This window comes from Heterocephalus glaber, unplaced genomic scaffold, assembly GCF_053883595.1.
Source record: "Heterocephalus glaber isolate CG9 unplaced genomic scaffold, H.glaber_assembly_v1.0 deba00000738, whole genome shotgun sequence".
Lineage (NCBI taxonomy): Eukaryota > Metazoa > Chordata > Mammalia > Rodentia > Bathyergidae > Heterocephalus > Heterocephalus glaber.
In genome coordinates this window covers 5,303,886-5,448,064 of record NW_028258161.1, presented here as the reverse complement: position 1 = coordinate 5,448,064, position 144,179 = coordinate 5,303,886, and the positions used below count along the sequence as shown (strand labels likewise).

At 37.9% G+C, this 144,179-nt stretch overlaps 3 protein-coding genes, 1 long non-coding RNA gene and 3 pseudogenes across 40 annotated transcripts; 3 read left to right on the top strand and 4 right to left on the bottom strand.

Annotated features, from left to right (window-relative positions):
- Positions 1–11,405: 11,405 nt before the first annotated feature.
- On the bottom strand, positions 11,406–12,093 carry LOC101708173 (GPI ethanolamine phosphate transferase, stabilizing subunit pseudogene; annotated as a pseudogene).
- A 7,473-nt stretch (positions 12,094–19,566) lies between these two features.
- Positions 19,567–20,132, top strand: LOC101707804 (large ribosomal subunit protein uL23 pseudogene; annotated as a pseudogene).
- Positions 20,133–48,185: 28,053 nt separating this feature from the next.
- Positions 48,186–54,360, bottom strand: LOC110345854 (uncharacterized). Its single transcript, XR_002389475.2, has 3 exons — positions 54,015–54,360; positions 50,956–51,172; positions 48,186–48,506 (listed from the first exon to the last, which is right to left on the bottom strand). It is a non-coding gene; the product is annotated as an uncharacterized LOC110345854 (long non-coding RNA).
- Scyl3 (SCY1 like pseudokinase 3) lies at positions 51,942–88,931 on the top strand. Of its 14 annotated transcripts, XM_021244693.2 has the most exons (16): positions 54,472–54,618; positions 58,488–58,649; positions 59,153–59,230; positions 59,891–60,103; positions 64,847–65,032; positions 67,281–67,394; positions 69,873–69,929; positions 70,974–71,076; positions 72,477–72,588; positions 76,222–76,299; positions 78,300–78,439; positions 80,357–80,541; positions 83,575–83,746; positions 86,007–86,150; positions 87,045–87,745; positions 88,242–88,931. In XM_021244693.2, exons 4-16 carry the CDS (start codon positions 59,939–59,941, stop codon positions 88,299–88,301), a joined length of 2,217 nt encoding a protein of 738 aa, XP_021100352.1. In that variant the 5' UTR covers positions 54,472–54,618; positions 58,488–58,649; positions 59,153–59,230; positions 59,891–59,938; the 3' UTR covers positions 88,302–88,931. The 14 variants fall into 14 exon arrangements, with proteins under 14 accessions (XP_087063052.1, XP_087063053.1, XP_087063054.1 ...); XM_013065757.3 differs by lacking the exon at positions 86,007–86,150 and having other exon boundaries at positions 54,471–54,618; XM_021244687.2 differs by lacking the exon at positions 88,242–88,931 and having other exon boundaries at positions 54,471–54,618; positions 59,172–59,230; positions 87,045–88,007.
- On the bottom strand, positions 71,724–133,352 carry Firrm (FIGNL1 interacting regulator of recombination and mitosis). Of its 23 annotated transcripts, XR_015449533.1 has the most exons (26): positions 133,171–133,346; positions 130,411–130,451; positions 129,458–129,546; positions 127,667–127,771; positions 127,070–127,210; positions 125,109–125,274; positions 123,523–123,607; positions 121,948–122,086; positions 117,395–117,475; positions 115,551–115,615; positions 105,983–106,131; positions 105,489–105,618; positions 104,067–104,253; positions 103,188–103,270; positions 102,524–102,575; positions 101,001–101,090; positions 100,082–100,267; positions 97,617–97,739; positions 96,277–96,372; positions 94,162–94,275; positions 92,372–92,476; positions 91,490–91,570; positions 90,339–90,458; positions 89,081–89,258; positions 82,860–88,597; positions 71,724–80,623 (listed from the first exon to the last, which is right to left on the bottom strand). XR_015449533.1 is itself a non-coding variant. In XM_087206910.1 (25 exons), exons 1-25 carry the CDS (start codon positions 133,263–133,265, stop codon positions 88,542–88,544), a joined length of 2,685 nt encoding a protein of 894 aa, XP_087063036.1. In that variant the 5' UTR covers positions 133,266–133,347; the 3' UTR covers positions 71,724–88,541. The 23 variants fall into 23 exon arrangements, 20 of the variants coding, with proteins under 20 accessions (XP_087063036.1, XP_087063034.1, XP_004865297.2 ...); XM_087206910.1 differs by having other exon boundaries at positions 71,724–88,597; positions 100,082–100,195; positions 133,171–133,347; XM_087206908.1 differs by having other exon boundaries at positions 71,724–88,594.
- LOC101706598 (programmed cell death protein 6 pseudogene) lies at positions 114,495–115,544 on the bottom strand (annotated as a pseudogene).
- A 4-nt stretch (positions 133,353–133,356) lies between the features above and the next one.
- Mettl18 (methyltransferase 18, RPL3 N3(tau)-histidine) lies at positions 133,357–136,569 on the top strand. Of its 2 annotated transcripts, none has more exons than XM_004865233.4 (2): positions 133,357–133,550; positions 135,197–136,569. In XM_004865233.4, exon 2 carries the CDS (start codon positions 135,404–135,406, stop codon positions 136,523–136,525), a length of 1,122 nt encoding a protein of 373 aa, XP_004865290.1. In that variant the 5' UTR covers positions 133,357–133,550; positions 135,197–135,403; the 3' UTR covers positions 136,526–136,569. The 2 variants fall into 2 exon arrangements, with proteins under 2 accessions (XP_004865290.1, XP_021100357.1); XM_021244698.2 differs by having other exon boundaries at positions 133,401–133,571.
- Positions 136,570–144,179: the final 7,610 nt, after the last annotated feature.

The window sequence follows — 144,179 nt, the reverse complement described above, 5'->3', positions numbered from 1 at the left end:
CTTGTAATCCCTGTTCTGAATAATCCCTGTTCTGAATAAGAGAAAGTCCCTGCCCCACTGAAATTCCAGAGGGGAAAGCACACAGTCAAACTATATTACTTTGTATTTGCTTTGCTTTGCTTTGTTTTGTTTTGTTGAGACAAGACAGGGTTTCATTACGTATCTTGGGGTGACCTTGAACTCACCTTCTTTTCTCAGCCTCCTGAGTGCTGGAATTACAGGCGTACAGCACTGCACCCAGCAATACCTTATTTCTTACAAATTTTTAAAAAATGAATTTCAAAGTGTTCACAGATACTATTCTGTATATTTTTTCTACATGTTAAACATATCTTTTTTTCCCTCAAAAAATAGCAACACTAATGAGTAGACCTGGTTTAAATCCTGTCTTTACCACTTGCTATTCATGAAATTGCTAATAAAAATTTTGACATTATTATCAGTGCTACAAAGAGTGGTATTTACTGGTACACACTTGTTAGTAGACACTTGTGACCTCTGTTTTCAAATAGTTTTAACCAAGATCAACTGATAATATTAAGAGACTTTCTCTTTCTTCACTACCTCATTTTGATTCATTAAGGTTTCTTTATTGATTTATTTCATTCTGTCCCTTCTACTTACTTGTAATTTAAACATTTGATTTCTTTTTTTTGAAGAGGCAAATTTCAACATGTATTCTCACCAAACTCTAAAGGAATATTTCTTGTAAATCTATTGTCCCAAGTTCTATCTTCTGTATTATTGGCTGTATAGAATAATAATTTCACTTCATTTTATAGTATTTTTATACCATCTCTAATTTAGTCATTATTTTAATAATTGCCTTTTTAAATCTGGTGCTTACTTAAAATTTAAAATATGTTGATCATTTTTTTTATTCTTAAATTTCATTCCTTTATTCCTCTGAATTTTTTCATAATGACCTATATTTCTAGTATTATCTATGAATAATAAAATATAACATCTGAAAATAGCTAAATTGCATTCTTTAGTAATAATTTGGCAGAATATAGAATCCTAAGTTGACCATTACAGTACTATATTTCCCTGAGTAATTTAAAGGCATTTTCTACCACCTCCCAGCCTTCATTTCTATCTGTGGGAAGTCTGTAGTCAATCCAACTATATCTGTCTTAAAGTTTGAAGATAATTTAATTTCCTTTCCCTTAGAAAAGAGTTGATGTTGGTTTATGACCATACCATTTTGAATCCATTCGATCTTGTCTGACCTCAGAAATTAAGCAAGGACTGGCCTGGTTAGTAGTTGGATGAGAGAAATATTTGCCCAGGAGACAAAAAGAATATTCATTTTCTTTAGCACCAAATTGTTTTACTAGAATTTCACTTGGTTTTTCATCCTTGGCAGATTTTTCCAAGTGTGCATATGTACTTTGTAAATTTAAGTCTTTTTTTTAATTTCAAGAATGTTTTCTTGAACTAATAATTTTTAGTATTTGTTTTGTTCTGCTGTTTTGGGTTTTTTCTTTCAGATTTCTATTATCTTTGCTTTGTGTAATTTTAATATCTGTAATTTTTATCTTTTTATTTTTTGATTTTATAAATTTCCTTTATTCTCCTTTCTATTTCTCTTAGCATTTTATCTGTTGTGTTTTCTCTGGTGTTAAATTTAGGTTTTGCATATCTACAATTGATTGTTTCTACTCTTTTTTGTTATTCTTGTTTTAATTGTTTTATGTATCTCTGGGTTTTATGACATATGCTAGTCATTCATGCATATTTTATGATTTTCTTCTATTCTTTTATCTCTTTTTAAATGCTAGGTTTTATCTTATGTGAAAATGACTTATTATGGGTTTCTTTTTTATTCCATATACTAATCATGGAATTTGACTGGAATTCTTTTCTGTTGTTCTTTTATGTGTGAAAGAAGTTTACCTGAACTAGGAAGACAGGATACATCAAGAAACTCTTTAAAATTACATAGTTCTAGGGCTGGGGATGTAGTTCAGCAGCACTGCGCCTTCCTGGCAAGTGCAAGATCCTGAGTTCAAGCCCTGTACAAATAAATAAATAAATAAATAATTACATAATTCTAGAGCTCCCACTTCAGTTATCTTCATGTTTTAAAAACTTTGTCCTTGTTGTGCCAGGGATTTAGCTCTGTGGTTCCGCTGCCTGCCTCGCAAGTGCAAGGTCCCAAGTTCGATTCCTGATACAAAAAAAGAAAAACCTATATCCTTGTTCTTTCTGAGATTTGCTTTGTTTTCCTTACTGATTTCCTATGTTTACCAACACTTTTCTCTAATGTCCCCACTATCCTTATTATTTTAACAAATGAAATACTAAATTTGTCTAGTTGTCTTATACTAATGATTTTTAAGTTAAATTTTAATTTAACACAAAGAAATGTGGGATTTTCTAATGTGATTAAAGAGTCATAATCTCAAATGCAGTTTGTATCTTTAACTATTTTTATTCAGAAGCTTTGGCATATCTCATAGATTGATGCATGATAAAAAAAATAATGAAATCTGGCCAGGAATTTAGCTCAGTGGTTTCGCCGCCTGCTGCGCAAGCACAAGGACCTGAGTTCGATCCTCAGTAAAAAAAAATTAAATAAATAATGAAATCTGAAATGTTTGAGATAATACATGAGATATTTTGGTGGTACATAATTATTCTTTCTGCACAAGTATAATAGACTTCATCTTGTGAAGAAAAACATTGTAAACCTAATTTGAGGTATGTATTTTGTGATAACAAAACTATGTCTTGATAAGGTTTAAGAAATTCTAAGATACTAAATTTCCTTTTAAACATTAAGCCTTTTGGCTTTCAACTTTTAGTACTTAGGCTTCTTCCTCAAAGAGGTTCTATACATATTCATTTTAAGTCTGATCTACATGTCATTTTGGAATCACATGTTTTTCAGAGAAATTATTATATCGGAGCAGGACCTTTGATGGTAATTTCTGTCAAAATTCATACAATCAACTTCACAGTTTGGCCATTAAATTTGTGTGTGTGTGTTTGAGGCATGATCTCCCTGTGTAGTCCACTCTGACCTTGAACTCACTACATAGCCCAGGCTGACCTTAAACTTGTGGCAATCCTCCTGCCTCAACCTCTTGGGTGGTAGGATTACAGGTATGCACCACCATGTCTGGCTAATTTTTTTTAATCTTCCATAATTCTTTTTGTATTTGTGTCAGCTACTTTTTCAATTATTTGATAATTTTTGTTATATACTTAGACTGTGTAAGTTGCTTTGGAATGCTGGAAAATATAAACATCTTCATTATTCATGACCTTGAAGATTTTTAAAGTACACAACACTAGAGCAATATGACCAGAGGATGGATCTAAGTCTTGGGCTACGAACTTGCTGACCCTACAGACTTTTGTCCAGAAACTGTGCTGCCCCATAGTCTCTTTCTGAGATTTGGGTCTACCAGAGATGTGCCAGACACTGGCTTATTTTTACCTATAGCATATGTATAGCATATGCTGTTACATATAACTTGCCTGCTTTCTTCTTTAAACTGGATTTTGTTTTACCTTTTAGAATGTTTCTTGGTTAAACTCCTTCAGAATTTTAAATTTATATCAAGCTTTTTGCACAGATCAGAATGACATTTTAAAAAATCTTCTAACAACTTTATTGTAAATACATTTTGTCTTCTGCTAGTGATTTCCTTATGAAACTGGACAGTCATCATCAAAGCCTTTCTTGTCAGTTTCCCACATTTTACTTCAGAAATTCATCTGCCTTCTCAATTTCACTACCTCATTTCCAGTTTAGAGGTAAATGGATACATGACATTTAGCTTTGATCTCTTAAATCAAATAAAGAAACTGCACATATTAGATAGTTTATGTCTGTAGGCCTCAGGTCATAGGATGTATGGCTATAAAATATTTAATACTCCTACAGAAACTTGCATGTCTCATGTACTGTTTTGTAGTAGATCACTATGATGTTGTATGTGAAGAGCATTTGATAAGAGACTTCAAGTTGAACCTCTGTGTTGAGAGCCATTCTACATAAATTTTGGGGAAAAATCATTTCATGATTAAAGCATGACTATAGCTGTCTAAGGCCCAATTTTGCCTTGCCTGCTGGCTTACTGTAGCAAGAGGAAACATAACTACATTTTGCCTCCAGTCACAGCTGAGGCCTCAATGGTCCCACGTGATGTTCAAGGGCAAGATTACATCAGCTGAAGACATCCTGTTTCTTTGAGAACCAAGTAGTAATACAAAAAGAAAAGGTTTCACCTGGGGAGGGACAAATTCCTTATCAGTTTAACTCATCCCACCTAGTAGGAATGCTCTCCTTTCTGCCCTCATCAGCATAAGATCCACATAGGATTACCGCCTGCACCCCCTAAGTCACCTAATACTCCCTCCAATTACTGGGTGTACCCAATAAATGCTGGCTACCTTGGAGAGTCTGTCTTTGCCCACTCTGAGTCACTAACCTCCTGGTCCCCCATCTACTTTGAAATTACACAAGTCTCTATTGTCTTTTTTACTTTAGCCCTCCCTGTCCCCCTTTCTAGGCAGTCAGAGGATTGATCGGCCTTGATACCTATGTGATTATCTTCCTTTAAACAGAGAGGATAGAAGAGAGTTGTCATTCTGTTATGAATTCCTTTTAATATACTCTTCATCTACTGTACCTCCTTTTAAGAAAACATGGATAGAAGATAATGTGTTTAGATTTATACATTATGTAAGTTAATGATAACTCTAGCTCAGCTTTCATATTTAAAACTGGTATAAAATATGAATATTTTATAATATAATAAAAATTCTTATTCTAGTTACTTTAAACTGTAGCCCAAATCTCTCATCTTAACCTGGAGTCATTCCTACCCCTTCTCTCCTTTCTCTTTTGGCTACTGTCTTCACTCTCCTTTCTAGAAGCAAAGTTTTGAAAAACTAGTCTCTATTTTACTTCATTTCCTTACCCCCTTATCGGCCTTCCAACCTATGCTGGTTCTGGCTCCTGCCTCCACTGCTGCATTAAAATGCTGCTTACTGGGGCCAGGGATTTAGCTCAGTGGTGCTGCTGCCTTCCTCGAAAACGCAAGGTCCCAAGTTCTATCCCCAGTAAAAAAAAAAAAAAAGTTGCATAAAATGCTGCTTACTACGGTAACACTGACCTTCATTTTTCTAAATCTAATGAATATTTTCAAGATTTTTATGCCTTGTGATCCCATATTCCTCAATGAAAATTAAAAATCATAGCATTAAAATATAAAATCACAGGGCCAGGGATTTAGCTCAGTGGTTCCGCCACCTGCCTCGGAAGTGCAAGGTCCCAAGTTCAGTACCCCCCCCCAAAAAATATATATATATATGTATATATATATAATCACAAAGATAATTATGTGGATTGATAAAAATATAGTTAACATTTAAATTTTTAAACTATTTAAATTTTATTACAATAAAAGACATTGCCATGAATCCCCCTCAGCATACTCATTTCTCCAAACACATTTATCTCATCATTTCTGCCACTCTCTGAAGCATTTCTGGAAGTCCTCTTAAGTAATCATCATTACTAGGTATGATCAAAACTACAGTGAATGTTGCTGAGTGCCTTCCCATAGAAAAGCAGGCTCCTAAAAACATTACACTGTGTCCTCATTCACCTTATTTACTAGTTCTGGCACAGTGCAACTTCTGGCTCTTCCCCTTATGTCAAAATGACCATGAAAAGTAAAGATTCAGAACATGGGGGCAGCCGGAACAGTGCAACTAAAAACATTCATAAAAAAGGACTTCAGAACAACTTCGGAAAGTAGCAAGAATAATAGGAGAAGTTTTCAAAGCAAGATATATTGAGGAGGATTCATGACAATGTGTCTTTTACTGCAATTTCTTTAAATTTAAGCACTCACTGTATTTTTCCATCACACTGCATAGTTTACATTATTTTCATAAAGAGCCTTGTTGATATGAGGGCTTCAAATAAAAATAATCAGCAAAATGACACTGGTGATGTAACATGAAGTAGCAACTTGTTCTAATAGACTGAATGCAACTGATTCTAATTCTCTTACCTCATGGCAAAATTCTCAAATAGCTCATTTAGCTTTTTGAATACTCAGTTTATAAAACTAGAGACTTAATGTAAAGACGAGAAAAAATATATATATGCTATATCTACCGTGGACATAATCACTCCATATATTATTGTTTAAGTTAGACCAAAACTCAGTCCTAGCTGAGGACTTACATGTAGATTAAATATCTAGACCAAGGTTTCCCTCCCTGAGGACAATTAAACATGTATATGATTTTCTTTTCATTTTAATTTTTAAATGGCATGGGAAGATAATCGTTTCACTATTTGGAATTTCATTGTGAAAAAATTTTTGGAGTATGTACTTTTGCCAGATGTATTACTATTTTTAGTTCATATTTGAAGTTTTCTTGCAAAATGGCTAAATTTGGCATTTTTAAACTTCTTTTCAGAGCAGTTAATTGAATGGGACAATTAACTGAAAGGCCCTGATCAGAACCTTTAAGTAATAAATATTCTACTGTGGAAATATCTTACTTGGTAACTGACCCATGTTCTGAATCTATAGTGACTTATATGGATTTGGACTTAATTTGTAAGTTAATCTCAGATCAAAGCTACACTCATTGGCTTGTTTAGAAGTAAGCTATTTAATGCATCCTACACTGATAGCTCTCAGTTACTCTTAGGAAGTAGCTGCCAGTATTTGATTCTTTGCATCCAGGCTGTATTACTGATCACAAATGAGGATGCTCAGCTTTTCCTAGATCATTTTCCCAGAAATAAAATGATAAAATTTACATATTTTGAGGTAAGAAAAAATTTGAACAAAGATAGTGAAACTAGAAAAAGATTATCAAGGGAGAATAAGAAATCTCCGTCTAATTAACACTAGTAATGGCTACATAACAAACTTTTAAAATAGTTTTAGGAATGCACTGAGAATGCAGTTCAGTGGTAGAGTGTTTAGCTAGCACGTGTGAGGCCCTGGGCATCCCAGCACTGCAAAAAAACAACACAAAACAAAACTTTCCTACAATAGGAGTGGATGGTAAATGATCCTTAAAACAATGTTTTTCTAGTATTCTCAGCAAGTCTATTATATAAGAAATCCAAAATACATATGGAAATGAGAATATTTGTAGCTGGAAGCCATTTATCTTTAGGGAAACAAACTTCTTTACCACTCAGGACAGATACTGTAGAACACACTAAGAAAAATTAGATGACTGTAAACCTTAGGGAATTATGTCTCCTTCAGTAGAGGACTTGTCCTCAAAATTGTGTAAATATTGCAGTAGTGATGATTTGTTTAATGTAGTTGTCCCCAAGCCCTGAACTGATGAATTAAAACAGATGTGTGATGGTAGTGTTCTGTGTACCAAAGAGAATTACATTTCTTGTACTACAGGCTGCAGTCTCTTGCCTCATCAGTAAGTCATTACCTCTGTGACTAGGTTTCTTAAAGCTTGGAGATCCAGAGCTGTGAGTATAGAGAGGAACGGAGAACCAAGGGAGAGAGAAAGAAACCTTAGTTCTTGGTTTTCTGAGAGATTGTAAGGCAATTAACTATTGCATTTTTCTCTTCCAAGCCTTGAGAATCATGAAAGGAAGAATAAAATCTACACATCTTATCTAGAGAGGTTTTAGTAACAAAATTAAACTTTGATCTTCTGTATTTCCTCAACTTTGGTTAAGTACCTTAAAGTTCCTCCCAAATTGACAAGAAAAAAATCCCTTCTCTGACATTTCTGCATTGTTAAGCATTGAATACATGTTTATTAAATACATACAGTGTGATGAAACTAGGATAGACACTAGGAATACAAAATTCAACAGCACAAAACCCTGAATATGAAAGATTCATTCTAAACTCTACAGAATGCTAGGGTTCTCACGTAAGATAATGTGTATGAGGTAGTCTTCCACAAAGAGTACCACTGGCCCCATCAATAAATGATCTGTGCTAATGACATACTGTACCTACAGTGATCATGAGACAGGGATAAACCTAGGACTCTTTATCTTTCTGGCCAGCACAGGCCAGTGTATAATTTGGTAGTTACATGTTCATATTGCAGAGATTTTGAATAGTAGCTCTTCCTATTGACTAACTCTTAATTATGATCATGGGCAGACTATGTGTTATAATAACCTCAAATTAATACCTCTAGTATTTTTAAACTTGGAAAAGTAAGGTATTATCTTTATTTAAGAACAGAAAAAATACATGTAATAAGGTTGATTGATTAAAATGAAATAAAATAGGATGTTTAAATGTAGCCTCCACTTCATTAATTCATAGAATTCTCACAATTTCCAGGAAAGCCTGTGTCAGGCAGAAAAACTGGCTTTATTACCGATCTTGCAAGCAAGGGACAGTACTTTAAAAAGCATTTTATAACACCAGAAAGAAAAGGGAAGATTTTATAGGATAAAGGTCAGGGATAAGCATCAGGATTAGAACTCAGGCCTTCAAAAGTCAAAGAATGGGTAGGAATTGAGTAAAATGAGTAAATGTCAGTCACTTCTAATAGGCATGCAAGTTGAGTGTAGACATAAAGCAGGGATTTTCAAGTGGGTTGTTGACAAAAACACCTAAAATCTGTTTCAAGAAAAAGCTGATTCTCGCTTGTTTTGCAGGCTTGGTAAACTTTCTCAGTGTACATTTTATAATTTTTCTTAATTTCATACAATTAAATTGGATTTAATAAGATATTTTTGATTAGCTCTATTTTGTAGTTCATTTTATATTGCATAAACGAAAGGCCAGAAATGTAGGATATTTTTAATTTGTTAGAATTTAAATACACAAAAATGTATTTGTACATGAATGGGTATGTGTATTTCTTGCCTATTTCTTATTCATGTTTTCTTGTTTTTAAATAGCCAATGCTTGGACATGAGCAAGAATAGTATGAAAGTGAAAAATCATGATTTTTTTTTTACTTAAATAAATTTTATTTAGTTCTCTCTTTACTTTGGGAACCGCTTTGGCATGTTTGAAATGATACTGCACAGGTTGGCTTCCTGGGTGCTTTAAGCAGAGATTGCCAAAGAGGAAAGTGCACTAGAGGTCTGGTTAGAATACGCCATGGTCAAGACTAACGGTCAGCACTTGGGGCTGCTCTGTTGAGAAACATAGTATGTGCATAAAAACCAACAACATTATTATGTGTGTGCGATGATGTACACATCACTGGAAGAAATATTTTCCAAGATATAAAACACTTTTTTATTGATTGATTTTTGTTTGGTTTTTTTTGTACTGGGGATCAAACTCGGAACCTTGTGCTTGCAAAGCAGGCACTGAAACCTCTGAGCTAAATCCCCAGCCCTATTAAAAGCTTTTTTAGCAGCTATGGCCTTAATCTTAATTAGCAGCTGAATTAATCTAGACCTATTTTAATTTAGTATGAAAATTATATTAAATAAACCATGTTACAGTCTCAATTAGAGGTCTGACACATTAAAGGAGAAAGGAAAATCTGTTTTCCATCAGTGATGTTAGAACACAAAGCAGATCTACGTAGTTCTCTGTTACCCTGTGGTGCGTTAATCAGATACAAGGTGTGACGGAAGCCAGTGACAGAGTTTTCCTGATAGTGAACAGACTGATAATAGGCTGGTTAAGACTTCATAATGTCTCAGTGGTTAAGTAGTAAGCAAAATGATGTAGGACACATCCCATGTAAAATCAAGCCATAAGTCTTTCATAACAGCTTAGAATTTATGGAAACCGTGCTTTAAATCACAATGTCAGGAGCTGACAAGAGATGAAAAATAAAAGACAAAGTGTTTTCTTTTAAACACAGGAGGAATTCAAGAATCAAAGCCAGGACACAAAGGTACAATCCTTGTGAAAAGAAATGTTTCAAACATGAAGGAAAAAAACACCCCATCCCAACAATATTTCCATAGAGGCTTGATAGGCTTTGATGACATGTCTCAGTGGTAATTGAATGGTGATAGCCCTCATTTCTCATAGTTATTTCCTGATAAAAGGTAGGGAATTGGAATGTTAGAAGGAATTCATTTTAATGCATATATATTAAATTTATTAAAAATTTTGATACTGGATATCTGAGTTGCTATTTAACTTTTTTAAAGAAACTCATTTTTTCAGATTTTTGGAATAGGCCTTTTAACAGCTTTCTTAATAAATAGGTTTTTACGTAAAGAATAACATGTTATTGTAGTCATAGATTTTTATTTACAAAGCCTACGTAAGTCCTAGATTTTATTTTACAAATGAGTCTGAAATCAAGGAGATTAAAATACCTTTACAAAGTTACATACTTCAATTAATAGCAGAGCTAGAACTGGAAACCAGTTCTCCTAACTCCTAATTCATTGTACTTTGTATTATCCATGCCACAATATTAGTATATGTAAACTCAGATTCTGCAATCCAAAGAAACTATGATTTTACCATGGCTATTAAACTGTCCTAAAGTATAAATGGAAGATAGCTTAGGGATTACAGACTAATGATTGGTTGAAATATGATAAAACTTTTATTCAGTTTTCATTGAAATGGAAGAAGGAAAAAATAAAAAAGGGAAAAGTTACATGTTTGTGGGAGCATGGGAGATGGAGTGTAAAATTGCTGTGTTTATATTGGGAAAGTGTATTTTTGTTTTAAGATTCTCACATTTTTATTCTTAAAATAGTTTTTCTTTTATAAAACAGTAAGAATAGGTATGTAATGATCTAATATCTGTCCTTAAAATATGGTTTTGAACTTTTTCTAAAATTTAAAACTCTCATGACTACTGTCTTAGCATATTATGTACTGCGCTTCCTAAATAGAATCTCAAGTACTGTGTGCAATATTTGCATGATGATGATCAAATTAAGCCATATATCCATGAATGAAATAGTCTCAAAAGTTTTTACATTTCCTACAACTCAGGTAAGGTATTAATGAAGCAAAACTTTCCCTTTGTGTTATTTGTAGGGATGTTGCCCTTCCAACCTTGTACATTCTCAAGTTTTCTAAATGTTTCTTTTAGTGTATATATGATCTTCTGCTAATAATTTCTGATGTAACATCTGTGCACAAGAACATGTATTAATTCACCAGTATTTTTTCCAAAATATTCTTTAATATGATCTCCATAAAAAGTGTATAGGTAGCCTGGAACACTTAATTGCTTACTTTATTACTTCCTAGAGTGTGTCACTTGAACTGACACTTTCAAAGTTTATATTTTGTTTTGTGTATTTAATCTTTTTTTTCTATTATAAATACTTTATTTCAACTAGAAGGTACAATCTCTCAGGGTTTTCATAGTTTAAGAAGCTACAATCACATCATGTTGAAACTACAATAAAAAAAAAAAAACAGTGCTGTAAATGGAACTGCTTGGCTCTGACCATATACATTTCTCCACAGCCCTTTCAGAATCTGCACAAAGAAATATCTTCTCCCTTTGCTCCAGTTAATTGTTCTTGTATGTAAGTTGCTTTCTATTCCAGTATATCCAGAGTGGTGAAATAACAAGGCCAGCCACATAGCCAAAGGTTGCTCCAAGTGTACAGGAGATGGGCCATACCTGCCATGGTCTTTCCCAATCTAATGGAATACATGCTCCTACAAAACTAGAAATTGTAGTGATCTGGAGACTGTTCTCCCAAATGGATGTAACTCCATTTTTACTGAAAACTCTTAGCCATGCTTTGAGGTTTGGTCCTACCAAACATAAACAAGGTACAGTAGTAAAAGTAGACAAAATAACTGCAAATAAAAATGTTTCCAACACCAACTCAGTTAGTGGTGCTCCATATAAAACAAAAATCACATGAAAGGAGAAATAAGACACAAGAAAGTAGACACAGCATTTCAAAAATCTGGTTACCTTATGTGATAATGAACTTCTTTTAGAGGATGCATTTGGGTTTGGTACTAAATATAATACAAGATTGATTGAAGTTACAAAAAGAGAACAGAAGCACAACCACGTCAAGTGTGTCTCCAATATGGAAAAATCCTCCACGAAGAATGATGGAATAAGGACACTTATAATAACTGAAAATATGCATAGAAAATGAGCATATAGTACTGTCTTGATATCAGTATCTTTCATGGTGTTTTTGTGGCTAACTCTTCCCGCCCGTGGAAGAGAAGGAGGGGCTACTGCCTCCCACCATCAGGTGCAACGGGAGGCCTTGGCCTTTGCTGTGTATTTAATCTTAACCGTTTAATTTGACTATAGTTTTGCGTTAGTTTCAAACTATCAAACTATTTGATGACTATGGGGGAAGATTTAGATACTTTGTAGCAATAGTTTTTTTTCTTCTAAACTCTGCAAATTTTACGATAAAACGTAGTGTATCTGTATATTATGCCATACCACCCGTTGAAAGGATGAATTTGGCACACAGATGGTAGGTAAACTCTTGCATATTTTGTCTTTTAATGTTTAGCTCTATTGCCTTCATCGCATCGAAGTCTCTTAGTTCAGAGGGGAAAGAAAAGAATTTCTAATGAAAATCTGTGGAAGGTTGGAAATAAACAGCATTAAGGCTGGGGATATAACTCAGAGTAGAGCACTCACCTAGCACAAGCAAAGCCTTGGGTTTGGTCCCAGCACTACACACATGCACAGACACACACACACACACAGAAATTAAACTAATTATATCTGAAATGACTCACCTTTTTTTCCCACCATGTGTTCCTACCATGTATTTCTTACGTTTTCTAAGTGTTTTACATGTATTATCTCATTTTATCAGAGCAATTTGTGTATGATCATTGAATGGTTGATTGTGTAAATTACCATCACATCTGATCACTAATAATTAGCATCATATCTGATCAATAATACTATTTACATATTCATGTGTTTTCATAAGTCTGTACTGTGCAAATTTCCCATAGATACTGTGTATTACTTCTGTATTTGATATAGGTACTTGAATCCTGGAAAGTTCATGCTTTACTTTGAAAATTGAATACATTTCTTCCTAACTGAAGTTTACAGTAGTTATGAAATTCTGCTCTGTGTTTCAAACCAGCTAGGATAAATCATTAGTTTCAGCCAACCAGAATTTCTTAGTTCAGTAATAGCAAGCAGCTGTTCCTTCCATATTCAGTATTCATGAAGTAAAATGATATAAATATATATGATATGGATCTTTTGTTTATAGGAATGAGAATATTTTAGAATCAAGTTTGTTACTCTGAAGATTGATACCTATCATTCAGAGTGAATCAATCATCAGTTTCCAAAGCTGAGTTAAACTACTGACTGCTTTCAGTATTCAACTTTGTTGTTTTGTACAAGCATAATTTCAAAACAGATTTTTAAAGTTAGTAACACATTTCTAAGTTTAATCCATTTAAATCAACTTCATACAGTGAAAATTATATTTTTCTGTGTGTTACTTTTAAATACATGTTATACTTTTTTGTTAGAAAACTGAATTATCCATATTTTTATATACCCAAACTTATTTCCCTTTTTCAGTTTATTAGTACATGTGTGTGGCACACAATGTTATATTCCTTGTAGGAAGTTGGTAGTTGTATATATCATATCTTGATAACTTTTTAAAATCCCCTTTCCCTTCCCTCCCTCCTCCTCCACTCATCCCTGATCCCCTTCCCTTCTTTTTTGTACATGTTTGCAGTGCCTAATGTTTACATTCCTTGTGTGGAGTTGGTTCATGTATGTAACACATCCCACTTCCTTCTTTTCATCCTTTATCCCTTCCTTTTCTCCCCCCTCTCTCTCTCTTTTTTTTTTTTTGGCTTTTCTTTTTTTTTTTTTTTTAGTTCTTTTATTGGTACATTTTAGGTATACAATACATTTACGTTTATCATTGGGTGCTTGTACCTGTACATGATGGATCTTGGTTCTTATTTTTTTCCCCATTGCCTGTGCGCCCTTCACCCCCTCGGCCCTTCCCTGTTTACATAGATTTCATTTCCATTTTTTTTATAAAATGGAGTACTACTCAGCCATAAAGAATGAAAAACTAGAGTCATTTATAGCTAAATGGATGCACATCGAGGCCATACTCTTAAGTGAAATAAATAGGACACACATGTGTAAATCCCCCTCTATCTCTTGATCCCCTTCCTCTGTTCAGGAAACAGCAATAACTGAGAAGAAAACAAGTATTTGAATAGTGAAATATTATCAGTAGGTATCTTTGTTTTCTATTAAATACCTATGGCCTAATGATATTACATACTTTGGACAGTGGAAATTTCATGCTGTAGAGTACAGAGGAAGCATAATTTATAAAGCTTTTTACTTTTTTATTGTTTACCATCACTTGTGAGGAATTCTTTTTTTTTTTGGTACTGAGGATCAAACTCAGGTCCTTGCGCTTGTGCAGCAGGCAGCGAAACCACTGAGCTAAATCCCCAGCCAGGAATCCTATTCTTAATATGTGAAAATATTCCTGGAACAAGAAGCTTAAAATGGTTTGCTTCTATGTGAAAATCACTGTAAAAGCCATAGTTTATAAAGTTTATTTCAGTAACAATATATAAAATACTGAGTCTTTTTAGTTTTTTCTTTGACTCATAATGTTTATAAGGTAGTTTGTTAGCTGACTTAGAATTCAGAAGTTTGATAGATTTTCTTTGATTTTATCACTTTCCAATATATGTTCTATTTGTTCATAACTATATTATCAATTGGAGCCTCTAGAAAGATATGTTACATAACTATGATGTGTTATGTAACTAAACAATTCCACGTAATTTAATAACAAATGTATATGAAACTGTACAGCTTAGAGTCCTCTGGTATTTTTCATCAGTTTTCTCTGTTCTCTGGCCATTTAAATGTTACATGTAGGGGCTGGGGATATGTCTCAGTGGTAGAGCTCTTGCCTTGCATGCACAAGGCTCTGCGTTTGATCCCCAGCACCACACAAAAATAATAAATGTTACATGAAATTCTTTGGTTCCTTATGCTATCTTTGAAAGAACAAGGAGCTTAAGGACACTCCTAGCTTTATCTGGGGTTTGTAATCAAGAAAATACGATTCTTTTTTAGTATTTCTCTAAAATAAATAATTTTGATTGTACAATGCAGAGAATCAGATATTCCCAAAGAAATTGGGGTAACTGGGATGAGACTTTAATGGAAGTTTTATACCTCATTTTAGTGAAGAGAAATTGTTCAATCTGTCAGAGCTGTCTTCTTTTGTCAAGCCATAAAAGACATGGAAGCTACAGTCGATTTAATCAACTGCAGAGCCCTAAGATTACTAAAAATGAAATTCAAAAGTATAAATTTACTTTCTTATTTACATAATATTCACATATCCTTTTTTTTTTTTTTTTTTTTTTTTGGTTCCGGGGATTGAACTTGGGACCTTGTGCTTGCAAAGCAGGCAGTGGAACCACTGAGCTAAATCCCTGGCCCTCCTTATATTATTAAATGAGTGGTTTTCTGTGTTTATAAAATTATCTGTTCACTTGGTTGTATTTATATCTGAAACACTATATTCCTGAGTGTTGAAAATTTTTGTTCCTGGCATCATGAACATCTTTACATTCATTTTCAAAGTATGACATACATTTTATTCTGGCATTTTACTTAGCTTTGTTCCCTCAGAATCAGCAGGCTTCTTAAACCTTTTACCCTCAATTATTTGTAAGAGAGTAACTTGTTCATTTTTAAAATCATAACCTTATTGATTTTGCAAAAATTTGCATAAATTTTATAAAAATTTATGTACATACAGAATTGATTTAAAGAAATATTTTAGCTGCTTTAATCTGTGTAGTAGCATTTCCCATAATTTTGTTTTTTATATCTGTTCTATATTTAGTTTTTTAATTTGTATAATTTTTATTTTTCTAGTGGACATTAAAACTGAACTAACTATCACTGAAACTTTTAGGAGAAACTCAAGCATTTAAAATTTAATAAACTAGGGCTGGAGATTTAGCTCAGTGTTTCTGCCATCTGCCTCATAAGCCCAAGGTCCTGAGTTTGATCCCCGGTACCAAAAAAAATTTTTAGTAAAACAAATGCCAAAGGAGTCCATTAATAATATAACAATTAACTAATAACCCAAGTTATTAAATGTTAATAAATGATGTGTGACAAATGAGTATATGTACAAAGTAATGTAAATGAGAATCAAATGGAAATACAAATTACCTCACTTAATTCATTTTTCTATTCCATTACTTAGTTTTAACATTCACTTCATTTTAAGGCCTATTTTCCTGAAATAGATTTCGATATTTAAATTCTACCTGTCTTTCAAGACTCTAACTCAGTTACAGCTCTGCCTCCTTGGCCCAAGTCCAATTTTCTAAGCCCTATAGAACACAGTAATCCCTCCATAGCTTTTATTGCCTCTACCACTCATTTAGTACATGTAACCACTCTTGGTATACATTATTTTGTTTTTAAGAAAGTAAAAAATTTTAAACACAGATTATGTATTGTAATAAGTTCTCAAAGCCATTGAAATGTTATTATAAAATCCATATACTAAAATATTTGCTTCATACATAGGACATCCCTTTGCCCATCACATAGATCTTTTTTCCTCTAACTCTTTTTATTCCTAATTTATCCATAATTTTATTAAAAACAGGTTATCTAGATTCTAACATTGTGTGTGTTCACATCTAGCACTTGAATTGTCAAGCACTGCTTATTTAGAAATTCATTTATTTAACGTATCTTATTCCCTAACCATAATTTTTAAAAAGTGAATCTCCCTGTATATAAAACGTGGAATGTACTAAAGTATTGCTCTTTATCCACACCATGCTCTTCGTGCCTCATTGCTTTTATTTGTGCTCTATTTTTTTGTTTTTAATTCTGAACCATCATTACTGTCCCCTCACCATCAGCACCTCACCTCACTTCCTTATCTTTTTCTTCCTTCTCACAGTGCTCTAAGCTGCTTGAAGAGACTGTCTTTGCCATCTCTGTAGGAGTGTTATCTAGCACATAGTAGATGCTCAATAAATGTTGAATTATTGGGCTGACTTGGTATGAACAAAACACTTTAGTGTGTATGGTCATCTGGAAATACTCCCACAGAAAATAGCATGTCATGCCACCATTTTTCTTTGCAGATTAAATGCATACATTATTTTCTTACTATTGTAAGATTTTTCTTATCATTCATATGAAAATAACCTCTGTAGGTTGCTTGATAGGGTAGTTTCCTTTTTATTCTCCACAAATATGTTTCCTAGTTACCATTTTCCTTCTTTCTAGATAGATTTATTGCTACTTAAGGAGTGATAAGTCCAGATTTCTTAAATGACTAGAACCTTCAGAACAGACATGTACATAGTTGGACAGCATTTATTTCCTGACAAATAAACAGTATTCCAAGAAATATCTAATGTATAGTGTTTCTTTTGCTTTTGAAAAGCTACAGTTCTCTTCACTCATTTTTGTGTCTTTTTCTCTTAGGAAAAAACCCTCAATCTTTTCAATAATACATTTGGTTTTAAATTTATGAAGTGATTTTTTATGTTTAAAAAATGGAGATCCCAGATGTTAATAAAATGTTTATCACTTTGGAAAGTATGAACTGTCTATTGAAACAGACAGTGGTTCTGCCATCTCCATGAATATGGATTGGTTTTCTCAATGATTTCTTTCCAAAGCCAATAAAATGTAGAACACACAGCATGTATTTTAACAATTTTAATATCACTGTTTTCAAAAGTTGGTGTTTTTATTTAATTGAAGACTTTTCTACCATAGAGGGCATTCAAATAAAATATTAAAGGGAAAAAAATCTAACAGGCTGGCATTGTACTACAATTATAAAGTTTCCCACAGCAGATATACAACTTCATTACTAAAGGTGTTACATAGACTTTTTAAATCTTGCCAAAAACTAAAAACAGTATTTTCTTCTTTATTCCATTCATAGACATATAGTATTTTAACTTAGGCTGACAATTGAAATTTCACATTAAGCTAGTTCTGTGAATAGTACTAATCTTATTTTCCCTTAAGCTTGCTTGCATATTTATATTATTGTTTAATTTCCACTTCTAAAATTATATTTTTCATTACAATAAGCTATTTTCTATTTGAGAGATTCATTCATGTACAGTGGACCCTCAAGTAATGACTGGCCTGACATGAACAATTTGGTTTAATTAGGCTAATGGAAGATTCATCTGCCTCTTTTTATCTATAGCATGTACCCAAGTAAACATCCAGATCTCAGCTGTATTGGTGTACAACCAACTTGAGTTACAGCCAGCCCTCAGGAACTGATCAAGTTCATAAGTCAAGGTTCCATTATATTTTTAAATGAATAATACAGTGGTGACCAAAATGTGACATCTCTTAATGATAACTTAAACTATGTTAATCCAATCTGTTGTAATATATTTTACAAATATTTCTTTTTTATTTTAACATGTGTAGAAACATCTTTAAGTAAAACTTATACATGTTTTATAGAGAATCAAGCCACTAAAAATTTTAAGTTACCAACTCACACAAATAAAGATAGTGAAAATTTGAACTCATTTCTATATCACCAAAACTTATTTTCTTTCTAGTGTAACATGCTCCTAATTTGGAGAAAACAAAACATTCTATAGTGACTTTTAAGGTTTTTTGACTGCAATTCACATTAAAGGCTGAGAATGTAGCTTAGAGGTAGAGCATTTGCCTAGCGTGTACAAGGACCTGGGTTTGATCTCCAGCACTACAAGGAAAAGAAAACCCTTTCAAATTGCAACCCAGTACACACATATCCATTTACACACATCTATCTATATATGTAAATCCAAAATGTCAAACTGATACTTTGTCTATAAGGCATGGCGATATTTTATTCTGCTCTATTTAATTTGTTATATACAGGAAAAGTCCAGGGGATAGTGAGATAGAGGAAATCAGTCTACCCACATTGATTTTCTGAAATGATAGCAGCAGCAGAAAAAAAAAACAAATGCATGAGGCTATGGAGAAAATCAGATCAGAAATAATTTCTCAGGTAAAAAGAGAGATGACAATCAAAATGAAGGACTTTCTCAGTGAAAATAGAATAGACACAGATAAAGAAATAGAGAAGCTTAGGAGAATGATGGAAACCATGACTGCCCAACATACGAAAGAAGTGGAATCCATAATAGATTCAAACAAAAAATTCAGAAGATTAAAAACTCCATTGAAAGGATACACAATCATGTGAACTAAGGTGAGAACAGAATATCTAGAAGACAAGATTGCAGTTAGCGACCATGAAAAGAAAGATTTCTTAAAAATAGCAAGGGACCACGAAAAATCAACCCAACAGGTGCAAGTTGATGTAAAGGAGAATAACATAAGATTGGAGTTAATGACAAAGCAGAGGACAGTGCAAATACCATTTTCTTTAAAGACCTGTTCACAGAAGTAATGGCAGAAAACTTTCCAAACAGGGAAAAAGAATTGGACATACAAATAAGTGAGGCATACAGAACTCCAATTAGCCAAGACCAAAGTAAATCTATACCAAAGCATATAATAATCAAGATTCCAGAAACTCAGCACAAGACCAAAATATTAAAAGGTGTAAAGAAAAGAAACAAAGCACCTATAAAGAAATCTCGTCTTTTTACCAAGATGGCGCCGAAGACCAAGAAGGAAGTCCCTGCCCCTCCCAAAGCTGAAGCAAAAGCAAAATCTTTGAAGGCCAAGAAAGCAGTGCTGAAAGGTATCCAGAGCCACAAAAAGAAGAAAATCCTCACGTCACCCACCTTCCGCCGTTCCAAGACACTGAGGCTCCGGCAGCAGCCGAAATACCCTCGGAAAAGCACCCCCAGGAGAAACAAGCTTGACCACTATGCCATCATCAAGTTCCCCCGACCACAGAGTCAGCCATGAAGATGATAGAGGACAACAACACACTCGTGTTCATTGTGGATGTCAAGGCCAACAAGCAACAGATCAAACAAGCTGTGAAGAAGCTCTATGACATTGATGTGGCCAAGGTCAATACCCTAATCAGGCCTGATGGAGAGAAGAAGGCATATGTTCAACTGGCTCCTGATTATGATGCTTTGGATGTTGCCAACAAAATTGGGATCATCTAAACTGAGTCCAGCTGGCTAATTCTAAATACACATTATTTTCACCATAAAAAAAAAAAAAGAAATCTCATTACAATCACAGCAGACTTCTAAACACAAACCCTTAAGGCAAGGAAAGCTTGGAGTGATGTATTTCAAGTCCTGAAAGAAAACAACCTCCAATCCAGACTGATGTGCCTTGCAAAACTATCTTTGAAACTCAGTGGAGAAATAAGACACTTCCATGACAAAGAACAACTGAAGAAATTCATGACCACCAAACCAGCTCTACAAAATGCTCCAAGTTTGATCCCCAGTACCAAAAAAACAAAAAATACTCTGAAGGATATTTTAGAAAGGATAATGAAGACCATAATTCCAAGAACATCAGTAGAAAGAATCCACCAGGCAAGGCAAGCCATTAAACAGAGGAGAAAGCAGGGAATCAACAACAGGAAAACTACGACAAGGATAAGCCAATACATATCAGTTATAACCATCAATGTAAATGATCTCAATTCACCAATCAAAAGAAACAGAATGGATCAAGAAACAAGATCTAACAATTTGTTGCATACAGGAAACAAATTTAACTCAAAAAAATATTCATAGACTGAAAGTCAAAGGATGGACAACAATACTTCAAATGACAGCCTTACAAAAAAGGCAGGGGTAGCTATTCTATTTGTATACAAAGTGAACTTCAAGCCAAGATAGATCAAGAGACACAAAGAAGGTCACTATGTCCTTGTAAAGGGAAAACTCCAAAAAGAAAAGCTAAAAATCATAAATATATATGCACCAAATACTAATGTACCCAACTATATAAAACAAATATTAATGAACATAAAAACTCAAATAAGAATTAATACAATTGTCATGGGGGACCTCAATACCCTACTGTCACAAATAGACAGGTAAACTACACAAAAAGTCAACAAAGAAATATCAGATCAGAACCAGACTTGTGAAAAATGGACCTAGTAGATGACTACAGAGTGTTTCACCCCACAGCATTAGAATACACATTCTTCTCAATTGCGCATGGGATGTACTCCAAAATAGACCACATACTAGCTCATAGAACATGCTTAAGTAAATGCAGATGAATTGAAATTATCCCATGAATATTATAAAATCATAGTGCAATGAAATTGGAAATCAGTGCCAAAAGAAACCACACAAACTACATAAACACATGGAAATTAAATAACACCCTCTTGAACAACCCATGGCAATTAGGCAAGAGAAAGAAATAAAAGGAATAAAGATAGGAAAGGAAGAAGTTAAACTATCATTATTTACAAGTGACATGGTACTCTACATAAAAGACCCAAAGAACTCCACCAAAAGACTTCTTGATTTAATAACCAAATTCGGTTATTAAATCTGTGTAGCTGGATACAAAGCCAACACTCAAAAGTCAATAGCATTCCTATACACAAATAATAGACTCATGGAGAGAGAAATTAGGCAAACTACTCCTTTCACAATAGCATTGAAAAAAATGAAATACTTAGGAATCAATCTAACAAAGGAAGTAAAAGATCTTGGTATTGAAAACTACAGTACTCTGAAAAAAGGAAATCAAAGTGGATATCAGAAAATAGAAAGACATCCCTGGCCCATGAGTAGGATGAACCAACCTAGTAAAAATGGGTATACTCCAAAAATTGTTATACAGATTTAATGCCATCTCAATCAAAATACCAGTAGCATACTTCACAAAACTAAAGAAAACATTCCTAAAATTCATTTGGAACCAGAAGAGTGCCAGAATAGCAAAAATAATTCTTGGTAACAAAGCCAAGGCAGAGGGCATCACAATCCTTGATTATGATCATACTATAGAACTACTGTGATAAAAACAACATGGTACTGGCAAAAAAAAAAAGATCTGAAGATCAATAGAACAGACTAGAACATGCAAAAGCAATTCCAAACACACTCAACCACCTTATGTTTGACAAAGGAGCCAAACACCTTCAGTGGAAGAAAGATAGCCTCTTTAATATATGGTGCTGGTAAAGTTGGCTTTCCACATTATGAAGACTGAAACTAAACCCATGTCTCTCACCATCTATGAAACTAAAATAAAAATGATTCAAAGATCTAAATATTAAAACAAAAGCACCAAATCTGCTGGAAGAGAGAATAGTTAATACTCTTGATGACATAGGTATAAGCAAAGACTTTATGAACAAATCCTGATTGCCTGGGAAATATTACAAGGAATCAACAACTAGGATGTCATCTTATTAAAAAGCTTTGGCAGGCTGGGGATTTAGCTCAGTGGTGTTGCCACCTGCCTGGCAAGCACAAGGTCCTGAGTTTGATCCCCAGTACCAAAAAAAAAAAAAAAAGGTTTTGCATAGCAAAAGAAATCACCAACAGAGTGAAGAGACAAACAATAGAGTGGGAAAAAATTTTGCCATCTGTAGACAAAAGGCTGATGTCTAGAATATACAAAAAACTGAAAAAAAAAACCCTCAAATTAAAAAACCCAATACAAAAATGGGCATCTGAGATGAATACACACTTCTCAGGTGAAGAAGTACAAATGCCAAATGAATATATGAAAAAATGTTCAACATCACTGGTCATTAAAGAGATCCAAATAAAATGATGCTGAGATTTCATCTCACTCCAGAAAGAATGGCTGTTATAAAAATATCAACCAATAACATATGCTGGAGGGGCTGTTGCAAAAAAGAAATCCTTCTCCACTGTTGGTGGGAGTGTAGACAGGTGCAACCACTGTGGAAATCACTGTGGAGATTCCTCAAAAACCTAGGACTAGAGGGGAGAATGTTTGGGTGGGAGATAGGTATAAAATAAAATAAAATTTATTGTTTAAAAAAACAAGGACTAGAAGTTCCATTTGACCCAGTTATCCTCCTCCTCGGTATCTTCCTGAAAGAATTAAAAGGATCATACCACAATGATATATGCACATCCATGTTCATAGCATCACAGAAACAACCCAAATGCCCACTGACAAATGGATGGATAAAGAAGATGTGGGGTTTTTTATACTATGGAATACTACTCAGCCATAAAGAAGGATAAACTTGAGACATTTCTAGATAAATAGATGCACCTAGAGGCCATACTCTTAAGGGAAATAAATCAGACACACGTGTGTAAATATCTGGTGTCATAAACTGAAAGTGTAAATAAGGACCAAAATGTATAACAGACAATATGAAATAGGAAGCAAAGTTCTAATGAGAAGGGGCACTAGAAAAGAGGGTGGGGAAAAGAAAGAAAGGGAAAGGGAAAAAATGAGAAAAGAAAGATAAAATAGAAACAAAGCTTTTGTACATAAGGAGGGGAAGAAAGCTTGAAAAGAGAGGAAGGGAATGGGAAAAAATAAGAATTAAGATGTATCATGTACAGGTACAAATTCCATATGACGAATGTGATCATTATTTATATCTAAATTGTACCAATAAATTTAATTTTAAAATCTAATAACAAATTCTGGCAAGAATATGAGGAAAAAGGAATTCTTCTACCTAGTTGGTGGGAATGTAAGCTAATGCAACCACTATGGAAATAAGTGTGGAAGATTCCTCAAAAAACTAAAAGTAGAAATTCAATTTGACCCAGCTATCCCTGCTCTAGGTATCTTCCCAAAAGAATAAAAGTCAGCATATTATAAGGATATATCTATACCCATGTTTATAGCAGCACAATTTACAAAAACTAGATCTTGGAAACGGCATATATGTCTATCAATGAATGAATGGATAAAGAAAATGTACTACTATGCTATACAGAAAGATAAACTTGAGCTATTCATAGGTAAATGCATTCAACTTGAGACCATAATATTAAATGAAATAAGTCAGACAAGATTAATCATGTGATTTCTCTTATATGAGAAAAAATATATATATATATACAAATAAAGAGCAAAATAGAAGATATATAAGTAGGAAATAGGGAGAAGTCCAAATAATTCCCCAAATTACCTATTCCTTTGTTTCAAACATAATATACATGCAATTTGTTTCATTTATATTAGTATTTTTCTCTTAGTTCATTGAAAAGAAAGTGTTGTGCTATTATCTTTTTGTTCCCCCTTGGTAAGAGAGAATTTTTTTTTCTATGTCTTGTACCCTGAGTAACTAATATGAAGATAATTGGGGGCTGTAAATCAATCGGGGTTTTAGGTTGTTTTAGCCCTTGAAATACTTAACTCAAAGCTCTCCTTGACTTAAGGATTTTTGTTGAGTTTCTTCTGTTATTCTGATGGGTTTTCCTTTATAGGCGATTTGGTTTCTGTTGTTTTTTTCTTCTCTTGCTCTAACAGCTTTTCAAAAAATTTTTTTGAAATAGGGTCTCACTGTTTGATTCTGGTTGGCCTTGAACTCACTATGGAACCCAGGGTGGCCTCGAACTTGTAGTAATCCTCCTGCCTCAGCCTCCTGAGTGCTGGGATTACAGGTGTCTACTGCCATGCTCAGTATATAACAGCTTTTAATATTCTGTTCTTGTGTTAAATTTCTGGAATCTTGACTATTATATGCCTTGGTATAGTTTTCTTCTGATCATGGCTATTTAGAGATGTATTTATCTCACTTATCTGTATCTAAATTTCTTTTTTCCATGCTTGGAAAGTTTTCTGCTATTATTTCTGTGAACAGGTTTTTTTTATACCCTTTATACTATCTTGTGATTATTCATTAATTCCAATCAATCTTATATTATTCTTTTTTCATCATCTAGCAACTGTTGGGTTGATTTGATGTCTTTCATTTGATGATCACCAACCACAAGCCTCTAGATCTGATATTCTATCTTCACATTGTTTGATTCTGTTGCATATTCTTTCAGTAGAAAGAATAATCTCCTAGATTTCTATTTGAGTCTGTTTTGTAGAATCTAGTTCTTTTCTATATTGGGCATTCATGGTTTGCAGGTCTTTTCTACACTCCCCTTATCTTTTTTATCTGTGTCTACTCTAGATTATTTCCTTTATTGTGGTTGTCATCTCTTTAATTATCTCTGTTTCGTTTTTGTCAAGAGAATTGTTGACCTGTTTTCTTGCCTCCACTTGCCACCATTTCATAAAATTAAACTGGGACTTTTTTTGCTTCCATCTCAATGTCCCCTTGATTTGCCTTGGGCAAGGTAGATATTATGGGTTGTGTCTTACTTCTATTTTTTCTCATTTTCTATTTTTTGTTTGTTTCTTTGTTTTCTGCATTGAGCCATGTAAACTACTCATGACAGATAGCTTTATTACTAGTATTGAAACCTCTTTAAGAAATGACTACTTTCCAGAGATGTCTTCTAGGTTTAGCCAGCTTTTTTGGCTTTTGAGTCTATCCCAAGATCCTGCCTCTTCAATTTATTAGAGATGAAGGGTTGTTGTCTGGCCTCACACCCAGTTCTTTGTTACTGGACTATAATATTGTTTATGACCCCCCAGACCATCTGGGTATTGGCATACAAGGAAGATCAATTGATCACAACTGTCACCTTGGCCAAAGTAGTACAATCGGTAATGACATTAGCATCAAGCGAAGATAGACAATGACAAACTCATACCTATTAATTTGCCACCTTTAACCAAAAGTACATACCTATAATTATATAACCATAACATAAGATTTATAGTTATGTAAGAAGATCTAAGCTATATCAGAAAATTATATACAGTAAATATCCACTCAGTAGAGTGATTTTACCATAGGAGAGAAAATTTAAGGGACAAGAAGAAAAAATAGAGAAATAAAAGCAAAGAAAGAGATTAAAAGCAAGGCTGAAGATTCCCCTAGCCTTGGGAAACTGATGAAGAAGACAGAAGGGAAAGCAAGAGGGAAAATACAAGAACAAAACAAAACAAAAATATGAAAAACAAACAAAAGTAAACTATAAAAAACAACAACAAAAAGACAAAAAAAAAGAAATATCTCTTTGATTTTGTGGTAGTGTCCAATTCAGGGCGTGACTCTGCTCTTGCTGGTAGACAAAGGATGCAGTCAGAGCTCAGATCCGGGCCTGATGATGTCAGCAAGCCTGCAGTCGGATCAGGGCAAGCTGCTGGTTCTGGTACTTTCAAATCCACAGAAATTCACACTGTTCCTGGCCTCTGGCCATGAGGTTAGGGTCTGAGTCATTCAGTCTACAATACTGTGGGTATCTCTTACCAGCCTGACCACAGCTCCCTGACACTGGATTTCTTCCCCAGTTGTCCCTCACCCAGTCACTGTGAAATTTCAACACTGGGAGCCCTGAGATGAAGGCAACTCATGGCTGCTCCAAGTCTCAGGTTCAGTTGACCCCTCCCTAAAATGGTGTCCAACCAACCAACTCTCCAGGGGACATGGCAGTTGCTTGAACTGGAGTCACCAGCTGTTGTAGCACACAGCATCCACTGTTCTCCTTGGAGGCCTCTGGAGTCACCCACTTTCACTGTGTCTCAGTAGACTCCCTCTCTCAAGCCACAAGCTGGGATCCAGGGAGAAAGTACAGATTGCCAGTTCCTTTATCTGTGTTGAGATCTGTCTCTTCAGTTTCTCTGTAGGCTCCAGTTTTCCCTTCATACTCTTCCTGGGTCCCATGGACCCACTTCCCTCCTTCTTTTTTCCCCAAGTTATTGTTATTTTCCAGGGTCTACATTAGAATCTTGAAGAGCTTGATTTGCGACTGCTTACCACTCTGCCATCTTCCTGGAAGTTGCTGGCACCAGAGTTATTTTGAATGGAATCATTTTGTTCCTTGCCCTGTGCAGTTGAAACAACTAACATAGGTATATCTGTATGCTGGTTTATAATATTGCCTAAAACTCAGATAATCCCAAAAATGTGTGGTGCATTCCCATCACCCTGAAGAACTCTCAGCATTGCCCAGCTTGCTTATCTAAGTCCCACGTTGTCAGGTAGGTACAAGCTGAATGACAAAGAGCATCACAAAATGAATATACTCCACTATAAATGTTTTCAGTTTTGTAAGAGAAACAAGCAGTAGCAGTATACCTGAGTACAGGAATGTGTGCAAAGTGGGAAGTGATGATTTGCATCAGATAACTAAAAATATTATCCTTGATTTACTACTTTAAAAATATATACTGAATATAAAATAAGATGAAAAGGTAAATAAAGAGGCTCTCCCAGTTTTATCTCTAAAGGTATTGTTTTCATCACCTGCTGCGCAAGCGCAAGGACCTGAGTTTGATCCCCAGTACCAAAAAAAAAAAGATAAAGGTATTGTATCATTTGCATTATTCATGGAATAGAATCTGAATAAACTTATTTATACAAGCAGCCCAGCCTTGCTATGGTAAAAAGATGATATGATTGGGCATGGCATTATTTTACTGCAACAACAATTAATATACCTATATTTGGGCATAAATCTCTTATGATTTATGTAAAAGCCCTGTGAAAGCAAACAGAAAGCACGTGTGAAAAGCATGCCAAGTATAATAAAATATCTTGTAACTATTTAGCTTGTATGGTAGGAGCCAGAATTGCCTAAGCATTTTTAGGAAAGGCTCCATTATTTTCATGTCATAGCAATAGCAAAACCAAATATATACTATATATATATATATATATATATATATATATATGTATATATATATATACATATATATGTATATATATATATGTACTAATCTTGGAAGTGACTTGGAAATATAAGTCTAAAGAATAGAAATGTTAAAAGTGATAGTCATTATTTTACAAAGAAGGAAATCATGAAAGAGAAAATTACAGATATAAACTGAAGCAGGTTTTATCAATAGAAACAAATCTCATTCAGACATGCTAATTTTGAAGTCCTGCTCTACATTAACTTTAAGAAAATTCAGAAGTTCTAAATAACTGCATTTTTTAAAAGCTAGTTTTGCTGAATTTAATACTTAATTTATATACCTTAAATTAATGGAAAACACCCATGTCCCTCAGTGATGAAGAAAAAAAATAGAGCCAAGCATCATTGTGCACATCTGTAATCTCAGCAACTGGAAGCTGAGGCAGGAGGATCATGAGTTCAAGGCCAACCTGGGCTGTATACCAAGATTCTGTCTTGATAAAAACAAAAAGGGAAAGAAAAAATAGTATGGTGTTTCCTAATGCTCTTTGAAGACAATTTTAAGATAGTAATAAAATCTACATCAGAAAACAGACTCGTTAGAATTGTATACAGTACATCCATATTGTAGCCTATGCCAAATTTGCTTGATATCAACCCAGTATGTCCCCAAAGAATGCTAGCCCTATTCTTTGGAGATGATATTGCAACATCTTATTCCATCATCAGACCAGTAATGGAACAATGAAGTATCTATTGTTAGCCTTAAATTTAAGCAGAAAATGGATTTACCTTTTTTTCTAATGGATCCATAATATAAGATTTAAATATATTCTTAAGGACAGAGAAAGTTTGTGAGATGAATGTAACTATCTTCCTAAAGCTCAGATAATTCCGAAATTGTGTGGTTTAAGAACATATAGGTCTTAGCACCGGTCCTTCTAGTGTTAAAGGTGATTCTAACATATAGTATTCTGAGATCCTGAATGTTCTAGAGGACAGTAACTGGAACATTCATCAGTACTGTATTTATTGGTAGAATTACTAAATTAGAAAATTTAAGTAGCTGGAAAATAATTAAATAATACCTCCCAACATTAATCTCAGTCTTCACATATACCTAATAGTTCAAAAAATGTTTTAATATATATTTGGAATTATAAATTTCTTTAGAATCAAACTTTCAAATTTTCAAGCTTAGCAATTTAAAAATTAGTACTTCAGTGTGCTTAAATAGTATCTGTTATTCATAACTTTGTTTTCCTAACTTTAGAAATACATTACTTAATTTGATTTAGCTACCAATGGCATTACCTATCCATGCCTGCTTGATTTTTGTCAATCAAACATGATCTATTATGTAATCAAAAGAAAAATATAGACTGTGCAATAAATTGGAAACTTTATATTAAACATCTTATATTTGATAAGGCTTTTGAGTGGGTTTTTGTTTTTGTTTTTGTTTGTGTTTGGTACTGGGGATCGAACTCGGGTCCTTGCACTTTCGGGGCAGGCACCTTGAGTGTTTTTAAGATAAACATTTGTCTACCTCTTATGTAACATAGTAAAAGTGAAGAGTTTCAAAACTACACTAAAAATATTCCCAAATTACATTACTTATTTAAGGACTTTGGAGGCATGAGTTTTAACAGAAACTTAACATTAATCTTCCATTTAAGAGAGACCAGTTGGTATTATGTCCGTAGAGACAGCATGCATATTAGATGGCTATATTGCCTCTTTGATTGTGTTCATGTCAGATTTCTGTCTGTAGAGAAAGACGGGAAATTGATAGCACATTTTGTAAAATAGTATAATTTAAGGTTTCATTTCATTTCTTGCACTTGTTCATTTCGATAGTACATTATGACTAGGATTCTGGGTGGTGCTTTAATTATAGGAACTAAGGCATTATTCATATTTTAACCAGTTAGTCCAGCTAAAGAGTTTTTAGTAATTGCATTAACTTTAGAATTATGTTTGAGGTTTTCAGCTTTGCACCATGTTTAGTTTCTTTTCATTTCTTATTAGTATTTTTCAGTACTTAATAGTCTGCTGCCCCCACCCACAAGAAGCACTCTCCTCCCTGTTCAACATCAGAAACATTTTCCTTTTTGGCATGTGCTTTCTGGTTCCCCAAGCAGTATAAGCAAATTGGAGAGTTCAGCTGTCATTCTTGGAAGGTCATAGATCACACTAGCAGCCCGAGTAATTCAACAGGTTTTAAGTATCATAGCATTTAGTTTAAAGTGAAATTTGCTCTGACAGGGCTGGCAGACCAATAGGAAAAAGAAATATTTGTGCTTGGAAAAGCGCAAATGTAGAGACCAACAGTATAACTGATGGCTGGAAGTGATTTCAGTCTAAAAAAACAAATCATTAAGAGAGTGCGTAGGGGTAAAATACACAGTTCATATTTTAAAGAGTCTCAAAATGAACCAGCAACTAAGGTTAGCGTTACATAGTAATTAGTTGTGGTGTTCAGGATTTAACTCACTCAGTACCAGACAGTATGATTAAACTATCACTGAAAAAACATTGCTACTTACAGATATTCTCTGCTGTAAACCTCCAGCCATTTCTGTCCTTAAAAATCCAAGGTATTATGACAAAGATTATATAAATGTTGAACCAGTACCAGACAATCATGTAAAAGAGGTGCTAATGACTCAGTTCATTGACCTAGAGATTATTTAAGCCACTTAGCAAATTGGTTTAACATTTGGCTGGGTGAAATGAGGAATTGCTTTATATTATAGAACTGCCAGTTTTAAGTGTCTCTACTTAATTGAAGAAATGTAAGTTAAAGGTGGCTAGATGATATACCTTCATTAAAAGACTGCTATAGAAAGCCTGAGACCATATAGGCTTAAGTAAATACTCACTTCAGCTTGATAACATGTTGGACAACTTCCATTAGACGCCCATTAAAGTGGTTTTTCTTCTCTTTAATAGATATAAATAAGAAAAAATAAAATACACTTTCATAACTCCAGGGTTTTTTGGTTGTTTGGGATTGTACCCAGGGCTTTCACACTGACCTACATCCCCAGCCCTTTTTATTTTGAGCCAGAGTCTCACTAGTCCCCAAGTTGCCCAGGCTAGGCTTGATATTCTCCTGCCTCAGCCTCCCAGAGTGCTGAGATTACAGGCCTGTACCACCACACTCAGTTTCCAGTTAATTTTTTTTCAAGTCATTGTTCTTTTCAAGAAAACCAATTTTGAGTCACAAGAATACAAGGTTTATATTTTTTTAATGTCAAAAGCAGATAAATAATAAAATGGGAGGAAATTAGGACTTTCCAGCAAGACAGTAGACAGTTAACTTGGAAGGGCCCATTCCTCCATGGATACATAGAAATTCTGGACAAAATGTAACAAGCACTTATAATGCATCACCAAGCTTATAGGAAATATATAGAATACCCCAAGGGCCAGAAAATAAAATGCCCACCCACAGGGGTATTGAACTAGGAAGGGGTTCTATGGTACTGGAAGACAGAACTGAGCCCCTCCTGTATATAGACTGGAACTTCAGAGAGCTGCCTTTTTCTCATCAGAGGAAAAGAGAACAAGATGATTTTAATTCACCAGCCCAGAGAAGTAGCCAAAATTGTCTTATGCCCCAAGGCCCTAGGTAGAGGATAGTTGCCCATGAGAAAGAAAAACCACAAGCTTGTTCCGTACTGGTTGGCTGGATTGTGAATTTATATTGTGCATCTACCTCAGGATGCCCCAAGTCAACAAATTACTAATGAGATTGTGTCAGGACAGTGAAACCCCAGGCCCCTGATACATTATAAACAAACACTGTCATCTCTGTAGAAATATGCACAGCTCCAGGGAGGAACACCCTGGAGCTGGACAAAAACTAAAACATTACATAGCACACAAAGGACTGTCATGGAGAATCATCAGATACAGCATCCAGTACTACATCAGATGCATTAGGACACCCAGGTGCTGGAGTTACTAGAGGAATCTCAATAGGACTGTAAAGTGTAATAAATGAAATAAAATGTACTAAAGTCTAATCATACCAGCTGTAGCATCACCACATAAAAATACAATCACTAAAGTAGTCTTGAGTTAAACAACAGATTAAGATGTATAAGAAGTATAAATTGAGATTAGAACAGAGTCTGTGAAATGGAATTTCTTTACCATTTGGAATAAATTAGTGACTGTTTTACACACGGTCCTTCCTTCATTAGTACAAATTAGTTTTTAGCTGAAGCATCTCAGCGTAGTAACTAAATTGGAAGCTATCCCCAAGGTAGTGTTTTTTCTCTTAAAACTGACAGATGTCCCTTAAAAAAAAATTTTTTTTTAATAAACTGCAGATGAACACTTTAAATGCAGCCTCCTACTACTCATTTAATTTGCTCTTGATTTTGGAAAAACATTACTTGGTATGATTTTACTAAAAATATGATTACTTAAAACGCTTTAGACATTTAGTCCTATCATGAGAGAAAAACATAATTATCCATATAAAAATTTAAGAGTAAAAGAAAACTAAATGGAAAATGACAGTTAAACTTGATATACATCGGTGAAACTCATCTAAAAGCTGCTTAACTATGCTCTTGGATTTCACTTTCTCAACAACACAATGGTTCAAGTCCAAGGCAATAACTTTGAGCAACCAAATTTTCAGTGCCCAAGACAGCATCTCACTTATTTTCTTAGGTCCCCGTATTCACAAATTTTTCGTATATGACTAATAGGTATTCTTATTTAGCTACAGTTAGATTATTTCACATGTATAAAATGAAAACATTGACTATCTGAGGAAGCAATGCAAACCACATTCTATCAACGTTAAATATGCATAAATCTTGCTTTAAAACTTTGTAGTACATGGCAGGTCCTCAGTGGAAAGACAAGCTCTCCATCTAGTGGTCAGTCTGTAAATTACAAATATTTAGACCTCAGTTTAATAAGATAGTACCTTGCTTTGCAAATGTTAGATGTCATTTTCAGTATATTTTAAACTTTTAAATTATACATTTATTTCAACCAGTGCCTCTCTAAGCACTTTACATTTCGACTCTAATAGTCACTTAAATGTTCTCCATGCTTCTGCCGCCCAACCCCCTTTTCTACCACAGATAATTTTCTAAAACACGGAAGTCGTCCTTCCTTAAAACCCATTGGCAATTCTTAAAAACATACAACTCTTAGCATGGTGTATGACGAGTTGCAATAGCTAGTCCTAACCTCCCCTTCTAGACTTAACTCCTGCCTCTTGCTTATGTTCTAGACATGACTTTAACCGTGATGTACTACGAATTTGCTCTTCTTTGCTCTTCTTTACCCTTCTCTCTTGCTCAGGGTTTCTGCGCTTTCAGGAATTCTCTCTGCCTGCGAAATCTTACCTGTCTTTTAAGTCTGATCCATTCATGTATCCAGATACTTTTTGAATGCCCACTCCATGTCAGATTCCCAGCATGCTACCTGTCGATGGGTATATAGGCTGCTTCCAGGATTTAGATGTTACAAATTATACTGCTATGAACATTGATATTGCTGTCGTATGATGACTTAAGCTTTGGGGGAAGATACCTAAATGGGGATCTCTGGATCATATAGAATTTCTAATTTCAGTTCAGTTCCATCCTGTTTTCCATAATGGCTGTATTAGTTTACATTCCCACCAGCAATGCAGGAGGGTTCCTTTTTCACCACAACCACGCCAGCATTTGTTATTGTTTGATTTTCTAATGATTGTCATTCTTGCCGGAGTAAGGTGGAATCTTAGCGTTATTTTAATTTGTATATCTTTAATGGCCAAAGATGTTGAACATTTTTTTCATTTATTTATCGACCATTTTTATTTATTCCGCTGTGCAGTAGACAAGATTAATTCTAAAAATGTTTCCAAGCCAAAATTCATGCAAGCCTAAGAAGAAAGAATTTGGCTTGAATTTATTTTCTCTTCTTTTTGTTTTTGCTTTTTTTTCATAACACCCAGTAATATGTGCTTTGTATTTATACTGCTGACTTAGGAATTTAAAAGGAAAAAAAAGATTTGCTTTAATCTAATTTTAGATAAATAATGATACTTTTTACTTCTACAGCATTTTTCATCTAAGGATTTCAAAGTGCTTTACAAATATGCACTAACTGGGCCAGGGATGTAGTTCAGTGGTGCCATGCCTGTCTGGCAAGTGCAAAGTCCTGAGTTCGATCCCCCTATACTGCGGGGGGGGGGGGTGGTGAATATGCACTAATTAAGCCTCACAAACAGCCAGAGGTAGGTAGGTTTCTTCCCTCACTCCAGGAATGTCAACTCTGGCAAAGAAATGTAATGAGTGTCTGGGATGCCGTGCTGGTTGCCATTTACCTGTGATGTGCTCCATGTGAAGTGTCACTTGCCATCACCACATTTCTTTTTTAAAATTACTTGATGTTTATTGTTATTTTTTCCAGTTGTTTTTTTTGTTGTTGTTGTTGTTGTGTTTTTTTTGGTACCAGGGATAGAACTTGGGTCCTGCGCTTTCCAGTTGTTTTTATTAGTACATGTTTGCAGTACATGAATTTTCCAATCACCTTGGGGAGTGGGTACATGTACAGATTATTTCTTCTTTTAATCACTTTTTCCCACCTGTTCTCCACTCCTTCCCTCCTCCTTTATTTACCCTTTTTCCTTTTCATTCTTGTTATCATTAAACTTAGTTCACATTTATGGCATGTAATGTTTACATTCATTGAGGTTATTAGGATCCTGTACATGGCTTATCTTTATTCTACTCATTTGCCCAACTCTGAATCATCTCCTGAAGTCTGTTAAGAATTTGGTTAAAATCTTAAAACAATTAGAGAAAATTTATCCTTCTGCTTGCTGTGTATCAATTACATTTGTAAATTTATAAAACAGTAGTCTAGATGTGGTTTTATATTTGTTGTTGGATCATAAAAATAACTTTCACTTTAATGATTTTTATTTTCCTTTCTCTGTCTAGGTACCCAAAAGTCATTGTTCTTGAGAAATAAAATTGAATAGCACAATGGTTATCTTTTCACAACAAATGATACTATTTTCTTTGGACTAGAAAACATACTGCACTTGGGTAACTGAAAAATCCAAAATATGTTATCTAAACATTAAGGATAGAAACACTAACTAGTCCTTTCTTAAACAGCAAAAAGTAGCAGCATTTGCTAATGTAGGACTTCTTATGAGGGACAGGAGTGGCAGGAAGAGAATTTGCACAAACAGCAACACACAAAACGCACGACTGGGTTAAGTCCCAATATAAATAGCCAAACACACAGACTCATCTGAAGCAAAAGGGTCACACAGGACAAAGCCACATTACAGATTCAAGTCCCTTGGTTCTTAGCATCCCTTAATCAAAATCAAGTCTTTTTAGATTAGAACAGCCCTTTTTTTGTGGCACTGCCCTTTTGTTTTTTCCCAATACTAGGGATTGAATACAGAGCCTTCGTAGTTCCCCAGTTCATTAAAATACACACACACACACACGCACGCACACGTACATACCTATATTGGAAAGGGTTTTGCTTGCTTGGACTGGGCTCAAGTTTGTTGCAATCCTCCTGCCTCAGCCTCTCACAATGCTGGTGTTGCAGGTAATACCACCATGCCCAGCTGACACTGTCCGGTTTTGTTTTGTTTTTTTGGTACTGGGAATTGAACTCAGCAGGACCTTGCCAGGCAGGCATAGTGCCACTGAGCAAATCCCCAGCCTGACACTGTCTTTTTATATTCCTGGTTTCTATCCCTTCCAGAAGAATTTACAAGAAGAACCTGTTTCCTTCTATTTAAAGAAAAACTTGCTACTAAGCTCTCTTGGTTTTGAACCAGATTCTGTATCAGCAAAGCTGCATCCTTATCCCAAGGGAGGAGGTAGGATAAGTGTCCACATGATCCAAAAGAACAGCTGTCTTCATGTTTAAGCATCCTGGAAAGTCCAACTCCCCCACTGTATTAAATAAGATTAAGGAAAGGAACTGTTGTTTCTAAGTGGATTTCATTAAAAAGCTATTAATTTACAGATTTAGTTGATCTTTCATAATACAAAGTCCCTAACATCTGTCCACTTACCTTCCAAACTGGACATAATGTCTTAAATATTCTTCAAATTGTAACGGCAAATGGGAAACACCGAAAGGCCCCCAGGACTTGGAGGCAGAAAGCAAACTTTATTACCTCGACGAGCCTGGTCAGGATAGTTCCTCAAAGAACCAGGCAAACTGTCTTTTGTCCTTCTACAGTTTATATAGGGTTTGTAAGCAGGAACTAAGTACAGGAGCAAAAGCAGTTGATTGGTTCCATATGATATCATTATTACTGATTGGTCTATAGCAACTTCAAACTCAGGTTAGAAAACATTAGTTCAGAGTAAGGTCTGCTAGATAAGGTAGACACGTATTTGGAATACCCATCAGTTCAGGGTAGAGTCTGCCAAAGAGGAATAGATAAGAGAGACACATACTTGGAGTGGGCATCAGTTCAGGGCAGGGGCTGCCAAGGAGGAATTTGCTTGGGCTGAAAAAATACAACTGCTCACAGCCAACATCATCCTGGTCTGGTGTCTCACCTGTCTGTCAGCCATTGTATTTTTCTGTCTCAAAACAACAAATTCAGTGGTGATTTATGATGGATAATTCAAAAACAAATCCTTGCCTTAAGAGTCAATTTTGGCAGGGAGTAGTGGCTCATGATTGTAATCCCAGCATTCAGCAGGCTGAGGCAGGAGGGTTTCCATGAGTTCCAGGTCAGCCAGAGCTATATAGTGAGTTCAAGGCCAACCTGAGCTACATAGTGAGACCTTGTCTCAAAAAACAAACAAACAAAATGTCAATTTCAGATTTTCTCATATACACACACACACACACACACACACAAAATGTTAAATGATGCCCTACCTGCTGTAATATACGCAGATGAGTCTGGATGATCTGTTGACTACATAAACAGGACATCAGCACAGCAGCCCGAAATGATCATGTTCAAGACCTGACTTGCAGGTTCAGATCCTCAGACTCCTTAGTACTCAAGGACTGCTTTTACTTTCACTGACTTGGAGCTACAGATTTTTATCAAAAAATGTGACTGACACTAAAAAAAAAACACCTGTCAATTTATAATGAAAATATAGCCATCTGGTAGGTCAGGTAACTAAAATTTATTTTGTACTATGTGGGTAAACAGTAAAAAGAAGTTTGCCTAGCTGGGTATTGTGGCACCTCCCTTTAATCCCAGCACTCTGGGAGGCTGAGGCAGAAGGGTCCCCAGTTTAAGCCCAGCCTGGGAAATTTAGTGACTTAGTGAGATCCTGTCTCAACATTTAAAATTTAAAAGGGCTGGGGGTGAAGCTCACCAAGAAGGCCCTAGGTTCAGTTCCCAGTTTCAAGAGGGAAACAAAGAAGAAGAAATAAATTTACCTGTTCATCATAGAAATAAAAAAAAAGGATAGCTATACAATTTCAATGGCCTCAGTCCCTGAGAATCTGTTGAATACTCTTCCTCACTGAGAACAAGCCTGCCTGAAAAGTCAGGTTATAGGTCACCGTGTCCCAAGGAACTGCTTAGTTTGCTACCACCAGCCCTGTAGCTGAGAAGCTCCTTGGTCGGTGCCCGCACGGCCGGCTCACTCTCTTCTGAGAATCATGTTTAGGTCTAATACAGTGGGATTGCTAAAAATACATTCTGCTTTGAAGGTGCCTTTACATATTCCTTCACTGATCTACTAAGTGCCTCTTATTTCCAAATTCTTGAAAGAGGTCCCACCACAGCCTCTAGATTGAGAACATGTGAGTTTCATCTAAGTCTTCTGCTTTCAACCTCAGAGGAGGTGCAAAAGGCAGGTAATAAGTAGATGAATAAGGAATGGGTTGAAATCCACAAGCTATATAATCAACCCTTATATACGCAAGAGGTCGTTTAAATCCAGGAATATTTTGTTAGCCTGTAGTGCTAAAAGTTTTCTGCAGCCAACCTTCCTACTAATCTTAAACTTATACCTATGTATCTTATCAGTGAACAACAGTTCACTGCTCCATTATTTTCAGAAACATTTTTTAAGCTACCTCTAGGATAATATTTCTTAACATCTCAAATTTTAATCTGTCTTCCTATGGTAGCAAAGTGGGAAGAGGTGCTTGTATTTTACCATTTAAAAAAAAGTATACAGACTTAAAACATTTCAACTAACCTTGAGAAACTATGGACACAGATTTTTTTATATATATAAAGAGCCTTAAAAACTTGTTTTCTTAGTTTACTCAGTACAAATGATAACCTGACACTTATAGTTTAGAAATTCTCTTCCCCTGAGAGGTTGATTCTCATGACCAGTATATCTTATATTGCTCTTTAGCTCCATCCTAATAAACATGCACACACACACACACACACACACACACACTCACACACAAATTATTTTAAAACTTCACATAAATTGTTTGACCTTAATCTCACACTCTTTGAGTGGGAGGGGAAGTTAGTGCCAATGTGAATATTTTTTAATGATACTGAGATTTTTAATGAAAAATCTCCATGTAGTACAGCTTCAAATCTTAAATCATTTAAATATATTTATTTCAGTCAAAGCTTACATTTCTACATTATAGATGGCTTCTTGATTGAAAATTAACCTCAGTAGCATTCATTGTATGCTATCATATTTGCCTGGCAAAATAAATATTTTATCATTTTTCTAAATGTGGAATAATTCCTTGAGTCAAAAGTATTTTGGAGGACTGGGGATTTAGCTCATGGCACCATGCATGCCTGGCAAGCACAAGGTCCTGAGTTCGATTTCTGGTACCAAAAAAAAGTACTTTGGAGAATAAATGTCTCCTAAATAATTTGTCAATAGACTCAATAATTTTTTTTAAAAATCTTGAAGTATACTGATGCTTCAGGCTATCTTTACAACTCTGAATGGACTTCAGTTACTATATTTCCACAGAATAAGCTGAATTATGATTTATGATTGTCCTGCTGTCATTCAGAAGAATCACATAGCAATTTTTTTGCACTGAGAAATCAGAAGAATCTGCATATCAAACTTGGCTATCAAATTAATCATTGCCTAGCAGTGATAACTTCTTAGATGCAAAACCTTTTCATATTCTGTCATAGAGCATTTGTTAAACGAAACCTTTTTGATCTGATTCTTCACTTTGTTTTGAATAGTAATTTGATGACAGATTTCTGACATTTTTAACATACATCTTGTGAGAAGTAAACATTTTATACACATTTTAATGACTTCATTAATTTAGGGAAGAAAAAAAGGCTGATATTCCTATAATTCACTATCAGTGCCAGAAAATCTTGGAGGTGTAAAATTCTGAGCCTCTTATTTGACCTACATTATAGATTTGTGATTAAAAACACAGCGTATTGCTTTTTTCTCTTTCAGCCTTGGAATGGATGGCTTTGGCCATCTGGTTGGTATTCTTGGACACCCTGCCACAGCTTATGGATTTCGCCCTGATGAACCTTACTACTATGGTTATGGGTCTCAGTAAAATCATCCCTTCCTCTGTTTACTCTCAGCTTAGAAGAAACCTTCATGGATTGGATTAACTTTCACCTTGACCTAATAACACATGTCTATCCTATTATGGCTCTGTGTTTCTTATTCTTCCCTGTTGTTTCCTGAGATTAACTCCAGCCTCCTCTGTCTTCTCTTGAGTGCAGTTGATGCTAACACTGTTCGCTCTCCAACCACATCTTAAAGCTGAATAAAATTTCCCCTGAGACTCAAAGTGAATGATGAAAAGCTATTAGACTGGAAAAACAACACTATGTACATCAAGTAGCAGTTCTGACCTTGGGAAGTAGGGCAATTCCATTTGAGAAATCTAACCCTGGGATTCTGTTTTTTCCTTTTTCTTTTCTTTTCTTTTTTAGTACATCTCAATTGATTATGAATAACTCAATGTGTGTCCCCAAAAACTTTACCTTTAGATTATATTTTATGAACATGGGACTAATTTAAGATGCAAGCTTATAAAATATTGATTTTTCTCTATAGTCCTCTAAATATAAGTTAAAGAGTAAAGAGACAAGACCCCATACTTGGATTTACAATAAGGAGGAAAAACAAGCAAAGATCCCATCTAGCAAGCTACAGCCCTTCTCTCTCTCCCCCCCTTTCTGATTGTTATTATTTATAAGTCTATACAGAGTGTTAACTAACAGGAAAAAAAGTACTCAAGAGTAGCTTAAAGGACATGCTATTGTGTCTCATATATGAAGTGCTTATAACCCCTAGGAAAGGCTGACTTGTTTACTTATGGTGATAAATCTAAAACTAAGAAAATAATTATTATAAATTGGCATGGCCAATGCATCCAAGAGTGCATTCATTAAATGAACAATTTAACGTGATTGCTCTATATGTTTTCTTGTCTGTTCATCTGATGTTAATCCATTTTTAATCACTAGTGGCTAGAGTATTTGCAGCTGCTTCAATTCAAAATTTTGAACTCATATCTATCCATCTATCTATCTACCTATTTACTTATTTGCTCTCACAGACCTCTGTCTCTGTTAAGACTTTCCATATAAAATGGGTTATGTAAATATTCAAGTTACCCAACTCACAACATTAAAACGTAAACAACTACAAAGCTCAAGGGTTACATAAAATTTGCAAATAAGAATCTTAAAGTTTGGTGGCATGAAGATTACAAATGATTTAGGTTAATATGTATGCTTCCATATGATAACTTTTAGGTGTATGGTATTCTCTAAAAGTTCTATTCAAGTTGGCTTATAGATAAATGGGCACTCTCATATTAGCCTAAATGCTTTTTGTTCTCATGGCATAACAGTGAGATAATTTAAGTTGGTGGTAAGAGTAAAGGTGTCTTTAAATTTGGTGAAATATATTTTGCCTAGGTTGATAATCAATTAGTATAATATTTATGTTTGTTAAAATTTAAAATACAATGTCTGTTGCTTTCTATACTTTGAGTACAGGGACTTTAGGTTTCCTTTGACAAAGAAATGAGTAAATCTTACTTATGTTGATCTAATATCGTGACCTTTAAAGATAAATTAAATGTTAATGGGATAAGTTTATAATAAAACATCTAAGTATATTTGGGTCTATTAAATGAATTTCATAGATTGCTGATATAGATGCATAATATTGTGATATAAGATCAAAGGATATCTGGCCCTCAAATAAGTTTTAGAATAACTCTTCTAGAGGGATAAGAAGTATCGGAAAATAGAAACATTTGTTAAACTATAAGTCACAAGTTAAAACTAGGTTTTAAGTAGTAAGTCTCAAAGTAATTGAGGATTGTATTTGTTCATCATTTTTAAGATATGTAAAGTTAATAAGCTGTATAAGAACAACTCATTTAACAGTTGGGGTTTTTTTTAATTCTTACTGAAAACGGTTAACTATCATTTACTTGGTCTATCAATGGGTTTGGTTATATGACCTAATGCTAATATTTTCAAGAGATGCTAAAAAGGCTTGTTTGCTTCTCCCTGATTTTGAAGAAAATGCTATTTTACTGTCTACTCTTTGCTTAAATTAAGTACTTAAAAATATGGCTTTAAAAACTCATTTTGATTTTACAGAACTTTGCAAGGTTGAAAGGCAAAGATTTCAGGTTTTTCTCTTCCTATGTGTATTATGCGTCCTCTTCTAGATATACAATGTTTACATCCACATATGACACTTGCAGTTTAGGACATAAATATGATTCATAATATGATTTTTTAACTACTCATAATCAAAAAGTTTTTTCTTGTAAATTGATCATATATTGTAACAATATATCTTTTAAGTAATATAGTTCTAATCAGAGGCAGCTTGTCTTAAAAATATTTTTAAACTAGGTGTGGTGGTGTATCCTTGTAATCTCAGCACTCGTGAGGCTGAGGCAGGTGGATTGCTGTGAGTTCAAGGCCAGCCTGGGCTACATAGTGAGTTCAAGGCCTGAACTCCATAGTAAGACCCTGTCTCAAAAACCTAATATATATATATATATATATATATATATATATATATATATATATTTTTTTTTTTTTTTTTAAAGAATTGGAAATGCAACACAAGGATAATGTCAGAATCTATGTTTAAAACAATAAGGCTTAAGATATTGATGAATCTTTAACAGAACTAAAATAGAAGTTTTAATGTCAAAATAATTTCTTATGTTTTCTACTATCTATTAGGGTTTGATTGTTTATAAAATTGAGACTTAGCTACTTAACTGCACTGAGGTATCTGTTTAAAGTGTTGGTTACATCAACTATTTATTATACATGATATGCCTTGTTTTTTAAAAATGTAACTGTCAAAAAAATGTAACTGTCGTGGTGTAATAGTCTGTCATGATCGTTATCATAATATGCTAAAAAAGTAACAATTGATTTTGCTATATTACTATATCGCTTTTTGCTAATAGTCATTTACCTGGGAAAAGCTATACTCCTCTTGGTCATAAGAGACAATTCTGTGCAAAAACGAATGTTCTGGGGGAGCGAGCAGACCCAAACTGGAGGAACAGCACCCCACCCACAGGGGAGCAGGGCATGGTGCACAGAGGGAAGGAATAACTAAGCAACTTGATCCCATACGAGGCCAACACCCAAGCAGAGAAGGGGACAGCAGCCCCCCAAGATGAGACACTAAGTACAACAGCCCACTTGAACTCCCACCCAGCAGCCTACCTAGTAGACACCAGAGGGATCATCACACAACCCACCTACCGATGGGGTCAACACACCTCGGCTTGGTGTGACAGCAAGGAGTCACTTATATGTGGCCACAGAAATTTGAGGTTCGGCTCTGCATAGACAGAGAAGAGCCACACAATGATTTTTAAAAGATGAAGGTAGGGCGGGGGATGTAGCTCAGTGGTGCAGCCCCTGCCTGGCAAGCGCAAGTCCCTGAGTTCGATTCCTAGTACCAAAAAAAAAAAAAAAAAAAAAAAAGGTTTATTGTAAACTACAGCAGTTATGAGCATAGTTAAATAGTATGTTACAACATGACGAGACAGAGGACAGCACCAAAGATGAAGGGGAATCGTCTGGGAAAAGATCTGGCATGAGACGGAGCCTTGGGCAGGCAAGAGAGAAAACGCCATGTCACATCCAGTTCCTCAGACCCTAAGTACTGTGTTCACACAAAAGCGACTGGGCGCCAGCAGCCCTGCGGGGCTGGAAGGGATCTCTCCAAGCCGTAGCGAGAGCCTGGAAACGGGTCAGCCTTTTAGGTGTTAGCCGTCATCTCTGTACACCCTTCTCAGGGGACAGTAGCCTCCCTGAGAAAGGCATGTAGCCAAGGTCATTTCAGCGAACACCTGCGATCTAGATGACTGTCTTCAAATTTTAACCCTTTCCCTGACTCTCGGACAGTAACTGCAATCCAGGCAGGAGCACACAGAGGGGCCTCTACTGCAAGGACAGCACCTCAGAAATCAGACGCAGAAAATCATGACTGGCTGAATCCCAAGACTACAGGTCTTGGGGGGGGGGGGCTCATTCAATAACACAAGAATTATTTTTGAGTCAGTATTTCTTTTCATTTTTCTGTTTTGTATTATTTTTATCTTTCATTTGGGCTTTCTGGGGATTTGGGGTTTTCGCCCCTTTCTTTTCCTTCTCTTTTAGTTTCTTTTCTCTCCTTTTCTCTTTTTCCCTTCCAACATTTTTTACTTCCTTATCTTTCATCTCTTGGACTGCATTTTTCTTCTTTTACTTGTTCATTCCTTCCAGTGACTGTTCTCTGTCACTGTTAATTTCCATTTACTCCCCAGTGGGACCCCTATCTTACTTGTCTCTCCTCCATCTCATATCTCATTGACCAATTTTTCAAATTTTCCTTTTTCTCTCTTTCATTCCCCAGCTCCTCCACCTTTACTAGTATAACAAGCTTTAGGAACCTCTAGATAGATAGTTAACTTCAAGCTACTGTTGTTGAATACTGTGCTATTGTTAATAGAGGTAGAATTGTTCCATATGGGAGATATATATTGTAGGTCAATAGTGAGTCAATATTAGGTTTGTTTAGTGCTCATTCGGTAATTGTAGAGCTCTTTTCTATGGATGGAGTGGTACTTTATCAGTCCTTAGGGTTTGTCAATATTCAGTTTGTATTTGATACTATAATTGATGCTGATTTTATTGCTCTAGCAAGATGGCATATCTGTTGCTATTTCTTGGTTTTCTTGAGATGCCAATATCTGGACTTACTCAGCATCATTAACAATACTATGGCCCTCTCCCAGAAAACTGGATACTGGGACAAATATACTGCAACCTCTCCTTTCAAGGAAATGGAGGTTGTTGGTGCCTGGGACAGAGGCAAAGGCCAGTAGTTAGCCATGCCCAGAGGACGCCACTGAAAATTAGACATTAACCAAAGAAGTCTACATTCAAAAAAAAGATTTCCACTACAATTAACCCACAAGCCTCAACAACAAAAACAAGAACAACAAAATAGAAACATGAGAAAAAAGCCAACAAAATGCATCCAGAAATTCTCAAGTCCTGAAAGCTGAACTATGGGGCATTAAAAGGAAGAAAACCAAAACCCACACACCTGAATTATGTGAAATGATATTAAGGGAGATAATAAAACAGACCAGTATGGAATTTGACAAGCTCACGGGACATATAAGTAATAAGATTGGGCCAAATCAATAAAATGATTCATGAGCCTACAGAAAACACCAATAAAAAATAGAAGAATTAAACAAAATGATGCCAAGCAGAAAGGACTGACATAGAAAAGAATTAGAGTTCATAAAAGGCCTCCAAATAGAAATTTAGGAGATTAAAAGTTCTATCAGGGCCGGGGATTTAGCTCAGTGGTTCTGCCACCTGCCTCGCAAGTGCAAAGTCCAGAGTTCGATCCCCAGTATCAAAAAAATATGAGCAGCAGAAGTGAGCAATGCAAGGACAGAACATCAAAAATAGGAGGCAGGGCTGTTGTCGGTGACTTATTAATGAGAGACATCTTTAAAATAATAAGAGAACATGAAAAATGGATCCAGCAGCTCCTACATGAGGCAAAGCAGACTGATGTGAAATTAACTGGAATTACTGAAAAACCAGAAGATGGCACAAATAGCATTAAAAAATTTTTACTAAAATAGGAGCAAAAAACTTTCCAAATAAGGGAAAATAATTTAATAGATTAAGTGAGGCATATAGAACCCCAAATAACCACAATCAAAAAAGAACCTCTTTGTGAAACATCATAGTCAAAATTTGGGAAGTCTAACACAAGAATAGAACCTTAAAAGTGGTTAGAGAAAACCAAGGAATCACTCATAAAGAAAACCTGTTAGAATTATAGCAGTCTTCTCAACACAAAGCTTAAAGGCTGCTTGAAGTGAAGTCTTTCAAGCCCTAAAGGAAAATAATTTTCAACCCAGGTTGAGATATCCTGCAAAACCGTCTTTCAAAATTGGTGGAGAAATAAGATACTTTCATGACAAAGAGCTCCTAAGTAAATTCATTTTCACAAAACCAGCACTGCAAAATATTCTGACGGTTGTCCCAGAAAGAGACAATGAAGCTAACGACAAATTGTCTAATAGAAGGAATATACCAGGTAGGATGAGCAGTTAAGTAGAAGAGAAATATAGGAAATCAGCAATGGGAAAATAAGGCAACGGCAGGATAAGTAACGCCTATCAGCAATAATTCTCAATGTGCATGGTCTCAATTCCTCAATCAAAAGGCACAAACTGGCAGAATGGATCAAGGAAAAGAAATCCAATGGTATACCATATACAAGAAGCATGTCTAAGCCAAAAAGGAACACATAGTAAAAATCAAGGGATGGAGAACCATACTTTAAACAATGGGAGCCCCCCGAAAAGCAGGTGTAGCTATCCTATATTCAGACAAAGTGAACTTGAAGCCAAAAGTGATCAAAAGAGGTAAAGAAGTCACTACATATTAGTTAAAGGAACAATCTAACAGGAAGAAATAATTATTAACATATACACACTGAACAGTGGTGCATTTACTACATAAAACCAGTACCACTGGACATAAAAAACCAGATAAACATAAAAACAATTGTAGTGGGAGGCCTCAACACCCAGCTATAATAAACAGATAAATAGACCAAAAAATCAACAATGAAATAAAGAGTTAAACTCTTGAACAAAGCCAGGTGTGGTTGTACACACCTATAATTCCAGCACTCAGGAGGCTGAGGCAGGAGGAGTGTATGAATTGGAGGCCAGCCTGGGCTACATAGTGAGTTCAAAGCCAGCCTGAAATATAGAGCAAGACCCTCTCTCAAAAAACCAAAAACCAAACCCAAAAAACTAAACAAAACAACTCCTTTGAACAAATGGATTTAATAGATAACTACAGAGAGTTTGACCCAATAACAATGGAATACACATTTTTCTCAGAAGCACAAGAAACTTTTTCCAAAATAGACCACAGCCTAGCCAATAAAGCAAGCTTAAATAAAGGTAACAAAACTTTAATTATACCATGCATATTATCAGGTCATAGTGCAAAAACCTGGAAATCAATAACAAAAAATCACAGAAATTATGCAAATGCATGCAAACTAAATAATACATTCTAAGGCCGGGGATTTAGCTCAGTGGTTTTGCTGCCTGCTGCACAAGCGCAAGGACCCAAGTTCAATCCCCAGTACCAAAAAAAACAAAAACATTCTTAAGTAAACAGTGGATTACAGAAGAAATAAATATATAGGACAGTTTCTAGAACTAAAAGACAATGCCAGTACAAAATACCAGAATTTATGAGACACAATGAAAGCAGTCTTAAGAGGGAAGTTTAAGGCTTTGAATGCCCATGTCACAAAAACAGTGAGCCCAAATAACCAAATGGCTACCTGAAGGTCCAACAAAAACAAGAACAACACAAACCCAAACCTACTACACAGGGAAGGAAATTATAAAGATCAGACCAGAAATCAATGAAATCGAGACTAATAAAATCAAAACAGAATTAATAAATTCAAGAGTTATTTCTTCAAAAGAATAAACAAAATAGACAAACCCTTAACCAATCTAACCAAAAAAGGAGAGAAATGACCCAAATTATGCAATCAGAAATGAAAAAGATGAAATTACACAGATACTGCCAAAATCAAAAAGATTATTAACAACTATTTCATAAAGCTCTATGCCAATACTTTGAAGAATTCAGAAGAAATGGGTAGATTGCTAGGTGTATATGAATTACCAAAACCAAACCAAGAAGATTTAAAAACGCTGAATAATCCAATAACAGGAAATTAAGTTGAAGCAGTGATAAAAAAAAAAAAGCTTACCAACTAAGAAAAGCTCCAGTTCGGATGGATGCCGAATTCTCCAAAAACTCCAGGGAAGATCTAACACAAATACAAAGCTCTTAAAGGAACTGAAAGGGAAGGAGTATTTCCAAAGTCATTCCTGGAAGCTAGCATTAACCTAGTTTCCAAAACCAGACAAGGATCCAACAAAAAAAGAGAATTATAGACCAACCTTTTTAGTGAATATAGATACAAAAATCTTCAACAAGATACCAGTAAACAGAAAGCAGAGAATCATCAGAAAGATCATATATCATGACCAAGTAGACTGAAGCCCAGGAATGCAAGGATTGTTCAACACACACAAATCAACAAATGTAATACATCACATAAACAGAAGCAAGAACAAAAATCACATGATCATCTCAATATAGAAAAAGCATTTGACAAACTCCAACAACTTTTCATGATAAAAAAAAAAAAACTTAAGAAAATAGGTCTAGAAGACCTTATCTCAATCTGATAAAAATCATTTATGACAAACCTACTGTCAACATCATATTAAATGAGGAAAAACTGAAAGCTTTCCCTCTAAAATCAGGAATAAGACAAGGGTGTGTACAATGAGCTGATGCTTAGTACAAGGTGTGATCAAAACATATCATGAATGTTTACATTTTAAAAATTTATTACAGTAAAAGACACATTGCTATTAACTCCCCTCAAAATACTCCTCCTCACTTCAAGCACACTTATCCCATCTTTCTTCCCACTCTCCGAAGCAGTTCTGGAGTCCTCTTTTGTGAATGTTTTTAGGAGGTCTGGTCAAAAACATGGTGAATGTTGTTAACTGCATGCCACCCAACGGAAGGCAGCTCATCAAAACTTCACAGTGTTTCATCACCCATTTGATTCACCACATCTGGCAACGGCAACTTCTAGCTCTTCCCCCAGTCCAAATGCCCATGAAAGGTATTTTTGCAGCCACGACAGTGCAACTAAAAACATTGATGTAAGAGAAATTCCAGAAAGCAGCAAGAATGATGGAAAGTGTATTTGAAGCGAGGGGAACTATTTTGAGGGGGATTAATGCCAATGTGTTTTTACTGTAATATTTTAATGTAAATATTCACTATTTCAATCACACCTCATACAATCATGAGATTGTTTTATCATTACCACTGCTATCTAATTCCAGAATACTTTCATTGCTCCCCAAAAAACCCTCCCCCTTAGCCAGCACACCCCCACCCCCTGCCAACCACTAATCTACTTTCTGTCTCTGTGGATTTACCTATCCTGGACATTTCATGTAGACAAAATCATACAAGGTGTGGATTTTTTTTCATTTAGTCTAATTTTTTTCATTTAGCATAATGCACCCATATTTCATGTTTTAGCATATGTGAAAACCTCCTTCCTTTCTATAGATGAGCAGTACTGTATGGATATAAATATACTTTATTCTTCATTTGTCAGTCTAGACACTTTTTAGGTAGCAATAAAAGTACTCAAAGCGAACCCAAAGCAAAGTACCCCCCAAGCCAATAAGGAGGCGACATGCATCTTCACCAGGCGGAGCCAAAGAGGGCCAGTGAATCCAGCTCCCCTCCGCCAGATTCACTGCCCAGCCCGCTGTTCCGAGTTAACTTTTTAGCTTCTCCTTCTGCTTTAGTTGTTCTCTCTAAAAAAAACACAACCTGTTAGTGTAATCTCACGTCTGTATAACTACTAATTACTAAAAATAGAGACTTTTCCCAAAGAATGCTGCTATTTACTTGGGGACGCCAGAGCATCCATGGGAAGGCGCTGCGGTGAGCTGAGGTGAATTCGGAGTCAGGGAAGTTCATCAAGACCAAGACCGAAGCGGGGGGTTAGAAATAATCACCCCTGTTTCAAAGTCTCAGATAACTTTTTGTCTCAAAACAAATAAGAAACACAATAGGTTGGGCTGGGGATTTAGCTCAGTGGTTTCGCTGCCTGCTGCTCAAGCTCAAGGACCCGAGTTCGATCCCCCGTACCAAAAAAAAAAGAAGAAAAGAAAAGAAACATAATAGGTAAGCAAATTACTATTTTTGTATTTATCTATGATGCTTTTTCACTTAAGAAACATCAATCCATTTCCTCCCACTAATAAAATATCATTGAACTGGATGTGATGGCACAGGTCTCTAATCTCAGCACTCTAGAGGCTAAGGCAGGAGGATGGAGAGTTCAAGACCAGCCTACACAACTTAGCAATTTAGTGAGACCCTGTCTCAAAATAAAAAATAAAAAGGGTTGAGTATAAAGTTTGGTGTACAAGCCCAGGGCTCAACCCTCCACACCAAAACAACAAAAACATCATTGCTAATTAAACTAGGAAATGGCATTCATGGAAAAATGTGTTCTGACTTCTAGGAATATTAAAGAAAAGCTACAGGTTTTCCAACCAATAAAGTATAGTGCATGACTATTAGAAGGCAGTGAATGCTATGAAAGAAAACAAAAACAGAATAAGCGCCTTCAGCGCTCTGTGTGTTGGCACAGGCCCATATTCCAGCACTCTGGGAGGCTGAAGGCGGGAGGATCACAAGCTTGGGCTAGCCTGAGTAACTTAATGACTTGAGAAGCTGTCTAAAAAAACAAACAAAAAAATTTAAAAGAGCTGAGGACAGGATGTAACGCAATGTGAAGGCCCTGGGTTCACTTCCCATTACAGTACTGTGGGGAAAAAAAGCATTAGGTTTGTAGCAAGCAGTAGGGTAAAGGCTATAGTGTTAAACAGGGCAGGTCAAGACGGACTGCATTGAGGAGATGAGATTTGAACAAAAAGCACAGTATTATGAAGCAAGAGACTTAGTCAAGTGGATATCTAGTGAGAGAGGGTATCAGGCAGATGCAGAATAACAGGTAAGGTCCTAAAACAGCAGGTTGCCTGGCATGTTGAAGGGCCAGCGTGAATGGACTGGGGAGAGAGAGGAGAGACAATTCGAGGAGATGGGGTGAGAGGCGAGAGGCACTGATCACACGGGATGGAGCTTCTCAACCCCAACGGCCAGTGTGCAGCCTCAGCTTTGCATTTTTAACACACTTCCAGGGTGTGCACTGACTGCCCTTGGGGACAGATGGAAATCCAGGCCTACGTGTCTCGTCTCTCGCTGAACGGCCTCCAAGGAGATGTGCACCCATTGTTTGCCCCAAACCTGACTCCTTCCTTTGCAAGGCGATTCATATGCATTTTGACAATGAGAAGCAATTCACACTTCAGAGGGTTTTGCACCCGCAGGATTTCAATCAGAAACCCATCCTTGAGGAGCTGATACTTCGAGCACTTCAGCCGTCTCTAACTCAGATCAATTCTAGTGTAAAGATGTTAAAATGAGTACTTTAAAGATGGGTGGAATGAATTAAAATATTGCCAGGCATCAGCCTTTCATTATCAGAGCATAGGAATCTAGAGAGCATGGTAATCTACACACTTTGGGCAAAGGTCCCTTAGGGTTAGGATCTCAAGCAAGCCTCATATGCAGATAATTTATGAAAAGATCTCCTCACCCAACCCTAACTTGGAACAGGGAGTTGCTATGAGGTAGTGGAATACTGCTCTGTCTTCCCACAGAACCAAATGCCCACTGCACAGAATTACTTTCATCCCTATTGGACAAAAATCTAAGTCTGCACTCTTTAAACCATGGTTGTTGTTTTTTTCTACTTCTGCTGCTTCTCCTTCTCCTTCTCCTTCCTTCCCCTTAGCTTTCCCCTTCCCCTTCCCCCTCTTTTTCTCCCTCTCCCTCTTCCATTTCTGATGAACCCAGGGCCTTCACAACGAGCGACATCCCAAGCTCTTTTTTATTTTGAGCTAGGATCTTGCTTAGTTGCTAAATTTCCCAGTCTGGCCTTGAACTTGTGATCCTCCTGCCTCAGCCTCCCAGAGGGCTGGGATTTCGGGCATGTGTTGCCATTCCAAGTATAATCCACAGACTTAACAGGTGACATTTATTTAGAGGCTTGCTCGGCATCAGGAATAAATATGTCAGTAGATGAATACTAGGGAGAGAAAACACAGAGTATGTCACACTTTCCCATTTCTCTTCTACTCAGCTGACAGTAAAATATTCCTTTCTCATTAATACTTGGGGGAGTAGATTCACCTTGGGGAAATGAAGTGCAGAGTCTGGACCACCGGGCTGGGAAGATAAGGAGAGTCCACCCAGGGGCCCGGCCACATCTGGACACTGCATTAGGAAGCAAGGAAGAGAGAAGGTCAGCAGGACTTGGGTAAGCTGCTGCTAGAGAGGGAGGCAGGTAAACAGCTGTGGGGCAGGAGAAGATTTCACACACCAGTTGAATGAATCGTGTCTACTCCTCCTGTGAAAGGGAGAAAAACACAATTGTGAGATGCAGCAAGAGAATCCCAACCTGCCATCTCACCGCTCCACATCTCCAGCACCTGTGTGTGCTGCCACATGGGGTTTGGATAGCTGCTCTGCTGTCAGCCACATTCGTTTCCTACATCAACAAAGGAGAAACTTTCCCTAATGCACTGCCCGTCTTTCTCCAGTCCCTGCATGCATTTGCTGTGTCTCCGTGGCCTAAATTTGTGATCACCCAGCTTCAAGGAGGTTCAGAAAGTGATTATTTTGATTTCTTAACCTCTATGGTGAAGGTGATCAAAGCAGAAGAGGGAATGGATGTTGGAGCTAGTAAACCCAGAGAATGTGTGTGGAATGAGGGATTAAAGCCAGGGCCTTGGGGGGGGGGGGAGGGAGGGAGGGAGGGAGAGAGAGAGGAGAGAGAGGAGGAAGAAGAAGGAGGAGGGGGAGGGAGAGAGAGAGAGAGAGAGAGAGAGAGAGAGAGAGAGAGAGAGAGAGAGACATATTCTCGCTAAATTTCCCAGACAGGAGGACAGGAATTAAACTTGTTTCTCCTGCTTCACCCTCCAGAGTGCTGGAATTATAGGTACGTACCAACACACCTGGCTCATATTACTTTGTCTAATTTAGTTTTGAGGTCACTCTCTGGGAGTGGCTATAAACCCTGCTGTGATAGCTTTAGGGGAGTTGGTCATAGATGTTTACAATGTGCCTTTCACAGGACTCTTTCTGTCTGGGTAGACAGCCTAAGTAACCTTTGCATAAACCGTGTCACACTCTGCATGGTTTAACTGCTCGAACCTACACCATAGGATCAGCTAGCATTCCAGCTATTAGGACTGTATCCTGCTGGGTCAGCAGCCAGCATCACACCAGAAGGCCACATTTCAGAGACAGAGCCACAAGTATTTTAGCCTTCTTCATGTCTGGATTACAAGATGTTTTGGCAGTTATCACGGTGAGTCTCAGAAATGGTTTTTGTTTTGATTGTTTTTCACTGGGAAAATAACAACTTCTTAACTGCCAGGATGAATATAGAGATGGGCTCCACAGAGTTCAAGATAGGTGAATTGGCTAAAATATTTTAGAGAATGCTCTCTACTCTTGAATAACCAGATTTAAAATGCCAAGGCACCCTCAGCTTTTGGAGACGGCCCTGAGGTCTCAGCCCTTGTGGTCCTGGTTTTACCTTGCATCTACAGGGTTTCTGATTTCCAGACGCTGATGCTGCCTATAAGGTACAAGGACCAAGAACCATACTTCAGCTTCTCAAATTTCTAGTGCAGGATAGTGGCCAGCCTGCCTAGATCTGCACTTATCAATGCAGTAGTCTGTACTCACATGTGTTGAGAAGCATTAAAATATGGATAGCTCTAATTGCAAAAATAAAAATAAATCAGATTTTAAAGACAGTACCCAAAACCTATGCGTACAAATCTCATCAACAACTGCTTAAGCGCAAGGTCCTGAGTTCGATCCCTGGTACCAAAAAAAAGAAAACAACAACAACAACAAAAAACAACTGCTTATGTTGAGTGTTTGCTTAAATAGCAATCTTTTGGATATATTGGATTAAAATATAATAATTAACTACATTCTTTTTACCGTTAGTGAGGCTCCTAGAAACCTTAATTTTACACGTGTAGCTCAAGCTCTGTTCCTATAGGACAGCGTTGACCTAGGACAGAGAGGTCCGGCTTCATCAAAATAGAGGATGGAGTCAATGAATCCTTTGAATCCATGTCATCATAAATATTTGTTTAGGACTTTTTGAATAAGTGCTAAGTTTTGGTACATATTTGTTTTCCTTTATGTTGAAGAAATTGTAGTGTCTTTATCCATCTTAAATTTGGGGGGCTACTGTTACGGGCTAGAAAGGATGCACAGGTTGTATATGAGCAAATAATTTAGATTCAGCTGTTAACCTGGAGATTCCAGAAGCATTAAGTTGTAGTGATGACTGAAGGACCCTAGTTAGCAAAACAGACTCCATATTGCTGCTGAACGACCCACCTGCCGGCCCTTTAGATAAACTCAGAAGGAGGAAGCTTAGAAACCTCCTCCCCTTAGAGAGTCTCTTAGAAACAACAATTAATCAACTATTGTTTTACAAATGTTCCAACAGTAGGACGTTTTCCTTCTGTACCTTTTGCTTGCTTTACTAGTTCTATCCCATAGCGGGGCCTAGAAACTGCTGGCCTCAAAGGTGTGTAAAACATGTTTGTCTCCCTCCACTCCGGGCTCTGATGCTCGGCTCAGGTCCCGGCCAGTAATAAACTCCTGTGTGGATTTAATATCGGTCTCTGGTTGGTTCTTTCTCGCTGGTTGTAACAATGACGACTACGGATCTTGAAGATGACAGTAGGGAAAATACTGTTTAGTTTGTGTGCTGCAAATGTGTATGTGTGTGTGTGTCTGTCTGTTTGGACTGCACTCAGGGTTGAACCCAGAGCCTTAGTACATCTTCAGGGTGCCCCCCGCCTTTTAAAATTTTTATTTTAAGACAAGATCTCACTGAATTGCCCAGGCTGGGGTCGAATCTGCAATCCTTCTGCCTCAGTTTCTAGAGGGCTGAAATTACAAGTGTGAGCCTATGGTCCGTCTCTTTCTCTTCTTTTTATTATTTTTCCTGCTACTGAGGTTGAACCGAAGAGCCTCGCGCATGCTAGGCAAGCGCCTCGTCGCTGAGCTCTTCTTTAAAAATTGGAGGCAAACTCGAAGTCGCCCAGGCTGGCTTCGAACTCGCGATCGTCCTTTCTCTCCCTCCAGGTAGCTAGTATTACAGCTGTGCTCCCCTATGGCCGGATAGTTACAGCCAATAAAGCAGGCGCCATTACCACTAGAAATAATCAGTTAATATCCCCAGTTTCACTTTTCACCGAAGGGCTCCACTCGCCAATCAAGGTCTCCGACAGACAGCTGCAGCTCTGGAGGCACACGATTTGGGCTCACGCAGCGCAGCCAATGAGGGTGCGGCATGCGGGCCGTCGCTCACCGAGTTCTCACCAATCGCCGTCTTCCTTTTCCTCTGCCCCCTTTACTACAGCGCTGGTTTGAGGCTACCGGAGGACATTTTTGTTTTGGGCGGAAGTGACACGAAACTGCTCAATTAAAAATTAGCTCAAAGATATATTTGTTCTTTCCTGCAAAAGTTAGAAAAGTTTCCCCACAGGCCAGCAGGGCTGGCGGGAGCTATGAGTAAAACTCAGAATCATCATGGGCCCCCACACTTAACATGGCGCCCGCTCTATCCGGGTTCCAGGTCCTCTCGCTTCCCTAGTGGCGTCAACGGGGCGGTGGCAGGCTTTCAGTTTATTTCCCGGCCGTCTGTGCGGCGTCCCAGCGGCAGCGGGGGAGTTGTAGGTGTTGTGGCCGCAGGCTCACGGGGAGGCCGAGAAGGCGCAAGCCGGGGACACCTTCTGTCCTCCCCGATGCCCGCAGGTAACCAGGTCGGGACGGGCTGGGCCGGAAGCCTGCACGGCGCGGGTGTCCGCGGCCCCGGGCGAGAGGCCCTGGTTGGACCGAGGGCCTGGGCTGGGGTTCCCTGTTGACGCTCTACTTTAGAATACAGAGGAGTCGCTGTACGGAGGCGGCTTTGCTGAGTTTGCGGGCTGAAGACCCGCTTGGTTCCTGTGGCCCTAAACATGCATCAGGAGGCATCGCTCGTCAGCCTGCGAGGCTGCCGGAGCGCGAGGGACACAGACCGACCCGGACCAGGGTCCCGGAGCTGGAGGCCCACACCTGCTCTGCCTGTAGAATTAAGTTGCAGGCTCCCTGACCTCCAGCAGAAAAAGAGAGTTTTTCAGGACTGGTCGATAGCAGGCATGGGGAGGGTTTCTAGGGAGAAATTTAAACCGCGCCCTGAAGAGTGGCGTGTGGGTGTTCAGAGAAATGAGGCCCCATACGAGCCGGAGCTGGCTGGTGTCTTTTACGACGTGTGTTCCTGCTTCCTGGCCGCTCACCCCTCTGGTAGGCTGTGTCCGGATGCAAACCATGTACGTGTGTTTGAACTTGAGATCTGCTGCCTACTAATCCTGCTGCTTCCTGGTTGGAGGTCTGTGGGAGGAAGCACAATTTACAGGTGGAAAGAGGCGGTTTATTCACAGGTGAAAGGGCTCATTTGCGGGTTAAAGGTGTTGCCCAGGCTTTTCGTGTCAGAGAGATTTAATGGGGCTATGTCTCGAAGCTGTAGTCCTTAAAAGTACAATTTTAAAATTCTGATTTTCGTTGCTTTGGCTTTGCCTGTCTTTATCTCTTCATTCCTACCCCAGTACCTGACCCAGATAAAAGCAAAGGTGGGGTGACGTTATCATTAGAGCCCAAAGCATCCAGCAGCACCACTGCCCCTGGAACGTCCCAGCTCGAGGTCCACGACAGGCTCACTGCTTTCTGAGAAGTGACTTGAGAGAAATATGTCCTCGGAGGACACAGGTTTCTTAGTTGCCCAGGGATCTAGACCAGGGCTTTCCCATTCTACAGGTGGCCGGTCCGGAAACTTCATGATGCTGCCTAACGAGGCAAAAGGGTGGAGGGAGATAGATAAATGAGGATTTATTTATTTTGTTTTTTTGAGACAGAGCCTCACTGTATAGTCCAGGCTGGCCTTACACTCACCATCCAGCCCAGGCTGTTTTAGAACTCTCAGCCATCCTCCTGCCTCAGCCTCCCAAGTGCTGGGAGTACAGGTGTGTGACACCATGCCCAGAAGACTCTCAACCCAGCATTCTATTATAGAGCAAAGATGATAAATTCTGCAGAATTTCCGTGCTCTGATGTTAGAATATCATTTGCTACTTTATTGTGACTTTTAATTTCACAGCTAGCAAGCAGGATTTTGTGTATTTCCCCTCCTCAAAACAGGAGAGAACATTTTGAAGTCCAAGTGTTATTTATGTGTCTTACGTTTCTGTAAGTTCATTTTAGCTGAATTATTTTTAAACCACTGGAGTATTTGTGCCTCTTAGATTAGATGTGTTTGTGTGAAGAATTAGAATTACTACTTTAAAATAATCTCAAATTGCAATCATCAGGCCAACTTTTTATTTTACTCTAACAAAGTTTGACCTAGGCATGGAATATAACCCCACTGCTCCCTCTGCCTGTGCTGATGGTGTCAGACTTCTGTCAATGCTTTCAGGATAATACAGTGGCATCCTTCTCTTGAGTTCTCTCACCTTTTTTTAACTTCAGCGATATTTCTCAGGGTCTTAGACCTAAAATAAATTGCTATAAAAGTTTTACTACTTTTAACTTCTTCCTAATGCCTTTGTAACTATTAATTCTTACACGTTGGTATTCATAATATTAAATCAATGGTTAATAGCTATTGCAAGGCTCAGTATTCCCACAAGGAAGATTTTACTATTGAGAAATAACTAAGAAAAGTAAATGTGTGTTGCTTTGACGTGGACTTCCTGCCGTTTTCCTGGCCAGAGCCCTCCCCTGATGACCACCGTCTCACTCTGGAGGAGGAATACTGGAAATAAGCAAACAGCTGAGTTTCTGCCAAGGAGATACTCATTTACTTGCAGTTCCTTTTTCTCGGTTTCCCCTTATTGTGGGTTGATTTTGAGAGGCAGTGTTTTATGGCTGAGAAGGCAGCTAGGCTAGCTTCAGAGAAACTTTTCTCTGTAACTCATTTCTCCAGTCTGACTGGTTTTTCAGGAAGGAGTTGAAGAGAAGTAGAGTTTTCTGTTCTGAAGTGGCAATTGGTGGCAGAGAACTTGGTCCCCCCTGAAGCTGCTTCAGGGAAAGGAGCCCATGGTAAAGTAAGGTGTCCCCGAGGCAATGAGGAAATGACTTCAAAGCTGCTTCCTGCAGCCTATGCCTTAGCCATAGATCGGGCTAAGCTGTTTTCCCAGTGTTGGCTTTTTGTTTTCTTACTGCCAACTGACTTTCTCTGTGCCTGCCAAGTTTCTGCTTTGTCTGTGGAGTCCCAGCCCTACCTCATGGCATCCTTCCACCTTCAGGTGTGGTCCAACAGAAAAGACTTTTCCTAGTTCATATTCCTAAGGAGACATTGATTTGTGGCCAGTTTCTCTCCACTGAGCCCTGCGAATTGATGGCCTTTGGTCCACAGTAGGCACCAGACTTATGAACTATGCCCACGTAGCAGTCAGGACAAGGTCCACGTGATAATAAGTACCTTCCCAACAGAGGTGGCCTCAGGCCGAGAGCAGCCACTGCCTATACAATGGATGACAGCTGCTTTTCTCCATTAGCCTTCATAAACTTGCATTCCAGTAGGAAAGTGAATTTATCATATAGTTGAAGTAGTAGGCTGTTTTAGTACACTTTTTTTCTCTTCTGTATCAACTTTGTGTGTGTGTGAGGTTTGTTTGTTGGTTGCTTTGTTTGTTTGGAGACAGAGTCTCACTGTGTAACTGAGGCTGGGGTTGAACTTGGCATCCTCTTATGTTTTCCACGGTGCTGGGGTTACAGGCCTGTGCCAGGGAGCCTGGCTTGTATCTTTCTTAAGAAAGATAAGTTGCTAAGTAGGAAAGAACTCTGGTTTTGTTACAAAGCAGAACATTCTTAGACTTCGAAGAGCTTCAATGCTAGATAGCGTCAGCCCTTGTACATGCGTTCCTTACAAGGTGAAGTACAGGGATCTGCATACTGTGCACTGTGTATTGGGTATGTGTTCAAGCCGAACCGCATAGACAGCATAGAGGGTGTTGTTGGGAACGTCACCAAAGCAGGGGGAAAATCCAAGTGGAGAGATTATGGGCTTTAAACAGAAAATGTGTACAGGTCTAGATAGATTTTTGCCTGTGTTATTTAGAGCTAGTGATTTGCTTGCCACATTGCCAGACTTAATAAGAACTGTATTTAAAAATTTTTTCTTTTCTTGTAAAGGCCAAGCTGAAAACTGATTGTCACAGATTTTCCAGACATACGTTTTGGCTTACATAGGGTTAAAGCAAATCTGCACCACCACTGAATCAGAGAGAGATGCCTACCTAGGTATCCAGACTCTTGATTTGCCATGATCAGTGACAGCCCTGGAGTCTCAGGCCTGGTGGGGCTTTGTGCCCAGTGGTCTTCAGGGGAATGCCCCTCGTAGCAGCGCCTGTGTCCTTTGCTGTCCACCCAGCCTGCTGTAAAGCATGATGTGTTCATGTGGTACAAGATGAGAGAGCTGTGGGCACCTACAGGTGTATCCATGCAATTTCTGTACGTACACTCTGACCCTCTGCGACAAACCTTTGTCAGTGCTTTAGCTTACAACTATAGTGAGTCTCTGGTGTGCACATGTACACGTGAGTGTTTCTTGCACTCCTGCCCTTTCTTTTTCTCACTCTCTTCAGTTTTTTGAGAATTCTCACGAAGTTGCCCGGGCTGGATTCGAAGTTCCTCATCCTCTCGCCTCGGCCTCCTGAATGCTGAGATTACAAGCATCTGCCATCGTGCTCAGCTGTGCATACCTCTTTTTAAAGCAGCTTTATTAAAGTAATGATACAGAAGAAACTGTACGTAAATTCACAGTCTTACAACTTTTGATACTTATAATTAGCCATCACCTCATCGTAATCAAAATAATGCACCTCCTCCAGTTTTCCTCATACCCCTTTGTAATCTTTCCCTCTCTCCTCTTGCACTGTGCCCGCACTCTAGGCAAACACTGATCTGTTTTCTATTATAGAGTAGCTTCCATTTTCTAGAATTTTATTTGCGTGTGTTTTAGAATTTGTGATTATACAGTTTTACAGTTTCCACTTTTTTACTTCGCATAACTTTGAAGAGTAGGGAGGTGCCAGTTTTTCTTATGTTGTCATTTGCATTTCTTCAGTGAATCTTCCCCATTATTCTACTGGTGATTTAGTCTTTTAGTTGATTTATATGAGCTTTTCATTTGTTAACATGTTTTTTACAGTATGTTCTGTTTGTATGATTGTCCTTTTAATTTAATTTTAGATATTCATAAGTTTTATTACTTTGTTTTGTTTTGGTTTTTGGTTTTTTTTGAGACAAGGTCTCCCTGTGTTGCCCAGGCTGGCCTTGAACTTGTGGCAGTCCTCCTGCGTCATCCTCCCAAGTGCTGGGATCACAGGTATGCACCACCATGCCCTGCTACTGGGGATTGAATCTAGGTCCTTTGCACTGAGCTACATCCATGGCCATTTTTTGCGGGGGGGCGGGGGGCTACCGGGGATCGAACTCAGATGCTTGCGCAGCAGGAGGCAAAACCACTGAGCTAAATCCCCAGCCCCTTTATTTTTTATTTTTGAAACAAATTCTTGCTAAGTTGCTAAATTGTCAAAGCTAGCCTTGAACTCATGATTTCCTGCCTCATCCTGCCAAAGTGTAGGGATTATAGGCATTTGCTACCTTGCCTGGCTGTTGTTTTCAAATAGCCAAGTTTTGCAACATGTCCTTTCTTAGTCTGGATATATAAGTAAATTAGGAAGTATGATTGACTGTGTTCTGGTTTTGATTGCCTTTCTAAGAAATTGAAAGTTTGTGTGTGGTGGAGTTTTGGGGAAGAACAGTAACTGGATGTGAGTATTTGATAGCATGCATTTTCTCCCGAGTTGTTACCTGTTAGTTAACCAGCGTTGGTGATAACTTGTTGAGCATTTACCATTTTTATTGCCTAGTTAGGAGGGTTGAAGAAATGAGTAGCTTTGGGTGGCTATTTCTGGGTATCATGCACCTCTCTTGCTATGTGATAGAGAGTTAATGTTTGAAATTGTTTTCTGTTTTCTTTTAGGTCTGTTTGCTTTGAGGAGGAGCTTCAGACTGTCCCACAGCAAAAGGGATGGGATCAGAGAACAGTGCTTTGAAGAGCTATACATTGAAAGAACCACCATTTACTTTACCCGCTGGACTTGCTGTTTATCCTGCTGTACTGCAAGATGGCAAATTTGCTTCAGTTTTTGTGTATAAGAGAGAAAATGAAGACAAGGTTAATAAAGCTGCCAAGGTACCATGCTAGGTGATGACTTAATAGTACTTTTTACTGTCTTGTTTCTTATTTTGAAAAGGAAATTAATAAAGATCAAAGGAGATGAGACCCTAAGGAACAGTATTTTATCATTCATGTCCTGTCAGAGCTTACTTGTCCTTACTTTATGGGCTTGCTGTATCTTCACCAAATGCCATAGGGACCTAAAAGCTTCGGGAAGGAAGCTCATTGCAATGGTTTTCATCTTCATAGTTCATTTTTCCAGTAAGAATGTTAGGGAGTTGATTTTACATGGTTAATTTAAGAGAGGGAGTTAATCTAGTCTAACAAAAAGTGCTGTATTGACATTTTAATTCTTGTGTCAGTGGTGGGCCTAGCAGTAAAATATGTTAGGAGCTTTATTTTATTTTTGGTTTTGTCTTGAGACATTATGATGCTCCAGAAAGGATTTTGAACTAGTAGGAGCCAGGGATTTAGCTCAGTGGTGCCTCTCCTGCCTGGCAAGTGCAAGGCCCTGAGTTCAATCCCTGGTACCAGAAAAAAAAAAAAAAAAAAGGATTTTGAACTAGTGTGTCAGAATGAATGTCCCAGAAAGAATATTTGACTTATGTGTGGTTATTGATGAGGAATCTTCGGTCATTAATTTCTGGAGGTTTGTGTTTCCCCCTAAGGGAAAAGGTCCTGCCAGCTCACACCTGGTCACTTGCTTCCGGCTAAGGTACCCAGAACATTAGCATGTTGTCTGACACTGTCAGTTGACCCCAGCCTCTTAGCAGGAAAAGTAGTTCTAGGGCTGGAGCTGGAGCTCAGTGTAGAGCACTTGCCTAACACATCCAAGGGTCTAGTTTCAACAGCATCACCAAAAAAAAAAAAAAAAAAAAAAAAGAGAAAAAACATGATTCAACTGTGGAATATAATTCAGTAAGACAGTGCCAAATGTCTTTTAGGGTTGGTGAAAATGAGGGCATTGCTGTTTTCTTGGATGGCTAGCCCTTTGATCTTTCAGCCATTCAGATCATCAGAAAGTTTCTAGAAAGGAAAACAGTTGTATTCATTAATTCTTCACTGTTTACTATGGCAGGAACACATTTTTATGTTGAATATGATAACTTTATTTTGTTAGAGTTATGATCTATATTATCATGAGTTCTTTTTAAATATCAACAGATATGGAAATTGATATTTCATAGTACTCTTTGAATGGTTCCTATTTTTTAAAAAGACTGCAAAAGTTTATATTAGCGGTGTTTTTTTGACATTTCATTGGTTACACTAGTTAATTATTTGATGTTACATCTTTGATAAAACATGAAATTAACAGTTACAAGATGGTTCCTAAGGAAAAAGTCTCATAACACTTCTCAGGATGCATTTTCTCTTACTAATTTTTTGCAATGCTGGGGATTGAACCAGTCGCGCATGACAGGCAAGCACTCTGCCACTGAGCTACACCCACAGCCCAGGGTGCATTTTCTTTTAATATATTGTAAAAGATGTGGCTGGCTATTTTGCTGAGTAATTTTGCTTTTTTGGTAAAGCCACATTTCTGTCATTTTTCCACCCCATTTAGATTTTGATAAATTTTTATTGTAATTTTCCAAAAGACACAATGCCTTACTTCACTCTTACATGCAGTTAATGTCTAACATATTTTCTGTTATTTCCATCTAATAAGATTGTGTATGTTGTTTTTTAATAACTTAGAATGACTGTAACCAAGTAATGGAAGTTTATAATCTTTCTTAGTTTTTCTTAAGATTTCAGGATTTTAAAAAATTGTTTGACTTGTACCCTGACAGATAACCCAGATCATAAAATTTTTAAAGGAAGACAGAGATACATTCTTGGTGTGTGTGTGTGTGTGTCTTTGCTGGAGGAATCAGAGCTTGAGAGAGACTTTTTTCCTCGTTTGTGTCCAGATGCCTTCTTCAGCTATGACTGAGTCTTTGCATGTAGCTCATACTTGTCTCTTCCTTTAGCCATCGTGTGGCTTTGAAACCCTCAGACCTGAATCAGGGAAATTTGAAATGGAAGCAAGGCCATAAAGAATTTACATTATCAGAATGTTCCTAATAATCTCAAAAATTAAGTCACAGGACTTGAAAAAATGTATAGCATTCAGTACCCTTAGGTTTTAAGAATGTCATGTCCCAGATATCTGGAATAATGAAGCAAAGTGGTTAGCCTACCTCACCATCTCTAGTTTGGGTTCCTGATTCTACTTTTGATAGTTTTACTATTTCAACAGATAGTGTTGTCCTTGGCAAATATTGGGTATACTCTTTCTCTACTCCTATAAATAAGAAATAGTACACTGGCCTCTGGAATAAGGTGAAATGCAGATATAAGCTCTGTTTATAAAACAGTATAAAAATACTTAGGTTCATTTGGCCTCATTTTATCTTTAATTCATCAACTGTAATTAGTAGTATAATTTGTCTAGTGGTGATTTGAACTCATTTCTAACCCGTAGCCTGAAATGGATGATATATTCTAAGTCAGAATTTGGTGACTACAGTTTACTGTAATCCAAGTGCTTAGTTAAGCCCTCATGGTAATTACAAGCTTATAAAAGTGATTCCTAAGCGTCTTTATGCCAGGAATCACATCAGACTGTAGGCCTAGGTCTATAGCTATCATACGTGTACTTCACTTGATGTCTGGGGAGACATTGTGCTCGTCTCATAGTGTAGCTAGGGTTCTTTGTGGAAGGGTCGTTGGAAATGTTGGACAGCTCACATTGTGTGGGCCTGACAAATGGAAGGAGCAATTGCAGTTTTCAAACGTGCTTGTATAGGAGTTGAGACCTGTTGTTCCACCCTTTCTCATATTCACATTTTCTTCCCTTTGCTCTTCGTGATTTCTTAGACTCTTTGCAACCCTCATCCCATTGTAAATCAACTTGTTAACTTCTTTTAGAAATTACTTCTTTCCCTTCATAATCAGATCCTGGTGCCCTCACAAGACTCCTGATTATTGTCCACCCAGAACTTCCAAAATATTCCCCATCCCTCATGCACCAGCTGGACCCGGTTGTCTCCTGTCTCCCCACCACACTGTTCAGACTTCTCTTTTCCTATAATGTTCACAGTCGCCCAGCCTTCTAACCAAACTATCTGCCAGAATCTCTCTTATCTGAACTTCACATCTGCACTTCCACCTGCCTGTTGGGTATCTGCACCGGAATTATCCACCAGTGTTCAAATGCAAGCTTTCCAAAGTGAAATTTTTTATCTCTTTCTGCATTTTATATTTTCTAGGGTCTGTTTTGGTTTGGTTTGGTTTGGTTTTTCTTCCAGTACTGAGGATCAGACCCAAGGACTTTTCACTGAGCTACGTCCTCAGCCCTTCTGTGTTTTGAGACAGGGTCTCACTGAGTTGCTGAATTGCTCAGGAGAGTCTTAACTTGATGTCTCCTGCCCAGCCTCACAGAGTGCTGGGATTACAGGTCACCACACCTGGCTTTAACCCTACGTTTTGATCCAACTTTTCGAACAAGGTATTTAAAACCAGAATATATCTTTGTCCCAGATTTATATCGTGAAGGAATAATGCATTTTTCATTAAAAATTGCTCTATAGAATAGACATCTTGGTTATTTTGTTATGTTTATTCAACAGTGTGAACCTGTAGCCTAAGAGCTTGTAGGTAGATTTAAGGTACAGATAAGAACACCACATCAATTAACTTTATATACCTCTCAGAAGGAAATAAGTTAAGAGGCAGAATAGCAATGAAAGGTTAAGGCTGTCAGGCTTGAATTAAATTTTTAGGTGGCTGAGTCATAACTGATTCCTGAAAACTAAGAATTGCTTATATTTAGGGCTAGAGTTACACTCTTAAGATCTCTGCATAGTTACATATGGGCACAAGTGAGTACAAATAGTGCTAATATTGTACATGTATTATTCATGTTTAATAAAGGTCCTTATTCAAAACTCTATTGCAGGGTCCATTGCCTAGTGCAGTGAGTAAAGTATAGTAGAAATTCAGTAACTGGGCCGGGGATTTAGCTCAGTGGCACCACATCTCCCTCGAAAGTGCAAGGTTGTGAGTTCAATCCCCGGTGCCAAAAAATTTTTTAAAAATAATCCATCAGTAACTTTGGGGCGCATACTTTCAGCTTGGGCACACCAGAACAAGAGCCATTTGTTTGTTCATCTGATGTTCATTGAGAAGATATTCTGTAGTTAACTGCCCTACCAAGCACATCTTGTTGCTCCCCTTGTTCTTTGCAGCAGCAGAAGTTTGAATCAAGAAATCTTTCCACTTGATTCTTAACTCCTACTCTTTCCTGTGAATCTACATGCATGTTACCCTGCTCCTCCTCTGAGGCCTGCCTTTATTGCAGAATTGTAAGAAGGAGAAAAATTCATTCCCCAGATCAGGAAACTCATCCCGGTGCTTGTCACTTCTTTAAATTTTGACTCCCCTCCATAATCTTCATGCTTATCAGTTTACTTCTCAGAGTTCTCTGGTGTTGTTACTGTTACTTTGTTCAGAATTCATAGCAGCCATCATTAGGATATCGGGGCTCTTTGGGGACTTCATGTCACAGGAGAATTAGAAGTCTTTGTAGAATTATTAGACGTTGGCAAGTAGAGTAAAATGAGAACAAGCTGTAGACCTTCCTTTCCCTTTTTGGAAATTTGGGGGAAGGCAGGAAGCTTGAAAGGACTTTGAATGCAAGTGTACAGTTTGTGACTTGACCACAATATATGTGAAATGATAATTCATCAGCTCTTCTGTTTACATTTAAAGCACTTGAAGACCCTTCGTCACCCTTGCTTGCTAAGATTTTTATCTTGTACTGTGGAAGCAGATGGCATTCACCTTGTCACTGAGCGAGTGCAGCCTCTGGAAGTGGCCTTGGAAACGTTGTCTGCCGCAGAGGTCTGTGCTGGCATTTATGACATACTGCTGGCTCTGGTCTTCCTTCACGACAGGGTGAGTGACCTGTGTGGTTGCCGGGGCTTGATGTAGACCAGGGCTGACAGGTGTGTCAGTGCTTGCAAGGATGGTATGGAAGGAAGGGACAAGAAATGTGACAGATGGTTTGTGGAAGGGGCAGCTATTTCTTTGTTCCAGTCTTATTTCGCTTTTCTGTCTGCCTCTGCGGTTGGATAAGTCTTTAACTTACAATGGTTGCAGCTATATTTGTTAAAACACAGCTTTAATATTAGTGTTACTTAATGTGGATCACATTTTCCATTTTCCAAATGCTTGTCTTATTTGAGATTTTTGAAGAAAGAAATGCCTATGTCTTAGGAAGAAGCAGAGTTTCTGCTCCTCCTTTCGTACTGGGTGGTGGAGCCCATTGTGAGCCTGCCCCTGAGCACTCCCCAGGAGTCAGTATGCTTTGCTCTGGGCTATGTTTGCTATTATACGTTTGGTTTTTTTTTACTAAAGAGAAATGTTTTTAATATCATCTTTAACATTTAAAAAAACCAATTCAATAAAGATCTTTCCATTGTTCTTTATACAGATTTAAATGCTGTCAAGTTATATATCAGTATATTTATAATCAATAACCTTCTAATCAGTGAAAGAAATTACAGTATTTACTGAGCTAAACTCACAAAATAAGGCACAACTACATGATCACAAATAGTAAATACAATATAAATAATGAACCCAAAAACTAAATGAAAAAGTATTCATGCAAAAGTATGTGCAGAAGCTATAACCGCATGATCCAGCTCCAGGAAGTAAGAATGCCACACCCAGGGCTGTGTCATGTTACAGTAAGCCAGTACTTCTGCACAGAAAGAACCTAGTGATTTCCAATTCCATTTCATACAATTTCACATTAACTTAGTAAGTCTGCGCACAATATTCACATCTGCAACAATAACAAATTGAGCATTAAAATTCAGGCAAAGGGCAATTAAGACATGGTAATATGTGGCACATCATAATTATGGAATATGATTCATCAAGCTCACATCTACAGATAGTAAGTGGATGGTGCATTGAAATATTATGGAGCAGATCACAGTTTTATAGCCAAAGTACATTAAAAAAAACTGGTGAAACAGGTCATGAATATCAAAATATATGATCATAATTTCCTCCCTTTATTAAAAGCTAAATATTTTTACACAAATTGTTTGCTGTTATTATAATGTGTCGGTTCAGTGTTTACTGTCTGTTTCTTGACAGTACTGTTACGCTGCTGTTTCTTAATGGTGTTGTTTCCAAGTTCACGTAACAAGAATTATTACTGCTTCCCTGGGGCTCTTCTTCATTGGAAGTGTGTGCACATGGTCAGGTGTTTGAGCAGTGTGCCAGTGCACAGAGGGAAAAATCATTCCCTTTTGATCAGATCCACCCTTGGATCTAGCTCTTCTCTCCAGAGGCAACTGTGCTGGTCAGTGTGTCATCCAAAGATCTATATGCTTATTCTTTTATTTTTCCTCAAGTGGAAACATACCCTATATAACCTAAACCACATACACGTGTATGTATGTATATTTGCAAATATATAGATACATCAGAGTTTAAAATGTACACATTTGATCTTGAGTAGAATATTTAAAATGTTCTTTCATGTACTGGAATGGTTTTTGGTTGGAAAACGATTAAATGTTCAAGCCCTTGTTCCTATTTTCTCCTTTTCTCTTATTTGACTATATTATTTTTTCATAGTTTTAAAATTGACTCTTCTGTGATCTGTGGAATATTTCTGGTGGTCCTTATCATTCCATTTTCCTCTTCAGGCAGAATTTTTTTAATGCCTACAGACAAGATTTCAGGTAAAGTGGATCTGGGTTCATGATAGAATGTAGGTGAGAAAGAATTTAGAGCAGAAAATGAATAAAAGAACCTATGGCACCAAAGATAAATTTTATCTTTAAAGGCATTGGAAGCAAATATTACAGGCTATTATTATACAGGGTGAAGATGTAAATTTATATTTAAGGGCACATTTTTCTCCTGATTCCCATGGAAAAGCAAAGTGATTAGATTGTAAATGGCCTTAGTGTCCTTATTAACCTGCCCCACCAGGCTGCAGAGATAACAGAAGCCTTTCTATTGCATTTTTCCTGTTTTCTAACTTCAGTTGACCTTAAAGCTTTGTTCCATTTATTATGCCAAAAGTGGGAATGCTTGCCATAATAGTTTTTGGAGATTGGTAGTTTTTTAAAACTTCAGCTTCAAAAATTGGAGTGGCAGTCTTCTTTTCTTTTTCCAGGGACACCTAACACACAACAATGTCTGCTTATCATCTGTGTTTGTGAGTGAAGATGGGCACTGGAAACTGGGAGGAATGGAGACTGTTTGTAAAGTGTCTCAGGCCACACCAGAGGTAAGCCAGGTGCCAGGTCCCTTCCTCACTGAGGATTGATAGCATCTGGATAAATAGCTCTTACCTAGACCCTTGTCTTTATTGTTAGAGTGACCTTATATTTGGAGACTTAATCTTTTTGTCAGTGCCCATGTTTATCAACTAAGATTGTGTTTCTCAAAGAGACACTAGGGCTCCTATATTCCTTTCTTATTTTGCATCGGGTTTTTTTTTTTTTTTGGTATTGGGGATCAAACTCGGGACCTTGTGCTTCCAAAGGAGGCGGCGAAACCACTGAGCTAAATCGCCGGCCCCTCTTTTGTATTTTGTAGATGAAGGGCCTTAGACTGAGTGAGAGAGGTAAAATGGTTTGTTGAAACATTTTAATCAAATGCCCCACCTCTCTGCTCCCTATAGTACCCCATACTTAGATTAGACCATTTAATGCTTCATATTTAAATTATCTTTATGCGTCTTTTATCTCACATAGTTGAATTTCTTCAGGGTGTGATAGTCTCTGATACTTTAGCTCCACATGGAATAGTGCCTGGCTTACGTTAGGTATTTAAGAAATGTTCATCAAACAATTGTGCAAGTTGCCAAAGTCATATGTTATGTCCTAGTCACTGGAATTAGGATCTGTGCATATTAAGTCCTCCTAGTATGCTGTGGTATAGCTGCTACCTGTGGTGCTTTTTGTATTTTATTGCATAGATCTCTACATTTTTCTCCTATACTGATGAGCCTTTTTTGTTTTGTTTCTTGTCACCTTTGTATGTTGCTCCTGGACTTACTGTTTCTAGGAAAAGACAGCATTAAAAACTCCATCCTAACATCCTTGTGAAAGTTGTGGCTCACAGTTTGACTTAGTGTTCTCACAGGGAGCCTCCACACTTGGCTCTGGCCTGGTCAGATGGCATTTTCATGGGCTCTTCCTCCTTTCAAATGCTGCTGCTGTCACAGACACACTTCTTTATTACTGCTGCTTCATTGAACACTCTGCACTCACCTTGTTATGTCTAGTTAGTATAATCTCATGTAGTCCTTTCTGTGGGCTGTATGCCAAGGAAACATGCTCTGTATGGTACATAAAACCTTTCCCAGTTTTTTCTTCAGTCCATCTTCTGCTCCATCCACCATACACAGTTCTTGAGCTGGACTCCAGCTCCTTCCTTCATACAGTTCAGGTGTGCAGTTCTCCTTTTGCTCCTCTTCCTTTGTATGCCATTCCATTGCTGGAGTGCTTTTCTTCCCCTGGAAAATGTAAACTCATCCAAGCTCTAAGTGCAGTCTCTGCTCTGTGAATCCTTCTGTCACCTAGCAAAATTAATCGTTACATGACACTCGGCACATTTGAGCACACGGTTGGGGGAGCAGGGAATCCATTGCTTTTTTTTCTAGTGCCCTAAAGAGTGTTTTGAGCATAGAAGCTCTTCAAACATGATCTTTGCACAGTGGTGAATGAATTTGCTTACTCTGTAGATGTTGATTTTTGTCTTAATAGCTCATAAAGTTCTCAACTTTTATGTCTCGTGGCAGCAAGGCAAGATTCACTTGATTTAGTGAGATTAACGATAGACTTGTTCTGTGCTGTGTTAGTTACTTTGTCATTGCTGAGATAAAATACCTGACACCCAAAATTAAAGGAGAAAAGGTTTATTTAGCTCATAGTTTGTAGAGATTTCGGTCCATAGTTGGCTGCCTCCAAAGCAGGGTTGCATGGCAGAGGGGCGTCACAGAGGAGAAACAGTCCATGGCAGCCAGAAGACAGCAAAGCAGCGAAGTGCCAAGTAACAAGCAGCGACAATAGCAGTCCTCTTTCTGTCCCTTATATGTCTATCCAGGGGTAGGAACACTCACACCCAGCGTAGGACATTCTTAATCCTAGGATCAAACCATGAATCAATCCCAGCATCACACCCTTAATCCCAGCGTCACATGCTCTAGATCCAGCAACCTCTGAAAAGTGCCACCTATGACCACATGAGACTTTGGGGGGGATATCTAGACGCAAGTCATAATGTGTGCCAAAAATTCCTTTTGGATATGGAGTTCTGCTATGTTGCCCAGGCAAGTTTTTGAACTCATAGGCTCCAGTGATCCTTCTACCTCAATGTCCCAAATAGCTGGGACTTTCAGCATGTACCACCACACCCATTCAAAGAGCCTTTTAATTGTCAATATCTATCAAGAAGAGAAAGAAGTATGCCTAATTTCTATATAAGAAAATAGGTGCACAGGTTTCTCTAAAAGCAGAGAATGTCTGTTAAAGCAGTTAAAAGGGAGAAAAGAGGAAACTAGCATTTATTTTCTACTAAGCCTTGTGCTGTACCAGCTTCTATATTTACATTTTTAATTAAAAATTTATGTAAAGTGTGGTATTGATTTCAGGATTGCATTGCTGCTGTTTCCATTGCTTACTGATTTTGTAGCTTAGTATAAAAGATTGGCTCACCAAATGTGTATAAACTGTGTTTCTTAACGTATTTCTTTATCTAGTTTCTGAGGAATATTCAGTCAGTACGAGGCCCAGCATCTGTCCCTCCTGAAGAGATGGTAAGATGACATACTTTTGATGTAATGAAAGCCCCTTTGTATAGTTAGTGTGAACCTTACAAAACCTTTCCTCTGCCCATTCCTTTCTTTACTAAATTATAGAGATACTTCCTAAGTCTTTTGGCTTTGAAAACTTCTAAGGCTAATATTATTTCCACAGCCATGGGGTCTGCTTACATTTTTTGGTTATACAGATACCTATGGTATTCTATGGAGAAGGAGGCGCCCCGGTGGGAACATAGTATTATATCCTTTCTAGGCGAAGTCTTTGTGCTTTGCTGGAAGCCATGGTTGCTGGGGAAGCAGCATCCCTAGTGTGACCCCAGTCACCTATTTGCCTCCCTAGCTGTTAGGATTCCATAATGCATAGAAGAATGTTTTTAATATCATGGTGCTGGTAAATATTCTGTTTACCCATAAACTCAGGTGCAGACACCCCAGTAGGTTTGTTCTTACAGTCACTATAAATACACATTAGTCCCTAAGGATACATTACAAATTGTTTGGTTTATAAGAAATCCAAACCCAGTTATGACTGAGTTATCTACCAAAGGTTTGAAATCAGTCAGATACTATGTATATATCCTAGTGTTTTTCAAACTGATGATTCTTGAGTAAAAGAAAGTATCATTGGGCATCTTAGATAAGACTAAGTATTATTTTATGAAACTTTTGCTTTCATTGCCTATGTATTTAGACATATAAGTGTATGCTGGGTTTATACTAAATTTATACAAGGTAAATACAAAAATATTTTTGAAAGCCACAGGCATGTGTTATAGTCTTTCTTTTTACTCATATTTGACATTTTAAAATCTTAGATAAATTCCATCCACTAACAGTTGCTTTTTATTTTTCCAGTCCGCTTTACTAATTGATGCATAATTGTACATATTTATGGGGTATAGTATGCAACAGTTTTAAAGCTTGTGAATGAGTGTGCGACCCTATGCAGGTAGCTAGGAATATAGTAAGTGTACACATAGGAGAAAGTGCTTCAGAGAAAGGCAGATCCTATAGTTCTAATAGAATTACTGCTTTTAGTCTCCAGAATTCACAGCTCTCCCAGAGTCTCATGGACACGCTCGGGATGCCTATTCGTTTGGGACATTGGTCGAAAGCTTGCTCACAATCTTAAACAAGCAGGGTGAGTTGGAGTTACACTTGTGCAGCCACAGTCTAAGTAAGAAATTCATCTGTGCCTGTTCTGTGTGGAATTCAAAGGACTGCACTCTTCAGTCATAGTAAGGAGCCTACTGTTTGCCCCATAACTCATTTAGGGGAGGTGTAAACAGCAGTAAGGAAGGAGGCTTTGGGTTCCATTAGTTTGGACTGAAGTCAGAAGCACTTCGAACTATGGCTGTCACTACCTTCTGTGTCATGTGCCCCCCCCCCCCCCGGCCCCTCTGCCCTTTGCTGGAGATTGAATCCAGGGCCTTCACACTGAGCTACATTCTCAATCTTCTGGTCCTTTTTAAACTTTTTAAATTTTGAGTCAGGGTCTCCATAAAGTTGCGGAGTTACCCAGGCTGGGCTTACACTTGTGGTCCTTCAGCCTCAGTGCTGGGATTACAGGTGTGCGCTACTACTCCCCGCTAGTTATCTTATTAACTGGTGATACTATTTGCCATCTGAAGACTCTGTTTCCTGTTGTTACAGAGTCTGAAGATCTGTAAACCTCTGGAGCCACTCAGGTTTAAAAATGCCATTAATTAAAAAATGCCATGAACGAGTAAAATGTAATACACGAAAATTTTTGTTAATTTCTAAATCAGGGTTTTTAAACTTTTTGACTTTTTTTTTTCTTAGTATAATTTACTCAATCCTTTTTCCTTTCACTGCCTCTTAAAGCCTAGGCTACTTAAAGACATTATGTTCTGCTCTTTTTTCTTTGTTTCCTGGGTCGGCCATGTCAACTCCTATGACTCTCTGGCCTTTTAATTCTCCACCTGTTAAGTTGCCTGAGCCTTGTGTCCCATGAGACCCCTGTGGCCTATCTTACCTTGCAGAAGCTTGGTGCAGTGCTGATATAAAGTCTTCTTCCAGGCTTACACAGACCTGTGAGGTTCAAAGCCCACAATGATTGTTATCTCTAAATCGGCCCAGCCTAAATATTTGAGAATTAAATCCTAAGGCCCTGAGGCATTCATTGTGTTTAATGGACTGATTACTGTGCCTTGCATCTAGAATGGTGGCAAATGCCTACCATCTTAGGAAGAATTGAAAATGTCACTGAATATCTCCCTGTGTTTTGTGATGAGGAGCCCTGGTTGAGAAAGGCCCTCTGCCTGCCACCTTAGCCTCCTTCTTTGGGCCTGCACTGCCTTCATAGAAGAAGAGGCATATAGTGGGGGTGGGGGTGGGGGGGACCCCTTTCTACACCTGCCAAGGGATTTAGCTTAAAGAAAGCAAGAAGCTGTTTCGCAACAGCCAGGGCTTTATGTGTTTGGGCTTTTACAGGTTGGTTTTTGCTCGACAGTCTCCAGCTATAGAGGTCCTGAAAGGAGGGAGAAGGCCTTGGAAACTAACTGTCGCTCTGGATTTCAGTTTCAGCGGACGTTCTCTCCAGCTTTCAGCAGATCTTGCACACAGCCCTGCTGAATCCCATCCCACACTGTCGGCCTGTGCTCCGCACCTTACTGTCCCATGACTTCTTCAGGTGAGGGCATCCGGTATGCACATTGGGTGCCTCCTGTGCACCTGTCTGGTACATCTTGTAATGCTGGGTAGGGGACCCAGAAGCACAGTCCTCATAGTTATTAGGACAGAAAAAAAGGGAGAAATTGGGTTGCCTTCTAGGTTCTGTCACAGAAAGGAAGTTGTAGACATTCTTGGTTGGATGAGGCCTTGGGTTTAGAAGATTCCTTAGGACTCCTGGTGAAGAAGCTACCTCCATCCAGGGGTTCACAGTTGTAAGTTAATTAAAAATGTTAATAAACATGGCCTCTCCTTTTGCCACCATAGCATTAGTAATATGAATTTGTTATCTTGAATTTTTCTTGTGGGAAGGGCAATGAGTTTATTTTTCTTCAGGCAGAAGATTTTCTTTGTTTATAAATATGTGATGATAGTGGAGTTCTACAGCGCCGTAAAGGAGGATATACTTCAATCATTTACAGGAAAATGGATATCCCTTGAGACCATAATATTGAGTGAAATAAATCAGACACACAAGCTTAAATATTGCATAACTTCTCTTATATGAGAAACCCAAAATATAAATAGCAAAATAAAGATAGGAGATAGGGAGACAGTTCTTTTTCAAAAGAGAAAGAGACCAAGAGAGACAGGGATGGGGGAGGGAGTGGTGGGGAAGGAGATGATAAAAGAATTGAGATGTGTTATGTACATGTATCATCTTTCCACAAGGAATGTAATCATGTACTGCAAACATGGACTAATAAATACAAATTGGAAAAAGATTAAAATTAGTTCGAGAACAAAGAATGCAAAACTGCCAACTCTGCCCCAAATGTCACTGTCAACTGGTCTAGGAGAAATAAAAGTCATTTCACCTTTTTCCTACATAGGTCCTCATGACATAGCTGAGGCATACTTCAGCAAGATTCACACTTAATATAGCTTTGCTAATAGCATCATGTAACCCTAAACAGACAGGGATCTGACTGTTAGTTCCCGGGAATCAAAAAAATAAAGTCTTAGATTTGCATAGTTTAAAAAAAAATGAAATATGTGATGGAAGAGTGAAGTTGGTTTAAAAGGGAAGGGTGCACTATAACTTAGTATCTTCCTGGGTTCAGAGATGCTTTTGAATTTGTTCTTTAATCATGTGTCCTCCATGATGGCAGAGCTTCCTCACAAGTTAGTTCCATATCCATGACATTTAATAGCCAGGCTGACCTTATGCAAGTTTTGGAACTAAGAATCTTTGTGTGTTTGCAGTTGGCAGCCTGGAAGAAACCAAAGCACTAGGAAGTCTCCTATCCCAGAAAGGAAAGTCATCTCTGGAATAGTACTTGGTGGGGTGTGTGGTATTATTAAATAAATACTATTGTGCTGCAACAGTGGTGGCAAAGCTACAGCATGTGTGTGACGGCAGGCTGTTATCAATAAAAGCTCTAAAAGGTTCATCACTGAACTATTGTTACTGGGGTTGTATTTGTTATTATGTTTTAAAGAAATGGTTTAAAACTTTTCCCATTGTGTGATTTTTGGTTCTTGAACTAATTTTTAAAAATTGAGAAATATACAGAAAATTGTATATTTTACCATTACAAGAATCTTTTAACCACAGTATCTCCAATGTCCTTTTAGATGAATCTTGGGAATATTTTACTTTCCTCCATATAAAGTCTCTGCAAAGAATAATCCTTCACAGTAAATGGACTTTGTCATCACTGTAATGAGTTCTTTATTATGAATTGTATGCTAAAGAGGGGAGAAAAAAGCTAAAAGGACCAGCCTGCCCCACAATCCTTGTTGTATGTGAGGAGAGACCTGGCCGGAGATGGAGGAAGGAGCCAGTGCCAGCATCCCTGCCCAGGAGCTGAGCCGGTCTGATTAAAGTTAGGACATTTGTGTGTTCCCTCTGCTACAGAGCCAGGGGAAAATACAGCATCCCCTTGAACTATGTGGGTTTGAACTGTATGGGTCAACTTACATGTGGTTTTAGTTTTTGTTTTGAAGATTTTTGATAATTTGAAAACTTGAACTTTGTAGTCTAGATGTGTTGTGAATACACACAGATTTATATAAAAAGTTGAAATTATCAAAACTTGTCCACAGACTATACATATATGGTTTTCACATGAGAAAAATGTAAAGCAATGTAAAAATGCATAAATCGTAAGTAGGACATGCTATACAGTAATTTCATAGCCACTTCCTGTTGCTACTGCAAGAAGGTAGAACATTATGTCTGCTGAAAACTCCATTTGGTGGCACAGGCCTGTAATCCCAGCACTTGGGAGCCTGAGGAGGATCTCCGTGAGGCCACCTAGGTCTACATAGTGAGTTCAAGGCCAGCCTGAACTACATAGAGAGACCCTGTCTCAAAACAAAACAAACCTCCACTTGAGGCAGATCATCTCCCTAGGAAATTGGCAATCACAGGAAACAGTGATCTTGAGGATTCTGTGTGATTCTCACTGAATATGATGTATGTAACATACAAAATATTTCTTAATTGGCTATATTATTAATAAGACTATTAGTGGTTAAGTTTTAGGAAGTTAGAAGTTGTAGGTAGATTTCACCTCCACAGGGATCGGTTTCCTAATCCCTGGTTCATTAGAGTGTCCGCCACAGGTGGAACGTGAGATGTGAAGATGTGATAGTATCTGTACTTACCGAGTCTACCGTGTCAGCTGCCCGCCTGTGTGTCTAAGCCTCCAGGGACGGTGGTCCTGTGTGGTAGGATGTGAGCTAGGGTTCTGGTTCCTTGGAGCTGAGTTGTCCATCACTTGTGGGACTCTGGGGGTCCCAGAGAAAAGTGACCTTCCCTGTTCCCAAGAATGACAATTTACAGCAGGAGAAATGAGATTTCTGTCACTTACACAGAAATTCTACTTTCTCTAATCCTCTTTAACAGTTATTATTCACCAGAGTAGACTTGGTAAATCAGTAACTATTTTTGTAGTGGTAATGCATTTCTCTCAGGATACTTTGACAACATTCTTTCACAACCAGAACTTTGGGGGGTGATGACTTAAAACCTCAAAGCATGTGTATCAGTTTGTATCCTCTTCACACATCTCTGATATTATGAGATTCCTATAGCCTTGTTCCATATTATTTGTCTCGTATGCTACTTAGAATCTTTTAAATGGAACTGGGTGCTGGTGCATACCTATAGTCCCAGGTCCTTAGGAGGCTGGGATGGGAGGATTGCAAGTTTAGCCCATCCCAGACAACTTAGCAAGACCCCCATCTCCAAATAAAAAATACGAATGGGCTGGGGATGTAGCTCAATGTAAAGACCCTGGGTTCAATCTGTGGTACTTCTTCCCACCCCACCCCCAAAACCTTTCAAGTAGCCTTCTCATCCCTACTGGGGCTTGAACACAGGACCTTCACACTGAGTGTATTCCCAGCCTTTTTTAAATTTTTTAGTTTGAGACAGGGTCTTGCTAAGCCACCCAGGCTGAGCCTGAACCTGTGACCCTCCTGCCTCAGCCTCCCAGAGTGCCAGGATTACAGGTGTGTGCCAACATGCCCAAAGGAGTGCTTATTTGTTGATAATTACAGTGGGGTTGTATGTGGTCATGGGTTCATCATTTAACATGCTTTCTTTAATTTGTTCTCCTATATATTTTTTCTTTTTATTATTTAGAAATGATTTTCTAGAAATTGTGAATTTCTTGAAAAGCTTAACACTGAAGAGTGAAGAGGAAAAAACGGAATTCTTCAAGTAAGTTCAGAAAGTTAAGGCCTAGAATTCAATAACTTGGATGAAATCTCTGTAATCACTTCAGGTAATCTCAAGAAGATGAGTCAGGCATTTGGTTGATTTCACGTTATTGAACATTTCCTACAGTTGGGCTGTTTGGAAGCCCTGGAATTGTCAGCTCTGGGAAGTGAGACATCCCCTCTGAGACTCATAAACAGAGGATAGGTAACAGGTGAACAGTGCTCAGAGGGGTTCTCAGAACACTGGTTTGGGAAATAGTGATCCTAGGAAAACTGGTCCAGGCAGAGGGGCAGCCAGAGTGAATGCAGAGGCCAGAACTGGGGTGACCTGCGCAGAGCAGCAAGTGGTCACCCTGGAAGTCCCAGGACAAGGACAGGGAGAGGTGCCCTTGGATGTGGCAATGAGGAGTGTTGACAGTGTTTGTATATAGTGGACTTCTGTGCCATCAAAGCAGCAGGCTCAGGGGGTTTGGTCGCCTTACAGAAGGACTTCTCTGCTGTCCCTGGAGGGGCAGCCTTAAGTCAGAAGCAACGTGGTGGCAAGACAGCTGATGGGAGGCCACAGGGCAATGACGGTGCCAGTGACAAAGACGACACTGAGATGGGAAAGATGCAGTGGGCCAGTCTGAGTGGTGATCACCGGGTGGCAGAACCCTGGCAGGGGTGACCTGACATAAGGGGACATGGTGGATTCACTGTCGAATGTGTTGGTTTAAGCACTGTGGGACTTTAGGTGTGGACATGGACAGAGAAGTCTCAGTGTCAAGCTAGTGGCCTCGTGGTAAACACTGAGGTTTCGTCAGCCTGTACTTGGTGGTATCTTCCAGAGAAAGTAACATGAGAAGGACAGTGGTCCAGACTATGGCTCTGGAGCACTTGACTGTGTGAGGGTGAAGTTGGATGAGAGGCAGTGGTCTGAGAAGACCTAGAGAGTCAGGAAGCTGGCAGCTACCAGGGGAGGGTTTCTGAGAGGCAGCAGGATCAGCAGAGGCCCATTCATGTGTCAGTGTGGCACTACTTCCTTGTCCTACCAGGAGTGGGTCTTTCCCAGTAGAGTAAGGCTGATCGGGTGAGAGGGTAGACACTGGGCAAAACCTCCTGGAAAATGGAGAGGAGAGAACATATTCCTAAAGAAGAAATGGAGTCAAGGAAGGCGTTTTTAAGGATGGGTGAGGTGTGAGCGTTTTTACAGACTGAGGGAAAGGTGCTCATGGGAGAGTGGCAGGAGTGGTAGGAACTGCAGTTGTGCTGTGGGGATGACTGGTGCTTGGTCCTAGAGGAAAGGGACAGTTGGGATGTGGCAAGGTGGGGTGTCCTTAAGGAAGAGGAAGCCCAGCGTCCTCGGCATTGGAAAGGTTTGGGAGTAAGTATGGATGTCAGCTTCTTTTTTTGATAGTGGTGTAGGGTTTTGAAGGTGATAATGTACAGTGTGGCCTGTTCCTCATAAAGTAAGAGTCAGGCTTAACTGCGGAGGCGGATGATATAGGTATTATATAGGTATAGGGTATTGTTACTGTTAATACCTCATATCTGTACTCAACAGAATGCTCTTTGATGTGTGATGTTTTGATGTAATGAGGTTGGGGAAAATCATATTTCCTAGCACATGCAAGGCCCAGGGTTCAATCCCCAACACCAAAAAACACCACCTTGCATTTTGTTTCACTATGGATACTTTAGAAAATTAATTATCCTACATCTTTTAAATGTGAGAAAAGGTCTTTTATCTGGAAAGCCTAGCTCTTTAGGGGATACAGGAGGACCCTTCTGCCACTGGTCAGAGGTAATTTGTGGGGAACACATTCTGGCTCAGTGCAGGGTGCCAATGAGCCAGCCTCCTCCCACTCTTTCTGCATTTTTCTTAGGTACCTCACTGTTCCTGGCTACGTTTCAAAATGCACTACTTTGGTAGAAGTTAGGTAGAGGCTCTACATGGCTAAGCTGTGTAAGAAAATTGATAGTGCTGTGATCTGTTTCCCAGGCTTTCCTTTTTGTCCTCAGATTTCTGCTGGACAGAGTCAGCTGCTTGTCAGAGGAATTAATAGCTTTGAGGTTGGTGCCGCTTCTGCTTAATCAGTTGGTGTTTGCAGAGCCAGTAGCTGTCAAGAGTTTTCTTCCTCATCTACTTGGCCCCAAAAAAGGTGAATTCTCTTTCAAAATATTGGTGATTAAAGAGTTTGGTGGTTATTAGCCCATTTTTGGCAATTTTTTTTTGGTACTGGGGATCGAACTCAGGTCCTTGCACTGGTGGGGCAGGCATTAAAACCACTGAGCTAAATCCCCGGCCCATACTTTTTTTTTTTTTTTTTGGTACTGGGGATTGAACTCGGGACCCTGTGGTTGTGAGGCAAGCACGGTGCCCTGAGCTAACTCCCTGGCCCCTATTAGCCCATTTTTGAGTGGAGTAAGATTACTGTATGTTAGTTAAAGTTTGGCTGTAAAAGCAAAGAACAGTTATTTTCCCCTAATACATACCTTGCCCTCATACCTGGGTACAAGGGCCGGGGATTTAGCTTAGTGGTGCCGTGCCTGCCTGGCAAGCGCAAGGTCCTGAGTTTGATTCCCAATACCAAAAACAAAACAAAAACCTGGGTATAAAAGCTCATAGTATAAAAGCAAAGCATCTTCCCACAGTATCAGACTATCATCAGTACTTATCTGTACACACACACACATATCACATGTTGCTAGAATATGAAACACATGAAGTCTGAAGGCAAGGCAGACATCTTGAAAGAACTTTTGCATTTGCTGTGAATCACTTAGGCCTGTGCCCCTTGACTTCAAAGACCAACGCTTTTGTTTTTTTGTTTGTTTGGTTTTTTTTGGTACTGGGGATCGAACCCAGGACCTTGCGCTTATGAGGCAGGCGCCGGAACCACTGAGCTAAATCCCCGGCCCAAAGACCAACCCTTTTACTTTCCACTTTCAGCAAAAAGACTGAAAATCACTGAGTTCATTTCACATCTTAGAGCTTCAGAGCTTTTTCCAGATGTGAAAGGAAACTGTTACTTGGAAACTGTAACATTCATCATAGCAGTATAGATGGCAACACATCAAATTAGAGAATATAGCATTAATACTAGAATTTTGAGGTAGGTGAGATCCTTTTAGAATTAGTTTTCTTAAAAGATCTTAATACAAGAAGCCAGTGTTACTGGTAGTTATTTTACAGATTAGAATTTCATTATATCTGATTCAGTGTCATACTCTTCAGCCTTGATTTTTTTTTTTTTAATAGCTCTTCCGTCCTGTTGCTCAGTGGATCTCAGACAAAATGAACCTCTCATTCATCTCATTTTTTAAAAGAAGACTGACCCGAGGGCCAGGGATTTAGCTCACTGGTTTTGCCGCCTGCTGCGCAAGCGCAAAGACCGGAGTTCAATCCCCGGTACCAAAAAAAAAAGACTGACCTGTTTGCTTGCTTGATCTGTTGGTCTGGGACAGCCGTGCGTGCGTGCGTGCGTGCGTGCGTGCGTGTGTGCGTGTGTGTATTTTTTTTTTTTGGATACTAGGGATCGAACTTGGGCCCTTGCGCTTGCAAGGCAGGTAGTGGCACCACTGAGCTAAATTCCTGGCCCCAGGCACATAAATTTTTAAAAGCAACCCAATTTTGCAAATAAAACTTCAACAAGAATATTAATATGTCACTAATCTGATCTAGTAGAGAAATTCTTCACTTACTAATCATAAATTTATCAAGTTATTCATAATCCTATTAAAATATAAGCTTTCTTTGTCTTATGATCTGTAATACTTCCAAAACATTTCTACAGGCCAGGGATTTAACTCAGTGGTTCTGCCGCCTGCCTCACAAGCACAAGGTCCTGAGTTCGATCCCTGGAACCAAACAAAAACATTTCTACAATGAGTGTACTTAAGGCAATTAGGTCTTGAGTAATTTTGGCTCAACAGAATAACTTCCTTTGGCTGAGAGCATAAGAATTTAGAAGAGCACTTAGGATGTATATCAAGTTCTGGGCCTAGCTTAGGAATTATGTTCAGTACTCTTTTCACTGAAATTTTGTCATCTGTAACCCTCCCCAATTCTGGGGTAGACACTGAACAGGGAGAAACCCCTTGCTTGCTCTCGCCGGCCTTGTTCCAGTCTCGGGTGATCCCTGTGCTCCTCCAGTTGTTCAAGGTTCACGAGGAACATGTGCGGATGGTGCTGCTGTCTCATTTTGAGGCCTATGTGGAGCACTTTACTCAGGAGCAGCTGAAAAGAGTCATCTTGCCACAGGTGAGAGACCAGGGTGGCAGTGGCACACAGCCTTCCCAAGGCAGGTTGAGTGAGTGGGCACAGGGTGCTGCAAATTTGGGGGCTGAAAGGAAGAAGAGGGGTTTGAGATGTTTCGATAGTAGCTTAGAAAGCCCCAAGACAGCATTTTGAGTGTAAAAACCTATTGAAATACTAAGGGCTGAAGTTAAAATGCATTTCCATTCCATATTTTGGACAGATCGGTTAAACTAACATATATGGTCTTAATCTGGGAGAAACTATAATTGTTTGCTAATTCTTTATGGGAAAATAAGCATTTATGGAATGTTTTGTGAGTATGAACTGCAGCTGTCCATAAATAAGTTATTATAACATGATTAGAATTGTGAGGAACATGAGATTGCTTGTCGTCAGTGGTTGGTTCATCAGCCACCAAGGAACCGTATATTGCTCATCCAAGGGCTTCAGGTTTATATTAGTTTCTTAGGGCCACAGTAACAAAATCACAGCCTACATGTTCAAAACAACAGAAATTATCCTCTCAGTCCTGGAACCAAGTTGTTGGCAAAACCAGGCTTCCTGGTTTCTGGATTCTAGGGTAGAATTCCTCTTTGACTTTTCCAAGTTTCTGTAGCTTCTCTGACAGCTTCGCGTACTGGCCTGAGGCTGTGTCATTCTGATCTCTGGCCTTCTTCAAAGGAGACAAGTCACTGAATTTAGGGCCCACTCTAACCCACTTTAACCACCTCTACAGGTTACATTCAGGATGGACATGAATTTTGTAGGGACACTATTTAGTACAAGGATTTTTTTAAAGTAGCTTTTTTTTATTCTTTATCACTGGGCCATTACCCAGGCAAGGCAAGTGCTATACTCCTGGCTTCATGAATCTCCAACTAAGGGTTTTTTAAAGATAACAAATTCATTTCCCTATGAGATGAGTTTACACTCTCCTGTGTTCAAGGAACTGATAAGTGAGAAGGATGTTGTAGTCACCTGTTGGTGTGTCCCCAGAACATAGTGCCTTAAAACAGCAATCATTTTACTAGTTCGCCTGAGTCTTTGGATTGACTGGGCTTAGCGTGGGAGTTCTAATGCTCCAGATGGTGTTAGCTCAGGCTTCAGTCTTCTGGAGCATGACCAGAGCTAACACCTGAAATGCATCCTCAGCCCTGTGGAGTAGATAGCTGACTCAACTGGCACATTGTCTCCACAGACATTCAGAGATCTCAGGTCTGTTCTCTGATGTAAGATTTCTACATGACTTTGTTGGTAAGGTAGGAGGACTTCTTACATCATTGGTAAGGGCTGGCAAAAGTAGCCTTGTTAAGGTATAAGTAGGGAACTGGCAGTGTCATTTTTGCCAAGTTCTCTTGGTTACGTGTAACCATTGTGGAATGGGTTTGTACATGGGCAGTGTAGTTCACTGGGTCTGACTTTGTATGTAGCAGTCATTACCCTACATATGGTTGTGTCTACAGATTTAGAAGAGGAATGGCACATTCTCACTTTGAAATAGAGGTGTCATCATAGGTCACTGGATTGGACTGAGGTCAGAGAATGAGTAGATGTTCAGGAAGTAAAAGACAATGAAAGCTCTCATTATTTAGGATACTACTTTCCCTGTAGAGGAATAATTGGGCCAGTTTCTGTGTGGTGGGAAGTTTACTTTGGTAGCAGGGTGGAAGATCATAGAAAAGGGGTCAGCTAGGAAGCTGTTAAGACTAGTTCAACTAAAAATGTGGCACTGGATATGCAGTAGTAGGGCAGTAGTGGTGAACCTATGGCATGTGTGCCACAGTGGGCTGATTGTATCATTGAAAGCTCTAAAAGGTTCGTCATCACTGTAAGGGGTGGGGGGGGGTAGGATTGTTTCTGACGGGATGCAGAGGTGAAGATGATGGACTTGGGGCTTGAGTGGATTGTTTGATGATTACTATATTATGCCTTAATGTCCTTGTACAGCCTTGTTTTAGAAACGTGCCTGGTCTATTAGTGTTGGACTAGAAAGTATCTTAAGAGTCCTGTTGGAGACCTTTACTCTTAGATAAATGAGGAAACTCAACCAGAAAAATAGCATTTCTTGGTCAAATTCATCCCTAGAGTTCATAACAGGAATAGTAGAACCCAAGAATCTGGATACCATTAGGCAAGTCAGTTACCCAGGCCTTGTGTCTGACCAGTGCAGACCTTTGCATGTCATCGCCTTCCTTATATGCAGAACAGAACCTCTCCTGATATCTGCATGTAACTTAGTTAAGGTGCTCTTGGCCATGATTTGTATGTCTTGCTGCTGCTGCCCGGCAGCATCTCACAGCCATGTGGTCTTCATTCCTTACCTTTTTCTTGGCATCTGCTTCACTTGTGACTCTCTGAAGACCAGTTGTCATTATTTTGCGTGCATGTCAGATGTTCCATAACTTAAAAGTTTACTGTCCTCACTTTAAGCAAACCAAAGAGATAACTAGTTTCTCTGGATTACAGTCTCCATGACTGGGCAAGAGCTCACAATTGGCTCAGTTGAGACCAGTGTTACATGCATGAGGTAGAAGGAAGGTTTTCAGATTCCGCTGCCTTGAATGTGTGGAGCTGAGAAGAGAGGCAAGGCCCAGGAGTGTAGCTGTTAGTCCCGTCTGAGTGAATTCTGCAGAATGTTGCCAGTGCACGAGCTGTTTGTGATGGTTCTGTGATGAGAGTAAGTATAGATACGGAGTTTATGCTTAAAATTGCTTTTGTAGGAATTTGTCGGAATAATTTTGTTTCCAATGTGTTTGATTTTGCTTTGATTGTATTTTTAAAAAATCAGCCCAGGATGGATGGAGGCAGGGGGTCTAAAGTACTACTGACCTAGGCACCGGGGTTTAGCTCAGTGGTTCCGCTGCCTGCCTTGCAAGCACAAGATCGTAAGTTCGATCCCTGACACTGAAAAAAAAAAACTACTGACCTAGAAATAGCTTAAGAAAATGTAGTTCTGATGCAGCCCAATTGTTTGTTTACAGGGGGAGAAAAAGATACCGTGGTTGTCTACACTCACTATATTATATTCGCCCTTAGGTGTTACTGGGCCTGCGTGACACCAGCAGTTCCATTGTGGCAGTTAGTCTTCATAGCCTTGCAGTGCTGGTCTCTCTCCTTGGACCAGAAGTGGTTGTGGGAGGACAAAGAACCAAGATCTTCAAACGTACTGCCCCAAGTTTCACTAAAATGACTGACCTTTCCCCAGAAGGTGAGGATGACTGAAAGGTGTAGCTTTTTTGTATGCTATGTTATTAGATATTTAAGTACTATACACATAATGCAGGTTTATATTCAGTTAAAACAGATGGAAAAAAATTAGTTTTCCAACTTGTACAAGATGAAGGTAACCTTTTATGAGTTTAGTGAAAATCCTTTGAGCCCACAAAAGGGGGCACAGATATATGTTCACAGATATTTATATAGGATTCTCCTGGAAAACAATGACAATACCATGCACAAATCTCCAACTTGTTTTCACTAGCAGCATATCAGGGACTTGTCTCTAGGTCAATGAATAGAAATCCAGGTAACTTTTTCAGAGCTATATAGTGTTTCATTGAATATAATTTTTTTCAGTGATATACTTCTTCATGGATATTACACCCATTTCTGTTTTTTTAGTTACTGTAAAGTGCTACAGTAAATATCCTTATACCTGTATCTTTAAGTATTTTGGGTTTCATTGCTATAAAATAGTCTCAGAAGTAGACTTGCTAGTTCAGAGCATATATTTTAAGTCTTAATAGACATTATCAATTTCCAAAAAAGGTTGTAGACATTCTTTCTAATGCTAGGTGTGGCCTTTTGGTGAAAAGCTATTGATTTTTAGGTACTTCAAGAAGTCCTTCTTTCCCGTATGTTCCCATTGGATGTTCCCAGGGATGTAGCAACTTTAATTTCTGGTGTTAGAAGAATTTTGTATCAACAATGTCATTTTTTGTATAACCTGAACAGGGCAGTGACCTAGTTATGAGTTCTAGCTTTCTACTCAATTCTGTATACAGTAGTCAGTAGTCTGTAGACAGCACGGAGACACTGAGTACTAGACAAGAGCTAGCACACAGGCTTTTCTCTAATTCTGGTGCCAGTCCAATCTTTGTAGCAATGCTGGCTTCCTGATGGTTTTTTTTTGTTTTTTGGTCTTTTTTTTTTCCTGATGTTTTGAAGAAAGTTCAGCTCTTCCTTAGTGCTAAGTAAACCAATGTCATTGTGGCCCAGGGAGCTTGGAAAGGGTGACTTGGTGTGGTGTCTGTTACCTATTCTTCTTTTAGTAGATTATAATAAGGGGGAGCAGTTTGTAGTTTTGAGATAAGACTTGAGGGATAGATCTGCAAGAGTTTTACATTCTGAATTAGCAAAAACTCCCACGCCTAACATCTGTCTAAGTGGGTGGAATTATCTTATTATAGACATATTCTATATCCTGAAGATTTATTCCTTCATGTTCACCTGGATTATAATGTGACCTTTATGAAGCAACTGGAAAGACACCAGAGCAGCAGTAGCAGATGGATTTTTCTTAAGACTTCATGACAGGTCAGAGGTCCAATCCCATTGTCTCTCCAAGTTGGGCTCTTCCTTGAGTAAGACAGGTGAGCCCAGGTAGCAGTCTGCATTCCAAGTGCAGACTTCAGTGCAGTTTTGTAATGTTGTGGGGGACTGTTGAGGAAGGGAATGTCTTTTGCAGTTTACTTTCATAGTCAGACTTAAAAATAAGGGCTAATGTTGAGGTTTTTGATAAGTCAGTGTGCCTGAAAGTTGTGAAACAGTTTATAGAGAAGGGGACACTGGCCAAGAGAAATGAGTAGCCTTTAGCCAGGAGGATAGTGGTAAAGCAAGAGATAAGGTCTATAAGGTCAGGCCTCTGGGCTGGAGGTGAAGAAGGGGAGGCTGCTCTTAAGAGCTAGCCTAGGGCCTCTTACCCCATTTCCTTCCCCCTTGCTTTAAGATAGAGGAAGAATGCGGCCAGAATTTTGCTAAAATCTTTTTGACCATTGCCCAGTCTTGAATATTAACTATTAAAGATAACATTTTCTTCAAACAATTTGCATTTAACCCCCCCCAACGGGTCTGGAGTTAAATATTTACAGCATAAAATGTATCATAACTTCTTTAAATGTATAGTTTTGTGGTATTAAAGTATATTCATATTGTTAGGTGTATACACTTATTAGGGTTTTATTCTTGAATGAGAATTACTTATGGTTTTAAATCACCACCAAAATATTTTTGAAGGCTGTCACTTCTTAATGAGGTATCATAATGCTTGAATCCCTCCTGTCCCACCATGGATATAACTGTTCTTAAATACAGAATGGTTAGGTATGTTTCTTCAAGTATTTAAAAATGTTCTCTCTTACCTGTGTTAAATAAGCCCATTTCCCTTAGCTGTTGCTCACCAGACATGTAGTAGGGTCACAAGCCATTTACCATCCCTTTCATTATTTGGAGTTTTTATTTACCTTCAGATTCTCCCAGGCACGTGGTCTGCAGCCAGCACAGTCAGATCTTGCCCGCCTTGGAGAGTCCCTCTGCTAGCACATTCCCAAAAGGTTTCTCCTCTGGCAACCTCCCCATCAACAGCAAGGAGCACATACAGCAAGATTACTACGGTACTTGTTTACACACAGAAATATTGAAATTATACATTTTTTTCCATTGTTTAGATGAGTGTTTTCCTGAAAGTAATAAGTTTAAATTCTGAAACTAAGGGCACTTTGGGAATTTTGACACATATCTTGTTACAATAAGCACTAGCTAGCTTTGCTCGATTCTCGCCTCCTCAGACCTTGGATATGTACACTTAACTTTTCCTTATAACTGATGAGAAGAGCATGTTAACAGTACTTGAATTCTTTTTTTTGCACCAGATACTTTACTTTGGAATTTCTGATGATTTAGTTCTGAAAGATGTTAACAGGCAGGTTGTGAAAAGTTTTTTGGTTAAATACATTTGGGAAAGTGGTAGGATAGTTAACACCTTGCACAGGATTTCTCAGCACCTTAACCTACACTTCAGGAAATCTGTTTAAAACAAGAATAAGTTGAGCAAATTTATTTGAGCATACATTTTTTTCACGGTGTATGTAATGAACATCTTTAGGGTAACATTGCCTGCCTTAGAGCATGTGTATATTTACTTACAGCTCTGCCAGTGAGCAGTAGGTGTGGGTATTTAATAATAGGACTGGATGAGCCAGTTAACTGGTATACATATGCTTCCACTGAGTTAATAGTGTATAAGCATTATAAAATAGTATTTGAATAACTTACATCTTTGATATTATATCCAGAAGAATCTCTCTTGTTAAGTAAACATGGCTATTCATCGCCTGCTGCGCAAGCACAAGGAACTGAGTTCAATCCCTGGTACCAAAAAAAAAAGTATGCATGGCTATTTCCAAGTAATAAGTCCACACACTTCTTTAGTGCTGTCCTTCCTCTAAATGTATTGTTTGTTCTTAACCAGCATTTTATGTGAATAATTCTTCTACCTATTATCACAGGTGATCAGTTTTCTCAGTCTATTAAATTTCGCATGAATGGAATCTCAGATATGAAAAATACTTCAGGGAACACTGAAAATCTTTCTTCAGTCTCTAAAAAGTCTGAGGAGTGGCCTGACTGGAGTGAGCCTGAGGAGCCGAAGAACCCAACTGTCAATATGCACGTTTGGCCTGGAGAACCCTGTGATACTGCTGAGTCCCAGTGCACTGACCTGATTACAGAACCAGTAGGTTGGGAAGACTGTGCGCCTAGGAGCTTAAGTACTCAGATAAGCCCAGGACCCCGTGTCTCTGCAGCCCTGCCTGGTACCTCTGGGGAGCAAAAGCCCACTGCTGCTTTGCCTTCATTCACTGAACCAGCTAAGCCTCTGAAATCAAGTCCACCCCCAAAGACCAGTCTTGTGCAAAGCACAGAAGACCCAGACCAGGCCAAGCCACCAAAAGGGTTGTCACAAGAAAGGCCTCTTAAAATTCAGTCAGAACTTGGTTTAGGAGAAGAGTTTACCATCCAGGTTAAAAAGAAGCCAGTACGAGATCCTGAGTTGGACTGGTTTGCTGATATGACTCCAGAAATTAAGCCTTCAGCCGCTTTTCTTATTTTACCTGAACTGAGAACAGAAATGGTGGTCCCTAGCAAGGATGATGATGTCTCACCAGTGATGCAGTTTTCCTCAAAATTTGCTGCAGCAGAAATAACTGAGGTGAGGACTTCTGGGGTATTCAACTGTGTTTTTAGTCTAAGGACTACCCTAATGGGTTCCAGTTTATAGTAAACATGTTTTCCCAAAGAAGGAAAAGACCACACAACAGGTTAAAATGATTAAGCCAAGCACAGAAATCAACAAACTTGGTTTCTAGAAATAGGATCCTTCTTTCCTCAGAAAAATGTACAATGTTTGGGACAAGTGTTCAAATGGTCTATTTCTTACATGAATAAACATTGTATTTGGGAAAAAAGATTAACCCAAGGTTGATTTTACTGACTTATAAGATTCTTGAAGTTATTTTCCAGTGCTATGGTAACGTAACGCTGGAATCCAAGCATTCTGTGTTTCTAAGCTTTCAGTTACAGCCTTATTTTACTTAGCAGGAGGCAGTGTATTCTGGCATGAAAACTCAAGTGCTGGGTAATGTGTAAATCCTTAAATTGACATATGCCTTGTCTCAGTAGCTTGCTATTGGTGTGCTTTGTTGCAGGGAGAGGCTGAAGGCTGGGGAGAAGAAGGGGAGCTGAACTGGGAAGATAGTAACTGGTGACAATGGCCGTGAGTTAAAACTTTAGGAAGGTTTCCTTTAAAAAAAAAAAATGAATACCTCAGATGCAGGCTGTATGGACAAAAAAATCCCAAAGCTGCCTCCTCCTTTCCCTGTCCCACGAGTTCTGTTTCCAGTCTGTGCCAACTGCGTTGGGAGACCGTGCTGACGCTTGAGTGCTGGCTGAGCCCAGGTGGCCAAGGGCTCATAGGACTGCTTCTAGGAGGGAGAGCCTTCGTGCATTCAGCCGAGCCCAGTGTCCACGAAGAGCAAGGAGCTGGGGAAAGGCTGATTTACTGCTTTAAAAAAGCAAGAAAATAAATATAAAAAGTCAAGCTGGTTAGCTTAATTTTGTGCCATTTCTTTAACAATGAAAAGAATAAGTTCTATTATGTAATACAACTTACTGAGAAAAAAAACTAGCTGTAAATTATAAATGACTTAAGGTTTCCTTAGGCAGCTTATTTATTTGTTTACAGTTGTGCTTTCTGAGTGAAAGGGCCTTTGTGGACCTAAGGTCCTTGTGGACCTACGGACTCTTCCACATGTATTACCTTGTACCAAAGGTCTTCAAGAGAAATATCACCCACAATCCTGCTCTCTAAACGTTAAATAAAGAGTATTTTCACTAGATTCACCTTTATAAAAGCTATTTTATATGTACTAGAAAATGTACAAATTACTGAATATTTTCATATACAAAAATCCTGACAGTTGACTGTGTGAAGCCCAGTCTGTCTAGTGAGAAGTTCAGTCCATTCAGCATTCACCCTATAGCATACTGTGTTTGAGCTGCTCAATCCGTGCTTGCAGTGCCTCCATTTCCACCAGAAGCCAGGCCGGAGCAGGAGCCTTTTGGAGCAGTGACTCAGTGTCTTCCAGGCCCCTTACTGCTGCTTGCAGAGCTGACCTGTACTGTTCTTCCAAGGGGAACTCATGGCGGGCTCTTTTTGCACAAGTCTGGAAGAGGAGAAAAACACGAGTCAAGTCATGCCATGATACCTAAAATAATGACCTTTCTACTCGCTGGCTTGGGACAGGATGGCAGCCCCCTTCCCCAGAAGTCTCTGGAACTGTAGGTGCAGGGGCTTCTGACAGTGTTCCCAAAGGCGAAGTGATGATGCTTCATCTCGTAATTCCTAGTAGGTGTTCTTTTGACATTATCTCAGCCTTTCCTTCGAAAAAAAGCTCCAAGTGTAAATTTTTTTTTTTTTAATACTAAGTGTAACTGGTGAGAGCTACAGTCTCAGATGGTTTTGGAGCCATTTAAAACATCAGGTTTTCAAACATCACTGGACAGGGAAGGTTGAGGTCAGGACATCTTTCGTAGTCTTCCTAAGAAATGTCACAAATCTAAATTCCTAAGGGTTTATTTCCCTGATATATTGAACTTTACAAATTTCAGACACAAAAGTTACATGTCTTAAATACAAGTTAATGTCATAAACTTATTTTCTAAGTTGTGACTAAAACCAGAACATTATTCCTATTATAGCTTACTATTCCAAATAACTACCAGTACCAAACACTATTTTGAATATCCCTAGTGATATCATTTCTGCTTTTTTAATGGGTAAATTAACTTTTTTATACTGCCAAAAATAGCAGGCTTGTTTGATGAATGAACAAGGGATCAAACTAAACATTTTGGAAGGAAGGTTAATTGATTTTTTTCTATTCTGTGTTGGTAACCTTTCAGAATACATGTGATTTTTACAAGAATAAGTACTATACAACAAGAATTTTACATGACTAGATCTATTTGGTTTGAAATTCAACGTAAGGATAAGAATCAAACCAGAGTAGAGTCAGGCATAGTGGTGCACGCCTGTAATCCCAATACTTGGGAGGCTGAGGCAGGGGATTGCTATGAGTTCAAGGCCAGCCTGGGCTACATAGTGAGTTCAAGGCCAGCTGGCCTGAATTACACTGCGAGACCGTCTCAAAAAAGAAAAAAGACACCAGAGTAGTTTTTGTTTTATCAACAAGGGCAGAATTTCCCTTGTTAAAGTTTGACCCACAGTGTAAGGCAGCCCATACCTGTAGCGATGACCCCTTTGGTACTTCTGCAGCCACTTTGGCAGAGGGTTCCCTAAAGATACCTTTTTCCTTTTTCACACGCTCCATTTTGGCAGCTTCAGTCTCCTCTATAAACCCAGTCTGCCAAAGACCACGAAAACACAAGTAAACATCAATACATTAGCATTCTCTGCTAGATGGAAAACTGGTCTAATATTCAGAAGATGAAAAGACTAAGTAACTTGTGGTATGTGTGTAAATGCTGAGTGTTGAACGGTTCAGCTTAACCTGTGAATATGGCAACTTCTAGAAATGAGGTTGACTCATCTGTAAATGCTTCTTAGGATAATGTGGATTAAGTCCCTCTACAGTGTTCTTCCTTACACAAAAATTATAGAGTCCACTTTCTGACCTTGACTACAGGCTGAGACAGTGGCAAAAGCAAAGTTTACACACATACTAGTCTAACTTAGATGTAATACACAGCAAATATGTAAAAAAATTTCTTTCATGGGTACCACTAGCAGCGGGAGTTTTCAAGGTGCACAAACATGGGAGCCTTAGTCATGCAAAGTGTTAGTTCTGTATATCTGTAGAAACATTTAAAAATATCACCATAGTGGAGAAATAGATATTGGCTTCAATCTGGGTATAAAAGCCACACCTAAATTAAACCTAAAATAAAAAATCTTCTCCAGCCCCTGTAATCAGGAGTCCCTAATTATGATTAGCATGGTTACCTCACTGCCCAGATTACCAGTATGACTCAATCCCACACTAGGGTGTTGGGCATCTCACTTCTCTGTCATGTGTTAAGTCTCCCTTACTAAGTCCTTGGGACCAGAAGGTTTGAGGCTACAGAGTATTTGTGGATGGGAACTGAGTCTAAACACACTCATTTATGTTTCATACATGCCTTAGATACCATAGCATGAAGGTAATCTTATATTTCTTATAATTTGTGCATAAAAAGTGTCAAAATGTAGAATTTTCCACTTGTGCATCATGTCAGTGACTCAAACTGTTAAGATTTTGGAGCACTTTGCACTAGGATTGTTCAGCCTATGTTAGCACTGTGCTGAGCGCTCTGGAAAATTTAAGCTCAGTTGGTTATACCTTTTCAAAAGATGGTGATAGAAATAGAATAAAACATGAGCCGTATGAGTAAATACCTTCTCTAGAAACGACACGACTTTGTTCTTAGTTTCCTCAGAACTGAGACATTGTGGCACTATCTCTTCATGATTTGTTCCCTATTAAAAGATTAACAAGACTGATATTAGCAGCTTAAAAAGACAAATAGCATGTGTTTGTTACCCTAATTAAAAATTTACTTGAATATTCAGTGCCACTTAAAGACAATAAGCTCATCATTCTTTCAGGGTTCCTTGGGAATAATACAGTTTTAACCTCTGTACAACTTTAGTGTTGCAAGCTTTAATTACTTCTGTTCTGTCTTACTGATGCATCTAGGCTCTTTTATGACCAAAGGCAGGTGTGTGCTGCACAGCAACAGAGAGGAATGAAGAAGCAACCCATGCCAGGTTAGTTCAGTAAAGAACCAAGTAACAGGCTTCATTCAGTTCATTCAGTCCATCCCCAATGATAGTTCAGTGATAGTTAAGGGTAAACCCAAAAAATCAAAGGCAGTGTCTGAGTTAGCAGGCCTGCTTAAAATGCCTGTTCCCAGTTCTTGCTGATTAGTGAATCTGAGGAAAGACACTTCATTTCTCTAGGCCTGCATTTGAGATCCTGTAACATAGCTACTTAGTAATAGCTCCTCCAGAAGAAAATTTACAAGACACAGGAGCATCTCAATAGGTATATTTGAAATGTTTTAGAATATTAGAAATATTAAGAAACTTTTGTTTTTTGGCAGTACTGGGGAATAAACCCAGGGCCTTCACACTGAGCAACCTCCCCTGCCCTATTTTATTCTGAGACAGGATTTCTCAGGCTGGGTTTGAATTTGAGATCCTCCTACCTCAGCTTCCCAGAGTGTGCTTGGTTAAGATGTTTAGAAGTCACTGTGATAAACCAGTCATTATAATTACCTCAGCAAACTGAGTAAACGCCTCCAGGGTGTGTTGTTCTAGCAGCCAGTTCTTGTCAGCTAGCAGTATGGCAAGAATACAAGACAGGTTGGGCAAAATTTTGTCCTAAAAAGAGAACCAAACCCTTATTAAATAGAAAAGAAGAAACCTCAATAGGGGGCCATTCCAGTGCCCAGTGTTGTCAGCTTTCCACTGAATGTTTAAAGTGTGATAAGTCATTTCATTGCATAAATTCTTCCAAGAGCTTCCTACTTCCTCATAGTGAAAGTTTCCCCGAATACCAGATGATCAGCCTGCTCCCACTTCAGGCTCTGCACCTGCTGTTTCCCCTGCTTACAGGTACTGAACAACCTACTCCTCATGCTCACTGACACATCAGGAGACTCCCACTATCTCCCATCTTGGACTGTATTCCCATGTACGTAACAAATTCCCTGCCCCCCTTTCTTCCTAGCACTCACCACCATTTAACATTCTGTATGTATCACCACTTTATTTCTATTGCCCCTCAACAAGCTGAGACTGGGGATTTGTTAGTTCAATTATTATATCACCAGTGATGAAAACAGCATTGGACACAGTAAGAACTCATTCATTTTTCTTGAATAAAAACATTAATCTCATCTATTGGCATTGCCTCCTGTATGCTGACCAATCCCCAACATTTCTTCAGGCCCTGACTTCACTTCTAGGGAATGTGTAACCATTGTGACTTCTGATAAACATCTGTTCTATAGGTTCTGGGCCCATGCAAGGATATATAAAGAAGCACTTTGGAATAAATTTTATGGTAAAAGGAGATGGCTCAGATGCATGTATCTTTAGATAATTTTGCCAAGAGAATCAAAGAAACTCAACTACACTTAGCTCAAGAAACATAGATTTACATATAAACAGCTTGCATAATGTTATTCACTTGTGAACAAATACAGTGGTATCTCAGTTCAGGAACTTAAATTTTTTCCAGGATTATGGTCACAAACCGAACTGGAGGAGAACCAAATCAAATTTAATGGTTAGGTTCAATGTTGACCTTATGGGGAAATTTATGGTTTCAAAGATTTTAATCAGTATGTCCTGAAATTGTCCATTATGTGCTTGTTCAGATTATACAAGAAAGTTTTTATCTTATCCTTGGAGATAAAAACTAGGGCGAAAGGGCCGGGGGTTTGGCTCAGTGGTTCCACCGCCTGCCTTGCAAGCGCAGGGTCCTGAGTTCGATCCCCAGTACCAAAAAAACCCCCAAAAAACTAGGGCAAAATAAGTTATCTAAAATTGTTGAATTTTGAATAAGGCAAAATGAGTTGATGAGGACTTTGTTTGCTGTGAGGTCTGTCTTAAGCTTCAGTAGATGTATAAATGCTAGGCCATACAGTAGTTTTATAAATGAATATTCACTTGTCAGCTGTGTACACTTTGCAGCATTTTTTAACATACTTTGGTTAAAAACAGGCTCCCTTTCACCAGTATGAAACCAAAATAAATAAAAAACTGCAATAAATTACCAAATTTCCTAATTATATAGTTGTGTAGAAGACATGAATGTTTTCTGTCTTCTGAGTGCTAGAGCCCAACTGGAACAATCTTCTATCGACTACAGCCACCCAATAACTCATATGCCAACATATTTCTCTAAAAGAAAATAAATGAGTTCTTATTTGGAATAGGTTTCTTTCCCCCTAACTCACTGTCAATAATCTACAGAACTTCAGAAATAAAAAACAAAAAAAATCCCTTATTACAGAGATTTTTTTTAATAGAACAAGAATAAGAGTTATGAGAGTTTTTACCTGGATAGTGTGAGGCATGTAAAGTTTTCCTAAAGAAGATACAAAATCCAGCACTGCCAAGCGGACATGATCAGAAGGCTCAAATTTAAGTAGCGAGGTCTGCAAAGTTACTACCTGAAGAGGCAAAAATGAACTGGAAAGTGCAAACAATATTTTGTATAGACAAGAGGACTACATAAGATTTGGATAAATATAATGAGAAACAAAAGCCAGAACCACCAAACACTCCACAAAACTTAAATTTCACAGGTAGAATCTCAGTAAGAAAATCAAATGAAGAAGTTACGTCAGTATTTTAACCATACTCTCCTTCCTCCAACCACAGGGAAAAAAATCCATGTGTTCCTGAAAAACTATGTATCAGACCTTTAAAAATTATTTTGTATTTTAAATTCTATTGAGGGAAGTTCGGTATTTAAGACAAGAACACTTTGTAAAGGGCCAAATAATATTTTATTTTTTAGGCTTTGCATGCAACAGATTTCCCATTGTGTGTGTATGTGTGTGTGTATATATAATATATATATATATAATTTTTAATACATATTTTAAAATGTAAAAACCCTTTGCTCTTGGATTGAGAACAGGAGGGTAAAATTTAGCCAAAAGGCCACAGCCTGCCAGCTCCTAACTTAAAGGAAACAAAATTTTAGAATTTGAATTATTTTGTTTTTTTAAAAGTTAGGTATATGTTATGGTTTAGATCTAAACATCCCCCTAAAAGTCTCCTGTGTTCAAATGTAGGGTTTTTTGGAAGGTGACACCAGGGGGTCAGTCCACTGATAGGATCATAATTTGATGGTGTTATTTGGAGGGGATGGAAATAGGCAAGTGGCCTAGGCCGAAGGGAGCTGATCACTGGCATGTGGCCCTGCAGACTACTACACCTTGTCCCTGGCTCTCTCCCACTGTCTGCTTTCTGGCTGCCATGTGGTAAGCAGCTTTGCTCTTGCACCAGGATGCTCTGCCTCATCTCAGGCCTACAGCAATGGAACCAGCCAACCAGGGACTGAAACCGCTGAAATTGTGAGCCAAAATAAATCTTTTTTTCCTTCAAGTTATTTTTCTTGGGTATACACAGTGACAAAAAGCTGGCTAATCCAGCATATTATATTAAAATTATTACTAAATTTTTCAAAATGACCAGTTTTTAGAATCAGCAAACTCAAATTACTGCATTTAACATGAGTATATTTTATCTTTTTTGTCTTTATAACTTAGTAACCCATTGTTATACATGCAGTAACTAAACATTATACCTAATTAGTTTTGTTAAGCTAATTTCTTTATACATTATTAGCAAGAATTATGAAAAAACAAAGCTGTTACTAGTTTTGGTTCTTTCGGTCCCACCCCACCACTATGGTATACCATCTCTCCAATCCTTTTTCTGAAAAGGAAGGGTTAGCTTCTCCTGTTAACAGTTTTTGCTGCTGTTTCCCACATGACCCTGTGCTAAAGTAACTCCTGACTCTTAAGGATCAAGTCTCTCCTGTATGGACTGGTTTCAAAGCCTCTAAATGAGTTTGCATAAAGATACAGGCCTTTCCCATTCTCCGTCAGCTCACAACCCCCATGGACAGGCATAACCAAAGCCCCACAAGGATCCCCCAGATAGTCCCCCAAACTCACCTGTCCCTCCAGATAGGGAACTCAGTAGTACCTTCTTTCAAAACAGTGTATTAAGCATCACCCTTAAAGTCATGTTGGTAATGTTCCATAATCTCACAGCTCTGAAAATGCCTTAGAAAATACTAAGAGTGCAGGAGCTACAACCCCTGGCCTCAGGGATTTTTCTTGGGGAGCTAACAGTAACCACAAAAAGTTCTGACTGCTTAGTAGTAAAAACATTCACCCCAAGGTGACACGAAAAAAAATGGGTATAAGAAAGTACTATACTGAATTAGCCTAGTATACTAATGGTTCTCTACCAGAGGGAAGAAATGAGATGTACTTGATGGAGATAAGTAAATCTGTGATGTGTTCAGTTCAATAAGAAAGGGGTTACAAGCAAACCAAGCAATAAATAGTAAAAGAGACTTTCTAGAGAGTTATGTGATAGCAACTCAATAAACTCCTTTAGCAAACAAAATATCAATTTGGTTACTGCCTTACCTGACATATCAGCTGAGGACGTAGAGTTTGAACAAAAAATCCTAATAGTGAAAGTAAAAGGCTGAATGTCTGTTGAACACAGGGTTGATCTGTTACCTTGAATAAGAAATAAAATAGTTTTGGTGAAAATTTTCAATTACCTGAGAATAGCTATAATAATACCAACTTTTCATTGAGTGTTCACTATGGATTAGACAATATGCCTTAGTGCTTTGTATTTATTACCTTTTTTTTCCTCCCTTTTTTGGTACCAGGGATCGAGCTCGGGTCCTTGCGCTTGCGCAGCAGGCAGCAAAACCACTGAGCTAAATTCCCGGCCCTATTTATTACCTTTCCTATGCTTTACAGTAACTCTGAGGTAGCTAATTACCCTTACTTTACTAAGAAGAAGAAAGAGAAGTTGAATAATTTGCTCAAGAGCATATGGCTAGGAAAAAGATCCATGATTCAAATCCAGATTTAACTCAAAAGAGGATCTAATTATTTTTTATCTGCCACTAAAGCTCGTGTTCCTTACTCTTCCTAAAATTTCATTTCTCATAATTATTGTTTATATATATTATACCGTTGCAAGCTAAATCCCCAGCAGCACAGATGGGCTAAATTAATATTGAATGAAGTGTGAGCCCCAAGGGAAGGCTCGTACTAAAGTCACAAATACTGCTGGAGGGCTCTTGGACCATAAACAAACTGATACAGGTGATCTGCAAAATCACCTCTGTCATTTCCTGAAACTATGGATGTTCCCCAGGTTGTCAGAGGTCGCATATTTATTTATACACAAAGCAAACACCATATTTAGATTTTCAAATTAAGAAGCAAGCTGGGGACATGGGCACATAGCTTGGCAGTGCAGCGCCTGCCTGACAAGCATGAGGCCCTCAGTTCAATTTCTGATAACAACAACAAAAAAGAATTTACAACCAGGTGTGTAGAATGAGTATTGATTTTAGCCCAATCATCACTTGATTTCCTTGTCTTGCTAGGAGACAGGAATACAGATGAGCCACATCCATTCACCATCCCCTTCTACCTTTAGGTCAGAACCCTCTCACTGCCCAAAAGATTTTATGAAAGAACTTTGAATCACATTAACCCAAGAGACAAGTCATGAAAATGGAATGGACCATCACTGCCATGTCACTAGATTCTAGTACTACAGTGCTCATACACAGAAAGCAGTACCTGGGAGTACAGACAGGTGCTTGAAGTTCTAATCACAGGTTCTGCCAAGCATCTCAAGACAGTAGATAGATTTTTTTCTCTCCATAAAATTTTAATAATATTTTTTCAGCATTCTTTATTTGTTGTTCGGGGAAATGATCATTTGCTTTCCTTACCTGTTTAATGCTTAAGAAAGCCCAAAGCTGACTCCCAACTTCTATAATTGCAGTTTGCTGCCCAATATCCAGCGTTTCTGCAGCAGATGCACAGACAGCAAGCAAAGCAGAGAGCGCTGAGTTCTAAAGCAGGGAGAGGGGAGAGGACTTGAGTTTAGAAACCAGTTGTGAGGACCAGGAGGGGCCCACTTACCCAGAGGCTATGGGAGTTACTCTGAACTCATAAAAATTCACATAGTAACATTTCTAAGCCCTTTCTAATATTTCAAACCCATCTTTCCCTCTTAGGCTAAAAAATTTAAAACCAAATATACAGCACTGTATTTTAGTAAATAGGTTTGATAAAGATGGTCATTATGGTCAGTCTAATTTAAAACAGTCATTAATGAAGTTCTATTTTCTTCACATACACACCCAGTACTCTTTACAGGTTACCAGATTTTTATTGTTGCTGTCTGAAAATTTGAGACTGCTCAGCAACACTGATGTAATAAATATAGAATTTAAGAAGCATACTATCTAGAATTTGAAACTAAAAACTTTTTTTTAAACTTTGCTATCATCTATATGTCTAAGTACTCAAATCTCTCTTTCTGGCTAGGAGTGGAGTTGTCTGGGGTGTGATAGAGGTAGGTAAAGAAGAGTATCTAATAAGTAACAAATACTTTAATCCATTATACTTTCAACAACCACACTTAATTTTATATAATTACTATATACCTCCATATTTAAAATTGACCTATTTCTTTTAAAAATAAACATGCTCAATGATCTGCCAGATAAAAGTTTTGGCCACAGCTTACTCAATTTTAGAAAACTGTTATTTTTACCTAATATAAAACAAAAGACCTTTGTCTTTATTATAGAAAGTAGAACATAATAAAGGTAAGCCTCAACAAATTTAACCTACTCTAAACTAGATATTTAAGTTTTTCCAAAGTAAAAGCGCATTAAAAATTTCTTTTGAACATATGTATATGTTTTAAATTACTTTAACAATTACCTCCCATTACATAACAGAATATCACCACCTTTACTCTCCCAGTACAGAAACAAATGCCTGGAAAAAGTGCTAAAATTACCCTTGAGGAGGCTGAGACAAGAAGAACATAGGTTCAAGCCTAGCCTGGGCGACCTAGCAAAACCTTGTCTCAAAATTTAAAAAGATATGAAGAGCTGGGGATGTAGCTGTGTGTGAAGGTCCTAGGTTCAGTCCCCAGGAACACTCTCTCTCTCTCTCCCCCCTTTCTCTCTTGCCCTGCTCCTGATCTTGATTTTTCTCGCTTGTCATAAAGTCATATTTATTTTATTATCTAATGCTTAGCTAGAATGTAACTCCATGAGAACAGAAATTTTTGTTTTGTTCCTTGATATATCCCTCAGTGCCTAGAAGATAAAGCAGCACATAGAATCATGCCCCCCCAAAAAGATTCTGGGCAGTTACTGGGGACTGAACTCAGGGCCTTCGCACTGAGCTATATCTCCATCCCTTTTTTGAGATAGGGTATCAATAACTTGCTGAATTGCCCAGGCTGGGCTCAAACTTGCCATCTTCCTGCCTTAGTCTCTCAGGTCTGTGCCTCCATACCCAGCTCGAAATACATTTGTTGAATGAATGAATAAGCATATGAACACTGAATTAGGAAATTCAACTACAGTATCTAGTAAACATTTATCTTGGTCAACCACATATTTTATACTTATAATAGATGAGTCCCTTTTGGAGGGGAGAGGGATTAAACCCAACTCCCTAGCCCTTTTTAAAATTCTCTGAGACAGCTGCCCAAGTAGGGCTCTAACTTGCAATCCTCCTGCCTCATCCTCCCAGAGTGCTGGGATTACTGGTGTGCAGTCTTTTTTTTTATTCCATCATTTTATTTTATTTTATTTTATTTTATTTTTGTAGCGGGGATCGAACCCAGGTCCTTGTGCTTGCACAGCAGGAAGCATTCTAAGTAGAAAGATACATAAGGTTCATGTGGGTTTGTATAAAATGAAGGTGTGTTTTGTCAAATAAGAATCATGTCTACCTAATCCAAAAAGTATAAGCAAAAATACTACAAATAAAGTATCTCATGTTGTCCCTATATATATATATATAGGGACAACATATATATATATATATATATATATATATATTTTTTTTTTTTTTTTTTTTTTTTTTTTTTGATACCAGGGATCTAACTCAGGTCCTTGTGGTTGCAAGGCAGGCGACGAAACCACTGAGCTAAATCCCCAGCATGTCCCAATATATTTTAAGCAACACAGGGAATACCTCCAATATAATTTACACCAATGAAAATTATGTTTCTCAGAGATCTTTTACAATGCATAAATCTGAACGTTTTGGTAGGTTCTAACAGAGAGGGGACTATGTCTATCTAATTACTGACCTATCTCCAGTACCTAAAATAGATTTCAGGAAATAATAGCTGAGTGAATCAAACTGATCAAAATGACCTTACCAAAGATTCCAGTTCTCCCAGAGTGTGACTGCCTCTCAGCCATTTCCTGCACTGCTCAGTGCCTACTCTGGTGACTTCTTGTGTAGTCTGTTTCCTAGGTTCAGCAGATAATGCCTGGAAGGAAATATATTGCCATATGGGCAGATTTTCTGCTTCTTTTGGAGAAAACTTCTGGATAAACTCCACCTTAAAAAAAAAATTGTTAAAGAAACAAGAGTAACAGCAAACAACGGGATCCATGTGTGCATGAGAACTATTAACATCAGTAGTATCACTAGGTACACCACACCAAGGTAACTTCAATGAACATACATTATTTTGTTGATGTTGCTGTATTTGTTTCCAAATTAAATAACAGTTTAAATGAAGCACGATATAAACATGTAAAATGTTAGATAATGTATTTTATTACTAGATACATCAGAATTTTTTTTTTTTTCCTTTGGAGACAGGGTCTCACTTTGTAGTTCAGGATGGCCCTGAACTTACTATGTAGCCTAGGCTGGCCTTGAACTTGAAGTGATCCTCCTGCCTCTGCCTGCCAAGTGCTGGGAGTATGGGCATGCACCACCACACCCGGCTTACATCAGATATTTTATCTTGTATTCCTAAAGTATTCATTATCTTTTACAGTTAAGTCAAAATATTCCAAATATGCCAACAAGATTGATTTAGCTAAGCTTCCTTGCTTACTATTATTTATAATCAAGTAAAGAACTTAAAGATCATATGTTCAGTTTTCAAATGGATTATCTAGCCCTGCTCTGCTTTACAAAACATAATAAATTAGTTTCACAAATTTAAGCCACAAATCAAATTTATAATGTATTTAATGGGAGTTTTAAAAAAGTCCTTCAATGGAATCTGAAACCACTTCTCAGTGGCTGCTCTACAACAGTAACTGTGCCAGTATCTTTACCTGATGAGTTGGAGCCATGAAGAAAAAGAGACGCTTTAACAATATTGACAGGTTGATGAGCTGGCAACATTCTCCAGGGCAAGATTTTATCTAAGAAAAGGCAGGAGAGACAGAAGAGACTGAGTTACAGAGATTTTATAAGATGAGACTATGTAAAATGTTAATCATGGCTCTTTTTTTCAGGGGATAAGATTACAGATATTTTAATTTTTAACTTGAAGTTTTTAATTTCTTTTTCTTCAATAAACCTAGGTTATTTTCGTAATGGGAATGAAATTTTGATATTAAAATGAAAACACTTTATAATCTCTATTTCTAACTACCATTGCTATAATTTAGTATGTTAATCCTCCTACTCAAAGACAATTTATGGAACATTTCAGGATCTCAGCATAATAGTATTGAGGATGGATATAACTCTGTAACACAGAAGCTTCATTAAAAGACATTATAAATCAACTGTTATCAATTCCTATCGTATACACTAGGAGAAATCAAGTCCTATTAAAATGCGGTAGAACTTTTATTCAAAGGAAAATCAAGATATGAAACACCTAACATAAAAATCGCTCTATTTAGTGCAAGATGTGTTACACATTTAGTACAGTAAGTGATGACCCTGACCATTAGCCTTGTAGACCATTAGCTTTAGATGTTTGCTGCTCAGGTTATACACTTCACCAGACTTCACAAAACCCTTAAAAGGTAAACCAGGAAATATATGCCACAATAATGTTACTAAGAACCAACAAGTAGAAGGCTTCACACAAGATCTTTACAAAAGGGCAGGGACAAAAACTGGTCCTAACTATCTACCATCACCAAGCATCTCAGAATTTAAAAGAAAAAAAATTTTTGAAAAGATTAAAAGAAATGATTATTAAATCACATTTTCATTGTAACCCAGACAAAACATAACTGCTTTTCCTAAGGGCACTGGTCAACAAACTTAGTCCCTCTCAAATCATCCTCTCAAACCAAGAGTCAGCTGAGGTCATATTAAAAAGGGAAAAAGAAATGACCTTCTGGTCATCAACATCACAACTAATTTTATATTTTGCATTTAATTTTAAATTTATGTTCAACCTAATCTTTCTTTCCCATGGAACACTATATACTTTTGATAATATAAGAAAATTTCCCTAGTTTTTCTATACATCTTAATAGCATCAGCATATAGAGTAAAGAAACTGTCAATACAATTTAGCTACCATACTAGTTCTTTTTGCTCTTTTTCTCCTCCTCCTCCTCTTCTCCCCTACCCCTTTCCTGTCTTGTGGTACTAGGGACTGAACCCAAGACCTTTGCATTAGAGCTATATCTCCAGCTCTGTTTTATCTTTTGAGACAGGATCTTGAAAAATCACTAAGTTGTTCAAATTTATGATCCTCCTCCCATAGCCTCCTAGAGTGTTGTGATTACAGGCATACACCGTACTTCTGGCTTCACATTAAAATTATCATATCCTCAAAGAAGATAGATACATGGAAAGTAAGTGTTTTAGGTCCTGTAATTCTACTCACCAGATGAGCCACTATGGTGACATGGTGGGCACAGAGTTCTGCAGTCCCATATCTGCAATAGAAAAGGAAGGTTCCTATAATTATTCAGAAAAGCAAGGAGATAAACTTCCATAAATAATTTCCTAATGAGGACAGAAGCTATTATAGGTTGAATATTCCTTATAATGAAATGCTTTGGAACAGAAGTGCTTCAAATTTATGACTTTTTTGGATTTTAGAATTTTATACTCACATTATGAGCTATCATGGGATTCAAGCCTAAACATGAATTATCTTTCATATATATCTTATATGCAGAGTAATTTTATAAAATATTTTCATAATCTTGTGCATGAAGCAAAGTTTCATGGTATGGACCTCTCCACTTGTGTCATCATGTAGGTCAGTGCTTTAAAAGTTCAGATTTTAGAGCATTTCAGATTAGGCATGCACAACCTGTATTTCCATGGCCAAGGATATCACAACATACAAAACTACTAATAAATATTCATCTGCTGGCTTGTAACAAAGAAAGAGGATATCTGTTTCCTAACTGACTGCTATAATAGGAAATCACACCATTTTGTGTTATTAAAGGATTACTAAAACAATTTTTCCATAAACTTACAGTTGAAATCATTTACCATCAGCCACCACTAAACACCAAAACGTAAGTATTTTGTACCGAGCAAGGAAGCACCATGCGTCCATAGCTAACAAAGAGGTGATCATATTAGCACTAAGCACAGCATTCAACAGGGCAGCATCCTGATGAAAAACAGAAAAGTTAACTTGCTAATACCCTCAAGTTTGTGATAAATTATCATTAACATTGCATTTCTCAAAATAAAATGAGTACTATCAGAATCCAAATAACAGATTCTCAATGAGAAAGTTCTACTTTGTAATATCTGAAAGAACCTATGATAGCACTCCCTCAACATTTATTGAGCACCTACTAAATGTTAACATTGCACTGGGCTACTGATTTTAAGTGTATTAATCATTATTCAAAGATTCTTTAAGTAGTATGAAATCTTTAAAACAACACAAACTATATGCTTCTGATTTTCTTTCTGCATTTACCTGTTCACATACAGCATATTTATTATATGATAGCTATACTCGTTGTATAGTATCTTAATATTGATTCTTAAATTCTAGGAAGGAATTTTACATTTTTCTAACCCAATGCTATTAAAAATGAAAAACATCTACATTATGCCTAAGGTCTGTCAGAGACTCACTACTACACACTGCTACTTCTTTTACAAAACTCTGATGAAAGTCTATACATTTTTCGTTCTCACAATTATTTTTCTATACTTCTCCAATCAAAATGTTTTCTCAAAAAAAAATTAGATTATTATATATATATTAATTTCATATTACAGAAATTGAGCATTACCATCTCCTAGGACAGGGTAAAATGTGCAAGTTGAGGAAATATTCAAAAGGAATATTTGTTAACTCTTCCCACTTTTTTTTTGCATATAATTCACAATTTCATTGAAAAGAAAGCAAAAATACATCCTCTGCTTATCCCACCAAGTAACATGCTTACCAGTTCAGGAAACAGAGAGGGGTCAAAGGAAGCAATAAATGCACACAGATGAACACAAACGTGCTGATACAAGGTGACAGCCACCTCAGCTTGCCCTTTGCTCTTTACTCCCTGTAAATGAACAGGTAGAGAGAGTTCACCAGCACACTGCTCAAAACTGGAGAAAATGCCTTGGAGTAGAGATTGTCTGCAGGGGAAATGGAGAACATTGAACCCAACATTAATAACATTTAATAATTAGCAGGTAAAATAGTAATACATCATATGGAGTGTTATTTTAGCAAAGCAAACCATCTCAAGAGATATAAACAATAATAGTTGTTAATATATGAACATGTATAAAGAGAAGTAAAACAAATTCATGATTAGAAAAACTATTCAAAGGAAAAGAATTTTCCTGGACATTTTTTTCATCATTTACCAACTGCTTTTCACAGTATTGAATTATACAAAGTTAAAGTTTTATGAAAACTGAAAAAACTAAATTAGATATTATAAATAAAACAAAAAGGATTATCATTCAGACAGGCAGGGGTTTTAAGACTGAAATGCTGGATAAAACCTTCATAAAGGATTTAAATAACAAGTTAAAAGCAAAATATAACTAGGTAAGGAAGACAAAGCACATGTAAAAGTAGATATAAACAAGCAGTTTGACAGAAGCAAAGAGTATGTGGTCAAAATGAATGAAAGCATGAGGAGCAAAAGGAGAAGATGGCAACAGGACAGGATGGGCTTAAAGCCCAGTACCAAGGATTCTGACATTCTGCTTCGGGTTTCCAGTGGGAGAAAAGGAAGCTGAAAGCCAAGTTTAGGCCTAAAATGAGGAAGGCAAAATTAGAGCATAGCAATAATCCAGACAGTAAAAAACAGGAGTCTGCACCCTAGTGTCAGCAAGGAAGATGAGGACAATGCAGTTTCCAGGAGATTCTTTACAGCATTTATTTACAGAGTTCATTTCTACAAGTTCTTACTTGCATCTCCTCTACTAGTCAGTATTTATAATGCTCACCAGTGGGCACCAAGTACTGAAGAAAATTAAAACAGTAAATATGCCATAGGTTTATATAAACCCATTTATAAAAAAGTAGTTTTTCTACATACTATTAACTAGAATATCTGACATATAAAAAAAAACTTCCTTTTCACCACTTAACAGTTTACCCCAAGCGAGTTTATGTACTGACTATACCAAGTGTTGCTTAGGCAGATGTCATTTTAACCAGTCGATTCTTGAACTGAATATATTTCATAAAATTGTCATTTTTATATTTCCTGTTATCTTACAAATATTAGAGAAAAATTATGCAATGTTTGGTTATCCCATATTTAACTAATTGGACTGGTAGGTGTGGTTAAGACTATTCCAAACACTAGGGTATTTTACCCAGAGAAATATGAATAGAAATAAACGTGTGCTACCTGCTCACAGCTTCTGAGACTTGGCTTTCTGTGCACCAAAGGGCCTGTACATCCACAGGCTGAGAGGGCAGCTTGTCCATGACAGCAAGCAAGAGCAGGCACTGGGGGAACTGCAGGTCACACGGCAGGTCTTCCAGGTCATAAATCAAAGGACACATTAATTTACAACAAACTGGTAAAAACATATCCTAAATGATCCGGCAGAAATGTGTGTTATATAAATTAGAGCAATGATTTTTTTAAAATGAGAGATGTTTCAATAAAGTAAAAGAAATTTTAAGTAATAAATTTTTAAGTTTTAAAAATAATGACTAGGGCTGGGGATTTAGCTCAGTGGTTCCACTGCCTGCCTCACAAGCGCAAGGTCCTGAGTTCGATCTCCGATACCAAACAAACAAACAAACAAACACACTACATAAGGGGAAACGACCCTGTCTCTAACAAGTCATAATTAATAGCACATGATTTAACAGTCAATCTCTTCTGAAGCTTACCTAACTTACTGTCCAAAACCACCTGTGCAAAAGGCTGGAAGATGAGCAGCTGACTGATGAGTGGATCTAGCGTCACCAGGAAAGAACCTGCTATTTCCTCCTGATGTGCTGTGGAAACCCTGGGAGCATACAGGCTCGGGGGAAACTTGCTAGAAAGGGAGGAGAACATATTAATTAACAGCTATCTTCTAAATTTAGAGGTACGTACTACAAACCGATGGTACAGTAGTGTAAATAAACACTTTATATCTATTTTTGGAAAGCAGCAAACTAATCAAAGTACTGAATTGATACTAGAATTGTATGAGGCCTCTGAACTAAATAATATAGCTATAATTCTGTAAAATTAGACGTTTTCAATCTTAGAGAAATCCTTAATACCCGTTTTTGTTTTGCTTTTCTGTAGTGCTGGGGATCAAATCCAGGGCCTTATGTACGCTAGGCAACTGCTCTGCAGCTAAGCCACATCCCCAGCCCTTTAGTATTGTTTTGATATATTTTAATACCATTTGAAAACATAAATAAAAGTACTGTAAAGATATGGATATTAAGTAAACTAGTAAAAACACTGTATATAAAATACTTTTGATAAACTCTGGCTTAATTTTTCCTACTAAAAGTTGTTTGAAAACACTGAATTTACTATGAATTAATGCTGCTTCTCAGAAGCTGAGGCTTTTTTTTGAACAGTAATTAACTTTATTAATATAAGAAAGTAATTTCACTTGAGAACTGGAAAATGTTAAGGATGTAGGTAGAAAACAGTAATTATTTAACTGTCTCAAGACAATAGCTAGAGGTACTAGAAAGTAGTAAGCTAATAATCTGGCATGTAGCTTACCAAGTAACCACAATGAAGAGATTCATAGACGGAGATGCTGACCCTGCCCAGTTTGGAAGTCTTGCCTCAACTCAGCCGGAAAAGATAACCAGTGTGGCTGGATTGCTAAAGGGTGGGGACCTACATAGACAGATGTTTCAGAGGGTAACACTACTGCTAATAGACTTTCTTCAAATACATGAATTGTGCCTTTCCTAAAACCCTACAGAAGAGAAAATTAACCCTTGAGTTAAATAGTCACAAAACAGACCCAAGCTTCCAATTATTAATCCATTGAGTCATTTTCACTTCACTTTTTTTTTTCTTTGGTACCGGGGATTGAACCCAGGACCCTGTGCTTGTGAGGCAGGCGGCGGAACCACTGAGCTAAATCCCCAGCCCATTTTCACTTCACTTTGATGCTCGTGGTTCTGATGTGAGCGTCTGTCTGTCCATCTGTGAATAATCCATTCCTGTACGTCAGACATTCTGTGGAGGAACACCAGCCATGCTTTGAGAAGGGGTCTTGTGTGTTGCTCACACTGGCCCCAGACTCCTGGGCTCGAGCGCCTCAGCCTCCCGAGTAGTTGTGCACACACCACCACACAGGCTCCTTTATTGTAAGTGAGAAAAATGTAAATGTTTTCTATGGCCTAAAACTCCTAACCAATTTCCTATGTAATAAAGCATAGCAAAAACATATTCATGTAGCAAATATATTGGGATGTTAGATGTTAAAACTAACTGCTCTCAAATAGTTAATAGCGTTGGTAGGATACTACTGGTTTGTGACTACAACCCCTGGGCACTGTTCGTGCTCTTCAAAATGCCCACAAAGAGTTTGGTGTTCTGTCAAAAGTGTTACCTCAACATTTTGTTTACTATACTGAGTTTGGGCGTGTATGAATAAGCATATCCTGTATAAAAGTGACCACGGGGGCCGAGGCTTTAGCTCAGTGGTTCCAGTGAAGCTGAGGCTTCTTTATAAGAAATAAACTATATACTAACACTGAAGGAGACTGTAAAAACATTCATGGAAATGTCTCAGTAATAGAACTAGAGTTTGAATTAAACATTAATCCTAACCTGTGTGAAATACATACTCAATATTTTTGTAATGTTATTTTTATTATGGTAAACATGACAATGCATGAGAAAACCCACCTTGCAGCTGATAACAGCAAACAGCATTCCATACAATATACTTGACACAAACATTTGAGGTCTTTCCAGTGGAAAGTGGAAAAAGCACCACTTGTGATGGAAATGCAGTTTGTCAATCATCAGTTATAAGACTTTAAGTTCATTCATTTCACCTCCTTGATCCTCAGTTTCTTCACTTATGACACTGATTCAGTTATCACAAAGATTAAATTACAAGGTAAAAGACATATAAATAAAATATAGGTAATGAAACTCTATACACGTGAACTACAGCTACTGAGCATCAAACTATTTTTTCAAACGATGTGTTTTAATATTTGTCAGATTTTTAAGTGCCTTTGTATACATGTGACACACTATTCAGAGTGGGGAGTAGAGCAGTAAACAGAATATATAAAGGCACTGCCTTTGTAGAGTTTACATTCTAATGAAAGGGAATAATTAAGTAAGAAATATATACAGCAGTCCCCCTTTATCCATAATTTCAGTTACCTATGATCAACTAACTACACTTTGATAATATTAAATGGAAAATTCTGAAATGATTCTTAAGTCTTAGGTTGTGTGATATTCTGATTTGCATGATGAAATCTCAAGCCATTGCCTTATCGGGCCTTGGACGTGAATCATCCCTTTGTCCAGTGTGTCCATGCTGTACATGGTACCTGCCAGTAAGTCACCAGCTGTCTTAGTTACTAGATCCATAGTAACTAAGGCACAGTGTCACAGTGTTTGTGTTCAGGTGACTCATGCAGTGGCCTAATGCTGTGTCACACTATGTCATTCACCTCACATTATCTCATCACATTATAGGCAGTGAACCATCTCCCCTCATCACAAGGTGAGTATAGTATGACAAGACAGTTTAAGATGGACCATAACTCTAACATAGTACATTATTATAATGGCTCTATTTTATTTTTGCTAATTATAAACTTTTTCACAAGTATATATACTTGATATATATACAGTATATATAAAAATATAGCAGAATTCAGTACTACTGTATGCTTCAAACACACAATGGAGGACTTGGTACATATTCCCTGTGGCTAAGGGGGGAATATGTAATATAGTAAGTAGATATTAATTAAGTGCTATACAGAAAAACTAAACAAGGGAAAGTGAGCAGGAAGTTCTCTGATGAGTCATTTGAGGGTTGCACAGAGAACTCCCGTGATGTATGTTTGTATAACTCACTTGCCTACTGAATGAAACAGATTAGAGCAAAGCAAGGGTAGAAACACAGACAGCAGGGAAGATGCTTTTTTGCCAAATACAGGCATAAAAATAAGAATGGCTCAGAGAAGATGGTAGCAGTTCAGATGGTAAGAGGTGGTTGGATTCAGCGTGTAAACATAAAGAACATATATACTTATACTGAAGCAGTATTGTCCAAATACGCTAAGGGATCAGAGATGACAGCAAGGTGTTTCTGGCCATCAACTTGAAAAATGAAGTTATCATCTCAACTGGAACAAAGAAGCTACAAGAAGAGTGGATTTTGTTGAGACTGGATGAGGGGAAATCGGAGTTCAGTTTGAGACAGTTTCAGTGCATATGTCCCGATTGGCAGGTAGACATTAAAGGAAGAGGTATAAGCATAAAGTCTTGAAACTAAATGATGATAAAGGGGGACAGGCCTGAGGACTGAGCACTGGGGAGAAGAAGAGGAACTTGCTGAGAGTAGCTAGTGAGATGAGACCAGAACCAAGAAGAAAATGTGCTCTAGAAACAGAAGAAAGTGTTCAAAAGAAAAGGTCTAGCACTGTTGACAGGCTGCATAAGATGAAGATTGAAATGGACCTCTGGATGCAGCAACATCAACATGGAGGTTAACGAGAACCCTGACAAGAGCCATTTTGATAACGGTGAAGTGTAGGCAGAAGGCTGGACTGGAACAACTTCAAGAAAGCAAGTTGAAGGGCTGGGGATTTAGCTCTGTGGTGCTGCGCCTGCCTCACAAGCACAAGGTCCTGAGTTTGATACCCGGGACCAGATAAAAAAAAAGAAAGCAAGTTGAGACAGCAGAATAGACAGCTCTTCCTAGGAATATGCTGTGAAGAGAATCGAGAGTTTTTGGAAGTAGATGGAGACTCAAGAGATTTTCATCGTTTTGTATGTTAAAATGGGAAAAATAACCGCATGTTTGTACTCTCTTCAGAATGGTTCAGTAGGGAGGGAAGACTTGTCACAGAGAAAAGGAGTAACTGTTAGAGTAAGGCACCTGTGCATATGAGAGACTGAAACTCCACCACAAAATAGAGAGGCTGGCCTTAGCACACACAGGGCTTACTCAGGGGGAGCAAGAAAATGAATATAGGACCTAAACCGTGGCAAATAGTTAATACAGGGAGCATGTGGAAGCTCAATTCTGATTGCCTCAACTTAGTAACATAAGAAACGAGGCACTGACAATGAGGAATGGACTGGTGCTGGAGACACAGAAGCTTACAGAGGGACAAGTATAAGAAAGTTGTCTAGGAGATTAAGCGGATCAGGGAAATACAGAACTGCTGAATAAATGAACCGATAAGATTATTTTAGTGTCAAATTTAAGGCTCTTTTGACATAACTATCAATTCTTCATTAATCCTATCTAAATTATAATACCTTTTAAAGAAGGTGCTTAATATCCAACTTAGACTTCACAGAAATACAATAAAAACTAATAGATTTTGAAAAATGCTAATATGCACATAGAAGCTGAGAGGTAGTAGACTTTTTCCTTGGACGGTCTGGCTATCAAGGCCAGCTGAACAAACTGAAAGAACATCTGCCTTCATATAGGTACTCTTCTAGGTTCTGAATTGGCAGTGAGGCAATGAGGAGCATAACATTTACTGAATGTCTACCATGCTAGGCACTTTGCATGTATTATCTCACTTAATCATAACAAGAAACTGGTAAGGCAGATGCTCTGGTGGTGGGGCGGGGTGGTACTGGGGTTGAATCCAGGGTCTTCCAAATGAGGTATATCCCCAACATTTTTAAATTTCTGAGGCAGGGTTTCATTACATTACTAAGGTGCCTATGATCCTCCTGCCTCAGCCTCCCCTAGTACAGGGATTACAGGCATGTATTACCACCAGGCCTGATTGAAGATGCTATTTTCTCATTTTATAGATGAAAAAAATAAGAGTCCAATAAGTGAAGCGACTTGCCCAGAATTATCTTAACTATATTGTGAAGCCAAACAAAAGCAAAATCAAAAACTCACGTAGGCTTGCCTTTTTAGGTCCTACGCACGCACGCTCTGCGTACGTCTACACATCTGAGTCTCAATACTCTGAGCATATCTGAACCAGCCTATCTGAATTACTTTTGACTTTTTCCTTAAAAATGCTATTGTATCAGGTGATAAAGTTTAAAATATTTTATTCTACATATGATATATATCCATTACTGAGAAAGATAAATCATAAAAGTCTTAAACTAAGTGGAGAATGTTAATGCATGCCTGTAATCCCAGCACTCTGAGAGGGAGAGGCAGGAGGATAACAAGTTTGAGCTCAGCCTGGGCAACTTAATGAGACTGGCTCAAAAATAAAAATTAAATTTGATCCCCAGTACCAAAAAAAATTAAAAATAAAAAAGTAGTGGCAAAGGCCCTGGGTCCAATCCCCAGTACTTAGAGGAAGAAAAAGAAATCCCATAATAACAAAAATATCCACCACCACCCTGGAGCAGCAAAACGTCACAAATGAGTCACCTTATGGGTTATCCGATACAAAAATACAAATTAAATTTGAAAATCATTTAGCCATTATATCTTCTGATAATTTAAATATACATTCTCTCTTTGCCTTCAGGGACTACTTATATGTATGCTTGGTTATTTTATATGGAACTGGTGTTCTTTTTTTTAAAATTAATTTTATTGGTACATTTTAGGTATACAATATAATGATACTCATCATTGGAAATTGGCACCTTTACATAATCTCTATTGGTTCTTATTTTTTCCCCCTTCCCCTGCTCTCCCTTCAACCCCTCCATCCCTATATACAGACTTTGTTTCCATTTTTTCACTTTCTCATATTAATTCCATTCCCTTCTTTCCTTTCCCCCACCCCACCCACTTCCCCTTTGCCCCTTTTCTTCCTATTTCACATTATCTATTATACCTTTTAGTCCTTACACTTTGTTTCTCACACTAGACAAACTATTCAGCATTTACACGTGTGTCCTATTTATTTCATTTAGGAGTATCGCCTCAATGTGCATCCATTTAGCTATAAATGTCTCTAACATCTCATTTTTTATGGCTGAGTAGTACACCATTTTATTAAACACCCACATTTTCTTTATCCAGTCTCCAGTCAATGGGCAACTGGGCTGCTTCCAAGTTTTAGCTATTACAAACTGTGCTGCTATGAACATGGGTGCACATACATCACTGTGGTATTTTTTTAATTCTTTGAGGAAGATACCCAGCAGGGGAATAGCAGGGTCAAATGGGACTTCCAGTCCTAGTTCTTTGAGGTATCTCCATACTGATTTCCACAGTGGTTGCACCCGTCTACACTCCCACCAGCAGTGGAGCAGGGTTCCTCTTTCCCCACAGCCCCACCAGCATTTGTTATTGGTTGATTTCATGACAGCAGCCATTCTTTCTGGGATGAGGTGGAATCTCAGCGTTGTTTTCATTTGCATCTCTTGACCAGTGATGTTGAACATTTTTTCATATGTTTATTTGCTATTTCTACTTGTCTGAGAAATGTCTGTTCATTTCAGATGCCCATTTTTGGATTGGGTTTTTAAATTTGGCAGGTCTGATTTTTAAAAGTTCTTTATATGTATTCTAGATAGTAGATATTCTAGACAGTAGTTTTTTATATATTCTATATTCCTTTGTCTGAGGAACTGCTGGTGAAAATTTTTCCCCACATTGTAGGTTGTCTCTTAGCTCTGTTGGTGGTTTCTCTTGCTGTGTAGAAGCTTTTTAATAAAAAGAGATCCCACTTGTTGATTGTTTGTGCTAGTTCACAGGCAACTGAGGTTTTGTTCATAAAATCTTTTCCTACACCAATGTCTTCAAGAGTTCTACCTAACCTCTGTTCCAGCCAGTTTAGTGTTTCTGTTTTAATATTTAGATCTTTAATCCATTTTGATTTCAGTTTAGTGCATGGTAAGAGATATAGGTCTAGTTTTAATCTTTGGCAAGTTTGAAATCCAATTTTTCCAGCATGATTTATTAAAGAGGCTATCTTTCCTCCAGTGAGGGTGTATGGCTCCTTTGTCGAAGATGAGGTGGCTGAGTGTGTCTGGAGTTGTTTCTGCATCTTCTAATCTGTTCCACTGGTCCTTGGGTCTGTTTGCCAGTACCATGCTGTTTTTATCACAGTAGCTTTGTAGTATAGTTTCAAGTTGGAGGTTGTGATACCCCCTGCCATGTCTCTGTTGCCTAGAATTGCTTTTGCTATTCTGGGTCTCTTCTTGTTCCAAATGAATTTTTGGATTGTTTTGTCAAGGTCCGTGAAGTATGCCACTGGGATCTCAATTGGAATTGCATTAAATCTATATGCAGTTTTGGAAGTATGGCCATTTTCACTATATTAATCCTTCCTACCCAGGAGCAGGGGATGTCTGTCCATTTTCTGATATCATCTTCAATCTCTCTTTTCAGAGTGCCATAGTTTTCAAAGAGGTCTTTGATTTATTTGTTAGGTTGATTCCTAGGTATTTCAGTTTTTTGGATGCTATTGTGAAAGGAATTATTTGCCCTATTTCTCTCTCAGTGAGTCTGTCATTTGGGTGTGTTGATCTTGTAACCAGCTACTTGACTGAATTTGGTTATTAAGTCTAGAAGACTTTTGGTGGAGTTCTTGGGATCTTCTATATACAGTATCATGCCATCTGCAAATAATGACAATTTGACTTCTTCATTTCCTATCTTTATTCCTTTTCTTTCTTTCTCTTGTCTAATTGCCATGGCTAATGTTTCCAAAACTATATTGAACAGGAGTGGTGATAGCGGACATCCTTGTCTTGCTCCTGATTTTAGTGTGAAGGATGTCAGTTTTTGACCATTTAGTATGATATTGGTTGTTGGTTTTTCATAGATGTCTTTTATCAGATTGAGGTAGAGAATGTCTATTCCAATTTTTTGTAGGGTTATCATAACTCAATAATCTTTTTTTAAAAAGTAAGGTACATGAAAAGCCTCTGTGCAAGTTCTGTATTTTAAAATCCTACTGGCTAATAAAAGCATATCTACTGCAGAACTGAAGATGTCTAGAAAAGCATGGGTGCATTTTCCGAAGCAGAAACTTGAGCCATGACTGTGCCTCACCACACAGCACAATGAGCCACAGCTGTACGTCTGTTACAACAGCAATGCAGCCACTGTGACAATGTAAGAGCACTCGTCAGCTTATTCACATATGTACAGCTGGTCCCCATGTACCAATACACAGAGCCTGAGGAACAACAGCATCTAACTATCTGTGTTCCACTTCATGACAGGTAAGAGATTTGGCATTTTCTGTCTTCCCATACATGGTGCTACTGCTTGTGAGGCCTTCATTATACGATGCTGAAGACCAGGGAGAGATACTGCTCCTAAGATGGCCTGGATGCAGCCGTCCTGATCTGTGTCGTAGCATCTGAATATGTCTGTCAGCCTCTGCAAGATGATGCAGCCCTGGATGAAGTCGTTAAAGGCAATCTGCCCTTGTCCTTGTCTGTCAAACTTGCAGATGAGGATGTCATGGAACTGGTCAGACAGCCTGAGAGTGCTTGAGCTCATTCTTGTCAATCAGCCCCGAGCTGTCCCTGTCATAGATGTGCAAGATGTTCTGCCAGTTTGTTTTATACTTCCACACACCTATGAACTTGCTGAAGTTCATACCAGCTTTGTTCTCCCTGTCAAACATAGAAATAACTGAACTTCCAGTCACTGGGTTAAACGGGGTCCATGTGCCATTGGACAATGCTTGCTGAAGCTCATTGTCTGATATCACCCCACTCCTGTCTTTATCAACCTTCTGGAAGACGTTCCACAGGAAGCTCTGGTCTGGCAGTGCATGGCCCACAGCAGGGCTGGGGTGGGGCTTGGGCGGTACGAGTAGGCAGCCATTGGCAGAGAACCCGTGAGGACTCCAATTGGGGTCTGGAACTGGTGTTCTGTTCAGCCCTTATCTATGTTTAGTTTGGATAATTTCTGCCGCCTTGATTTTAAGCTTAGTATTCCTTTCTTCTACTATGCTCAATATGCTGTTAAGCCATACAATTAACTACTAATTTCAAATAAATAAATTTTCAGATCAAAACAAACAAAAAACAATAGGCCAATACAAAATAAAACATATCTATACACACACACACACACACAATTTTTTCCCTTTGTTGTTCATCACGTCACCAATTATTTATCACTCATGTACCAGGCACTAGTTAAAGTTTCACAAAGATAAGTGAAACTCACATGGAATCTACCTTCAAAAGCTTTCATCTCCAATTATTTTAAGCAAGCAAACAAAAATTTATTAAAATTATGTTTTATTATTATACTGTTTTAAAATGTTATACACTTAAGCTCTATATTCTTACATTTTAGCAATCATGAAGTATACTTTTTACCTGTATATCTGAAGATAAAGCTGGTGCAATGTACAGCAACAATCAGAGAGGAAAGGAAGAAATTCCTAAAATAAAAAGCACTATTCATTCTTTGTATAATATGACTTTCTTATACACATCTCCCAAAGACATGCAAAATAAAATAAAACCCTGGTCGTGCCACATTTTTTTTAAAAAAGCCTTACATGGGAATGAAAAGGAAGAGGCTAAGTATCTAAGATTCTTTACTGTTAGGACTATATCATAACCACAATTAGCTCCAACTACTATGAGCACCTACTATGTAACCAGACATGTACCAAGTGATTTTGAGATAGGAAGACAGGGTGTGGCTTAAACTGGCTGGGAAGGGAGGTGTGACCAGATTCTAGAACATATGGGACCCCTTATGTGGACTTCCTGTGAGAACCCTAGCAGGTTTTCAATAGTATAACCTGTGTGTGTGATGTCAGCATGGGAAAATCAGAAGAAAGCAAAGGACAGAGACGCCATGAAGAGTTCCCTATCAGCTTTTCTCATGATAGCCCGCCCTGTACTCCAGGGTGTACTTTTATTCTTATGTTCTTATTTTAGTTATTTTTCCTCTCGTTTACTCTGCCTAAACTCATTCTGCAGAGTCAGCTTCTCCCTTACCCTTCATTTTTAATTTTTTCTCTCTTCCTTATTCTACCTCTAATAAATGTGAAATTCTCCTACTGTTTTTGCTTATTTTGTTGAGTTCTTTGCTTGGGACAGAAAGAATCTGAAAACCACCTCCAGAAGGAGACTCTAGCACCCTAAATGCTGATAACAATTCACACAAGTTACTTTCTTTCAGTCCTCTCAAAAAAAATTTATTACATGTTGTTATCCCCATTTCACAGACTAGAAAGCTGAAGTTCAGAGATCAAATAACTTTGTCACATAACTAAAAACCAGTAAGGCTGCGACTGAAGTAAAGGTAAGTGATTTCCATATCCATTATGACTAGGTCATCTCTTAGAAAGTAATAGTATATATTAAAACATAAGCTATAGGCAAAACCTTGTGATCAATTTAAAAATTTTTAAATTCCTGATAAAATAATTTTTTAATGGGATAATTAATGAGAATTTTACCTTCTGTATACTAAACACATTCGATGAGTGGGGCACTTCCCCCAGTCTATCTCTGCCCCTGGAATACACACCCTGCAGCTGCAGGGGACCCAGCATAAGAAGCAAACAGGACTCCAATACACTGGTAGTATGAGTGGGCTACAGAATTCTGACTATAATAAAATCATTGGAGAGTCTTATCTTCCTCACAAAGTAGGAAGACAAGGTTCAAACCATATTCAACGTGGACAATGGTTTTTGAAAACTCATTAACATCTATTACTAATAATTTTTTTCACTGTCTTCTATTCTAATAATCTGCCTAGATATTTTATTCTACTCATATAATATCAAATATCATTGCTATTCTGATGACTCCCAAGTATGCAGATCTCATTAAAATTGTGGAGTTTCAAAGGTTTAACATTTAAACTTCAACATAGCAGTATACCACAAATAACTTGTAAATAGTATTTAAAGGCAAACTGAAATATTTTCTGAAAATTGAAATGCTTATGGAAAAATTTTTTATATTTATGTGTAGAAATAATATTTTTTCAGAGAACTGAATAAAAATGATAATGGTAGCAACTTAAATAACAGGTACTCAATAAATTTATACTACAGCATCTTTTTTTAAACTTTCAAAATATACTTAACAAAATAACTTCAAAAAGACTAGTTTTGGTAGGAATCATTTAAAAAGAACAATTTATAATTTAGTGAGTAGGTTTAACATTTATGCATTATTTAAAAAATAGGCCTTACCTTCATGTAGTGCACAAGCGAATTGGCAAAGAAACGACATAATTTGAGTGTTTTCTGAAATAATCTGTAGTCAGCATTATTCTGTTCCTCCCCAAAAGAGAAAAATGGAAGAAAGCATAATAAAAATGTAAAGTTAGCTAAACTTGTAAATGATATGATATTTTCTAAGATCTCTTAATAAAGAGTGTAAAAATTTTCCAAGCGAACATAATTACTCTCTGAATTATTGGTAGGAGCAATATAAATATCAAATAACAACATGGGTATTTCAAAAAATTAAATTACATGTTAATAAAAATAAATAGTAATTATAATAGCAAAAGAAGTGATCCTTCTTGATTGATTTGAAAGTGAAAGAAATTTAAATCATTTACTTTTCTTTGCTATATGAGGATCAAGTTAATAATCAAAAGAAAAAGGTCATTGATACATAAAAGAAAACAGGAACAAAACAGGAAAAGCCAGTTTGGAGAAAAAATACAAACTACAAAAAACTAATACTGAAAAAAACCCAAGTTACAACCTTATTACATATCCTTTGGGAAGAGGAAGGATTGAGGGCTTTTTCATTAGCAAAGATTAAAAAGACTTAATATCCCAGAGATGGAGAGGAGGTAGGGTAACAAGCACTTTACCACTGGTATAAGCATAAATAGTATGTCTTTTTTTTTTTTTTTTATTAAGAGCTAAAATGTTAAAAATTCCTTAAGAAGCAATTCCTTTTCTAGAGCTATATCCTATAGAAATACTAGCAACAGTAACGTAATGCAGTGTTTTTTTACATTGTGAAAACCGGGCCATTGTCAAACCAAGTGTCCATCATACAGAGAATGGTTAAATATGTTTATGGCCTATATATAAACTGTGATTCCAGACAGCTATTAAAAAGAACAGGGCACAGATACTGTCATGGACACAGAAAGCCCTAAGACAAACAGCTTTAAATCAGTGCTGTAAAATTTAATAATTAAGTTACCTTTAATTCTGAGAATAATTTTATATGAAAATAACCTATCTTAATAGTAAATTGTTTTTTATATTTTATTTATTTATTTATTTTTAACATTAAATTGTTTTTTCAGCATTACTTGTTGGTGGTTTGTATTTTCTCTCCAAACTGCCTTTTCAATTCTTTTCCAGTAATAGAGCAAAACCTTATTTAAACCCAATAAAAATGGGATGGGATGATACACAAATTGAACATAAATCTTCATTCTGACCTTTATTAAAGATAATTGAAAACAGTATGCCTCAGTAGAAATAGGGTAGATCAAAATTCACTTTTCTTTGATAGTTGTATGAATTCTCTTATATAGTGTTAAACAAGTACAGCACTACAGCAATTAAAGATGAATACACACTGACCTTAAAATATATTTTCTTCAGCATAGGTGTCATATCCCCCTAAAAAATCTTCCTTGACTTTATGCCCAGGGACCTATCTTACATTCTTATAAGCCAACTAAGATCACACTATTCTATAATTATTAATATTTATCTATTTGTCTCCTGAGCAAGACTCTTAACTTGCTAAGGACAGAGAATGTCACTAACTTAGCAGCTTATACATTCACACAATAAACACTGGGAAATACTTAATCAAAAGTGAATGACTAAATAGTGAAACATAACTTATTATCAATCTGTTTACTTTAAATTTTCTCTTACACTGGGGATTAAACCCGGGGCCTCAGGCATGATAGGCAAGTACTGTGATGCTGAGCTACATCTCCAATCTAAATTTCTCCATCTGTATGAGAAAAACTGAATCACTGGAAGCTAAAAAGAGCTGTATAGTGAGAAAGCTAATTCAATATTCTCTTTCAGAATCTAAATTCAAGACTTAATGGAGAATAAATATATCAATTTTAAGGGTAATTATGGGTTGAACTGTGTCCCTCTGAAAAAGATATACTGAAGTTTTCCAACTCTGAACACTTCAGAAAGTGACTTTATTTTAAAATAGGGTCATTACAGACATAACTAGTTACAAAAAGGTCAGACTAGAGTAAGACGTGCCTTTAAACCAATGACTGGAGTTCTGCTAAGAAAACACGCAGACAAGAGGGGCAGACGGCGATGATGAGAGGATGGAGTCAGAAGCGGGAGATACTCAGCTGCATGCTGAGGGTCAGCAGCACAGGGAGCTAAGACAAGGTCATGGAACAGTCTCCCCTGGAGCCTTCAAGACAAGAGGGCCCTGTTGCCACATTTTGGACTTCTTGCCTCTAGAACTATGTGAAAATTAACTTTCTTTTTTTTTGAGGCAGGGTCTTGCTATGCCTTGAACTCATGGTGATCTTCCTGCCTCAGCTTCCCAAGTGCTGGGATTAAAGGCATGACCCTCCACACCCAGGCAAGAATTAACTTGAAATCAGTTGATGGTGATTTTTATGGCAGTACTAGAAAACTAACACAAGGATCAATTCATCCATACACCATACTATTATTAATTAATTTTGCGAGTAAGATGCTATGTATGTTGTCCCCATTCATATTTTGGAAGCAAATACCCAATGGGATAGTATTAAGAGGTGGGGCTGTTGGGGAAATGATTAAGTCCTGAGGGCTCTGCCCTCGTGCATGGGATCCGTGCCCTTAAAAAAGAGGTTGGAGGGAGTTGCAATGCCCTTTCACCATGTGAGCAAGCCCTCACCATGCACAGAATCTGCTGGCACCTTGATCATGGACCTCCTAGCTTCCAAAACTGTGAGAAATAAGTTTCCTTTACCATTTTACACTATTTTTTTTGTAATACGCCAAACAAAGAAACAAACAAGAAAGATAAAAGCTGCTTGGAAAACTTTGGCTCCTAAATAAGTATCAGTAGGGAACAGCAGAAGGCACTGCCGATCAGAGCTTAGAGCTCAGAATGGAGCAACCCTATGATGCATCTCAGAGCTCCAGGACAGGCAATGGCAGTGAGCAGAGCTAGCTACGTTCATGAGTCTCATACTTGCACAAGTGCATAAAACATGAGGATGTGCTTGAAAAGGTAGGAAGGTTTTCAATTTAATTCCCTGGTTTTCATATAAAGCAGTTTATGTAAGATGAAGTAACACACTCTATGTATGAGTAGCCACCCTGGCTAGGTGACCCCAGACCACTTCCTCTTGCCTCTTGAACTGTTGCTTGGCTTTCCCCATCTCACTCCTGTCCAGGAATCTGCCTAATCTTGCTCTCCAATTACCAGCTGTGTAATGTGGTGTCAATGCGGGCAAAAAGAAAACTGGAAAAGGGAGGCTGGGGTTGAAGATAGGATACACAGGCTAACGGCAGACAAGGGAACAGTCTTTGCACCACTGACAAATCAGGATACTCAACCAAGTAACATGTCTTTCAGCAAGGTGAGAGGATCCAGAAAGGGTACATGAAGGGAGTAAGAACAAAAAAGAAAAGGGAAAAACAAACAAGTGATTTAAAGGGAGAATAGATAAGAGAAAAAGAAGAGAAGCAAGAAGACAGAGGTTAGCCCCTTCCCAAAGCTTCCTACTTCCTTCTTACTACTTTCAGAACTCCTAGGGTCTGTCCTTCCAGCCACCCCTCCTCCAGAAGTGCTATCAGGTTGGGACTGGGATGAATCTCCACACCTCCCTCCCCAGAGTGCTTGACCCTGAAGAACACAGGCACACAAGTGTCTGGATCAGCGTGCAGGTCCACAAAAGGAGGGCTGCACTGCTGCTACTCTAAGACGAAACCTTCACTTCATTTTCCCGATGAAGTTATTATTCAATGGGAAGTACTTAGGTCCTCAGTACTGCTAATCCTATAATGTAGGGCTGTAGAACTAAAATAAAGGGCTAGAAAAAAAAGTATTATTTCATAAATGCTGTAACAGTTCAACACTATAACTTCTTGAAATTAAAATAAACATAAGTCTATCCCTATTTTATTTTATTTCACATGATTTTTTTGAGACAACGTCTTAGTATATGTTCCAAACTGACCTTGAACTACAATGTAGCACAGGTGGGCTTTGAACTCATTGCAATCCTGCCTCAGCCTCCCAAGTGCTGGCATTACAGGTGTGCACCACCACAGCTGGCCAAGTACTGAATATAGGAAGTTTAAAAGACTGATACATTCATACACACACACACCCATCTTTAAAGGTTGAAATGGACTGGTTAAGAAAAGTTTGAAAGGTTGACTATGCCTATATCAAGGAGATCTTGGGTAAATACAGGAAAAAGGAATCAGAATGTTATTCTAGAAAAAATGTAGGCTTCACCAAGCAGTTAGTATGTAAAGAAGAGGGATAGGTAGGTATTAGATATGATAACAGCAGTTAGCAATGCAACACAATGTTTTGGGTGAAAAGTAATTATGGGTTGTGGAGCAAGGCAGGGAGGGAATAAAGGATGGAGAAGGGAATGAGAGAAGGAAGGAAGGAAAAAAGACAGGAAGGAAGGAAAAGAGTGAAAGAGAGGAAGGAAAGAAGAGCAGGAGGGTTAAAATCCCCTAAAGTGGAGTGATCCATGTTTAAATGAGATTTAGTAACTGCCAAAGGAAGTAAAAGCCACTGTTCAGAATGCTGGTAGGTGATATTTTACCTGTGCATCTGAGAGTGGCATCAGTTCAGCTAACTGCAAACAAGAATGGAAGGAGAAAAGCATGTCTTCACACAAGCTAGTAATTATAACTTTGTGTTTCAGTTGCCTCTTTAGAACTGACTGGTGCTTAAGGCTCTGCCTAAATGAAGAAGAAAAAAAAAATACAATCACCAAAAGTAACACATCAAGTAACTTAGGCCATAAAAATATCTATTTACACAGTATTTAACCCGCCATGCATCTTAATGTATATGCTAGACATCATATAATCCAATGTACTAACTTTACCTCTGAAGCAGTTATGTTTAAGTTGCTCTTTTTCCTCTGGGTAAAACATTAAATAAATTCTTACTATGTGCCAGGCACTCTGCAAGGACCTGGGGATAAAAATGAATCAAACAGATATAATCTGTGCCCCTTTGTATGGAACTTGTTAGTCCAGCATGTGACAAAGTATTAAATAATTGTAAGAATGATTATAGTTGTGATAAATACTATGACAGAAAAGTGTAAACTGCTGTGAAAAACTGTGACAGGCTCTGGGCCAGAATTTGGAAGCCTGAGGAACTAAGAACAGAGAGAGCAGAACAACATGGGCTGGTGAGAACAGCAGGTTCCAGGGAGGATTAGGCTGTTGCTCTTGGTACAATGGGATAGATTTAAAGCAGAAAAGGGACATCAACTGATTTACTTTTTAAAAGAGCTATCTAATTGTTGGGTAAAAAATGGAGGAGAAGGAAGAAGAATGGCAAATGCACAAGGATGATGATGAGGATGAAAGCAATTTTTGAGAACTCAGTGTGTGGCACAGTTCCAAGCATTTCAGTGACGAATTCAGTACTCACTACAACACTATCAAGAAAGTGCTATGCTTATTACTTACATTGTCAGATGAGCAAACTAAGGTTCAGAGAAATTAGCCAAGCTGCCCAAGGCTCAAAGGATTCAAAGATTTCAGGAGGGACTCAGTACATGCAATATGGCTCCCAGAGGGAATGCTAACTGCCAGACTACACTTGATGGCAACCTAACGTCCTGGTGGTATGAGCAAATCACTTAAGACCTGAAAATATTATACTGACCTTTCTGATTATATGTAAAGGTGTAGTTTCTTAATCATTTTTACATTTCAACCATGTCTTCTCCCACCCCTAAGAATCTGATGAGTGCTATGGGTACTCTTCCTAGTAACATCTCAAAAACACTCCGATTTCAGAAAGTCAAATTAATTTCTAAATGAATTTAAGTTTGAAAAACTCAGTATATATAATGAAAGGATCACAATCAGTTTAATTATAGTTACTAAGTTATTCAGCTTAGGGATAAGATACTTTATGGTTAAATAATAGCAGCAGCAGGCAAGTGGTTAAAGTCTAGTCTAGTCTGATTCATGATCCAAGGAAGTCCAAATTTTTTTGTGAGTTACATGTGAAAGATCTGGATTATCAGACAGCAATGTCAGTGGACATTTATACACCGCAAAAAAAAAATCCAAATACATCCTAAGAAAATATAAAAACTAGGGTTTGGGTTACAGAAAATATATTCTAAAAAAGTAAAAGCTAACAAACTTACTTAATTATAAACTTCCAAGTATTGGCATGAAATGCTTGGTCCATACTGGAAATAACAGAGCAGACATCCAATAATGAATGAATAACTACAAAGAAAAACAATAGAATTCTTAGAATATTCAAATGTCATATGGGATGAGTTTCTCTTATTTTTAAAAGTATAACTGAATAGTCAACATCTGAATTAAAATCGGTAATACAGTTTCAAAATAATTATTAAAAATAAATGTCACACCTTTAAGGTTCTTATAAATTGTGGAAAGCAAATTTACACTTATCTTATAACAAATAAAACTAAAAATGTTTAATAGAGAAGTTGTGCCCTATTATAATCAAAATATCTTACATTACAATTCTTATCCAAAGTGACAAACTGCTAGAGAAGAAACCTAACAAAGAAAATTTAAAGCTAACTTACACAGTATTATACAAGGCTTTTCACTGCACGTGGTAGAGAATTTGTACAAATGGCCACAATAATTGCCTTTCCTGTATCCATACTCTTTCACACTGACTGAGCATCATCCCATGACTTTATTTGGCAAAGAGAACAATAAAAGTGAGGCAAGTGGGAATCTGAAAAGTACTTGCATACTGGAACTTGCTGCTTTAGGAAACCCTGAGACCACAAGAAGGTGACTGAACTCAAGTTAGTCTGTGCGATGATGTGTCACATGAGATTTTCTCAGTGCTTCAGCCTCTGCTGACAGCCAGATGTGAGTAAAGTCATTGGCTGCAGACATATGAGTGAGCCAGATGCACTACGTGGGCACAGCTGATCCCAGCTTAAACTGCAGGCTCAGAATTGTGAAAAAGTAAAATGGTGGTTGTTTTAAACTAACAAGAGTTTTGGGGTGGTTTTTTGCAAAGCAAAAGGTACCTGGCACAGTGTACAAAACCTAGCTATTCTCTTTATATACCAAAGTTATGAATTCAATCTTTGCCCTTATATTATCTGGGTCATAATCCATGAGTGAGTGATGAAATCAGTAAAGGTGGTTACAATCAGCAACTCCTTAAAAACTAAGTATAGTATAGCTGGGCAGTGACACCGTTCTATAATCCCACTGTCAAGAGGCGGATGCAGGAAGATCATGAATTCAAAGCTAGTCTGGGATACACAGTGAGACCCTACCTCAAAAACTAAAAGGGGATTAAAAGAAAAAAGTATTGAGTGCATCAAATGTAAAGAATCTTACTTCACTATAACAAATAATACGTATGTGGTGTGCAGGTACACATTCACAAACATATACATATAGTTGTATATGTGCTAGGAAGGAATGTAAACTGCATTTCTTCCTTTTGGCTATGGTGAAAAAAATCAAAAGCTACTATTTCTGAATACAGACGACTTTAAAGAGTATAAATTACTTAATATAAGCTTTAACTAAATATTCAAATCTATGTTAAGGCGCCAAAAGTAAATTTTATAAATTTCAAAATTTGAAAGACTAAAAATTTATTCAGTAAGAACTATTTTTATGCTTAATGTGTAAGATATCAACAGAAACAATCTTAGGTTTCATAATTTAACTGCTACATGAATTATCATTTTACATTATATACTAAGTTTTCTTCACTTACCTAGCACCATATTCAAAACATCATCATTCTCATCTACTAAAGGGTCCATGCAAACCATGTCCAGCAGCTCCATCAGCTGCTTCTGAAGAGAATAGGCTTCCTTGAAGAGAGCCTGGAGAAGGTCTGAAACTAGGTGTAAATGTCCAGAATATACCGATTCGCTATTCTGATCACCAAAATATGAAAATGAGAGCAAGGGCAAATCATAAAAAGATGAAGAACCAAATTTACTTTAATTCATGATAAATGTACTGCTTTTAGCTGACTCACATATTCATTAAATAAATATTTTGGTGAACATCCATTTTATACAATGTACTTCTAGAAATACACACATGTGTAAAATAACTCAACTTCCATGATCTTGCAACCATAGAACCAAAAGGGAAGCAACATTTGGCCAACTGCATGACATTTTAATACCCTATCACCAAAAAGAAGTATTAACTAATGGTTTGCATTTGTTTGACAAACAGTACTGCCTGGGCCCGACAAATTCTAGGACAGTCTTTCTGCCTTAAAGTGGATTCAGGAATGTACAAATGAGCTAAGGGTGAGCTCCTCTGTGTAAAGAGAAGTTCAGGCACCAAATCATTAAGGTGACCAATCACCAGTCCACCAATTCTATATGACACAACAATTTCAAGATCTCTATGACTCAACATAAATCCTATCATTTCTTTCTTATAGAATAATAATAAAAAAAACCCAAAATGCCTTCCTATGACTTCTATATAACCATTTTTTTTTCATGGATTATTCCAATCAAAATAAATGATAATTTAAAGCTGTAACATTCAAAATGTAAAGCAGAATCTGTGGCACAGCTCTATCAAGAAGACACCAGTCTAAAGTGCAACACTAGACAAGTGTTCTCCAGTGGAACACTTCTCCAGTTCCCACAGTGGAATAAATACAGGACAGTTACATATAAAATTTCACTAAAGATCTGGGATGAAGCACATAACCCTCTGAAACAAACCGCCCAATGAGTACAGACAGGCTGTACACAATTTCTATTCACATTTTACTGCAATGGAAAAGTCCCCCAGGTGACTGCCTACTCACTTCATGCACCTGGCCTTGACTTCTGTCTTCAGTCTGATCCAGATCCAGAAAGGCCCCATGCTTAAAAAACACAATCCCAACCCCCAAAGACCTCAGCACAGACTGACCTGAAAGTGTCTGTGTGCAACCTTCCTACAGAACCTCCAAGGCAATCAGGAGCCCACACACTGAGTACAGCATCACTTCTTTAGACAACTGTTTTAACTGTCAAACTGCTCTCATATCTGATCGGCTATGTGCATTTCATAAACCAAAGTACTGTATTCATATCTTTATTGCAAAATGTTAAGTAAACCATCCAAGTGAAGAAAAAAAAAGAAAAATTCAAAGAGTTTATGCCAAAAAGCCAATGAGTCCTCCACAGCCTAACCCATTCGTTTCTGAGCTGCAGGGCCATGTAGAGGGTGACAAGTAGATGGTCCCTCCCAGCGTCAGTGCCATGGTTGTCCGGTAAAGCATCTGGTTGGGCAGGCCTCGTTTCAAGTGCACAGGCACACCATTGGGCTTCTGGAAAAAATTCTGCCGCTCTGGAACTCTGTTCTTCCCAGCATAACTGTATGCAGGGTAACTGGAGGTCAGTTTAGTAGGTGTGGCAAATGATAGGTGGTGTTCCACCATCCGAAGCCCGTGCTCCAATCAACTTGTATATGAAGCCACTAAACTTGTAATATACAATTCCTGGATTCTGGCTTCCTGCAGCTGCTGCCTGCATGATCAACCCATGTAACTATTTATTTTGAAGTAACTGTTGCATACGTGCTTTTTGTACCACAGAAAAGACCATCCCAATAACGCTAACTAAAATGTAAACTCTTATGTACACACTATTGTACTCAGCCCCCTTGCCCATTGATTCTAGGCTAATTTAAAGTGCTCCTAGACCTGTTACTCACCTTGCAATGTACAAATGTGCTTTTGATTACATGAAGGACTGAAGAGGGGAGACTATGAATATTTTCTAGAATGATGGATTCTTGTGTGGCACAGATATGCTGAACACATCCTGTAAGAGCTCCTAAGACCTGCACCATTGTCTGCAAATAAGTAAAGACATTTCATTCAAGATACATATATTTATGCAAAACAAAAAAGGTATCAGACAGTATGCTGGGTGCTAGGGATATAGCAATGAACAAAACACACTGTTCCTTTTTTCACAGAACTTGTGTATCAAAGAACTACCTATACAGTGTTGGAACACCTAGTAAGCTACTGGGAATCCTAATTCACACCTCAAAGCACATGCTAGGTATTCCACACATATGCCTTGAAATTAGAAGGAGGCATGCTATCTTGACTTATTTTTTAAGAATGCAGATATTTAACCAGCATAAAATTGTATTTAAAAATTCGATTCATCTTTCTGTATTCATATCTGTAAGTCCACAAACTTACTTCCAGCATTAGGCTATTATATGAGGAATACCTGGCTAATCAATATCAGCACAAAAATTCTCACTTTCCACCCATTTGACTCACATTTGACTCACCTGTAAAATATTTCTTAGAGTGGTCTGGATTTCTACATTTTGGCTTGACAGTTCTCTGGCTTGAGTGGTTAATTCATACATCATCTCATCAAATAATTTTATAGTCTGTGAAAACAAATTGGGTTATAAATAAATCAGAAAAATGGAAATCATTAGAAAAGGACCTTTTTTTTGTGGTACTGGGTATTTAACACAGGGCCTCTGCACTAATTTACATCTCCAGCCCTCTTGAGGCAGGGTCTAAGTCACTAAGTTGCCCAGGCTGGGCTGAAACTTGAGATCCTTCTGCCTCAGACTTCTAGAGTGCTGGGATTATAGGTATGCAACACCATGCACAGCTAAGGACATTTTTAAAGAAAAAAAGCTATAATACAATGACTTCATTTTGCATTAGTAACATCCATTAAGTATTGTCTAACTTACCAATTGTATCTAGTTAAGTAAAAATTATACATAACGCAATCTCCAAAAAAAAGCCTCAGAAATTGATTTAACTTCCATTTCTAAGGTTTGAATAAATATTTTAAAAATTACTCAAAGTTCATTTTGGAATGCAACAAATATAAGTTCTACTCTATGCAATAAATGATGATTCCCAGGAGTGGTGGTACACACCTGCAATCCCAGCAGTCAGAAGGCTGGAGCAGGAGGACTGACCTGAGCTCAAGATCAGCTGGAACTATATAGTGAGATTCTGTCTCAAAAAGCCAAAACAAAAAAACAAAAAAGTGACTACCCTGACCAACCAATATTCATATAGGTGTCTACAAAGGTATATTCTGGTAGTGGTAATGAATCTGTACTGAATCACCCATTCATTATTGACTTACACTCTAACTTTTCACCTTTGTGACCAATTCAAAATTCCCTCGCTGGATTAGGGGTACAGAATGTGAAACTACAATCAAGCTTGTTTGTTTATAAAAATTTAACCACACTAGTATCTTAATAGACAGGTCTTTCTAAATAATTTAAATGGCCCGAACACTAAAAGAATAACAATGCAGACAACACAATGTAGTTAAAGAGGATACTGTTTTCCATAGGCCAGTTAACACTCACATCCTTGTCTTCACCTACGTGACTTTTTTTGGCGGTAAAGAACAAATTCTAAGAATCTTTTCAGATAGAGTAATCAGGTAAAGTAAAAGGAATTCTGATCGTTATTTACTTAACAGCTACACTTAGAAATCCATTCCAATAAATTATCATAAATAAACATTTCATTTTGGCAGAAAGTACCTTTAGTTTCTTTTACTTTTAAAAAAAAGGATGGCATTACTTTTCAAAGAAACAGTATAATATATATGTAAAAATTAACAATGCAGTTTGTGAATTTAATGTTTTCTTTTAGTTACTTGATTTTCGGAACACTTTAGCTATTTCTAAGACCTCTTTAATAAATTTTTTGGTTCCATTTTTCTAAACAATGAAATTCACCAATTATTCATAAACACTACAGTGACGATAAAGGGACTTTAGGTAACTTCTACAATCCATCCCAAATTTTCATTGACTTTACAAGAGTATTTAAAATTAACTACAAATAATTTAAATTCAATTAGTAAAGGATCCATCAATTAGTAAAACCCAAAAACAGAAGTTTTCAATCACCTAATAATTATACCAACGCCACATATGCACGTGAGATCTATTATTTACTACTTACTTGTACTTTAGGTATGTTTGCTAAATTAGAATACAGAGCCACAAGTAAGACTAAATAATATAAAACTGAGACTAGATTTTAAGAACCTTTATAACATGTAGATTAAGATAGCAGTACTATACCTTTGGTAACATTTGTGAAAAGAAAGTCTGTTCCAATGTCAGGTGATTCATATGAGGTAAAAACATATCTATCATAATTTTCAAAATTTCTATAAAGCAAAATAACATTTTGGAAAATTATTATATGTCAATTAGCAAGTTTTTTTTAACCAAACATATGAGTATGTAAGTATAGTCATTCTGAAGCTTTGTATAGTTTCAAAATGCTAAATTCTATATAGAGAAACTAAGTAGTAGTATCTAATGGCAAAAAAAAGGAAGAAAAATGTCTATAAATCAAGCAACTGAATGCTAGTTAAAATGATATGGGTGTATCTGTCGAACAGCACCTGCCGTCATTAAAATATTTAAAAGCATTAAAAAAAGTTCACAATAGTTTAAGCTTAAAAAGATTCCAAAATAGTATAATCTCAATTTAACATAAACATGTATGCACACAGGAGAGGCCAATAAGAACGTACAGAAATGAGACCATTCTCACCATCTTAACTATTTCTGATTTTCTGCATGTTTCAAGGTTCTACAATAAATATGTGTAACTTTTATACTCAAGATAAAAAATAATTGTCACTTGACAAAATTAGACCCCAACAGGCAATTCAGATGCAAAATTATAAACAAATAATCTACAAACAAGTGAAATATAAATAAGCTAACTCAAAATGTGCATAACTGAGCCATCAACAGTCTTAACTTGCTCTTCTCTTAGAGAGTAAATCAAAGAAGACTGATAAAAGTCAAATGAAAATAAAGGCAACTTCCTCCAAATGACATTAAGTAGTGTACTTTGAAGAAGTTTGATCATTTCAATAACTAAAGGTTGCAGAGTCTATAACAACAAATGATTAAAGTTGAAGGGAATACAAAACGGTAAGGTCATATTCATTGATCTGCCTGGGACTTAGAACTTATGACATCAAAGTAAATGATATAATCAAAATAATTTTACTTACGAATATGCTCAATCCAACTCTCAGAATGTTGATACATAGAGTAAAATAATTAAGGAAGATACTGGTATCATTGTAACAGAATATTCATTCCTGATAAAAAATTCAAAAAGGACCCTTCTTAAAATTTAGCAAAGATCCCTGAGACTAAAATTAGACTCAAATTACTGGCTTACTTTTATTTAAAAATTTAATGTTAGGTTAACAACAGAATTACTCAGGGATAAACTTAACCTTTCGAACCATGGGCAGTCTAAAATATTTTTGACAGATGAATAACAATGCTGTACTAATCCATGAACTCCTGATCTCTACTACTGGATGGAAATTTCTATCTCTTCATCATTTCTACTTTATTTGTACCTGTCTTAAGTATTTTCATATAACAGTACTTGTATACTAACCTTACCAGAAATTACCCTACATTCAAAGCAAAAGGTGAACATCATTAAGAACTGCTAGAAATATTTACTGTAAAAATATCATAGAGATCATTAAAGAATATGTTAACAAGAAATACAAATCCATAAAACTTATCACTCAATACAAGGATTGATTCCACCTCTGAAATCTTGCTTTGTGTATATTTTTCACAACAGCAATCATAATGAGGTACAATCATGAACTCATGAGTCCAGTAGGATAGAATTTGCCTTATGGAAAAATTCCAGTAAGGTTTAAAAAGATTGTTGCTATTTCACAAGTAATCATACGTTATGATTACATACATAAGGACTAGACAATAATATGTAAAACACAAAATATGAAAATAATTGTATTAGGTTGACTAAGACTGTGGACTTTTCCTTCACTTATTGCAAACAGTTAAGATAAAATATTACCATATGCTGAAAATATATTACCTGACACTTTTGAGCATTTTTAAACCATGAAATATTTTTATTTCTTTACCAAACAGTTATCGAGTGCCAGGCACGGTCTTCGTGTTGAGGATGAAGGAATGAACAAAACCAAGTTCCTGCCTCTAACCTCACAGTTTGGTGAGGAAAAGTGCAGGGAGTAAAACAGATAATTTGCTAATGATAAAGTGCTTTCTAAACACAACAATAAGATAAAGGTGTAACAGACTGGGTCTGGGGAACTACCTAAGATTCAGAGCTCTAAAAAGGTTCCTCGGGCCGGGGATTTAATCCCTGGTACCAAAAAAAAAAAAAAAAAAAAAAGGCTCCTCAAGGAGGTAACATTTGAGCTAAGACCTGAATGATGAGATGTTCAAAACAAACTAGGCTGGGTACAAAGATTCTCAGGCAGGTAAGCCTGATGTTATCTGTGGAGACAGGGTGTTGGCTAGGTATGAGAGAGGGACAAGGCTCAGATTATGGGGAGCTTTGAAGATAAATCAAGATTTTATTCCTAATTCATTAAGTCATGAGGGTGAAGAGAGGGGTTTGATGTTTTTCACTCTAAACTTTTTTTGAAGGATGGATTATTAGAAGACATGAGCAGAAATAAGGAAACTTAACAATAATTCAGGTGGTAGGAGTTTAGAGTCAGTGTGGTAGCAATAGGGGTAGCAATAGATATGTAGATTGACTCAAGAGTTTGGAGTCAGAAACAATTTCCTATGAAAGATTTAGAACTCAATGTTTCAGTTTGTATTCTGTTTTTTTTTTAAAGTTTTGGGTTTGTAAAACCATTTACTTAGGTGAAGAAAACTCGAAGAACAAATTTGAGTTCTCTTGAACATGTTAAATCTGAGATACAAAGCATGATGGGAGTGCTAACTTTCAATTTAGAGAAGTCTCCATAAACCTGAGGGGAAGAAAAGGAACCATGTTCCTTATTTTTGTGCTCATAAAGTAAACACAATGCCTTGCACAGGCTGTGTACACAATAAGGGGTTTGAGTAGGACTTTGGTACCACATTTTGCTAATGCCTAGGTGAATGGCTTCTATATGATAATATTTAGTTATATTGGGCTATCACTGTGAAAAACTACACAGTGTCGAGGTTCTAACGACTTTTTTTTTCCTATCGAGTATAATTTTAAGTTGAAAGTGTCCTCAACGATGTAAAGGAAAAAGTACCTTGTTAGGACTCCAGGCACAGAGACAACCACAAGGGCATTAGAGCTACAGAGAACTGTCAGTGCTTGGCAACGGTGACATGAAACTCAAACGCTGGGCTGAGAATGTAGCTCAGTGGTAGAGCGCTAGCTCAGCATGCACCTGGCCCTGGGTTGGATTCCCAGCCACCACCACAAACAACAAAGGACAAAACCGGTGAAAGTACTTAGCACAGAACCTGGCACACAGAAAGTACTAAATAAATGTTGTTATAAAAAAACCTCAAAGCTGATGAAAGCCAACACCTGAAGCAATTCCTTCTAATGAGCAAGAGAGGAAGAATCTTTTCAACATTTTTTTAAAAAGATATGGCACCTTAGTAGAGCTCTGTCCTTTCATTCTTAGAACACCGAGGAAGGCGGGACTCCAATTCCCACCCGGTGCGCGGATGTTCTCTAAAAGCTCAGAGAATCCCTCTCGCGCTACAGCAGCCGCCTCCCCCATGGCCCCACTCCAAGGCGTCAGGAGCGCAGAGAAACCAAGGTAAAGAGACTGACTGGGGGAAAACGCCGCGGCCCGCCAAAGCCCCGCCAAAAGTCTGTGCGCCCCAAAGCCGAAGCCCCGGCCTCCCGGACGCTCACTCGCCACCATCTTCGCTCTCGCCAGGGATAGACAGGGACCGGCCGCCGCCACGCACGCGGCCCCGCTAAGCGACAAATAACCACCGAGGATATGAGGAGCCGGGGCAGAACAGACTGCAGCTCCCGGCGGCACAGCTCCTCCGGCCAGCTGCTCAACTCCTCCAGGGTGCCCGCGCGTTCCTCAGACATGCTGTCACCTGAAAAGCCAACTTCAAACCCTTCCCACCACAGCCGGAACGGGAAGCCCGAGCATCCCGGCAGGCCTCGCGAGACCTCGGTCAGGACTGAACTATAGAGAGGAAACCGGCGGGCTTCCGTTGCGGCCAAGAGGGAAACAGGGCCTCTCTGGCTCCCCGGAGGACTCGACTCACTGGTGTGCATTCTCAGGCGGCCGACTCCAGGGCTCTCCCCATCTCGTGCGTCCAGGGCCAGGGTCGCTCCAGAGTTTCTCTTGAGATCTGGCGCTTCGAGGAGGTGAGGACCAGAAGTCCCCAGGTTTGCAAGCGTCGGTCCCATGGAGCTTTGAGTTCTTCTAGGGTCAAATTTGACGGGACCCGTCCAGGAAGTGGCTACCAGCCCATTGTGAGAGGTGGAAACGGGGATATACACCCTTTTTGCACTGGGGGTGGAGGTGCGGATGTAGCATAATAAAGACCTGTCAGGACTTCTGTGCAGATGGAACAGGTGGTACAGAGCTCTGGCTGTATGAGAGGCTGAGGCTGGAGGGTCGCAAGTTTGAACCCAGCCTAGGCAGTTTAGCGACTTAATGAGACACTGTCTCAAAAATTTTAAAATTAATAATAAAGAGTTGGGGTGTGTGGCTTAATGAGAGGGCCCTGGGTTCAATCCATAGTACTGCAGAAAAACAAAACAGAAGAAAAACACATACACACAAAACCTGTTGTGCCCAGATTACGAAGTCCCAAAGACCACCAGGAGGCCGTTTCCGATGTAAGCACACGAGGGTCGTTTATTCAAGCTTAAGCAGGGACTCTCAATTGTCACCGACACATCGGATCGAGATTGAGAGCCCCGAGTTCCAAATTAGCAGGGTTTTTATTGAGATTACAGCAAGTTTCGGTCATTAGCAGCCATATGATTGGTTAACATTTAGCAAGTATGAAGTGTAGAATTTTGATTGGCTAGGCTCATTGGGGGTTGAAGGGGATTACGTATAGGTTTTTACAAGAAAAATGGGGACAAAGGTTAGTGGTCTACTGTCAAGTACTGATGGTCAGCAGACATCTTGACTAAAGGTCATGACCACCTTGTGTGGATAGTCAGCACATTAACAGATTGTCCTATAGATAGTGGGCCCGGGACACTTGTTTCTAGGGCGAACAGATGGCTGAGTAATGAGCTTAGGAATCTTGAGTTACAGATCATGTCTTTTGTCCCAGATTAAGCACATTTAATCATTAATTTGAAAGAACAAAGGAGACTGCTCCATTTTGGACAAAATGGAGTCATTCTGGTCTCACATTAGCAAAATGGAGTCACTTTTGGTCTCACAAACCCAGCTGGTTCCACTTCTTACAGTCCTCCTATAGAAGTGGGTAGTGCAGCGTCCCTATTTTGTGGTCAGCTCAACAAACTAATCTTTATTAATTACTCTCAGATGACCCCAGTCACATACCTTAGGGCTGCCAGTCAGGACCAGATGTTTGTAGTGAAGTCGGTTGGTTGAGTTTACACACTTCTGCCCATGTCTGAATGTTTATTTTGAAAGCAATATTCACTTACCAAAATACAATTTTGAATTCCCCTGTTTTGAGGCAGTAACAGAAATTATGGAGGTTCTGGGGATGCACATGCTCAGGCACAGCCAGGACAACTGAAAGACACCAAGTAGGCTGTCCTGTCCCAAAATCTTGGACATGGTTCTAGTAGTGGTAGCAGTAGCTGCTCTACTGTTTTGTTGTTGTTTGGTTTGTTTTTACAGTTTATTTTCTCCAGTTTTTGAACCCTTAAGATTTGTGCATGTTTTCCCAAATCTCTTCTCTCCCCCCACAGCTGTTTTAGAAAAGGCAGCTGTATGATAGGGTAAGTAAAGGGTAGGGCAGGTAAATTTTGGTGAAATGTGCTATTTTGGTTTAATTAGCATTTTATTTTTTTTCCAGAGTCAAATAAAAGAGATCAAAAACTTCTTTGGAAAGTCTTCAGAAACATCTCTAAATGTTTGTATTGGTCTATAAGCAGCTAAAGACAAATTGACCTCAGTGGGACTAATTGAATAATTGAGGCAGGTTTCTGTGCATCATCAGATTTTATCCAGAAGTTGAAGAATCTTCCTTTGAAATTAAGGACTGTGTGCATTTAATACAAAGATGACCTTTCAATTTAATTTCACTATAGAAGACCATGTAGAAGATGAATTAACACCCCCTGGAGATGGAGCTTTGACTCTGGATCCCTCAAAAGTATCGTCAGCCTCAGAAAGTCAAAAAGGAAAACAGAAGGAGAGGAACTGTTCTATAGAACAGTCTGACCTGTGTAAGGAGCTCTTGTGGGAGTGCAGGTCAATGGGAAATGTAGCTCCCTCTCAAGACCCTGACAGCTCACTTGGTGCAGCCAATAGTTCAAAGGACTTGGAGCCGCATGAAAAGCAGCCCTGCCTGGGAGTTGCCAAAGAGCATACTATGCCTAAAGATTTAAAGAAAGTGTTAGAAAATAAAGTCATAGAAGTGTTACCAGGTCTTCAGCATGTTAACCTGTCAGTAGTGAAAACCATCTGGTCGAAAGAAAACTTCCCTGGAGAAAACATAATTTCCAAAAGCTTATCTTCCCACTCTGATCTGATTACAGGTGTTTACGAAGGAGGCTTAAAAATTTGGGAATGTACCTTTGACCTCCTGGCTTACTTCACAAAGGCCAAAGTGCAATTTACTGGGAAAAAAGTGTTGGATCTTGGCTGTGGATCAGGGTTGCTGGGTATAACTGCATTCAAGGGAGGGGCCAAAGAAATTCATTTTCAAGACTATAACAGTTTGGTAATTGATGAAGTGACTTTGCCTAATGTCGTGGCTAACTCCTCTTTGGAAGACGAGGAAAATGATGTAAATGAACCTGATGTGAAAAGATGCAGAAAGACAAAAGTGGCACAGGAGCTATGTAAATGTCATTTCTTCTCTGGAGAGTGGTCTGAGTTTTGTAAGCTTATATTAAGCAGTGAAAAACTCTTTGTAAAATATGACCTCATTCTTACCTCAGAAACGATTTATAATCCGGATTATTATACTAGTTTGCACCAAACATTCCTTAGACTGTTGAGTAAAGATGGACGGGTGCTTTTGGCCACCAAAACGCATTATTTTGGTGTTGGTGGAGGTGTTCATCTTTTTCAGAAGTTTGTAGAAGAAAAGGACGTGTTTGAGACTAGAACACTCGAAATAATTGATGAAGGACTAAAGAGGTTCCTAATTGAAATGACTTTTAAGTACCCTAATTAATGCTTACTGAATGTCCTAAGTGAAATAAACAGAATGACCCAAAACTTTGATTTCTGTTTTTTTGCTATTTGTGTTTGTGTGAAATGATGGTATTTGTTTAGTTATTTTTCCACACAATAGGCCAACTGTCTTAGCATCCTTGTATTTGTGAGAGAAACAGTATTTTTGACCATTTGGTGAGATCTGAGTAACCATTTTGTAGAAAAGTTCTCTGTTCTCCATCTTTATTCCATTGACCTTTTTACCACCTTTGACATGACATAAAAATTTTTCCCAGGAAATCCTGCCATTTCTTATCTCAAGTTTGAATTTCTTCCCAGTCTTTTGTCAGCTCCTTGTTCACATGAAGTGCCTGGTCAGATTATTCATTGGTAGTGCATCACTAAATGGTTCTAAACATAAATATTACATCAGTGGTCTTAACTAAGAAGGTCTTGTTTTGCATTTATATCCATTTACGCTGTAATAAGGAGTAAGACGCTGAGCAATTGACTTCACAGTGAGATGAGGAAAAAAGGAATCTGACAATATAAAAGTGATACAATTTAAGTGTTTAAGATTAATGCCCTGTACTCAAGTGAGAGACCCTAGTCTTGGTAGGTGGAAAACAAATAGGAAAGGATTTTTTGAGGATACTTTGGTGTTGTAGATTAAGGATGGAGGAGAATGCATCTGGTAAATTTGTTTTTTAAAATTCAGTCACATACCGTGCTGTTCTGCCTGTAAACTTCCTATTTCTTAGGCCAATTCCCTAAGATCCACTCCCACTGTCCTGCCGATGGCTTTCTGTCTGGGATTTGGAGACTGCTGGCTAGGGAATATCACTGGGCTGACCAAGAGCTGTTACTTCTGCTGTGTCACATGCCACGGCCAATGGCACACATGCTGTAATGTACGTGGGGTAGACACATGTAAGCTGCTCAAGTAGAGAATGAACTTTTCAAGAGAAGCAAGCATGTCTTTGCTTTTCGGTACCTTCCACAATGTCTAATTCAGGTGCTTAATAGCCATTTGAAAAGAGATATACCAAGGAAACTCTGACATCATGAATGTTATCCTTTGTCTCCACTTCAGCCAGAATCTAAACTTATAAAACATTTATGGTGACATTGTGCTTGTTGATATCAGGGCTTTTCTCCCAGGAAAAGCACACATTCAAAATTGCCCCCATAACTTGGTGCGCCTCAGCAGAGGCACTGGCCTCAGCCATAAAGGAATCCTTCGTTGCAGCCCAGAGTGCAGCTTCTATCCAACCAGGGTGTTGGCAGGAGCCATGATACACTTATCAACACTAGATATTCTCTCACAATACAGACTTCTTCCTTTCTATGAAATTAAAATTGAATTCAGATAACCCTTAAAAGTTCATCATCTACAAGGGAAGTTGTTGAAGGGAAGTCCTTTTTCAGGGTAATGATTATTTCTCTGTTTGAAAAAAAAAACCCTGTACAAATGACAGTAACAATAAACACCTTGGTAACTAAAGTATTATAAAAAGAAGTGGCCATTTTCCCCCTCATAGAACAGGGTGAGTGGCCAATGGCTTTGTGACCTGCAAAAATATGATAAAGGATGCTATAGTTATCCTTTTCCATTGTAATTTCTGGTGAATTGGAAAAAGTGGGTGCGAGGCTTGTCTTTGGCAACATAAGCCTTTCCATTAGAGTCAGGTGTCCACACGAAGCCCCAGATTCCTTGCCATGCTGCTCTTGGACTGTGTGATGATTTTATGCAAAGATAAACTTTCCTTCCCACAAGCAGATTCAACCCGATGTTAGGATCACTGAGGGCCAGTGGAGCAAGTGACATTTTCAGTCCTGTTTGCCTCTTCATCTCCTCTTCAGTCCTATGCTTAGTGCTATAACCTTCCATGATTCCCCTTCTGAAAATGGGCTATAAACTGATAAACACCAGGAGAACATCAAGAGTACCTTCTTTACCCACCAAGTCCAGGAAGAGGGCTGTAAGAGATTTTTTTCTCCTTGTAACAATTTGGTGACCAGAGCATCCTTTTGGTTGGTGGCATCCAACATGGTGAAATCGAATAAGGTTTTAGTTATTGTGCAGCAGGTGACTACAAAGAATGTGCTTGAACTGGGGGTTTGAGCTAAAGAGGTATTCAAGTGTGAGCCTCCCCTCCACACTGGACCTCCAGGCGAGCACTGCACTTAGATGGCTGCTAGACACTATCCCTAGCCCCCATCCAGGAGTCTTAGAGGTTCTTTGGCTGTCCCAGCTGCACTACACAGTTCTGAAAGGCTCCCAACACATAACCACTTAGCCATGCAGTACTCTAGCAATTTTCTTAACCTGCTCTCAAATTTTCAGCAGGTCCCCAGAAGTGAAGTTCCACTCCTGGTCCCAAAAGTGTGGTCATGGATCACTCAACAGCTCAACCTCTTCCCAGATTTTTCTGATGCTATAGAAAAGTACTGTGCTCAGAATGTGTGGACAACAAACTGGATCACTGTGAGACTTGAGAAATTTATTTAGTCAAAATTAAGAAGAAAAAATTATCCCAATTCTATCTGATCTACTTAGACCAAAGCTTGTCCAAATTCTTCCTCCCTCCCTCCCTCCCTCCCTCCCTCCCTCCCTTCTTTCCTTCTTCCCTTCCCTTCCTTTCCTTTTCCTTCCCTTCTTTTCTTTCTTTTGGTCATACTGGAGATAGAACCCAAGGCCTTCACACTGAGCTACATCCCAACTCTTATTTACTTATTTATTTTTTATTTTGACACAAAGTCTCACTAAGTTGTCCAGGCTAGGCTCAAACTTTTGATCATCCTGCCTCAGCCTCCCAGAGAGCTGGAATTACAGGCATGCACCACCACATCCAGTAGTCCAAATTCTTTGTGTGTGTGTGTGTGTGTGTGTGTGTGTGTGTGTGTCTAAGATGTCCTAGATTTAAAGTTCTTCTAAGTTTTTCCTATTCTAGGCTGGATAACTTCTAACAAATTTTTAGAGACTAGATTCTGAATTTATTTTAAATAGCATTAGAAAGGTATTGGCGGTAGGGGGCATTCTTTGAGAAGAATTTGTGTAGAAAGGTAGATTAAAGCCTAGAAATTCAAAACACACCCAGTCAGCTCACTGGCATACCACATTCCCATTAATGGATCTATGATAGCTTTTTTTAATCATTGTTTTCTACCCTCTTTGTGTTTTAAGATTCTTTATAGGGAGACACATTTTTCAGTGATTTGCTTTTCTTCCCTGAACTTTCCACAAATTGAACTCTGTTTCCTGTTTGCTATGATGTCTTCAAGCTTCTCCCGGATTTTTACAATAAGAATTAAAAGATTCTCTCATCTATGGAAAATACCTCAGAGAAACATTTTCTAGGAATGGGGGCACAGGCATTTCTAACACTCTGCAGTTCAGTTCCTTTAACAGGAAATACATTCAAGGCTGTACTTCAGACATTAAATCAACTACCTTCTTTGTGACTGGTTTTTATTTTCCCAAAGGGGGAAAAACACCTTACTCTTTAACCCCTCCCACACATATACTGTACAGTACTTCGTAAAGTCTTTCATTTTGTCTGCTAACATAGTTCAACATAAAGAGAAGTAACCTTATAATCAAAATCCCTAGAGATTGTTATGTCTCTGGTAATTTTAATTAGTTTGGTATCATCTGTTACTTTCAATCATAGAGATATTTTACTCAATTGCCTAAAAATAAATAGTAAGCCAGGTGTGATGGAGCACCCCTGTCATCCCAGCACTTGAGAGGCTGAGGTAGGAGGATCGCAGTGAGTTTGAGGCCAACCTGGGCTACACAGTGAGTTTGAGGCCAGCTTGAACTAGATAGTGAGACCTTGTCTCCAAAAAACAAACAAAAATCCAGTGTAATAAAAAAAAACAGTGAAACCACATGTCAGAAGCTGAATGTAAATTCTTTTTACCCATAATTTGTCTAAAAAGATTCTATTTGATCCTACATACAGATGTTCACTCTGGAGTATTTTATCAGTAGAAGTAGTAAGTCTTTCTCACCAATCACCTGCTAGGTACCCGTTCCTTTGTGTTTAATTTTCTCCATTACTACAAACGAAGCAGAATTCCACCCTACTCTGAAGTCCAAACACATTCTCACTCCATCAAGAATTTATTGAATTTATTGCACATAGAAAAATATTCCATTTTCAATAATTTTAGTTAAAGAAATTTATTTCTTGGGAAAAGGGTTTGTTCTCATGTTGCATGGTACCTCAGTACAATTCTAGTTACATTCCACTTCTCTTGGACCATTTATGTATAAGAGCAATGTGATCAGCAGACATGTCCCCAAGTATACTTGTATCCCTATGCATACTTTTATGCTGACTTGAGCATTTCCTTTGTTAATCAAGGGACTTTGTCAAATTTACTTTATGAAAGGTTCGGGGAGATTAACCAAAGGAAAACAGAACAATAGATTACTGACAGCTTTGGACCCAAGCCTCCCAAGAGAAGGAGAACTGTATGGAAGCCAAAAACCAAAGCAAATAAATGGGACTGAAGAGAGAGGAAAAAGATGGAGAATGGTAGAGAGGCAAACATGGGGATTATATTAATTAAAATTTAGAGCAACAGGAAGTTCTGGGAATGACAAGATGGTGGAGTCCAAGGAAGACAGCCAAGCAATCAGTGAGTCAAGAGGTTGCCTGGAATCATACAATAGTTAAACTTTTAAATAAGTGACAGAGTGGGGTTGCTGGTGACTCATGGCAGAAAAGGCCATCAAAAGAAAAGGCAGGCAAGGGCCTAAGGAAGAAGCACTTAGTGACAATCCCTGTAACCTTGCTGTACCCTTTGCCTGCAATTCCACTTGGAGTTTTGGATTGTGGAACAACACTGCTGAATTTTACGCCTAGAACAACCTATATCCCATCTGCCTAAGATAGTCTCAGTCATGTATCTTGTTCTAGCATCCCATGTGCTTTAATGTCCTAGTGCTCTCAAAAGTGCTTGTTCTAGCACTTTCAATAGATACTGATTATAAAACTAGAGAAAAATCCTAAAATTTATATGTAATTAGAAGAGATCCAGAATAGCCAAAACAATCCTGGGCAACAAGAGCAAAATAGGAATCATCACAATCTTGAATTTCAAGTTATATTACAAATCTATAGTGATTAAAAAACAACAACAACACAGTAGTGGCACAAAAACAGACCTGCCAATCAATGGAGCAGAAGAGAGGATGCAGAAACAAGCCAGGCAAATTCAGCTATCTGATCTTTGACAAAGGAGCCCAAAGCATATGCTGAAGAAAAGATAGCCTCTTTAACAAATGGTGCTGGGGAAACCTGTTTACTCACATGCAAAAGATTGAGTCTAGATTCATTGTATCTCCTCTTGTACTAAAATCAACATGGATCAAAGACCTAGATGTAAAAACAGAAACATTGAATCTGCTGGAAGATAAAATAGGTAAAACTCTTAAAGATATAGGCATAGGTAAGGACTTTATGAACAGAACCCCAATTATATACACACAAAAAACCCCATCAAGAACCAAAAAAATGGATTATATCAAATTTAAATTTTTTATAGAGCAAAGAAAATAGCCAACAGAGTGAAAGGACAACTGACAGAATGGGGGAAAGTTGCCAGCTTCTCTTCAGACAGAGAACTTATACTACATAAAGAACAAAAAATTAGACCTTCAAAAATAAAAGAACCAATCAAACAAAATAGGCGATTGAAATGAATAGACACTTCTCAAAAGAAGAAGAGCAAATGGCCAATAGGCATATGAAAAATTTTCAGCATCTTTGACCATTAGAGAATGAAAAATTAAAAAAAAAAACCAAACTAAGACTCCATCTCACTCCAGAAAAATGACTGCTATCAAGAACACAAAAACAACAAATGTTAGTGAGGTGGTAGGGAAAAAGAAACTTGTCTACACTGTTGATGGAATATTAACTAGTTCAAACCCTATGGAAATCAGTATGGAGATTCCTCAAGAAACTAAAACTAGAGGTTCCATTTGATCTAGCTATTCTCCATCTAGATATCTTCCTGAAAGAGTTAAAGACATCATATTACCATGATACATGCATACCTATATTTATAGCACCACAATTCATAATAGCTAAAGCTTGGAAGCAGCCTATATGTCAATCAACAGATGAATGGGTAAAGAAAATGTGGTATATATACAGAATGGAGTACTACTCAGCCATAAAGAAGGATGGATTTGAGTCATTTGTAGGAAAATGGCTGCACCTTGAGACCATAATGCTAAGTGAAATAAATGAGACACAGAAAGGTTAAATATTGCATGTCTCTTATATGAGAAACCCAAGGTACAAATAATTCAAAGAACAAAATAAAAGATACATGATAGAAAACAAGGAGGTAGACTTTGTGTAGATGGAAAGGGGATCTGGGGATGGAGAGAGATAGGACAGAAGAGGCAATTAAAAGTCTCAAGATGCCAGTTCTCCATAATGAATGCATTTATTATGTATCATAAACATATAGTAATAAAAAAGGAAAAATAGATACTGATTATGGTGAGCTTGTTCATACCAATCCTGCAGTACTATCCTTCACCTCATACTTTTGTGGTATGAGTCACGATTCAAAAATTATCATTCAATAAATAAATATCAACTTCCAATCATGTGTCAGGCACTGAACTTAAAATGATACTTTTCTTTGTTTGGGGGAGAGCTTTGTTCGACATGGGTGTAAGTGTAACAGAGCTATTGAACCTCTGTGGGGTGTTGTGCACACCGTGCAGGTTCCAGATGGGGCCATCTCTGTGTGCTAGGGAGTAAGACCATATCCCTGTAGCAACATAAGGAAGAAAGAGGAAGAGAAAGAGGAGGGGTGGGTACTCCCCAGTGTAGTCATTGGTGACAATAGGGTATAGTTTCAGACACTTGATCCCAGAGCTAGGAAATCTTGCCTCTCTTCTTTTGCCTCAGGGTTTCAAGAATGAAGACAGTTTCTGATGGTGAGGGGACACATGTCCTCAGCCAAGTGGAGGCAGGATATTGGGAAGCAGGCTGAAGACAACTGCCCCAAATCTCATAAGTGGGAAGTTAGATGAACTTCCCTCCCTCTTCCCTAATTAAGGCCTCCTACTACTACCAACTCCAAAGAGCAGGGGTTTTATTTTATTAGGGGAAATGACTAATTTCCTCACACATATAGAGGCAAGCAAACAACTAGCAAGAAAGAGGAGAAAAGCAAATAATAACGGTCAACGTTGAGACATCCCTAAGGTAAAGAAGAAATGCCTTTGAAACAGGCAGGGGAGACTTCTCGGAAGACATAACACTTGACCCCAGACTCACAGGTAAGTAGATTTTCATCAGACTGATGGGGAAGAGGTTGGGAGGATGGAGAGCTGAGTACTTAGACAGACAGAAGAACCAGTCTGTGAAAAAGCACTGAGCTCTGGAACCATGCCAATTTATTGATTCATGGACTATTTATTGATCACCTAATAACTGCCAAGCACACTTCTAGACAGTGGGGTGTAGAGGGAGATCCTGTGTCCCTTACTGGTCCTCAGGTGATATAACACTGCTGGGCTACAGATATGATCTCAGTCACATGTGAAGCCGGCCTTGTGACTGCTCAAACCTTCCCAGTTCATTGTCTTATTAAAAGTTTCCATCAATGAAATATCTTCAGTATGTTCATTTTGT

What these genes read in the sequence shown, in the direction of transcription:
- Scyl3 (XM_087206926.1), top strand. Translation starts at nt 59,939, where the DNA reads ATGGGATCAGAGAACAGTGCTTTGAAGAGCTATACATTGAAAGAACCA. An exon ending in TGGTCTTCCTTCACGACAGG is followed by an intron (nt 65,033 to 67,280) that starts GTGAGTGACCTG and finishes TTCTTTTTCCAG; the next exon opens with GGACACCTAACACACAACAA. An exon ending in TCTACTTGGCCCCAAAAAAG is followed by an intron (nt 78,440 to 80,356) that starts GTGAATTCTCTT and finishes ATTCTGGGGTAG; the next exon opens with ACACTGAACAGGGAGAAACC.
- Firrm (XM_004865240.4), bottom strand. Translation starts at nt 133,265, where the DNA reads ATGTCTGAGGAACGCGCGGGCACCCTGGAGGAGTTGAGCAGCTGGCCG. An exon ending in TCACCATAGTGGCTCATCTG is followed by an intron (nt 101,091 to 102,523) that starts GTGAGTAGAATT and finishes GCCTTTTCTTAG; the next exon opens with ATAAAATCTTGCCCTGGAGA. An exon ending in CAAAGGGGTCATCGCTACAG is followed by an intron (nt 89,259 to 90,338) that starts GTATGGGCTGCC and finishes CTCCTCTTCCAG; the next exon opens with ACTTGTGCAAAAAGAGCCCG.
- Mettl18 (XM_004865233.4), top strand. Translation starts at nt 135,404, where the DNA reads ATGACCTTTCAATTTAATTTCACTATAGAAGACCATGTAGAAGATGAA.